This window comes from Sphaeramia orbicularis, chromosome 12 (genome assembly GCF_902148855.1).
Source record: "Sphaeramia orbicularis chromosome 12, fSphaOr1.1, whole genome shotgun sequence".
NCBI classification, from domain to species: Eukaryota; Metazoa; Chordata; class Actinopteri; order Kurtiformes; family Apogonidae; genus Sphaeramia; species Sphaeramia orbicularis.
This window is the reverse complement of record NC_043968.1, coordinates 10,110,016-10,254,194: the sequence shown is the minus strand read 5'-3', so window position 1 is coordinate 10,254,194 and position 144,179 is coordinate 10,110,016. Positions and strand designations below refer to the sequence as shown.

The following is a 144,179-nucleotide window of genomic DNA, read 5'->3' as shown; positions in this document are numbered from 1 at the left end:
AGTTATCTTGCTAACTAATGAACAAATAAACCCTGGCAAAAACATAGCCTCCTTGGCGGAGGTAATAAATATATTACATCACAGAGCTAGAATTACAAGGACTTTCAAGCACTTTTTAGACCTTGAAAACAAAATATTGAAATCCAAGCATTTTCAAGGATTTCAAGCCCCCGCATGAACCCTGCACCTAATGACAGTTGACAATGGTCTTACTTTTACAGTCTTATCACCTGTATAAACAGTGATGTGATATCGTGTTAGTACCTTGTTGTCGGGGCCCTGCTGTTTAAAAGCCTGCACACACTCCTGCAGTTGTGCGTCCATGCTGTGGGACAGTTTACGGCCCTCTGAGATCTGCTTCCGGAGAGCGTTGTAGTCCTCGATCAAACCCAAGATGTGGCGGCCGTTGCGGTTGGCCCACATCCGATGACCCGGTACGAGGCGAGAGGGGGCGCTAGTGAGGCTCTCACCAGAACTGCCGCTGACCGAGCCTCCATCCCCCTCAGAATGAGCGTAGCGTTTTTCATCTGAAAACATTCACACATGCCCAGATGTTGTTACTTTGAATATTTTCAATATTTAGGATCGTTTTCAGGTTTATTCTTAAAGTTTTCGTGGGCTTAACAGTTCAGTAGTTGCACGATAGTGACGTGCACGGGTGGAGCGGTGCTTTGCTCTCTGGCTCAGTGCCTTCTGGCTATTCTATTCTATCTTAAACTTGTCAGTTCACTGTTTTGTTTGTGAATTAGTAGCTCACGTTATTATTCTGTTGATGAAATAAAAACCAGGGAAACTGTCTGATGGTCAAAGCTACAATGAAACAGAATAGAATAGAATAGAATAGAATAGGCTTTATTGTCATTGCATAATACCATTACACAGTGTAACGAAATTTGGTTTTATGGTCTGTAAGGTGCTCAAAGTAAAATACACACACTTGTAAAAATGGTCAAGAATAAAAAAATAAAAAAAAATCAAAATATTAAAACAGTCAAGTAAAAAAACACACACAAAAGCAAGTCCAGTATGTGCAAAATGTACAGGTGACCGTAATGACTATAATGTGAAGTCTTAGGTTTGGCTGACATATGGTCTTTTACGTGGATCCCCACCACCACCATTATTATTATTATTATTATTATTATTAAATTATCACTGTTTCACTGGTGTATTCGTTCTCACCATGGACGACTCTGGTGTGTTCGCTGTGAGTCTGAAATGACTGTCGCAGAGGATCAGAGTTGTCCCGGCCCGGTGGTGACCTGCCTCCTTCATCTACAACAAAAGTAGAAACACATACTGACACGACCTGATGGCTGGACATGCGTCAGTTTCCTGACGGCAGACGAGGGTTGTGTACCTGGAGACGACAGCAGGTAGTTGATGTTGATGGTTTCAGAGCGGTTGGGTCCTCTGAGCAGCTGCTCCTCCAGTCTCTGTCGCAGCGCTGTGTTGGTCTGGATGCTCCTCTCCAGCTGCAGCCTGAGGTGTCTGATCTCCGACAGTAGCTCTCCCAGGTCCACGGGTCCGGATGGAGGCCCCTGGTCCGGCGTTTGGGTCGACTCCTTGGTTTCTATTCAGAGAAACATGAAAGAGAAACAGGTCAGGCGCACTCCAAATATCCAGATTCATTCATTCATGTCATTATCCATCAACCACAGCAAACTTAGTAAGCAGTGTCCCAACCAGTTATTATTGTTTTAAAGTATGTAACACATCAGGACTTGCAGCACCTTTAGACTTCTGAGTCTCAGTCTTCATCTTTTCATAAACCTGCAGCTCCACCCGCAGGGACTGGAGAAGATGGTGAGAGTCAGACAACTGCTGCCTCTGAAGCTTCACCTCACACTGTATCCTGGAAATAACAAAGAGAACCAAAGAAAACTGAAATCTGAATGACAATATGAATGTTTTGCATATTTACCCTGCCCCCTGAAGGGAAGGCAAGGGGGATTGTTTTTGGTTCAGTTTGTTTCTTTGTTTGTTTGATTGATTGTTAACACTCTAGCAGCAAAACTATTGGTTGAATTCATATCAAATGGAGTTTACAGATTGCCAGTGACCAAGAATAGATATCGTAACATTTTGGGAAATATAGGTCAAAGTTTAAATTTTTTATGAATTTTTCTATATCTCCCCCCCCCCCCCCCCCCATCTACTTATAATGGGCGAAATTTCAAATGTTTATAAAACATTAATTTTGTTTCAATTTACTTCAAACTTGGCACATATATAGATGTAATTAATATGCTGACGTCACCACATGCATAGACATGATGCCATCAGCTGGATCGATTCCAAAATAAGCTATGATTTGTGCAAGGGGTGGGCTTTGGTGCATCTGGCACCACTTATTAAGGATGTTATTGACTTGCTTTGTCATATAAACAAAGTAAAATCAATTTTAAATCATGTGTAATGGAAAATCTATTTCACTCCATATGTTAGCACTTCATCTTAGTATTATATAACTACTACACCTATGTTGGAATGTGTTAGGATAATCAGATGTTTTATGATTCTCACTTGGTGGTCTCCGACGTGTGAATAACAGCTTGACTTTTGACTTAGTTGACCTTTGACCTTGCAATATCGCCTATCCAGCCTACTAGAGTAAACCATGCACATTCCTGCTTGTATCTATCAGTTTCAACCCCTCTATGCATCCTTGGAGGTCACAGAACTGAAACACTTTGACAATGTTAAATGCCAGGCACACATTCCTCTGATGAACAGAACAGATAGTATTGTCTCTTGTTACTTAGATTACTTTGTCTAAGTATGCCAGACACCTTCTCTTCAAGGAGTCCCATGTAATCAGCATTAATATTATTATAATATTTATATTATTTTATATCGGAACACTTAAAATGCGATGCCTAAAAAACAAAAAATCACCATGACCTGATGTAATTTGAGTTGAGGTTCACATCATGGCACATAAAGGGTCCCTTCTATGCTGTAGGGATGTAAAATACTGGGGAAAAGTTTAGCACAGAAAAAATAAAAATCAGCAAATTAATAAAGCTACTAATAATGGATTTATTTTATCTGTAACACTTGACTATTGGCTAGGGGTGTATATTGGCAAGAATCTGGCGATACGATACAAATCACAATACTAGGATCATGATACAATATATCATGATACTGTTAAAAAGGCAATTTTGTGTTTCTTCTTTTAAAATCATTATTTCCTTGAAGAACTGAACTACACCAAAAATATGCACAAATACTAAACACATTTTTATTTGATCAGAACAGGATCTAATGCTACATCACAAAATTTTCCTGTTAAAACTTAGATTATGTTTTACAGACATTACAGTTTAAGATCCTGTTCAAATGTTCATATTCTATTAGTTCATAAGAAACATCATTATTTTTGTGCAATCCCAACAAAAGACCAAACATTATTTGATAAGAGAGTTAAATAGCAATAAAGAAAATATAAACATAAAAGAAAAACAAAAATGAACCTCCACAATATCTGCGTTTGAATAAATACCTAAAAATATTGATACAGTACTTTTTAATATCAATACAGTATTGTGAAATGAAATATTGCGATATAGTGCAGAACCGATATTTTCTTACACCCCTACTATTAGCTGCACCCGACATATAGGAGACGTTTTTCCATCATTATCGCTCTCTGTTTTAAGTTGAAACCAGTCTGCTCATTTTAAATAAAATCTTTGGAGCTGCAAACAGAAATAAACAGTCTTGTATTTGTAGTTTACAAAGCACACACTCAAAGCAACAAGTGAAGGAAAGGGAGAGGAAAAGTGATCTAACATTAAACTAGGCTCCTGGTTTCATATGTCGGCCTCTTTCAGTTGTGTCAGTGGGACCCAGGGCAAGAGGTCACATCCCATCATTATAGTATGTGTCTTCATGGATGAGCCGTCCACATGATAGACTCTCATGTTTCACAGTTGTACTAATAGTGTTGAATAATGGTAATTGTAATGGGCATTTAGAATGGTAATTAGCAGCCTCGTGCAGCTTCAGGTTGCATGAAAGAGTGTGGTACCAGTACTGATGAGATGTGTGAAGTATGGGCAGATGCCTGTAAATGTGTCCACAACATCTTCTTCTACTGTACTTATTTATGTATGCATGTGTGTGTACCTGTGCAGCTCATCCTTGCTGTAGTGTAGCTGGTCCTGCAGTTGTGCGTTTTCTTGGCTGCTGCGCTCCAGCCTGTCCTGCAGTCGGCTGTTTTCCTGCCTCAGGGCATCACATTCCCTGCGGCTCTGCTCCAGTTTGGCCGTCCTCCTGGCCAGAGTTTCCCGCAGCTTGTCATTCTCCTTCTGCTTATCTGAACACAAAGAAGTATGTTTGTCAAAGAACTGTAAGAAAAACAAACACAACAAAACAAAATCATGCAAATACATTTTTAAAATAGCAAGATGGGAAACTGGAATTTACTATTGATATTTTGGAGTGAAATGTTTTACCTCTCGACCCCGAGTTAAGCTGCTCCTTCAAGGCCTGATTTTGTCCCCAAAGGAAGCGCACCTCATTGGCCAACTGACCATGCTCCTCGTTGCCATGGATGAAGATGTTGGTAGCTGCTACATGAATACACATGCTTGTCAGTCATCATATAAAGGGTAAAGAGCCATGTGTTGAGCGTGGGATTTCACCACTGTGAAACGGTAACAGAGGCCAGTGTCAGAGGTCGGGTCTGTACCTGGGTCTCTCTCCACTTCAGCCAGTCTCTTCTCCAGCTGTTCCCTGAGATGGTCGTTGGTGCGGATGCTCTCCTCCAGGCGCTGCCGCAGAGCCCGAATCTCCTGTAAATGCTCTGCCAGTAGATCTGTCAGGTGAACAGAGATAGATTCAGAGAAAATAATTCTGTGCATCCTTCCAGAATTCCCCCCAATTCTGCATGGATGAACAACAGTGCACACACTGACATGGTAATCAGTATATATATATATTTACCTGAATTCAGTGTGCGAGGCTGTTCAGACATATTCTTCTGTGACCCTCCATCTTGTTTCGAAGCCTCTGTTTGGGGCCCTGACCCATCCTGGTCTTGGCTTTGATCCTTTTCCTGATGGTGTGAACTGGTCTGGGCCATAATTGAGCGATGCAAGTCCAACTCTGTGCGCAGTGTGGAGTTGAGCTCCTCGCTGTTTCTCAGTTGCTCCTGCAGTCGGCCGTTCTCCCTCTGCAGGCCCTGCAGTCTGTGACCGGACACACCTTCCTCCTGAGCTCCTCCTCCTCCAGGTGGGACATTTACTGCTGGCCAATCAGCAGAGTGTCGCTGGTCTACAGTTGTAGAAGGTGACAACAACAGTTTGATGGATGACAACAGACACCTACTGCACAAACTACAACTATTGCTTTAAACTGCACTTGACATCTTCCACTATTACTCCGTGTTTAAAAAAGAAGCTGCAGTATAAAATTAATGAATTACTGCAATCTAAGGAGCTTCTCAGATGAGTACACCTAAGTGAGGGCACCACACATTATGAGAAAACTACAGGAAATGTGGCACAGACCTATCGACCCTGATGCAGGACCTCTCACATATCCACAGGCCTTACTTGTCTCTTTAATAGCCTTGACCGTCTCTTTTCCTGAGAGACCCACAATCTGAAGATTGAACCGGATAGGTGCCACTGAATAATGCAACTTTAAGTGGAGGTGGACTGAAACTGGACACCTGCTCTGCCCTTGGCCAGCGTGTATTGTCCTGTGGGATGCTTCACTGCAACACAAAGGACCTGAGTGGAAAATAAGTGCTATAACAGGCTGTGACTAGATCATCTGTAATCTCATGACATACCGCTGGGACGAGAAAAGGGGAAAAATATGAATCATTGATGGAGCAGACGGAGGTTAATCCTACTATAGACTAAAATAACTCAACATTCAAGTACACACTACACCTGGCTTAAGCCACCATCTGAGACACTCAAGAATATAATTGGAACTGGTTTTCACACCCATTCATTAATAAATTCATCGTTTAATTTGTACTATGTATGTAAAAGAAAACATCTGAAGTAGGGATGCAAATTATCGATTAATTCATAAATCATTAGTTGGTTGGCCTTGTCGATCAATTAACGATTAATTGATAAGCGGTGATTTTCCTGCGAACCATGAATTTCTCTTTCAAGAGGGTCTATAAGAATAAAAGCTACATATTGTTTATATACTTCATGAAAAAAGCATGTCATATTCCTTAATGATTGATTTATTGTACCATTAGGGATACAGTACAGGCAATGACATTTATGTAGTAAAACTAAATAAACTCTGCAGCGAAATTCAATACAATAAATGGATCTGAAGAAAAGCAGTTTAGAAGAAATGGGCATTTCTGACTTTGCATCACTACCCGACACAATGGAGAGAGATTTCAGCGGAGGAGGTTCACGCAGGAGACGGATCTCAAGGAGTGGGGAGATGCCGTGCCCCCCCGCTCCATCCGGGACCAGACCGATACTGACCCCGCATATGTACGCATATTTGGACCTCCTCCTGCCGGCTGTACCGCTCTCACAAATATGCAATCCGCAGCATGTGGGACGGGCCGGTCTGTGTTTTGCTCCACCACCCTGGTCCTTGAGGGCAGGTATCCTGCATGTTTTAGATGTTTCCCTCTTCCAACACACCTGGTTCACATGATGAGCCTATCATCAAGCTCTGCAGAAGCCTGATAATGACCTTCAGGTGTGCTGGAAGAGGGAAACATACACTGGCCCTCCAGGACCAGGATTGCCCATCCCTGCCCTAAAGCGATTCTAACTCATCAGCGCCATGATCCAGTTCGGTGACCAGCTATCCCAGCCCCAGTCGCGGCGTTGCGGTGCGGACAAACCGGCAGCCTTCGGACAGTTGTGGGACAGGTGGACAGGGTGACTCCCCCCAATATGCAACCCCAGCGATGAAGCCTAGTTTGGGCAGCGGTGCCCCCTACTGTCGACACCACAAATACTGCCGTGGAAAAGGGCAATTAACCGACAATTACTGTAATTTAATCAAGCAAATTCTTATTGGCAATTAATTGATAGTCGATTAATTGTTTACATCCCTAATCTGAACATATATTTGTTGTGTTTACCTGAGTGCTTACTGTGAACCAGTTTGCCACCTGGTGTGGTCGGTCTGCTATGACAGGAGGAGGACGTTCTGTCTGAGTGGTACAGATCAGAGTGAGAGCTGTGGTGGCTGCTGGGAGTCTGACCTCTGAACTGACTCTGGAGGCTCTGAATGAGGCGGTTCTTCTCTTGCAACTCTTTAGCCAACCTGCGGGGATGAAAGATAGGAAGGAGAAAAAGAATTAATGATATGAATAGGAGCTGGAATGTCTACTGGAAGCAGCACGTGGGATGTTTTTGGTCCACGTAACTTGATAAGAGCAAGATGGCAAAAATATTTCATACAGGGAAGAATCCAAACTGAGGTAAGGCACCCAAGGCACAAGAAGAGACACCAAAAAAAAAGATGAAGAATTCAAGAGAAACACATATTTTTCTAATCAGAGGAATTAAAACCACGAAGAGAACACACGGTCACTGCAAACGTCATGCTATCTGTCTGAATCAAACCCACTCACAGGTCCAGCTGATCCCTGGTGCATTCAGCCAGGGTGAGGTTCTGCTGGACCAGCAGGCTGATGTGCTGCTGCAGCAGCTCTCTCTCGCCCTCTAGCTCCTCACGTAGTTTATCTAATTCCTGCTGGATTCTAGCCGGGCTGTCAGGAAGATCGCTCATGCTCTCGTTACAGGACCACAGTGGCTGTGATCCCTGCTGAAGCTCCCCAACACTGTCCACATCGGGGACAATCAGTAATAACATCTGCCACTATAAAAACTTATTTTTATATCCTAGTTGTCAATTATGAAAATGGGATTATGACAGTAGTTATAGTACGTTACTACATCAAATAAAACTGCTACTTTCAGGAAATGAGCTGCTGTGTTTTACTATTAATCCATGTCAGGCATGAAGGATAATTGGGCTTACCTTTCTCTCAGTAATCAGAGAAGGTTTTACATAAAGCATTTCCTAAAAAACACATTCTCTAATCATATACCAGTATGTAACCACCACAAGTCTTTAACACTTTACCTGATCCATAGATCAAGTACATAAAAAGACTGATCTGATCTGACTGACATGTGGTGGGATATCCCCCTGATGTCTGGAACACTAGTGACCCAGTTTGAGCCGTGAACCTCAACGTTTTGGACGATACACACAAAATTAGGTCAACAGCAGGACACTATTCACAACCAACAATACGCACACAGCCCAGGGTCACAAGGCAATTAGCTAATGGGGGTGGTGGGGTCTTTGAACGGGCCAAGAGACAAACCTCAAAACAGATTCAATACTAACTAATAAAAACCTTTGTAACGTTACACACATAAAAGCTGAACACATCCCTTAATGAAAGGTAAAGCATTCACACTGCGTCTTTGCTAAATGGACATTCAGTAAATAAGAGCAGACTAAGAATTTGAGATGTACCTGCGAGACAGTTCCAGAGCCGCCACATCCTCATTATCCAGATGAGATTCTCCTGGCAAACAGAGGAAAACATGCTGTCAAAGACCTGTCTGTAAAAATCAGTTACGTATCACTGCTTCCTTGTTCGTCCCATTTTGCCTGTGGCTGCTCACTTCTTTGTTGTATCAAGAAGTTCCTATACAATAGGTCTGTTTTTTGTAATATCACTTAAAAACAGCTGCTTTTCAATAGTTGCTCATTAACTAAACAAAGTGGAGTCCTTTAGAGATCCACAGTTAAGCAGGTGCGTTGCTTTGGGTAATGTGTGTTTGCAGATGTCACAGGATGTCAAATACTGCTAATTAACAAGTGTTTAATGGTTCTGATTAGCACAGACAGGGAATACAAATACCATCAAGGGAGCGGCCGCCTTTGTCTAGCCGTCCTTCCAGCCTGTCCAGAATGCTCAGGCTCTTGTCCAGCTGCTCTTTGACTACCTCCCCCATGTAGCAGTCAACTTCACTGGCGTGCATCAGCTCCTTGAAAGCCTTGTTCAGCTCCTCCAGCTGCAGCCGGTGCAGGGCTCCCAGCCGGCGACTCTCCTTGATCTGCTGCCTCAGCTGCGACAGTTCCCTGGCCTGGGACTGCACCAGGGAGTCCAGTCTGTGAAGGAGCCCGTGTGAGAACAAACAAAACCAACGACAGCACTGAAAATATACCATTAGTGAGTAACCCTGAAGGTGATAATGTGAATAAAACACAGACCTGGCTGGTGAGGCAGAGCGGCTGCGGGTCTGCTGCAGCTGTTCACTTGTGTTTCTGCAAAGTGTCCTCTCACTGTCATGTTCCACATTCAGGTGACTGGTTTTATCCTTCATCACTTTGCTGTCTCCATCTTTCTTCTCCCTCAGCTGCCCAGCTCTGTAGCCCCTCTCTAGGCTGTGGTCTTCCCTCTGTGCCCCTTCTGAGTCCCTGATCATTGAGGGATCAGAGGTGTTGGCGACAAAATCACTGGATTGAGAGTTTCTTCGCAGAAGACTTTGCATTTGGAGGATGAGTTTTGTCTGGATTTCCAGCTGGACCTTAAGCTCTCTGACTTGTGTCTGAAGCTGGAGAGGGTCTTCTGAAACACCATAGTCCTCATAAACCTGCAGGCTTTTCAGACTGACCTGGAAAAAGATAACAAAACAGTGCACAGTTGTTTTTTCATAAGTGCACTATGGAGGATTTGTATGCGTTTCTGTAAAGTCTATATTTGGGTCTGTTTTGTGCTGGAAACTGGATGTTTACTGCCACTATGTTTATGTCTAAGCTAAAAATGGTCTTAGCTGCCTACATCAATGATAACAGCCATCATACATTAATTTTTATGTTGCAGTTTCAGATTAAATTTTTTTGTTGTGTTTTTCACTGCCTTTTTGTTCTCCTATACCACTGCTAAATAGCATATAAATACAGTCAACAGGTCTGGCTCCCAGGAAATACAGATACTAAAATAAATATTATGTGAGCACACCAACAGGCACAAACTAGAATCTAATAAACCTGTAAGGAAAGTGCAATAAAATGTAATCTGGTTGAATATCATCAGTGTTTACCTTTGCTGAACTGAGAGCTGGTGAAGTAGGGTACGGGGTGCTGGAAGTTGAGTAAAGGTTTTCAGTAGAGGAGAAGGTGGCCTCCTGTTTCAACAAAGATGGCAAACTAGATGCACTGCAGCTGGGATTCACACCAACCTCCAGATCTGGAAATGACATAACCACCGTCAAAAAGGAAAGACAAAACTTGTCATATAGTTGCTGAAATATAGCCAACTGGAACAGAAGAAAAAAAACAATCTAAAGTGAAAGGTTATTGAGTGCTGGTAAGTCATTCCCATTCTCCAGAGTAAACACATGCAAGAATTTGTCAATGAAGAGTTTTGATAGCCCACTCGAAATGCAAAGTGCCAAGAGGTTCCAGGTTAAAACCAGAAGAGAGATTGTGTGGTTATTGTGAAAACATCACTCAAGATATAAGACAGTGTTACAGTTCTTTGTTCACTCCTCATGCAGATAGAGACAGTCTATCCAGTTTAAGATTAGTTCCCACTCAGCAGACAGACATGCAAAAGTCTGTCTGGAAGCCGTCTACCTGTGCTACTGCTCTCTTCCCTATCGTTCTCACTCTTGCCACTGGTTTCGTAACCCAGGTCCTGCAAATCCACCTGCACGCCTTTGTCATCTTGCTCCAGAGCTGGTATTGGAGGCAATATAAGTTGGATTAAGAAGAAATTATTTTGATTTTGGCTCTTTCTTCTTGACCATTAGCATCACATCTCAAATCTGTCTGTGCATAATTACTTATAAATTTGAAATATTCATGAACACAACAGCAACAATTTTAGTATTTTCTCTCTTACCTTTCCGTGCAGCTCCAGGAGAGGGCGTCTTGGTAATAATAGATTGTGCAGTGGCTAGTTTTTCCTCCAGGCTTTTGCAGGCTTTCTTCTTCTCCCTCAGTGCCTTATGGAGAGTCTCCAACTGGCTCTGAACACTCGGTGGTAATCCCATGGCATCCTGCCCTGACCTGTGGGCCTCAGACTCCTCTCTGGGACTCTTCTCCACTTGTACAGAAGCCTGGAGTTCAGAGATCTTCTGAGAAAGGCTGGCGAAGACTTTATAGAGGATACACAGGTTGTGATGGAGCTCCTGGTGAAGCTGACCCTTCATGTTAGCTGCAGCAATGGACTGACTGCTGTTGGATTTAGTGGTTGGCTGGGGGGCTTCTGTAAGGCCTACTAGTTTCTCCCTTTCTTGCAATGCTCTCTGTAGCTGGTCTAAACACATCTGCAGGTCAGCGTTATTTGGTGATGATCTACCAGAAGTCAAGGGGCTAGTATTTGTACAGTGTGTTGTCAAAGAGGCGACAGCAGAATCTACTGCATTAAGGCAGCTCATTAGAACTTTGATAACTTCCTGATTTGAGGTGGCATTATCATTTATGTCCTGCTCTTTTGAGTCTTTCTTTTTAAGTGATTCTGCTCCTACCTGCTCTGAGGGGTCACTATCCTGGCCAGCACTGGCACTTCCATAGCCAACTTTTGCCGCATCTGCAGCTCGCTGTTTCTCCTGCAGCTCTGCATCCATTCTACTCTGGTTCCAAAATGCCCCTGCATGCTCCTGCAGCTCACACCTTGAACCAGAGACACCCTGTCTCTCAGAAGAGTTATTCATTTGCAAGGCTGTTTCTATCTTAACGCATAGATCATTCGTTTCTGGATTCTGTTCTTGGCTGTCAGAGGAGATGAAAGCTTTTTCTGCCATGCTTAGAAGATCTATAAGCTGGTTGTTAAACTTTTCTTTATCCTGTAAGGCTTTCTGTAACTCCAAGCACCTGCTGTGAAGGGCAGCATCTGAACTCCTAGAACCAGAACGTGTATGCAAACCAGGGTGAGAACCGAGTCCACTCTGACTGTCCAAACTGCAAGCAGTCAGATAAGCAATGGTGGACTCAGCTGCTTGTAAGGCCTCCAAGTACTGGCGATTAAGTCGTTCCTTTTCTTGAAGCTGAGCATGGAGCTCTTCCCAGTCCGCTAGCTGCTCACTTAGCTTGTTGATGAGAGCCTCCTTCTCCTGGCACTCCTGGTGAAGCAGCTCTAGCTGAGTGAAAAGAGCCGAGTCAGGCTGGGTGTGATCCAGTGTTGGTCTGGCTTCAGAGTCTTTGTCTGACTCTGCTGATCTTCGGCTATGGTGAGCATATCTGAGCGTGGAAGAGGGGGAGGTGCTGTACTGGTGTGATGACATGGAGTCTGTGTCGACAAGCAACTGCTGATCACACCCATTGACATCCTCCACATCAGTCTTCAGGTCAGAGCTCACAGGCTGCCTGCTGCTGCCAGACTCCACTCTCAGCCTCATGGGGACAGGGAGGCGAGATTTGACAGCAGCCTACAAGTCAAACACAGAATAGATATTGAAAACAATGACAAGAACAGTTCAAACATGAGGTAGTGTAGTTCTACAGCACTGAAAAAATTAGGAAACCACTTGATAATTTTAACAGACTACCGATTTTACTATTTATAGGTATGAATTTGTGTAAAATAAAAGAAAACAGCCATGTGAATAAAGGCTTTTTTTTACTACTTGTCATGAGTGACCTTTAAATCTTATTTCTTTTTAAATATTTTGCGTTTAGGAGTTTATCTTTTTTGTTCATAAAAATATTGTCATTTAGAGCTTGTATTTGGACAAACTAGCCCAGCTTTTCAACAGAAAAACACTTAAAACACATTACAAATGTATTTGACAGGCTAACACTGATTTTAAATCACAGTGTTCATACTCGGTATGCTCTTGGGTACTTTATGCCACTCCTACAAATCCTGACTAAACTGCAGAAGTTTTCAGTAGGACTGGAAATTTGAAGTGGTGTCTTAATTTTTCCCAGAGCTGTAATTCTATCAAATCTAAAGCTCACCCCATGCCTGGTGACCCATTGCTTGGCAGTATTGCTGTATGATGGGCCTTTCTCTTGTGGACTGTCCATCTTCTCAGTGCTGCCAGTTAGCTCTGTGGTGACAGCTCGCTCCTGTTCTGAGATGTCATTAGATTTCCTTTCTTTCTTTTCATTTGACAGCTCGATGACCTTAGACTGACTTTTTGCCTCTGCCTGCAGTGTTTCCATGCTCTTTCTTAACTCAGCCTGTCCATCACTGCTCTCCCCTGAAGCATCCATGCTCTCCCTTTCTTTCGACTCAGATGACGTGTGTTCTTTCAGGAGACCGCGCAGCTTCACATTTTCTAATTTAAGTCGGAGCAGCTCCTCTCTGCAAAAAAGGAAACTGGATCAGTTTGTGATTAATGCAACTGAGCATTAAGGTCATACAAGAAAAAGAAGCATGTTTGCCATACTGTTTCAGAAAAGCAGCATTTGTCTGACTCACTTTAGGTGTGACACTGATGAAGCCCCACAGTCAGCCAACAGGGATGTAAGTGCTGCTTCATGTCTGTTCCTGTCTCTTGAATCCTTTTGTCTCGAGTCAACACCAGACTGAGTGTCGTCTCTAATCTGGCCATGACCAGTGTCAGTACTCTCATGATGCAACAGGTTTCCAGACACCATCTAAAAAGGGAGATTGTTTAGAAATGTGGTTTTATTTTAAGCACAGGGATTCTCCATAAGGTGATAAACCTTATTTTCAACATGCCCTACCTGTCCCAGTTCCTCAGAAGTCTGGGTCTCTTTATCGTGCCGCTGTCTGTTGCTTCGAGCTCTTGGCTGCATTTCTTGCATGTTCTCTAGCTGCTAGAGTAATGGGATGGGAGGCGAGTGTGACACACATGGCTCGGTAAAAGAAAATTTAATGAGGAAACAGAATCCATAAAACACTGCACAGCAACAGCAGAATGGCATGATGTGTCTAATGTGGCATGGTGAAGAGAGACCATTTCATGGGACACAAAAAAAAAAAAAAACAGGGACTGATTAGGAAAGGTGAAGGATAGAAAAGAGGGAATTCCATACTACAGACAGGAAACACTTGTTAGAGTACCACAGAGTTAAGTTGCTATGACTACGTAACAGTACAAGCTAGAGCAGAGGAGAGGACATAGGTTTACAGGTTCAGAGGTTAGAAAAGAGCTAATAAAGGCGGATGTTAGACAATGATTTAGACATGATTCAGAATAATTCCTAAATGTAGACATACTTTACACAATTATTACAGGAAAAGGATTTGAGTGTTGGAGCGTCACATTTGGAAAAGAATTTCACCATAGATTCAAGCGTGACATCTTTGCAGCTATGTTTTGAGACTTCACCTGCTTCCAATGGCTACTGTTGCTCAGGTCTCGCTCTTCTTTACCAGGATCTTCATGGTCTGACTTCTCCAGCAGGGTCATTCGGCTCTGCAGCTCGTTGTTCAGAGTCTGCAGTCTGCTGACAAAGTCCTGCAGCTCCAACACCTAAGATTAAGAAAGCTAACTTTTATCCACTCCCAAGCAACTTTTCCAGCTTTACATTATTTTGTCACACCCTGTCATGTTTACCTTCTGCTTGAGCTCCTGTGCAGACAACTGAGACAAGCTATCATCCTGCCACTCTCCCACACAGATACTCATGTAAGATGTCTGATCACCAATGAAACTCAAAGTCTCACCTGAAACAGAAAAAAAAAAAAAAACAATGGAGAAAATACATTGCAAGCTGGGTTTCCAATGCATCTTTTTAAAAAAAAAAGTGCTGGATTACACTGAAGTGGATATTTGGAGTATTTTTCACCACTTACTATCATTTGCTCCACCAACACCTCCCCCACGGTTCTGGATGGCTCCTAATCGAGCCTGCAGCGAGGCATTCCAACGTTGAGCATCTTCAAGCTGATTTCTCATGCTCTCCAACTCTTTAGGATCAATTAGGTCCATACCTGAACAGACGTACAACAAAGACGGTTACATATGGATATATGTATGCATTTACTACGAATTTACAGTACAAAGAAAGCATGTTTCTATTTAGACAACAATACTGTGCAAGTTGACATATCACTAATTGATTCACAGTGTTTCAGATGCCATGTTATTTACAATCCTGTAAGACTGTACATACTGACTTTTACATTTATTTTATACATATGGTGTACATATTCTTATAGTGTGTTTTACATTTTATCTTAGTATTTAAGTTTGCACCTTTTCATTAATTAATAATTTCATTTTGTGTCCACATAATGACAATAGACATTCTTAAATCTAAACATTGTGTAACAAAAATACAGCATGTTACCATATTTATCCATTCTGGGATGATACTGTGTTTAAAATTAGAATCTGGTTGATAAATAAAGCCAACATGTTATTTCTGATGAAAGCAAATTCAATCACACAAAACCTATCATTAATACAACCACACAGATAAATGTCAAACACTGCTATCAGTGTACTGACATTTGCCAGGGTGAGTAAGGCCAATATCAGCCAAGACAGATGTTCAACTGATGTGTCTATGCATCCCTTAGATGAAGTAAACACATACATTTGGGAAATAGTTGTGCATAATTTGCAGATGGGTGAAATGCAATTTATGAGTAACTTTCAACTAAAAACTGGTACATGGGGAAAAACAATACATAAGTTGCCTCTGCTTATGTTTCTAAAATATAAAAATTTATATTCAATATTTATTCAATTCCAATTCACACAATCACTCAAGTGTAGCTGTGTGCACTTTCTGTGAAATTTAGAACAAAGGGTCGCAATGTCTTATGCTGAGATCTGTAGCTCCTGAAAGAAAATTTACTAGTACCATAAACATATATTTTGTCTCCATGTCACACTCACATATAGGTACATATTATTCAACACTGTATCTATGTTAGGTTGTTTACATAACCAAGCCATTAACTGAACAATGTAATCAGAAAGCAGTAATAAGCTGCCTCTATCATGTATTTCGTGTGCATGTGAGCCATGGGGCTGCTGCTTCCACATGACCTATTTATACACCTGGCTCTCTTTAGACAAGGGCAGAGGATCAGCACACTTATGTACACACAGGCGAGCACACAAATGCATGCAGACACCGAAGCAAGTTGGCTTAGACATGTACTTGAGTGTACAGTGACACCTTTAATCAGTCTTAAGGCCGTACCTTCATGTCACTTCACCAGAGGCATTAATGCGCTAAATTACATTAACTACATGATGTCACAGGATAATAAACTTGCGACCTTTTTGGATTTAACCCTATTTCAGAGCAGCTATTCTGCAATACTCTTCTCAGAGATACTGTATGTAATTTCTCCATTACATTAATACCTTTGTCATAAGTGGTTATTTAATAACACACTCATGAGATTAATTAATGTGACAGATGGGGAGATGCGGTGAAAAGACAAGCAAATGTTTTAATGGGACAGACAAAATAAGCAGAGAGAGAGTGAGAGACAGAAACAGGCTAAACATCAGCCTTTATTCACTATTTTTTAATGAATGACAGACAGGCTTTGAGACAGTATGGACAAGTGTAAGAGAATGACATTGACAGAGTGACAAAAAAATTAACTGCAATGTTAGTGCAGACAGTAACATGCAAGTGAGCAGGTGATGAGATGAAGGGTGAAGAAAACAAGATGAACAGAAAGAAGGATAAAATGAGGGGTCACTGGTCCAGGTGCAACGTACAGTGAAAGAAACGGTGATGACAACGAACACATTTGACAAAAGGTAGACAGGTGTGTTTGTGTCTGTTCCCATAAGGCTAGTCACTATAGAGATACTTCCTCCTGAGCTACAGTTCCCCTATGCTGTTTCTCTTTATTTATTCAGTCCCTAACCTCATCTACAACCAAGTGTGTTTGCACTGCACCTTCTCTGAGTTTGGCTCTGTGTATCTCTCTCTCCAGGTCATCCCTTAGTTCTTCGTTCGTCTTGATGCTGTCTTCTAACTGCTGCCTAAGAAGCTGAACAGCTGTCAGCTCTAGCTGCAGAGCATGGAGACGCTGGGCACTGGAAACCACAAACACATACATGCAGATTAAAGAAAAATTATAGAGCTTTCATTTTCACACCTTTATGGTAATTGTTCTTCAATGCAGTGATCATTTTTCCTACCTGTCCTGCTCCTTTACAGTCCTGACCAGGCTGGAGTAAAGCTGCTGTTCTGCTTTCAGAGCTTTGTTGAGAGCATCATGCTCCTGTTGTAAAGCTATGAGGCTGGGCAAAGCCTTAGGGAAGAGGAAAAAACATGTTAAATATGAAATAATTAAGTTTTGTTTCCTTGATTTTCATTCAAGGAGAAAAAAATGTAGTACTTCTTGCTGGCAGTCTCCACCAATCATGGTGTGCTCTCTTTGTGGCAGCCCAGGAAGAGACCTCTCTATCCCGCTACTAATGACCTGATCCAGCGTATGTTCAACCCGACTGTCCCCTCTCTGACCAAGACGCTGGTGGAGAGTCTGTTCAGACACAGTCAAAAGAGACTTAGAATTCTGGAAAAGGGGCTGCTGAGTTCAAATGGTCCTTATCCAAATCCTGAAGGTGGTTCATTTATTGACAGAAGTTTGACTCAATGAATAGAGGAACACTCACATTGATAATCTCATCCTTGGTTTTCAGAGTGGCAGTCAGGGACTCAGTATTCGCTGTTTGACCTTCAATTCGACCCTCCAGCTCAGATATCTGTGACTGTAGTTCTGCTAATGAAATCTGGAAATCAAGAAAAAAAAAAAGACAAAACCCTTGTTAATAACAGCTTCAAGCTGTGTGTGTGTGTGTGTGTGTGTGTGTGTGTGTGTGTACACATAGAAAAAATATGACATGACTTACTGACCTTGAGTTCATTCTCCCTTTTCAGTGCTTTGTTTAGTGCTTCGGTTTTCTGTGCCAACTCCTTCTTCAGGACAACAACAGCTTTCTTTGAAGTTGGAATATTCTCCACACTGCCCTCACTGTTCCTCCTGGACAGTTCACCTTCAAGACAAACAGAAAAGGAATCAACACATGTAAAACTACCAAGCAACACAACAGTGTAGCTCTTTTGTAGCTCTCCCGTCTGTACTATTTGACATATTGCAATTCTATTTCTAATGTAAACATGTATATAGCCTTTATAGTGTTATTCCTTTCTACTATTATTATTTGTATTGTATTGTTTGTTTTTTGCACTGCCTTATGCATGCACATTTTCTTGCACTTTATCCTGTTGCTGCCTCGACCAGTGAATTTCCCCGTTGTGGGATCAATAAAGTTTCATCTAATCTAATATATATAGTTACAGAAGCCTCTCACTGAATAGTTAGTCTTACCTTCCTTCTCATCCAGCTTCTCCTGCATGAGCTGGATAGTTTGTCTAAGCTCCAGCACACGATCTGGCTCATCCTTTTGCCTCATCTCAGCCAGAAACTGGTCTCTTTCCTGGCCACGCTGAAGAAGTTTCTACAAAATTATACAAAAGTTGCTCAAATTAGCTTGACCAGGTAGAAATTTTTTAAAAATATGTTCAGACGTATTCTACATAAATTATGTGAAGTAGGTTTTACAAAATCCAACAAGATATCTGATCAAGAAGGTATAAGTGTTTTAGTTAAACTCCTTAATGTTTTTGACTTCCTTGTGCCAAGCCTCTGCACATTTTACAGCTGAATGACAGTGTTTTGTCCCACAGGATCTTACGTTGATGAGACGGTCCTTTTCGGCAAGGAGGGCTCTAAGCTCTGCTGTCTCTAAATAACCCTCCTGGGCTGCAGTGGAGCTTTGCTTCTCAGCAGTGACAAGCTGCTGTTGCCTGTCAGACAGTTGTTTCCTCAGCTCCTGAATCTCCTGAGTACGCTCAGCCAACATGCGGTTATAGTGATCTGCAGACTCCTGGGAGACAAAAGAAATGAAGTAATGAGTTTAAGTGATGTTTATCCAGACTGTTTTTATAAATGGTTTTTGTACATCTGTCCACGTAGGTACAATACAAACTTAATTCCTCTAAAAATATTCTGAAAATGTTTTGAATTTAAGTAACTTTAATTTAAAATGACACAGAGGCTCATTTTAAGAGATCGCTCCCTACATTTCCATTCATCTTTTTCCTTTGTTTTTTGTTTCACACATGAAATCACTGAAACCACTTTTGAATCAATAATTAAATTAAGTTCTGACCTTGAGGAGTTGGTCCTTGCTGCTTATTGTAGCCAGCAGTCCCTCCACAGCACTCTCATTGTCTGCAACCAGCCTTTCCCTGGCCTTTACCGCCTCAGCTAACATAGCCTCTGTGACCTTTAACCTCTGGCCCATCTGCTCAGCAAGATCACGCGCATGAGTCTGTGACTGGCTCAGCATTGAGTCAGTTATTTCCTATAAACAGATGTGGAAGATGTCAAGCAAAAAACATAAAACACCAGGGCAAAAAGTGCTTGTAAATGTAAACAGAAAAGAAAAGACGGTGAACTTAAATGAATACAAGGCAGAGGTGAACTTTTTCAATTCACCTGCATATCTTTTGTCTTGCCCTCCAGTGACAGTTGGAGCTGGCTGATGATAGAGTCCTTCTCCCTCAGTGATCTGTTCAGGTTATCTTCTACATCTTGTTTGGATCTTTGAAGGTTCTTCAGTGTATTTGCAAGATGCTGCAACTCCACATCCTTCTCCTTGATCAGACTATCAAAACTCTAGAATAAGAGAAATAACACATTCAACTGTAAGTAAATATTAACTTTCCCAGAACAACTTTGTCATATAGTCTCGGCTCAGTCTAATTTAGATCAGATACATATGTTTAACACAGTTGTAGCTACTTACATTAATAGTTTCCTCATTGTGAGAGAGTAAATTATTGAGTCTTTCCAAGTCTCTTTCCTTCTCCCGGAGAGACAGCTGTAGCTGGTGTATCTCATTGTCCTTCTCTTCAATGGCTGCAAACTTTTCATCTAATGCTTGCTGTGAGAGAAAAATTTAGAAAGTCAGAGTGAATCAATGTTATATTTATGAAAAGATTTCACACAGATGTTAAAGAAATACACACCTCCAAAGCTTTCTCCTTTTCTTTCAGTCTTTGCCTGAGCTTGGAAAGCACACTATCATTTCCTCCTGGGCTTTTGCTTTGCTCAAAGTCTCTGATCATGTTTATGTACTCCTGATGAATGTACAGGAAAGACATTGCAAAAACACAAATTAACACCATAACAGGCCTCATCTTTCCTGTCTTGATCTTTTAGAATATGTTTTTTATTGTGTTACCTGTAGCTGCTGCTCTTTATCAGCCAGAGTGGATGTGAGCCGCTGGATGGTGACCTCATGAGACTGTACTTTTCTTTTGGTTTGTTCCAGCAGTTCCTGGTACTGCTCCTCAAGGGCACTCTCTTTGTCCTTGATCTCTCCATTCAGCTTTTTCAGCTGATTGTTTAGATCCTGGAGGCAGAGATCAAAATGATAATCCTGCTACACAAAGTGTGGTTCATGTGTATAAATAGTGACAAGCCACAAAATAAAATAAATCATATGTCCCTAAAATTCTTTGACAAAGACGTCCATCATCGTACATTCAGGGCTTTGTCTCCTTTCTTCTTCTGCTGTTGGAGGTCCTCCAGTTCGACCTCTAGCTGGTCTTTCGCTTGCTGAAGGTCAGCCAGCTCCTGCTCCTTCCTGTCTAAAGCACGTTGGAGCTTTTGGGACTCAAGCACCTTGGAGTTGTGTTCACCCTGAAGTTGGGCCAGTTCTGCTTGCTTTTCCATTAATAGGTTTTGGTGCTCCTCTGCACCCTGAGAGAGATTCACAAGAAATTCCAGAGACTGTAATGATTATGTCATAAAGTAAACTGCTGTAAAAGTACAGTTACCTTGAGCAATGAATTGTCATTTCACATCATATATAGGTATAGTCACTGGTTGATAAAATTTGAGCAACCAAATTTTAATGATGCAAAATCCAACCTGGCAATGGGGTAAAAGATTACTCACCTGGTATTTCTGCAGTTGGGCTTTATGTGCTGCCTCTCTTGCCTTGGCCAGTGCTTCATCCCTGTCCTCAATCTCATGGCACAGCTCTGCAATCTAAGTATGGCCAAGAAAGCAAAACAAGTTGATGTTAGAGTATTTCATAATACAAAATGGCAAGAAAAAAACAGGGGAAATAAATTCAGATATCTAAACCTCACCTCTTTGTCTTTTTCTTTGAGGACCTGAGTGAGCCCTTGGATCGTTTTGTCTCGCTTAAGTGCATTTTTCTTCTCAGAGCTCAGTTCACTTTCCATTTCCTCCAACTTCCCAGACAGGGTCTATTCACATAAAGTAATACTGACTCCTCTGAATACAATTCAAAACACTGTAAAATAGTAGACTGTCATGTCTGTGTATACCTTGCTGTGAGTCTGAGTATCCTCCAGTGTTTTTGTCAGGGTGTCATTGGTACTTCTTGCCTGTCTTAGATCTTCATTCAGTTGCTTATTGACAGACTCCAGCCGGTTAACCTCAATCTTCTTCTCAGTGAAGTCAGAAATTATAAAGAAAACAACAAAAAACAGAAGAGAATATGCATTAACATCAAAAGTTGTTAATCATCACAATTCACCAGCCTGACAGCGGTCTGTCTAGATGTGACTGGGTACAGGACTACCTCCACTTTGACAGGTGTGTATTCATCATCAAATTCCTCTGTAAGGTCATGTAGCGCTTTCCACTCTGTTTCTTTGTGACTGCCTTTGGTGCTAGGATTACGGTGAACAGCATTTGACCTCTTCAAGACAGGGATACGGCAACCAGCAGGGGCAGAGATGTGCCTTCTAGAGATGCAGCACAAAATCTGGACTAAGTCAGCGATCAAAGAGGGCTGACCTGCAGAGCGTTGTAGTGCTCTGGCCTGAGCTTTCCCGACTGTGTCATCAGTAGAATTTTGTCTGGCAATCACCTTGGGTTCTCTGAGTTTTAGTTTGGATGGAGGGTCAAGAGGAGAATCTGAACCAAAGTCTCGATTAAGACACTGCAACGATGTGGAGCGACCGTGGAACCCATATCTATTCAGTGTGCCTTTACGCTGGACCAGATCTAGGTACATGCTCTGTGAGCGGTGGCGTGTGCCTCGGAGACCAGAAGTCTTCAGAGACCCTTCGAGTCCTGCTGATCCACTCACTGATCCAAACCTCAGGCAAGAGCGCCCTGGGAATGACCCTTTACTAGCAATCCTATCCAGACTCACACATCTTCTCATTCGATTCCCTGTGTGAGCACTCTCCCTGTACTGCTGGCCTTCAGAGGCTAGGTGATATACAGCCTCAAAGTCAGGACTGACCACACCAGCAGAACTCAGTGGAGTTTTAGATCTACTACTTTCTCCATCCCTCTTGCCCAGGCTTGGGTTGTTTTTGTTGTAGACATGGATGATGCACTGGATCAGGTGTTCTTTCTCTGCCTGTAGTTTCTGAATACGTGCATTGTGTTCATCCTGTGTTTGGCTGATGTCAACATCACACTGCACCACCTTCTCCAGCTGGAACACACATTTCCCACAAAGAAACTCTCCACGACCATCACGGGTCACCTCCCTCCCCAACACATGGGACAGTATGACTTGTAGTTTCCTTTTTGCTGATGAGCTAAAGATCCAGCGACACTGGCTTCCCACCAGACGAACGCCACATATACGACATGGGTCCTTCATAGCACATCTGATCTTCAGAGTCCAGAGTCACCCAATTAAAAAAAGTCCAAAAAGCCTGTCGGTGACACACAAACTGCTCCTTATGGTCATCAGCCAACCAGCCATAGAACAACCATCATTTTCTCTCACTGATGCAGTGAGAGAAGCACAGAAGAGAATGACTGAGTGCAGAGCAGTATAAGCTCTAAGCCTTTGATAATCCCTGCTCCCGCCTCTATTCCACCCCCCTACATTCAATCAGATCAAATCCTCTGGGACTGATGCAGTGATCTGTGTTATGCCCGGTGCCAAACAATCTCTAGAAAACCTCCTCACTGATGGCCTAGTAAGGACATCACACATGAAGGTCAGTCCCATAGAGGTGTCTCTACACCGCAATGATGGCGAAGGCCATACCTGCCACCGCAGAACCCATCTAGCCTGGCAGTATATCTGAAGATCAGCTTTAAGATTAGAGAAGGTGTTTTCTGCCAGTCATTGCAGTCAAACATTCCATTACACCTGCAGTCCGCATAGGTAACTCAAGGCTTGCTCTGTTCTTGGTTGTTGCCTTTGCTTTCACACACAGTGATAAAGTACACTCATTTACATCGCCGCCTCTCAGCCATTGAAAGATTACATTGTTTTTGCTTTTAATAAACAACGGACGTAAATAACTATCAGAGGAACTGTCTCCAGACAGCACAGTAATCCAGACTTAACACCACAGCCTGAGTACAGGCAGCCAGGTCAAATGAGGAATCACAGACTCAGCCAAACTAACACCACTTATCGACTGTGACTGAAAGTCAACAAGATAGTGCTTTCACCAGACATCTGCATCAATGTTTTAATGACCACATTTGTACTCAGTTCTAATAAATGAAACGTGCACTTAATTTTCGTTTAAAGTTTTAGTGTCAGGCTGTTTCTTAAATGGTACTTAATTATGAGAGCACATTGGGGGGTGCACAGGCGACATTGTTGCAGGGTGTTTGGAACCACAAAGCTGAGAGGGGTGCATCAATGACCCCCTCGGACAGACCCACTGGCTTACGGATTGAGGTCTGTCGTATAATAGTATGGGAGGCATATCTCCAACCTGATACCTGGGTAACCTGCTAATAAGTGCATCACTAGTGAGGGGGGCTTTATCAACAGAACACACTGCATCAGGGCCACCTCACTTTCACTTTTATTTTGGAAAGGGAAACAGGAGACTGTTGCTGTAGAGTGGATCATTGGTGCATGCAGTCGTATGTATCTATATCATGCTGCTTGCTTAGAGTACCAATTAGGTGAAATTTGATAATCTTCCATGCCACACCTGATGATTTCTCACGGCACACTTAGGTACCGCAGCTCAGTGGTTAGGAAACACTACTCGAGCAGATTCCTCTGCATGACCAAGAATTATCAAACCACATAACAGGCACTTCAACAAACAGATACACATTTGTTTCCTGTTTTTTTTTTTTCCTACTAAAATGGTTTAAAATTTGTTTTACACAGCACTTGTATAGTACTGATTCTGATCAAGGCTTTTCAATCGATCTAAGAAGGTGATCCAAATAAGAGTCATATATGACTAGAAGTCAACACTGTTGCATTTGTTTCCTCTCCTACTTTATGATGCTGCATTCCACATGTGTGAAAGATAGACGATTGAGAGACAGAAATGAGTAAGAAATGTAAAGCAGATGGAGAAAGTCACCAAGCACACAAGAACATCTTTCCAGATGTTTAGAGACAATACCCAAAAACTAACCTGATGGTCTTCTGGTGCTTTGTCCCTCTCTCTATGTAGCTCATGTCTTAGTGCCTGGAAGTCAGACAGGAAAACAACAAAAAGGGTGAATTTTGCAACCATTCCAGTAGTAAGTAGGTTCTATATTCAGTATATCGGATCACATCTGATAGTCATACCTCGAGTTCCTGATCTTTCTTAGCAATGAGATCAGACAACTGTTTAATACCATCGGCTGATGGTGTGTGTGTTTGTTCCGCATTGTTCTTCTGATGCAGAGCTGCTTCTTGATTCTTTATATTAATCTTGAGCTGCTCGATGATACTGGTATATGCAAAAAAACAAATACATAAATGAACACACTTAGTACTTAATCATTAAAACATCCATGCACACTCTGTGTTCATTTGTTGTGTCCCTACTTGTCTTTGTCCTGCAGAGCCTGCTGCAGGTCATGGACTGGACTTGGACCAGGGACTGAAGTGAAGGTGCCACTTGGACCTAAGGCTTGAAGCTGCTTCTCCATGTTAATACTTTTAACCTTCTCCTGCTCAGCGATGGCTGCCATTTTTTCAATCTCATCTTCTGCTGTTCGAAGAGACTGACAGAGGAAAAAGGTGGGTTAATCTGACCTGGCCTTGGAAAAGTTTACTATTTTACAGCAAAAACTTGCTTCACCTAATTAATTCAAACTAATCTGTGGAGCGTCTCATTTTAAATTGTGACTCACCTGTTCTAGATCAGCTATCCTCTTGTTGAATGCATCTCGAAGTGCATCCATCTCTCTCTGAGCTTGTTCTCTCACACGCTGAGGTTCTCCTGAATCTCGGCCAGCGAGACTCTCCAGTGCTTTCCTGAGATTAACAGGGACGGTTGTTTTGTTTTTTGTTATAAACATTTTCATCTCTGAGCAAGGGTAATGTTGCCTGAATTTTGAGTACAGAACTTCTTTAATGTAGAGAATGATACTTACGATGCAGACACAAGTAGTTCCTGCTTTTCTGCCAGGTCTCTCTTCATAGACTCCAACTCAACCTTCAGCTCTATGTTCTATAAACAGACAAGATTTTATCATTTATGGCACAAAATCCACAGAAACACTGACACAACATTGGGCTGGGCAATATATTAAATTAACTTGATTAATCAAGGTTTTGTTTTCTGAAAATCATGAAAGATACCCAAATAGCAAAATTGACTTTACTGATGTGGAAAACTTTCTTCAACAAGAATTCAAAATGCAATCTTTAGCTTCTATATAAATCATGAATGTGCTTCTCCAGTCACACATGGCAATTACTTTTGGTATAGAAGCACCTTAATCAAGATTCAACTTCACATAGCCTAAAAACTATCATAAAATAGCAATAAAACTGGAAAAAAAAAAAAAAGATCAAATTTTGTGTCCATATTCTGACCCAAATCACCGATCTCTATCACAAATAGTAAAAAAAACAAAAAAAACCCCCAAAAAAAACAGTTCACTCTTGTTGTTAATCTCACTAAATGAATTGATTTTCATGTTTATTTTACAATGTGTACATTACAATTAGGTTTCACATGAGATCCCATTTCTCAAGGTTAATAGAATGAAGCTGTTTTAATGAGACTAGCGGATTCCTATGTGCTTAGATGTTACTTTATAAAAGGAAACAACAATGAAGAGACAAAAGCCTATTCTTAGTGTGCTATGATTTGAACAAAGCCCAGCTGTTGTCCACACTGCAGTTGTGAAATCATTTATTGTTGGTAGGAAACACTGAGTTGCAAGTAACGTAAGCATTGACATGCCAAAGCATACAAATTAATGCTCATTGTGGAAACATAAAACAAATATCACACCGTTTTGAATATGTCCTCAGTGGAGTCGTCACATTTCTGCTGCATGCGCTCCTCCATGAAGTAAATGCGCAACTTCAGGTTAAAGTTCTCTTTCTTCAGGGCTGTGATTTGCTGTAGACAGATGTAAAATAGCAGAAAACACACTTATACACACTATTTAATAACATATAATTGCAAGGAATGATGCATAAAATAATCATTATCCAGCATTAAAGGAGTGATATTTTGCTTTTTTAAATGGAATTATGCATTTTAAAACATTTCCCTGTGGTCTACATAAACTATAAATGCTATGCTTGGGTCTGAATTCTTCATTAATTTAACTCCATAGGCCCTTCGTCAACCCTATTTCTGAAAAATGACACCAGAAAGGTCGTTTTGAGCACCGGCCCTTTAAATGCAAATGAGCCTACTTCATACCTCATCCCCTCCTGTTCAGCCACTTGTGTTTGTTAATACAACCAACAGCTGAACATTTGAGGTAATCTGCTCGAAGTTTGGACATATTTTCAGTATGGACTACAACCACTGCTGCTGACAAACAATTATATCGTACTCTGAGAAATGTTCATCGGATGTTTTGACCTTATATGTGCAAATGTCGTGATGTAACTAGTTATAAAATGAAACAAATTAAGAAGGAATTGAAACAGGTTGTAGAAACCCACAAAACTTTTGCCAGAAATAAAATATAGATACTTTGCAGCACCTGGAGGGTTCAAATTCAAACGTTTTGAACTATTAGGGACCCCAAATACACAAATAAATGAACTAATGACAAATAGAAGTGGGTTTAGCGAAATATGACCCCTTTAACACAGAAACAGCCTCAATTGCTTCTTGCTACTGTGGCTGTATGGAATCCCAAATCGCCGCAGTAGCAAGAAGCAATTGAAAACATTTCTGTATTGTTGCTGCTACAGCCATACAGTGGCTGTGTGGAATCCCGAAAAAACCTGAGTGACAGTTTCATTTAGGTTTTGTTTTGCTATGTAAACAAATGGACTGTTTGTGGTGGAGTACTCTTTGAAGTTCTTCACCGTGAGGGGAGTGATTCAGGTGCGTAATCACACAAAGACTAACGAATTTGTGATACTTAGGCTATCACTTGGGTTTTACAGATTTGATGAAAAATTGGTGACGAACGTCATACACACCTTTAAATCTATGTATTTTACTGAGATTACTTGATAAATAAAGGTGTAGCAAAAGAAACAATTTTAGAATAACAGAAGTTAAGCACTTAGTCCTTCATAAAAAGAGGTATGACGTTTGCATGGCTGTTTAAGGTCAGTATGTTTATTGTTGAAATGAAGGGGGGGCCTTATGTGGTGGTGTGTATGTGTGTGAAGTAGACTGTGCATCATTGTGCTCCAGGCTCTGAGCAGCATACATCTGGTAATGGGGGTTGGGTAGACAGTCAAGAGGAGGAGGTAAAAGTCTGGACCACTCTGTAAACCTCTAATCATGCAGCCGGTCAGCCAGCACAAGCCAAAAATCTCAGCATGCATTCCAATGAAAGGCTGAAATATAGGCATCAGCCCACCTCAGTCCTCCTCCTACACACACTTGATCACTAAATCTCCATAAATGGTCAGCCTGGCTTGGTTTTACTCAGACTGAGGATCAAGTTTAATAAAATCTTGAAAACCTTTTTTGTTGTGGTGGTGTAATGTTGAGCACTCAAAGTAATGTTGGACTGAGGAGTTGTATCTATTTATAGTTGACATCTGCAGAAAATGAAAAATTTGAAGTGTCTAATCTGCAAAGTAAGCTGGATAAAATTATTATAACTGGCCTCAGTTTATCTATTTGACAGTGTGTATGATGTAACTGCAAGTCCTATTGTCAAAACAGCAATGGCTCAAACCACTCACGTTTTCATAGTCCTTCATGGTCAGAGCTTTGATCGGAGACATTTTATCAGGGAAGGATGGAGCTGTAAAACAACAAGAAAGGAGCACATTTTAGCTGTGTTCCAAGCTTCAACAACCTCTCTTGTCTTCAAATACAACTCTGCTTTACAAAATATTCTCAGCGTGTTTATTTCAGAGACAGAAAGAGAAAGTAGACATGTTTATCACTGCAAAAGAATCAGAGGTGAGATAGCTTCTGGAGCGCTGCCCTGTTCAAACCAGCTGAAGGCAGCCCACAGCTGATCATGTAACATGCAATACGTCAACAACACATTTCACAACACTAGCGTCTCGTTCATAACTTGTCAGCTTTACAGGAAAGGGGGATCATTCATCGTCTGTACACTATCAGCTGCTTGTTTATGTGCATTTCTACAGCGGGCTAAATTCTGCTTTGTAGCTTCCTGTGCATTTTAGGTCTCCAGACTAAACTTAAAGGTAGATCTGTACAGATGGTATTCATTACCTTAACTCATTACTGCCTCCTGGCACTGGTGTCTAACAACACTACTGAGGAAAAGGGAAGTGACACACCAACCAGACATCAAGTGAGGCTTTGTAACATGAAGAGACCACAGAGTTGAATCCATTTCTATTACTTCAACAACCTGTTATTTTCCTAAATTGTAGCATAATAATCTTTTGTTATAATTTGTGCAGGCACTAGTATCACATCAAGTTATTCAGCTGTAATATGCAGACTTTTAGTCTTTTGATATGTTTCTAATGCTGGACATAAGTAGTGCATGAAATTTGTGAAGTAATACTGAACATGTCTTTCTGATATCTCATGTAGGGCTGAGCAAGATACTGACAGCATAAGCCTAACTGTTTATTGCTTTGTGAAAATTGTGAAAAATGCCTATATCACAAAATCAGATTTAGTTTTTAGTTTTAGTTTTTATCTCTTGCACAATGATTCAAAATGCCATGTTTGTTATTTATCATGAATGTTTTTGAAGCAATTTTAATTTCTTACCAATTAATGCACACTGACTGCCTTGCTAGTGGTGTTTCTTTATTATTGATGTATTTTATTCTACTTGTATACAATATACATTTTAAATTTTTAAAAAATTAAATAAATAAATCAAGTTTTGCCTTGACTTTATGTTGACAAAAAACCAACATGTAGGTTTTCACTGGCGCTGCCTCGCCACAATTAATGCTATTTGGTTGTCAGTGTTTACATCTGCACATGACTGAATCCACATGGAAAACAATATTCTGATAAATCTGAGTCTTACACTCTTTATTTTCCTGATGTAATTTTGTTGGCAAATAGTAACAGCTTGCCAGTGTATTTGAAATGGGATTAACTAATTAACATCATCCAACCGATTCCTCATCACAGCTTTGGAGACAACTGTAGGAGGTCACAGCAACGATTCAACAGCAGTGTTAATTAATACACAAGGGAGACACAACCTTACCATCGAATAAAAGAGAGAGAGATAAAATAAAAGCTTTTGCATTACCTGTCATGCTGTCTGTGGAATACTCTCCAGCATCTATGGAGTCTGGCAATCTGCAACTGGAGACAAAAGTGATTTGTCAGAGATGCAGCTGAAGGAAAGACAAATATTTGCAGAAGAGATCACAGTTACATTCAGCAACAACAGCCAGCAAAGACAATTTACATTTTTATGAGAGGTAATCTAAGCTCCGTTTCTATTGAAGCTTAGCAAAGCTCACTGTGCACACATACACTGATTATTATGAAAAACATAAAAGCGTGATGTTTATGCATTACTCACGCTGGCCAGTTCCACTGAGCCCTAAGGACGCTCCATAAATAGCTTAAGAATGACTCTCTGCTTCATTTACATCCACTCTGGCAGAGCCTTTTCTCAGTGTGTGTGTCAGAGAGAGAGAGGGGGAGAGCATGTGCCAGTGGCAGCCTAGCTCTCATGTACAGACAAACAGGAGGGGAGAGAAAACCAGTGGAGAAGGCTTTCATTGGTAGACAAACGTACCACTGTGGCTCAGTCAACGGAGCATCACACAGTGATGGGGCCGTGGCATTACTCAGAGCCACGGTACAATGAATGTGCCAAACATCAGCAACACACATCTGTCCCCCGATGACACTTAGGGAACCATTTAGAGACACATCTACATGTAGCACGACTGCTTACATCTGAATCCACATATTTCCACAAAGGAAATTCTTGCATAAACAAAATATGAACTAAGGGTCAAGCTCATGTCGCTGGTTCAACCCCTGACCCAAGGATCTAATTATATACCATCCAGCGTTGAACAACTTCCGTCCCTCACTCTGGAAGCACAGTAGCTGAGCTGCCTCTGTAGTATCATACCTCTGCAAATATCAAGGCTTCTTACATAATATGTTCATGTACCATGCATGTGTAGAGCTGCATGATGAGACAATTTTTCAAGTAGCTGTAAAAAATAAAATTCATTGCCATCAGTTCTGATAATTTATCTTTTTTCATCTTTATTTAAACATAAAGCCTTAATATTTCTGATTCCATGCTGTTAAATTTTAATATTTTCTTATTTCTTTCTTACACTCTGACAGTGTACTTGGGTTGTGAGCCAAACAAATATTTAAGGATGTAACTTTGGGCTTCAGGGAATACTAATTGACATTTTCAGAATTTTCCTCACATTTTACACACCAACACTCAAAAATAAAATTCAAGGAATTAATCAACCAAGAAAATAATCATCAACTGTAGCTCTAATGGTGTATTTATTGTAAGTATAACTGATATATGGTATATAAGTTCATATGACAGATTCTACATCTTATTTACATCTTGCTGTGAAGAAAAAACAAAACATAGTGACATATCACAACTGTTTAATTATTTCATTTAATCTAAAGGGTTTGCAATTTAAGAATAGAAAAGGAAACATATTTGTCCAGTTACATTCCTTTTCCAGGTTTTATGAGATGGTGAAAGCTTTGAGTGTCCCTGCTAAGAATACACCTTATTTATAGCTTCCACAGTGCCAGCCTGCAACAATAAACCATCATGACATTGCTCTTCTCCAACTTCATCTAGCCTTGACTCTCAGAAACAAACAAAAAGGTGCAGCCAATCACAGTGCAGCACAGCAACCAGGGAATGAAATTCAATTCTTGCAAAGCCTACTCAGCATTGATAGATTACTTCATCATTTGCTGAGTGGAAGAATACAAAATCATTGGTCATTTCAAGATGATGCAAAGATGCAAGTTAATCCTGAATGTATCACTCAAAGAAGTAAATTCTTAAATATACAGGCACTCATACATCTACGTAAAAGGTCTTGCAGTGTACTGTGCATAAATGTGACTAGCAGTAACACAGCTCTCCTCCACAATAAAATTGAAGGTCAGTTAAAATGTGTTGACAATCTTTGCATCACTGAGGTTTCACATGCCAAACAGCCATTTCCTGTGTAAATGGAAAGGAAGCACTTTACAGCAGTACCCATGATAAGAGTAAAAGCTCTGAACATTACAACCCAACATACAGTTTTCTGCAAGTAAACATTTCAAAGGGAAAAAAAAATCAGACAACACTGTCTGTGTCGGTGTTAATGGCAGTTTTGTTACAGAGCTGATGCAGTTACTACTCCTGGAACACCCAGCAGAAACAATACATGAGCCAGTAAACAGTGACTTCCCCTTTTTCACTTTGTTCAGCTGCCAGTCGCAATAATGAAGACAACCACAACAAAACTACACAAATAAAGCCAGTAGAAGGACGAAAATACATATTTTTAAAACTGAAACTGTTATCTGAATCAGGTTTCATGTCGAATAAGTAATGCACACCAGACGTATCATCTGACGTCTTAGATTACTGAGGCACGCTCACCACCTGGATGACCGCTTTAACACAGGACACAGCTGGGGTTATGTCATGTAAAAGCAAAGCTACTACAGAGGCACTAAGGTGGACATAGGCATTCCCTATGTAGCTTTTAACGTAGGAGAAAAGGTTGCAAACCTGATATATCCAGCAAAATGTCTCCAGCAGTAGTAGCACTACAGGTAGAACAAGAAATAATAATGCACGGGTTCACATACCAGTCACAATTCTCATGTCATGACGATCACGCGGGAAAAAGGAAAAAAAAAACCCAAACATATATAACATGTTGACTCCAGATTTAGAACAAACGCGGGGAAGATGTCGCTGCTTCAGCCTGAAACCCGCTGAAAACTAGCAATGATAATTTCCGCTTTCTTCCACTCTGAATGACAGGTCAACAAGCCTCAGTGATATCACAGCGACATCCAATGAGCTGATCATGATTTATAACGGAGATTTAATAAGACACACGTCTGTACCTGGATGACAGGATGTGTGTGGTGAGGCTTCAACAACACGATGTCTGAGGTGCAGTAAAGTGGTTCACGTTAGTTTTAGTTCTGTCTGTTCTTTGTGAAGCTCACAACAGACAACTAGCTTATACAGCTGGAAGGTGGCTACATTTAGTTTTTTGAAGTGCTTGTGCTGAAGAACAGATTTAACCAGCCACCGCTAGCTACATGACAACAGTGTTTCTCTAAGTTATTGCACTGCATACACAACAACCAATCAACCTGGAATATAGACATTATCTATGCCATTACATTCCCCTGAAATCATATCTCTGCTTATTTTAAAGATACCTTTAGCATCTCAAAAACGTGGGCACAAATGATACCGACATGCCATCCAATGATGCCCAACTAAGTACCTAGTGCTAACAATAACCATAGGCGTAATTTATTTAGGCACCGTCCTGGCGTTTACAAAAGTCAAAAGCAATAGTGTAAGTGTTTAATTACTACTTCTACAACTGACGAGAATCGTGTCAGACATTAAATAAATTAGTCTTATTGTTTTCTAGTAATAGCAGTTGCTCATACAATGGTAACTAGTTACAGCTATCGGATTAGTAGCTTAGCTAGCTGTAACATTATGGTCGTACATGCTACTGTTAGCTCGCTAGCTAGCTATCGCTGGTAGATTTACCTTCCGTTGATGTCAACGGGGAGCGTCTGGTCGTCCCCCACGACGGAATCCATAATAAAGGCTTTTTTTATTTCGTGTTCTTGCAAGAACAATACGACATTTTATCGACTAGTCTGAGTGTAAACTTCGAAAAGCGGGACGGAATTCAAAATAGTCCAGGCTACCGCCATCATGATATGGTAAACGTCACCATTGTGCACGTTGGAAGTTGCTGCTGCCTTCAAGTGTTGTAGGACATATTTAATTTAAGAATGTAAACAAGTGAATGGAAGCCATTTAGATACATAGATACACACGTTATGTGCTAATGAGGTATAATAACAACAAATATATCTCTTTTAGAATTGATTTATTTCGGTTCCTTTCCAAATATGTTTCAAAAGTGTATGTTACAATTGTATGTGTAGGATTTGCCGAGTATTGATAAATGCAGCACAAAACTGGGTGGATGCAGGGACGAAGCGATTGGCCGAAAGAAAACATTAGGGAGGTTCACAAATACTCAAAAAGGACAACAGACAGGTCACACAGTATACAGAAACCTGAAACACTGACAGCAGCGGGTAGGTACACACACCACTGATGTCTGCCGTTACTAAACAACTCTGGCTATAGCTGGTGTTGACGATCAGATGTGGAAGATATTATTCCTAAAGTTGATCATCCTCATCAAACAGTGGCAAAAGACACGTGAAAACAGATTTTCCCACCCACCAAAAACTATGGTAATAAGACAAATAGGGTTTATACACAGTACTTAAGTTAATTTCAGGTTTTCACATGAAAATAACAACTTCCGAAATGTTGCATTCAAGGATCTCACCCTCCAGAAGCATCCCAAGTAAATAGCATCCTTGAGTGTATGTGGTGAGTTATCATGGGTGTGGTGCAGCATAATTAACATGTGCTTACGTAGGGATATGGTCAAAAGTGTGAAATTCTTGAGTAATGACTACTGTCTGGTTGTTTTATCACAATTTAACTAAGGTCATGAAAAGGAAGGCACACCTCCAACTTCCTTTGCCTTAATCTGGACGTCAATAGCGACATCAAGTGGTGAAAGTGTTAATTGCAGTTACAGACATTTTATGTGACAGGAAAGAGGCCTCTTCTTTTATTGAATTTTTTTAGGTATAAAACTGTAGTACTGTGGCACTTCACCAACCCTGCATTTGCATGATGTTTAATATAATACCCTATAGACTATTTTATCTCCTCAGATAACACTTTGCAGACAGCTGTTGTGTGTTTATCAGCCTTTTTAGGTGCACATTCACACATTCACAATCCGTAAAGATGAATATTGGACAGATGCTCACCTACAAGTTTCTATTTACGCTTTCCACTATCCTTTCTCCATAACTGGTTTAACGGGTGGTTACCTCTCACAAAGCAGCCCCCATCTCAACCCCCTCCCAAACGTACCCACGCGGGACCTGGGTTTGGTATAATATTATGAGACTGTTATGTAACAAGAGCCATTATTTAATACAACTGTAGAAAAAATGTTTACAGTTCAGCTGAGAAATGTAAAAAATGAATGTGGTTGTCTTAAAATACAGTAGGCCTATGGATTTTGCTCATGTTGCAAAAACAGTTGCCATTGCAACTCTTTGCATCTAGTATACAAATTAATAATATTGGTTACTTATGAAGAAAAAAATTTTTTTTTCCCATCCTTAAATAATATCATCATTACTGTGCATGAATGAATTCCCAGTACTACTATTAATATACTGAAGGATTTGCTTTGTACATTTTTAAACCCTTTATTATACTGTATGTATGTATGTACTGTTTTTGTTTTTAACCATTTTCATTTGGAACGATATCTATTTTACTACAATAAAATAATTTCTTAATCTAAATGAGTCCAATAAATGGAGAAATAAACATGCATAGGGTATTGCAGCGGTCTAAATGATTTAAAATTAATAATCCACACACAAATTGAAAGTATTTATTGAACAAATGGACACTGAACAATGAATAAGGAGTAGACAGATAAACAATTTACGCACCAGAGAAGGTCCTGTTCAGAGTTTGATGACTTACTGTATTTGGCTGATGTTTCCAAGGTTTGATATATAAAGACAAATAGAAAACCTTTCCTCCAAGTCATGTAAAAATGTGAGGTATTTTTTTTTAGCTTGTTTTAATGTCTACAACAGATTTACAAAAAGAAGAACAATTTTCACATATTTGCATTTTTTTTTTTAAACACAAGTTATAGTATAGCACAGAGTCCTGGTACAGTACATGGTTGATTATCATAAAGGAAAAACAACATAATGCAAATAACAAAAATTAAAAAAATAAAAGATAATTAACATTGCAATAAATTTGTTCTCTGGAGCCCCAAATTTACACATAAAAATCTATAAACTCCAAGACCAGTTGGGCAAACTGATATATAAAGTTGTCAGAAAGAGTAGTATTGCGTCAACCAACAGAAATTTGCTCATTCGACAACCACGTTAACAACATTAAATAACATTAAATTAGCAAGAGGGGATCCACTGTATACAGCAAGGTTTGCACAATTATACACATTTGTGACCAGCTACAACAAAGAAACTTTTTTTATTTGTTACTATCTCTTCTAGCTGTGTTTCTAAAAATATTACATACAGCTGCAGGGGCTTTGTACAGAGAAAAAGAAAACTCTATTAAAAAAATACTTCAAACCCTGTGATTTATACTGGATACAAAGCAGAAATCTGTTTTTATTTCTTTTTTCTAAAGTTGTAAGAAAAGAACTATGTAAAATAGTTTTGGATGGGATAATACCATTATAGTGCATTATGGAAACTATGACAATATATTATTCTTTTTTGATTTTTTTTTTCAACCATCTAAGCAAGCATGCACTATAAACATGAGAAAATTTTTAGCAGAGTGGTGTAATTACAGCACTATGGTTAGCACCTCAGATAGTTTACTTAGCACCATGCATTAGAGAGAGGATGAGATAGAAGATGGAGGCTTTATTTTGATTCCCGGACCCACTCTCCTCTCTCTTGTGGCTCAGTTCTCCCAGAAAGATTACGGGTCATCTGCCTACTGTAAGTGGGATAAGAGAGACTCCATGTCCCATGTTTTGCTGAGTAAAATAAAAAATCCTTTACCCTATTATTGAAAGAGTTAAGAGCAAGGAACTGACGCTTGATTTCACACTCCACAGTTGCAAAGAAATCCATACAACACTACTGAGAACTAGAGCTCTGTACTTTTTTTTTTTTTGCTCTGACCTCTAATATCCACAGCTGCAAATACTCTCCCTAATTATCAGTGGCATCCGATCATTGTGTACTTAGTAAGATATATTTAATAATGTACGAGTAATAAGTAAAAGCATTATATATTTAATGCACTGACTCTCTCCGTGTGGACAGCCTCTGTGCATAAGATTGCGTCTTTAATTTTGTGATTCGATTAGCTGATCTCGTACCGCTGCTTTTTCCCACATTAGGGAGGTAAGTGAAAGCCACGTGGTCTCTACTGGTGTGATTCCTGCTCAATTTCTGCACATGAGCACATTTACACGGGCAGGACCACCTAAGGCAAATAAATGGCACAAACTGGCAAGTTTAAAATATCAAATTATCTCTTCATTTTCTATTGCACTTGAAGATTATTCTTTACATAAGATATACATTTATAAAAGTTAAGGAATAAGCATACATACTGTATATATGTACATTTAAATGATCCCAATTACTTAAAAATTTCCTACTGATAGAAATTAATTCCTGGTATTTTCACAAAAGTACACAGACTGTATACAGTTAGAAAAATAAGTTACTATAACGTCCGCTGATTGATTAACTGGCAAAATTAACTTGGCCTTGGTCTCCCGTCACTTTGCAATGTTCCAGAGAGACTGTATGGCATTTAGCCTGTTTTATTTTTTTTTTCTCCAAGCGGGCGCACATGTGGACATCCTTGTTGAAGAGCTTATAAAAGCTATTGCCATGTTGAGAAGCTATTAGTGCAAGAACTCCCCTGCTCCTCCTCAGCTCTTCCTTGTCATCCACTGTGTCCACCCCTCCAGCTCCTCGTGCTTCCTCCCTCTGTATGTGCAGTCCAATGGGAGTTTGGCAAAATGAAGCACGGCTTCCCAGGGGAAAGGCTTGGGGAGTGTTTGTGGCCGCTGATTGGTGGAGACTGCTCCAATATCTCCACACACTGCATGAAGGCGTCATCTGGGGTCGACGATGCTTTCCTCCATGTTCAGGAGGCTGACGTTGCAGCCCTCACAGAAAACATACAGGGCCTACTTCTAGGTGGTAATGCGAGCCTGGAGAAGTGTTTGGGAGATTGTAGATGTCAACCACAGGGAGCAGGGCTGGGTCCAGGGAATGGAATACAAAATGGGTCTGATGCCATCGGCCATCATTTATCTGAAATGCACATAAAAGACATTTCAGTCATCCAACATATGTGATATTGAAGCAGTACTTTAGAATAATTCAATAATTTAATAAAACCTGAAAGTACTAAACATCATGTTGGTCCTACCCAGCAGGAGTCCTCTATGACCTCTGGCTCAAGCTCTCCTCCGACCTCAAGCATTTCCCCGCTCCAGGCCTTAAACCTCACAGACTGGAGACCAGCCGGCTGATCCTCAGCTGACCTCCACACCGAGACGTTCAGGCAATGAATGATGATGTGCTGCACTGCCTCTGAGCTCAGCAGGTGCAGAAAGTTCATTTGGACACGACCAACAGTGATTGTCGGCTGCTCAAACACATAGAAAAGACTGTGGTTAGTAATATGCTCAGACTTGTAAGATTTACTATGATCTGAATATTATAATTATGTAAACGCCTGTAATTGTTACTGTGTTTTGCATACCTTGGACACTGTTATTGGTTTTAGGCAAGTCTGTCCACCTCCAGTAAAATTGCAGGAGACTTCAATTGTATCTGATGAGCAGCCCAGGTTGGGGTCAATCCAATAAGTGCCTGAAATATGCAAACATATCTAGCATGACTGCATGATCAAAACAAGTGGTGCCAGGCACAACAAACCCTGCCCCCTTGCACATATTGTAGCTTATTTTGGCATCGATCCAGATGATGTCATCATGTCTATGTGTGTGCTCATGTCAGCATATCAACTGCCTCTATATATGTGCCAAGTTTGAAGTAAATTGAAACAAAATTGATGTTTTCATAGACATGACATTTCGCCCATTATAACTAAATGGGAGGAAAAAATAAATATTTAAAAAATTCATACAAATTTTGAACTTTGACCTATTTTTCCCAAACTGTAATCACATCTATTCTGGGTCACTGGCAATCTACAAGCCATTTTGGTATGAATTCAACCAACAGTTTTGCTGCTACAGACATGTGAAATTTTGCCCATTATAAGTAAATGGGGAAAAAAAAGATTAAAAAAAAGATTTATAAAAAACTGAAACTTTGACTTATTTTTTCCCAAAATGTAATCACATGTATTCTGGGTCACTGCCAATGTATAAATCCAATTTGGTATGAATTCAACCAATGGTTTTGCAGCTAGAATGTTAACAAACAAACAAACCAAACCTAAAACAATACCCCTTGCCTCCCCTTTGGGGGCAGGGCAATAAATAATGATGTTTCCTCTCTGTCTCTAACATGATTCTCACTCTTACCATCATTTAACTTCTGTTCACAGCTGTGCAGGTCCCTGCAGATGCGGGCAGGGTTGTCCCGAGTACCCAGTGGGTTCTTCAGGCTCTGGATCAGGTTACTGAGGTAGTGGAGGGTCTTAAAGATCTCTGCACCCTGGTCCAGCATCGGTAGGTCCATCACTGGTTTATTCTGTTTGTGGACAACAGGAGTTAGGAGAAACAAAAATGAGACTGTACAATTGCAAATAGATAGTAGATATACAACAGATCTCAGTACATACTCTACTAACCTCAGCCCTGAGTGGGGTGTGTGAATCCATAAACAAAATGCCGTCTTCTTTCTAAAACCGAATAACATACAATTATTAGTTTCCAGTCCAGTGTATTTGAAGTATTTTAAATAGAATATGAAACATAATGAAATCAGTTTGAAAAACATGTCTTACAAATGATGGAGGGACACCTGGAGGCCCCTAAAATGAGCAAAAACAGAATTTAGACAAGACTTGACAAAAATAACAGTACTCTTATAATATTTGCTTAAAACTTAGAAAGGCGGAGAACTTACTGGAAGTCCAGGGGGTCCACGAGGTCCAGGAGATCCCTTCAAAAGATGAAAAAGGCTGGATGAGCTTTTACATACACCTTAAATTTGTATATATAGCAGTAAAATCCAAATGACTTATAACAACAGAAAAAGCCAATGTTCTGCAAACATACCCTTGGTCCTGGTAAACCCTGTTCAGAGAAAGAAAGATAAAAACCACACACTTAGCCTGGATATAGTAATGAAATGAGTAAACAATGCACAAAGTGTATGGTAAAAGGTTATGAACACTCACAGTCTCTCCACGGTTGCCTTTATCCCCTCTTAGACCCTTTAAATAGACAAAGTTAGATTGGTTGTGACAATGGAAGTGAAAAATGCAAACGTTTCTATTAATCTGTATAAAACTTACTGCGCTTCCACTGGGACCAATAATTCCCATAGGGCCAACGACTCCTCCTCTGCCCTGATAGAGAGAAGAGGTTCAGAAAAAAATGATGACACAAGGTTTATTTTAAAGCATCTGATCACAATAGCCTATCTACTATAGATTAACGTGATTACCATTGCACCCTGTGGTCCCTTTGGTCCTCGTATGCCCTTTGGACCAAAGTCACCAGGAGGCCCCTGAAAACAGGAGTGATACATATTTACTGTACATGCTATCATCACCACACACTTCATACTCCCATTTTAATTAATTCTAATTCTAACTCTAACCGTATCTCACGTCAACCTTTTCTACTCCCGTACACATCATTTTGGATTTACACATTCTCCTGCATGGAGAAAAAACAGCTACTGTCAAACCAAACTTGTAGCCATAATGTAATGTAATGTAAACATGCTCAGAGTGTGTGTGACAGACTGCAGTGGGATGAATAAGAGTGAATGGTTGGATGTGAATGAATGTTTTATACAGATGGAGTTATAAATATGTGGTTTTTTTTATTGTTTTTTAATGTTTTAGTTTTTATTAGTCTGTTTTTTTTAATGATATACAGATGGAGTTGTAAAAATGCATTTTTTTAATTGTTTTTTAATGTTTTAGTTTCTATTAATGTCTGTTTATTTATTGATATACAGATGGAGTTGTAAAAATGCATTTTTTAATTGTTTTTTAATGTTTTAGTTTTTATTAATGTCCGTTTTTTTAATGATATACAGATGGAGTTGTAAATATGCATTTTTACAGTTTTTTTTAATGTTTTAGATTTTAGTAATGTCTGTTTATTTTTATTTCTATTTTTATTTATTTTTTTTATGATAACATCTGCCTGCCCAGGGACTACAAATGGAAATTAGCGCTAGTGCTAGAACCTGGCACACTACATCTCTCCTTTTTAAGGTTAATGTATAATGTGCATTGTCCCTGTCTAAATAAATAAATAATGAAATGAAAATGAAAAAAGCATACTGATTTGCATACAGTACCATACATTTGTATTGCTAACAGCCAGACATGAGTACAATGTATGTTTTGTAACTGGCTTAAATACAATAAGGACCAAACCTGTAGCCACAATGTAATGTAATGTAAACATGCTTAGAGTGTGTGTGACAGACTGCAGTGGGATGAATAAGAGTGAATGGTTGGATGTAAATGAATTTTTTATATAGATGGAGTTACAGAAATGCATTTTTTACTGCTTTTTTGTATGTTTTAGTTTTTATGAACGTCTGTTTTTTTTTAATGATACCATCAGCCTGCCCAGGGACTACAACCTGGCACACTACATCTCTCATTTTTATAGTATAGTATAGTAGTATAATAGTATAAAATATAAAAAGTAAATTTTTCCACCACAAAGGTTAATGTATATTGTGCATTGTCCCTGTCTAAATAAATAAATAAACTAAAAAATGAAATGAAAATTGATGAAATATTTGTAGTATTAGCATTTTAAAACTCCTAATGCGCAGAGAGAAGAAAGCAACCTAACTGGTCATTTGCCGAAAACAAGAGGTCAGAAAGTTCATTGGCTTGTTTCAACATCAGTTCTTTAAACAACGGCCTCTAATTATTAAGGACAGTGCACATAGATTACAAGCATACCTTTGGTCCAAAAACTCCCAGAATTCCTGGAAAACCTGGTTCTCCAGTATCCCCCTGAAAGAATAATGTCAACAATCAACACTCAAAGCATTTAAAAGAAGGAACATCATAAAAACTGTCATGCAACAGGATGAAATGAATGGATGTATCTGTATCGTTCTGCTGTACTAACAGGTTGTCCTTTAGGTCCTGGTTCCCCTTGTGACCCTGGCAGTCCCATTCCTCCCCTGAAGCCTTTCTTTCCAGGTGGTCCGCTCTGGCCTCGAAGCCCCCGTTCACCCTAGACAGAAAGTCAAATCATAGACAAATAATGAACTCTAACGTCTGGAAAAATAACATTTTCATTACTACACACTGTAGATAAGATAAGATAAGATAAGATAAGATAAGATAAGATAAGATAAGATAAGATAAGATAAGACTGTATTGATTCCACTGTGGAGAAATTTCAGTGTTTACAGCACCAAAACTACAGAAAACAAAGTGCATAAAGACAGGTAGAACATTTAAGAGTGCATCTATCCTTAATGTACCTATCCTTACCTTTGGCCCGATAACACCTTGATCACCTGGAAGTCCTGAAACACCAGGTTTTCCACGTGCGCCACTTTTGCCAGGAAGACCAAACTCCCCATCATCGCCATGCTCTCCCTGAGATAGTCAGGAAAATTGGTGTTATTATTTAAATTAAGTCTTTCATGCCCTTTCTATAGAACAGATAGATGAGATCAGTAATTCTTTTACTGTCAATGTCATTGTCATGTGCAGAATCATGTACAGTGTAGGGTGTCATCACTTAAGATTACTTTTAATTAACACTCATGCATAATATTTATTATTATTTCAGATTATTTTTCAGCATTGTTGGTGCAATAGTCCTTTGTATGTCTTCAATTATAAATAGAAAATAAGACACAAAAGACCAGACTTTTATTACACAGAATTGACTTATTCAGCTCACTAATGGAAGTACAGACTGGAACGTACATCACTTACACCAGGGGTCTCAAACTCATTTTCTTTCAGGGGCCACATTCAGCTTGATTTGATCTCCAGTGGGCCAGACCAGTAAAATAATAGCATAATAACCTATACATAATGACAACTCCAAATTTTTGCCTCTGTTTTTGTGCAAAAAACCCCCATTAAATTATGAAAATACTTACTTTTATAAACTATCCAAACAAAAAAGATGTGAATAACCTGAAAAAACTGAAATTTCCTAAGAAAATATGTACAATTTTAATAATATTATGCCTCAACTTATCATTCATACATGTGCATTATGGATTGGATCTACAAAGACACTAAATACTTCATAACAGGCAGAAAATGGTTAAAGTTGTACTTAATTTTCTTTAGACATTTCAGGTTGTTCATATTTGTTCAGGTTATTCATATTTTATTGTTACAGGATAGTTAGTAAATGTAAATATTTTCATAATTTAATGTTATTTTTTGCACTAAAACAAAGAAAAAAATTTAAGTTGTCATTATTTATCGACATAATGTAATGTTATTTTTTTCACATCAAATCAAGAAGAAAATATGGAGTCATTATTTTTTGTAGGTTATTATGCTGTTATTATTTTACTTGAGATCATATTGGTCTGTATGTGGAACCTGAACTAAAATTAGTTCAACAGCAATTTGCAAATTCATCCCGTGGGCTGGACTGGAACCTTTGGCGGGCTGCATTTAACCCCCCAGCCGCATGTTTGAGACCCCTAACTTACACACTCAGAATGAACATATCGTGTTTTATTCTTTTTTATCTATTTATTTCTTACTGATTGTATTCTTACTGTTTTTTTTAAATTCTTATTAACTGTTTCTATCATGCTTTTAGAGGATGAGCTCTTTCAATTCTAATAAAATTTCAGCTTTCATCTGTAAATATCTCATTATTTAATACATTTGTTCTCCACAGGATAAGCCTTTGTATATGTAATAAATTACAGTTGACTTGCCCATAGTGCCACACTTATTTCTAACACTTTTGTACTGAAGGGACCCTCTACCATGGCTGTAAGCCTAGTTTATATATGGTAAATAAGGCTGGTGTCTCACCGGCATGCCTTTACTGCCATCCTTTCCTTGGACCCCATCAGCTCCGGGTACACCTTCCTGCCCCTCTCGACCCACAACTCCTTTCAGACCAGATGGACCACCGACGCCCTGTGGAGAACAGAGGGTTTATCACACAGGGTGAGATACCAGCTTCTCCTCAGTGCACCTTGTTCATCTGGCTTTACTTGAGAAAATTGCAATCAGTTTTCCCCCTTTTGAGGTTAATCTGCTTTTGACTGTTGTTTGTGTCTATTTTCCAAGTTATGAGAGTCATGAATACACAAGCATAGCTGAGAGAATGCAAAACATCTGCATCTTGAAAATAAATAATGTAAAGCACTGGAGCAGGTGTTGATGTTTTGGAAAATGAATGGTTTACCTCTTGTCCTCTGGATCCTTTTTGTCCTGCCTGACCTTTTTTGCCTTTTTGACCCTTTAGAAACAGATAAGAGCATTTTAAAGACATGTTTAGAGGCACTAAAAGCAAAATTAAAACAATTAGCTGTCAGTGTAAATGATGCATAGTTATTCATTGAAACAGGTAATAAACATTTTTGATACTTGTATGCTACTCTGTGAAGGAAAGGGCCAAAAATAAAGCAAAAGTACAGCACACTAAATAGTCTTACAGCACTTTAACCTCCTGAGACCCAGGAAATGTCAGCAAAGTACAAGCTTTGTGTGTTTTTTATTAAATAAGTGCCTATATTGGAAACATCATGATGCAACAGTTTTTCAGATGCAGTTTTTAAAATTTTTATGAAATGTCCTTTGTGGTGGACAGTTTTCTTTTCTTTTCTTTTTTTTTTGTATAAAGTTGTGAAACTCTTGTCCATAAATGTGGACAGAAAACCCATAGCTGGGTCTTAGGAGGTTAATATGACTTTATTTCTTTTTTACTAGATGTTACTGTTGGAGCTACTGTATACTGCACTGGCTGACTCTTTCACTTTGCCAAACACTTGCTGACCTACTGGTAGATAGAGGTCAAATATATAATCTGAATATGGCAATATTATTTGAAAAATAATAATTAGTTTATTGTTTAGATAATCATTTATTACTAAAGCTTGACAGATCCAACTATTTGGACTAAACATCTAATGCACACAATCGTATAAAGAACCTCTTTATAAATATGTAGAAATAAGAGGAACTTCTACCACATGCAACAAGTAAAAATCATCTTATTCTTTTTCTTACTTGATCTCCTTTGGCTCCTTTAGGTCCTTGTAGTCCCCGAGGCCCAGGCTGTCCCTGAAACCAGCAGACAACTTAATGACAAAATATAAAGACAAATGTGCGTCTGCTGCTGTGTGTTTGCTTATAACTCCATCCATAAAGTTTTGACACTCACAGGTAGTCCAGGAGCTCCAGGTCTGCCTCTCTCTCCATCCAACCCAACTTGACCCTGAGATGATATTATAAAATGTGAGTTTCATAAACTGAGAAACAATAATCAGTTTAACATCAGCCAAAACAACAATAACTCACTTTGTAGCCTGGGTCTCCTGATTCACCTCGTTCTCCTCTGTCACCTGGCGTGCCCTGATAAAACCAGACAGTAAAATAAGGTTTGGATGATTTTACAGGAGATGACATAATAGGAAGATGAAAAGTAATTCAGGTCAGGTGTGACTTACAATGTCACCTGGTGGACCAGAGGGACCCTCTATTTTGCTATCATCCCCATGCTCACCCTAAGAAGAAGATCAGAGGTGACACTTGAGATGTATGATGTACACTACAGTTAGCTTTCAAGCTTTTTGATTACAGCAAAAACCGAACAAAAAGACCCTATTCTTTTCGTGTGCATTAAATCACTTCCTGCTGTTGCATAAAATAAAAGCCAGGCTGTATATTCATGAAGCCACTCAAGTATGAAAACAAGACTGATCACTACAAAGTGCTTACAGAGGGATGACATGCTTATTTCATAGCTCAAATCAAAAACATTTGGTGCCACTTTCAAACAAAATGCTGCCGACAGCAAAGAGAATAAAGATATAAAATGTGGCCAGTGTTGGAATTCAAACAAAACGTCTACCATAAAGTAAAATAATAAGAAAATAGAGTAACACATAAAGTGAATGAGGTGTACCTTTTCACCTTTTGGTCCTGGAGGCCCCATGGGGCCCTGTGATCCCTGATGGCCCTGCAAGAGTAGGAATAAGAAATGACTTGAAATATACAGAGACCACATGCAAATAACCATACAAGGCTTTCTAAATATAAAATATTTACCCACATACGTACCTCATAGCCAGCGAGACCTGGTTCTCCCTGCTGACCCATTCGACCAGGAGCTCCCTAAACACAAAAGGCGTCTATACGTCAGGCTCAATCAATCAATCAATCAATCAATCAATCGATGTTTATTTCAGACTAGAGCTGAAATGATTAATCAATTAGGTGCTTGAAGCGAATGCAAAAATTCAATATTCAATTAATCAACTCGAATTGATTGAAGTGAAATATTCTATTGCAGTTTTCCTGAATTGAAGCTTCTTTGTGTGTCACAATAAGCGTCCGTGTGAAACACAACACTGGAACCAATGTTTAACAGCAGAGAAATGAAGGAAACAAAGCTTTGATTCAGGAGAATTGTGGTTGAATGATTTTTTTTGGATCACTTTGAGTCGATTAATCATTTCAGCTCTAGTTCAGACTCAAAGTTCCATATAAAAAACACATAACAATGAAATAACTACACACATACAGTAAAACGTCAATATCAACATTAAATATTATTTGAGGTTTTTATGTAGTGATGATATCTGATCTACTTTACCACATGTCCAATTGTTCCTCTGGATCCCTTCGGCCCAATAAAACCTGGTGGCCCTATTTTCCCCACCGGTCCAGTCTCCCCCAGATGCCCTTGGTGACCTTTAGCCCCCTGAACATGTACAGTAGGCAGATAAACTCTCCTGAATATTATCTGGGTCATTATACATGAATCTTTGTGGTTATTGAGCAATTGAAATAGTATCACAGACAGTTGAATGTTAATACCTTTGAACCTAGTTTGCCTCTTTCCCCAATTTTGCCAGGCTTCCCTTCTGGACCCTGAAAAAAGAAAATGAGGTAGAGAAATGTTCAAGTCCAAGTGAAAGTCAGTCTGTGTTTGTTTGAGCCATTTTGTTGATGAAAGCGCTCACTCACCCTGACACCAGTGAGTCCGGGACTTCCAAGTGGGCCCTCTTTTCCCTTTAGCCCAATTTCACCTTTTTCTCCTGTGTCACCCTCCTGACCCATGTCACCTTTTTCACCCTAAAATGCACATAATAAACACACTAAAGTGAAAAACGGTGCTAACAATAATGTAAATAGATGTTTTATAGTTGAAAACCTTAAAAACACAATAGTTATTAGTACTATAAAGCAAGGCAAGTGAATTTATATAGCACATTTTATACACAAAGGCTTTTAACTGCTTTACATAAATGAAAGGAACAGCCAGAAGAAAATAAAAACAAAGTATTTCAACAATAAAAGAACAGAGTATTAAAAAATATATAACAAGAGAGAACACAAGGTATGTAACACAATGATAGAAAATAATGAAATTGTATTAAAAAGTACAAAATCTACATTTAAGTTATTAAATTATTTGTATCATTATTTTTGTATTTGCTACTGTCAACTGTGCAATTTCCCAATGTGGGATCAATAAAGTCTTATCTTATCTTATCTTATCTTATCTTATCTTATCTTATCTTATCTTATCTTATCTTATCTTATCTTATCTTATCTTACCTTACCTTACCTTACCTTACCTTACCTTACCTTACCTTATCTTATCTTATTTTATCTTATAGAATACACATAACAACAGTGAAACATCTCACCTTGGTTCCATCAGGACCAGCTGGACCAGCTTCTCCCTCTAGGCCGGGCTCTCCCTGAAAAAACACACAGATTACAGAAATTAGAAGCTTCACTTGTCAGAAACGCAAAACATTAGACATTTAGATGTTCATTAACATACCCGCGGTCCTATCAGACCCTGTTCCCCGATGTTCCCAACAGGTCCAATAGCTCCCTAAAACACAAAAGTTCACCCATTTATCCATGGACGTCGCAAAACAGAAAATATGGAAAACTGTAAAGTACATTCGAACAAACATTGCTGCAGTACAATGTCTCACCTTCTCCCCTGGTTCGCCTGGCAGCCCTGGTTCACCCACCTTTCCTGGAGGACCCTTAATAACACATAAAGAGAGGGCACAGAGAAAAAACATTCAGATAAGTATTGTAAGTAATGACTCTGGCGTTGAATAAATGCCATGGGTTTGGTTCCATTACATGTCCTCATGAGGGACTGAAGAGAATGTTTGTAATTGGAGTTAATTGGTTTAATAATACATATTATTTCAATTTCAGAGGGAATAATTGATTACTGGGTTGCAGTGAGTCACAGATGTCCCATATTTAGTCATTTAGTCACACACAATGCCATTAGTCTAAGGGGGTGAAATACCAGTGATGTTTTTGCTCTCACCTTCTGTCCAATTTCTCCTAAAAGTCCCACAACCCCTGGTGGCCCAGGTGGCCCCTAGAGATGACAATACAAACACTTTGATACTGATCAGACCAAGAAACAACAATGGATGCTTCCACTAATCAACATCAGTCCTCATTTTAAATGCAAAAAGAAAATACAGAATCTTTGGCTAATGTCATTTGTGGATGAGCTATTGGCAGACACATCAGTAAACCATCTGCGTAGAGTTTGGCTTCCAATGTGATGCCTGACGTTGTCACTAATTATGCTTCTAAAATGTTGATGCTTTGCCATGATTTCTTAATCTGACTGTAGTGAATGTGAATAACGGTTGCTTCTCAGTTGACTCACATCCAGTTCAAACAATAGTGATGGCAAAACTGAAGTCACCTGTGTGGTCTTTTATTCCAATAATTCTGCTGGTTACAAGCCCAGAGCAGCTTATGAGCTGGGCTCCGAACTGTCTGTTTTTAATATTTCAGATAGTCTAAACCACTGGAAGCACTTAACTGACAAAAATGCAGATCTGTGCAAGAAAAACATAAATCAAATAATTTTTAACTATATATGACAGACTTATTGATTTTATTATTTATTACTGATTAACCTCCTAAGACCCAGGAAATGTCAGCAAAGTACCAGCTTTTTTGTTTCTTATTAAATAAGTGCCTATATTGGATTTTTTTTTTTTTTGTATAAAGTTGTGAAACTCTTGTCCACAAATGTGGACAGAAAACCCATAGCTGGGTCTTAGGAGGTTAAAGGCATTTTCTAATGCTAAAATAGACTACCTGATGAAGCATCCTCTTGGAATAATCATGACTTGAAGTACATGTTTTATGTATTTAGGTGTACAAAAGTGTGATTTGTCAAAACAAGTTAAAACAAAGTGGACTTGGGCGTTTTCTCCAATTCCAGAGAGCTAAATTCAGAGAGTATACATTCTGTTCCTCACTTTCTGCTTTGCTAATCTCAGTACTCACAAATTAAAACCACAACTACAACAGCAAGTCTTTTACAGTAAAGCTTTTAACCACTATGGCAATAATCACTTGTGTTTTTTTTGTACATGTTCAGCATTGTAGCACTTCTACAAATAAGCTTTTGGTTTTAAGAAAATGAATCTATTCAGAGAGAAGCTGCTTGCACTTCACCCTCTCTGCTGCCACTAAGGAACAGATGTGTGTAGAGGATGAGAAAATTCCTTGGCTACTCTGCAGGAAACATCTAATACAGGCAAATATATTTTAATATGCACTAAAATATGACTTATAAATCCACTTTCTGGATGCAATATTTTGGAGCCAGCAGGATTGGACAGACAGAACCAGAGCTGTTTGTTGCCAAAGGGAATTTTATAAAACAAGTACAGTACCATAAAGAAGTGAGAGGAAAAGTTTAATAATAGAGAAATTGTAAGTACTGAAGTATTTAAGATATTTAGGAATATTGTGAAGGATTTCACTTTAGCTGAAGAAACAAAATGATAGAGGGGGGAAGACTTAGGGGGCTGTGAGAATAAAGATTTTTTAAGGGATGTTTAGGTGTGATAGGGAGAGGAAGAGACAGGAGAGAAAGATGGGTGGGTGGGTGGGAGGGTCATACCGGCTCGCCTGCTATTCCCTTGTCCCCTGGAGATCCTGAAGGCCCTTGGATACCCTGGAGACAGATAGTCAAATAGTCACCTAAATATATACACTGTAAAAAAAAATCCTGTTGTTTTTACGAAAAAAAAACTGGCAGCTGTGGTTACCAGAACAATACTGTAAAAAACACATCCAACTGTAAACATACTTACAGAGTAACATGTAGATTTAACATTTTAAACATGTATATTTAACTGGTAAATGGACTGCACTTTTTCAGTGCATTTTATACACCTTCATGGTGTCCAAAGCCACCAGGTCAATTTAGGGGTCAGTGTCTTCCGTGGACACTTTGACATATGAACAGTTGGAGCCAGGATTCGAACCACCAACACTTTGGTTATTGGATGAGCTGCTCTACCAACTCTACCAACCCATTAATGTACGAATTTAAAATGTTAAATTGTTAAATGTTTGCGTTTTTATAACATTTTTATTAAAAAAAAAAAAAAAAGCAACTAGGCCAATATTTCAACATTATTATATATATTATTTAAACAGCACCACATTGTTTTTCAATTTACAGTTTTATTTTCTAAAAACAATAGAAATACATAATTTCTACATATAAATCTGGTTTTGTTAACATACTCGTCCTGTAAAAACTACAGCTATATTTGATTCAATCGTTAACACAAAAATCTTTTCAAATAAACAACTTTGCATTGTATTGTCACTTACAGTTTTTTTTATGTTGCAATTTTACATCTTTTTGGTGTTTATTCTACAGTCATTTTTTGCAGTGTATACAAACACTGGAAATGATTTTATCCTTTGATGTGAGAGAGGGGATGTCCGTTTTCTCGGGTTCGGTGAATCAAAATGGAAGTAAACAAGATAATATGGAAATACTTTTGATTCTATTTATCTTATTGGTGTTATTCCTGTTTTTATTTCTCATCCTAGATGTGTTCACCATGACATTCACCTGACGGAAGAAAATAACTGAATCGTTTTCATACAGTAAAGCCTGTTGTGTGTATTTCTCTACCAGTGTGTACCTTGAACTTGTTTGTTTGTGTGTATGAGTTGGATAAAGAACTTACAGGAAAACCTTTAGGCCCAGTTTCCCCTGCCTCTCCAATCTTCCCCTGCAGGGACACAGTAAAAAAGTATTTCATTAACCACCTCCCATAGCCAGAGCTATAATACTCACACACTTTGGTACTGCTGTGTCAGCTAACATGACATTACAAATTACTGTAATTACAAATACGTCACCACATAGATCAGATAACATGTACTTTGGCTTTTAGGCTTCGACTAGAGGAATATTTTGCATCTACATAAAATTTCTGCCTGATGTACAACATTAAACATAAGAGACAGAGTGAAGGGAAAGATATTTTGACCATGTGACTCCACTGTATATTTGAGTATTAAACTTTCCTATAAATACAGATTATTAATTTCTCTTAGCAGACACAGAAGATGTAAAAATGGTGAGTACTACTATGGTAACTGCATTTGCATTTAACCCATAAAGACCCAAACATCCACTAGTGACCAATATCATTTACTGATATAAACTGTTTAATAACTGTTGATCCACTAATCCTATCTACACTTGTAAACAATTGGTGTAAAATGCAGTTTGTCATCTTTTCATGGTCATCAGATATAACCCATTTGGACATTCAGAGGCTCCGTAGTTACCGTGGAAACACTGTCATCTTCTACAACATTGATTCACCGGTAAAAACCCATGGAGTTGGATCAATGACAGTGGATGGACACACTTGGTTTATGTTCAGTAAATTATACATGTTACTGAAAATGTCGCTTTTTCTTCAATTTTCTGTTTAATTTGAGCTTTTATGAACATCTACATGATCTGTGAATTAAATACAGGAAAATAACACATTTTTAATTAAAAAATGCAAAAATACAGAGCATAATACAGGAAGAAATGGTGATAAATCACATAAGAAAGGTTAAACACAGAGAAGAAAATTCTTTTGGGAACTGCTAGAAAATTAGCTCTGGGTCTTCATGGGTTAAAGTCATTTCCTAAACTTGCTGATGAGACAAATCAAACTAATGACTTATGGCCATAAAAATCTCATAAAGAAAGTCACCTCCTCTGAGGTAATGCATTTTTTTTTTTTTTTTTTTGGATTGTGGGCCTCCACTTTGCAGGTATGGTGTCGTTCCTCTAAATCATGCCGATGCCTGGCTTCTCCAGAGGAACATAAGTACCAATAATAAATGAGAGGGAGCAATGGAAACAAAAATAAAAGTACCCCAATGCTTTACCTGTGGTCCAGGGAAACCTATTTTTCCTGGAGGACCATCAGGACCCTGTGGAGAGAGCAAAGCATGAAAAATAGCAGTGTGCTAATACATGACTTTATATTTCCTGCCAAATGTATGGTTGGACAAAAATACGAAGATAAGGGCCTGTCTATTTTTGGTTTACAAGCTCTAGTTCCTCCTTTAAAATCTTATTTAGCTTTTTTTTTTTTCACTGCAATATCAATTTTTACTGTCATCACACTGTTGCCTGTACAGTTTGTTCTTGTGAATCCTTCTAGATTCATATATGGACAAATAAAACTACACTAGATACACACAAAACCAAAGGCCCAGGCCAAATTCTTACCTTCTTGCCTTCTAAGCCCATCTCTCCTGTTGGACCATCAGGCCCTATTGCACCCTGAAACACATGACAAGTGTCACTTCACCAACAGAGGTCACTGTAACACAGCCAGACAGCCACAACATACTGTAAACAAACATGTCTAGTGTGGTGAGATGGCACCAAAAAGTCAGAGTGAGAGTGCGGTGTCTGAAATCTACCCTTCCCAGGATGAATAAAGGGATTGTGTTAGTGTGTAAGACTGTATATGCAGGTGGGGGGTTGTGTAGAAATAGCTTTTGGTGTGTGTTTAAAGTGACACGCGTGGCACTAGAAGTCAATGTTGGATGACTTGGATTATTGTTACGCCACATCAGGGCACAAAGTCTCTCACACACACACACACACACACACACATACATACAATTCACACTTAAATGCACACACACTGTTAGAATGGCATCAGTGTTTAAATTACATCACTGAAAATGTCAAACATAATCAACCTAAAATGCTTAAAGGCCTCCTAGTCCAGTGAGCAGTGATAATAAATGGGAGCAGGCAGTGGACCAGTACAGTCCATCTGTGCTGCACCTGCACTCAGACCAGTTCCTCTGCTATACTGTAGAAGACGCTGGCTCACTGACACTACCAAGAAACACTTTATGGGTCAATACCAGCTAACTGCGATTACGGATAAGAAGTGGTAAACAGTTTTCTCAGAATGATTAATAATCTTTAAGAAGAAAGTGAATTCGACATGACACAGCCACACAGGCAGCCTTATTGTGTATGTGTTGATGACTGGGCACAGTTGGAGTTTGGCCCCTGGAGAACGCCACTAGCTGAAGTGCTATAAGCCTATTATACGTAGAGCTGGATGAGCAGTGCTCATTAACATTCCTGTCTGGGGTACCTGCTACCCACTGCTTGCGTTTACATAGCCTGATTAGCCAGTGTGTATGGAAAAAAATTTCACCCTATCTGACCACAGACAAGCACATTCACTTAAATGTTATGCTAAGATAATTAATTATAGTGAGTTATGTTAATGTAAAACACACGTGCCTGACCCTTTTCAAACAATAGCGGAAAATTAACATCAGGAGCAAGGACTCGAAACAATCAGAGACACGTACTTAAACTAGCTTAATTATATCCACCAACCGACTAGAGGGAGGGATGAAGACATTAATATGCTCTTCAATATGGAAAACATTAGCTGGAGGTTTGTACATCAGACGTCATGTGGACTTAAGATAAAAAGAATGGTTAATGAGACTGGTGATTCCTCATGGCTGACATCTGTGAGTGTGAGCTTATAATATTAAAAAAAAAAGCCAAAAAAAAAAAACAGTGCTTTTTACATACAAATTGCTCATTTAATCTTTAATCTAAACCTTTATCCCGAGAGAGAGAGAGAGAGAGAGAAAGAGAGAGAAAATAAAAATAAAACAGTGCTGTGGCTTGGCTGGTTTGATGCCAGTGTGCATTCTCATAGCTTGTCTTAAGATGCGGTATTTCCATGGTCCAGTAGACTGTTTTTGAGAGTCAAGCCAGGTGTCCAGATGTGAAGATACACTGCTGTCAACATTAAGGCCCTGAGCCTTAAGACTAGTAGCAAGTAGGTGTTTCAGGAAGGCAAAATATGCACAATCAAAATAACCAGATGAATGATAGCTGTAAACTTGGCCAGTGTTTCAGTTTTATCTGACCTTTTCTTAGTTTATAAGTTAAATAATATAAAACACTGGAATCAGGGTTTTGTACATGCAAGGCACAGACAGTGGGGTATAGAGACTTGCAGTATGTGTTCCTATGGTTAAAGACATTTTCGTGTGTGAGGTGAACTACTTCTTTGTCTTCTCGCTCACTACACTCAGGTTTCCAACTTCGGACTACCCAACATAAGTCATGAAGCAGCAGGCAGATTTACTGGCAGTGGAAGCTGCTCATATTAGTAATAATTGAAAACACAGCTTGAGACATAAGAGTGTGTAGAGGCCAACCACAGCGAAGCCCATCTCCCATGGACTGTCAGACATACATAGCCCCTGAGTGCTATTTTATCCCACCTTCTAGTTGAGTCAGTAAAAAATCACTTGACCAAAGCAATAAAAGACAAAACTTTCAGAGAAGGTCATCGTCAAGGTGTCTACACCACAGAAGGGCAAGACAAGGACATAGGGGTTACTATCATTAAATATTACCACTAGGTGCTGTTTGAATCTCCTAAAACTCCTTCTGAGAACTCTGAATTTATCTGCTCTGTGTTGCTTCAGAAGGTGGAATTTATGAACATCATAACTTCAGCTACATGAGGTCTAGCACCTGCACAAATCTTATCTGGTCTGAAATATCAGTTGGTGGTTTTAGATTTAAGTTGGATTCCAGCTGGGTTTCTCTCCTGTATATGACTTGTAAATGATTTTGTATTGCACTGAACCTGCAAAGTTCTGGTCTCTATTAGTCCTTGATTTAATATTTCTTTGTATAGACATTCTGACTGGTTATTTTTTTCCTCACAGCCCAGTTTAAGATGGTTAAACTTGACAACTACAGGTGCATGTCATGACACATATGGTAACTGAATAGAGGATGGCTATATTGATTATTTCTTTTTACACTTGTGTCTGGGAATTTAGCTCAACAACTTGAAGCAATTCTCAGTTTATGTATTCAAGTATTATTTATCTGACATGGGCATTACATTAGGAATGAACACTAATGCCATTTTTGGGTCATGTTGTTGTGAAACATCGGAGCTTTAACTTATTGAATGCATAAATATATATTTATTTTCATATTACTTATTGTAGGATCTAAATTTTCTAAAAGGATCACATTCCATAATTGCAAAAACAATTCTCTATTTAATAGTTTTCATATGCTGAGCATATTTAGTGAAAATATAGAATCATTGCCATAGCCCCTTTTAAAAAGGTTAAAGGACAAAAAGCTGCAATGGTACTTTTCTGGTTTTGGGGGATGATGCTTTATGAGTTTGGAGCCTTTTGCAAACCCAGAAGGACTCAAAAAACCTGAAGTCAGTTGAAACAAGCCTTAGCCCCTCATAAATCACATTTCCCCAGGTTACTAAATGTATCTGCAAAGCAGTTTTCAGAATAGTCTCAGAAACCAGGTCAGACTTTCCACGACAAATGTCATGTGTCTGGACTGACAATGGGTCCGTCCTATTACTTACGAATACAGGGAATAAAAGAAGCTGTTTGTTTGACATCATTGGAGCTCCTCCAGCTTTTATAATGAGGACTGACTTCTGAGAAAGGATGAAACAAAGTCATTCTTTAACGCTGAACCCGAGAATGTGTTATGTAAGCAGCTGCGTCCAGCGAACGCCCATGACATCAGTTCAGAGCAGTTCTATATCACTTCATTACGATCGACCGGTTAAATATTTCCAGTGGCTCAACAACAGCAGTTGCACATGGTTCCTATAAACACACATTAAAACATACAGAAATACAGGAAACTGATGTGTGCCTACACTTGTGTGCCAACTAAATGATGCTATGATATGGTGACTGCAGAGCACCACTCATCACCTAAAGCTAAGGCAACAACAGGTGAAAAATGTTTAATTTACCCGTAAGCCTTTGGGTCCTCTGGTACCAACTGGTCCAGCACTTCCAGGGGGGCCCTGATGAACAAAGAAAAAAGGGAATAAAGAAGAGAAGAGAGAAGGGGGAGGGAGAAAGGGGAAGGAAAGATATAACAAAGGTTTACACTGACAGAGTAAAGAGCCCCCTGCTTGTTGACCCTAGAGGGCAGCCTGACCTCAGGAACACACTACGGGGTTTGTTGTTAGATCTGTCACTCACACCAATTAAAGGGTCTGCTCTGGAATCCTGTTCTGCAGCACCCCAGAGCCCCATATTTATGTTTGTTTTGGTGGCTCAGTGGCCCCCACCTCCAGCCAATGCTTGGCCTGTACTGTTAAAAGTGGCCATTGGAAGGCCACGGCAAGGGGAAACAGGGGGCAGAGCAACTTCTAATTGGTTAGAGGTGTTGGACTTTTGACTGACAGGAGGGTAATGCAGGTTCAGCAGGAGGCTGCCAGCTCTCATAATGCTCAGAGGAGTCTTTGGTACAGACTTTGGTTTGTTAGCACTGCATAATACTATCATGTGCTGAAAGAGGACACTGGCTTCAAGCACCAGTGAGATTCCTTGTATTTTTTTTAACCAGACATAGAGTTGCTGAACATTTTGGATCACAAGATGTATAATGCCTTACTAATGAGATTCACAAGAACATTTACAGTATCTCTGCCAGTTGAATTAAAAAAAAATACAAATTGAGCAGAACAACAGCTACTTACTGGTCTTCCTGGTGGTCCTGGAGGCCCGGTCTCACCTGGTGTCCCTGGGTGACCCTAAACATATACAGAGACACATAAACTGTAATTGGCAACTGACACAACGCAGGGTACTCCGCTGTTGGTTTATCCTGAAACAGAACACGAGCCGGCATCTACATAAGTGAATATGAAAAACCTCAAAGACCGAGAGAATAAATGAGTCTGACATCACTGGAGTCTGGGTTTTACCAAAAATACCTGTACAGTTTTGTTAGTCTGGTTTTAACACATCAATTCACCATTAATTGCTGTGATTGATTTGGTTTCAGATTGTTTCTTTGGGAGATGAATGAAACATGCAACTGTAGAGAAGGAGAGTTCTGGGTAGAAGATTAACTGTCCCATTACGAGACAATGGGGAAAAAAGGGAAAACCAGACAACATGAGGAGATGATTTTATATCAGAAAACATGCTGGACTTTTTGGCTTTCTTGATAATACATTTAAAAAAGTATATGATACAGGGTAATATTTTTAGCTGGTCCCCTGAAATCAGCTTAATGTAGTGAAAATCCATCCAATATTCAAACCTATAGAACAGTAGGTGGCTCTGCCTTACACCCACAGGAATAAATCATAAACGCTCACTGTATGAGCTCTCTATTAGTAGCTATAGATGTCTGCTGGTCAGCCTGCTTCCTTTTGTATGATGCAGTCTTTTCCAGAGGGTCTGTTTCTGTTTTGCAGTCGAGGCTGCCGGCCAACAGAGAACGTCCTTATAAATGTGTAAGTGTGTGTGTGTGTGTGTGTGTGTGTCGGGTTAAGTCTTTGGCGATCAGCCAGCAGGATTTCTTCTCTCTGTTTCAGCAAGAATGATAACTACATTTTGATTCTCTATGACAAACCATATACATTAGTAGCTCTTTGTAAAATGAGGATTGTACCAGACTGAGAATCTGCTTGATTTTTGATCAAAGACTACAATATGAGACATGGTTGTAGCAGGTGGAGGTAGAGTTAAATCTGAAGTCAGTTCTCTATCAGGATGCTGCAGAATAAGGTGAAAACATGAATGGGTAAATGAAAAGTTGCCAGTTCTGACTTCCTTTTTTCATTATCAGCAAATAGGTCAGTACCTACTGCGCTGATTTGAGCATTATGGGCTGGCAAATAATCCAGGTGAATGCTGAGGTTACAAATCAAACATGTTAGATCAAGCTAAAAGCCTCCCGGCAGGTGCCAAAATAAAGTTAAATATAAAACATAGTTAATACTCAGACAGCATGACATGAAGTTAGTTTAAACCATGTTTTCCTTCCTGTGCTCTTCGCTCCTTGTAGCATATTGACTTGTGGTGTTGAGTGAAGCGCTGAAACCAGTGTATTCCCATGGGAATAACAGACACATTTTAGTCCAAGATGATCATTTAGGGTTTCCCTGTAAATCAAGCCCGTTTTTTTTCCCTTCATGTTTTCTTTCTCTCTGTTTTCCATATTCTTAAACGACTCGCCCATCCAAATGAAACAACATTATGCCATCCTTTTAGGCGTATCTCACCGCTGATCCCTTTTCTCCAGGTGGTCCGGGAAGGCCCATCTCCCCTCGATCCCCCTAAAAGAACAATCAATGGCACAAAACATTTAATTTCAACACTCCTATTCTGAGGACCATTTTACAATGTTCACAATTAAATCACAACAAAGATGTTATATACTATCTTTATTCTATTGTTTTTATATGGTAGTGGTTTATTTTTCTTATTTATTTATTTGTTGTTTTTAATTGTATTGCTTTTTATGGGTTTTTTTATCTATTCTTGCATTTTATTCTTTTATTTGTGTTTTATTTAGTCTTCTGTATAGCACTGTTTTCTTTTTGTACAGTTTGTATGTCTTTAAATTTATTCTGTATTTTATTCTTTTATTTTGGTTTTAATTATTCTTCTGGACAGCACTTTGGTCCACTGCGGTTGTTTTAAAGTGCTTTACAAATAAAGTTGGATTGGATTGGATGTTTTACCTTCTCTCCTGCCAGTCCTCCTTCTCCCACAGGTCCGATGAAACCCACCAAGCCCTGAAACACGGTAACAGAACGTTAAATGCATCAATAACCAAATACAAAATTGGGCAAATTTATGCGAAACAATTAATGGCGTCTTACTCTTTCTCCCATAGGTCCTACTTTTCCTGGGATGCCAGATTCTCCCTGTAGAAACACATTTGGTATCATGCGCTTATTGCATTTTTATTACATTTGGAGGAAAAAAGTAATATTGAAACTTTATAAAGCTTTTTTCACCTTCACTCCCTCTGGTCCGACCTTCCCAGGAAATCCTTTTCTGCCCATTCTACCCTGAAGTCACACAAAGCATAACATGATGAACAGAGAATAACAAGAAGACGCATGCCAGTTAATGCGTCATTAACATTCATCACAAAATGTAGATGATTATAAAAGATCTGCATCTTATGAGATGACAGTTTGATGAGAGAGCAGGGAAGTGGTCTGCAGCTGTTGCTAACTGCTAAATGTTGCTGACATGTGTGATTGCGTGTTCAGGTAATGCTGACAGTATATTCTGGCAGGCTGAGGGAGCGTTCAGGGACTGTAATGTTCCTCTTGCACAGACAGTAATTCCTGGGGTTAAGTGGGGGGTAAGTGCTTTTTTTTTTTTTTTTTTTTTTTTCACCAGAAAGAACTCTAGGTCAGAAATGTCTACGCCAAACTCTTAAAGACTGAGAGCATTAAATGAGTCAACAATTCCAAAGTTTTACTCCAGCAAGGTTGGCAGCTCTCACAAGACGGTACCGACTTACACTGTATATCACTCAGAGACACGCAGTAAAATTAAATTCTTGCAGTAAGTTGAGAATTAATAAAATCAGCCCAGGATTAGTGACTTCTTATCACCTGATTCAGATTTATGTTTGCATTTGAACACATTACGCACAGGAGGAAAGGAAGGAATACATGAGAAAGATTTAAAAGTGGAAAAAATGAACTCCCTTGCACAAACAGGAGAGAAAAAAAAAAGTCTGATGATTTAAAAACGAGAAAAGAGAGGATGTCATTCTGAGTGAGGTGAAGTTAAAAGACAGCTGGCTGAGGTGCGGGTGGACAAGATGGAGGAGCAGGACAACCTGTGGCACCTGGCCAGGGATCAGTCACAGCTCCTGAATCAGTCGTACCCCAGCGCTTCCTCTCAGATCAACCATAAAGCAGGTCAGAAAGTAAGACAAGCGTGTGGGAGTGAAATAAAGTGGGCTGGGGTGGAGGGAGTATGAAAACGTCCAGAGTAAAAGAACTATGTTGATGCAGAAAGATCAACCTGATAAACAGAAAACAGGTAGCATCTAAAATCACAGACAAATAAACTGTGAAACCTACAAGAAAATAGTTGATTTCTTCAAACATCCAATAAAAGTATTTATATTATTTAAAGGGGCTGTTACATTTCCTGTCCAATAAAACATTTGCCAAATAAAGTCAACAAGTCTTCTTTTTCTGCTGTGGCCCATTAACATCTTCTGCCACTTTATAGCAGCTATAAATCGCACCACCTATAAACATGGTGATGGCAGTTATATCGCCCCCTGGTGGCTAAGTCCAGGCACTGCACACACTTGCACAGTGTAAGAGAATATTATTAGAAAAAAGGCACAATAGCATCTTTGAAATTCAAACCATACGTATATCAACAACTTTCAGATGGAAAAAAGTCTTGCATACGGATGCCTTATTTATTTCCGACACGTGAATATCAGATCGACTTTGAGGTGCTTTATTAAAACAAACCATTGAAAATATACTGTCTTTTGTACAGGGTGAAATGTCAAGATTAATAGTGAGTTGTGCACATTTAGGATCGTGTGTTATTCATTCTTTGCCTTCCTTTTATTCCTGCATTAGTGAGATTTATCTGCAGACAGGGCAGCTGAAACAATGCCAAAGTTCACCCGGTTTGTTCTATAGAGCAGATTTAGCTGCGCTTGTGTTTTCCTTGGACATTTTTATTCCACTTTCCACTCTCTTTGATCTTGAGTTTACTACAGATATAAAAAGGATGAATGAAACCACAACAATACGCATGAAAGATGGTTTGACTGTAGCGTATGGAGTATAGATTAAATAAACAAGAGTGTTTGCTGTACATACATGCAGTGACTGAGTTTTCTGCTGAAATTAATATTAACAGTGATCGTTCTGCTTCCTCTGTACAACACCTGGTGTTTATCTCATAACTCACCTCAAGTCCTGTTGGGCCTGCTGGTCCGATCGGGCCCTCGTCTCCCTGGAAAACAGATGATATTGATCTTAGCATTTATCATGTTTGGGACACAAGGCAGCTCAGAGCAAACAAACAGCTTGTGTCGTTACACTTTTGATGCTGTTTGGTGCTTTGGGGTCTTACCTCCAAGCCTGGTACTCCTCTTGGCCCTGGTAAACCTCGAGCCCCTAGTTTTCCCTAGATCAGCAAAAATGAAATTAACACCATTGTATTTACATATGTGCACACCTGTTTAATGATTCAGCAATAAGGCAGTTGATGCACTGCAAAAATCAAAATCTTACCAAGTGTATTTTTCTCATTTCTAGTCAAAATATCTCATTGCACTTAGAATACGACATAATCACCAAAAGAGGAACTTGTAAGTGAGATATAACAAGTTATTTTTAGACCACAGATCTTGAAAATCTTATTTCAAGAAATCTTACCAAGACAATGTTCACTTGTTCCATTGGCAGATTTTTTTGCTTGTTTCAAGATTTTTTTTTTTTTTTTTTGCTTAATTCAAGCAAAAAAATCTGCCAATGGAAAAAGTAAAAATTATCCTGGTAAGATTTGTTGAAATAAGATTTTCAAGATCTATTGTCTAAAAATAAGGTCTTATATCTCACCGAAAAGTTACTCCTTAGGTGATTATGCCTTATTTTAAGTGTGATGAGATATTAGAAATGACTAGAAATGAGAAAAATACACTTGGTAAGATTTGGATTTTTGCAGTTGATGAGGCTAAGGGTTCTTCCTTACCTTTGGACCTTCGAGGCCGTTCTCTCCTGGTGGTCCCATGTCACCAGGAAAACCCTGCCATGATCAATTAAAAAGCTGTCAATATCTGAAGTGTATGGCCATTCTGGGATAGCCACACTTTCAAGGCAGCAAAGTAGAGACAGGTGGCAAATTAAAAGAAAAACCAGCGGGAAAAAGACTGTATAATATTCTAACATTTGCAGCAAGGAAAAATATTTTCTTGTAGTGGGTCAGTGACAAGATTCCTTCTATCTGTGGTTGGCGCAAAATAATTTTTTACCTGATCTCCCCAGAGTATCTTACCAATATCATATATAACAGTGTAGACCAGTTCTACAGAGTGAAGCGCCCATTTTTGGACTATATCGGACTGGACCTCTCTTCTACCTTATGTTTATGTTTATGCATTTGCCAGATGCTTTTTTCCAAAGCGACTTACAGGGGAAAACCAATCAAATCACTCAATCAATCAAATTTTATTTATATAGCGCCAGATCACAACAAAAAAGTTATCTCATGATGCTTTATATATAGAGTTGGTCAAAACCAGACTCTAAGCCAATTTACAGAAACCCAACAGAATCCTTACTAAACTATCCTTACTTAACCTTATTAAAAGGACTGTTGTGCACTTAAATGATATTCATAAATGTGACTCCCTTACACTGTAAATCTGACCTACCACCTTTTGTATTAAGTTATGTTTTTGTGTTTTTATTTCTCATGTAAGAGCTGTTGTGTATGTTTTGTTTTGTGTCTAGTCTTTAGAAGACACTGTTTTGTTGAATGAAAAACAAAAAATTGCAATAAAAACAATGGAAAAAAAGAAAAACCAACATACAGCCTATTAACCTCCTCAGACCCAACTATGGGTTTTCTGTCCACATTTGTGGACAAGAGTTTCACAACTTTATACAAAAAAAAAAAAAAAAAAAAGAAAAGAAAACTGTCCACCACTAAGGACATTGCATAAAAATTTAAAAATCTGCATCTGAAAAAACTGTTGCATCATGATGTTTCCAATATAGGCACTTATTTAATAAAAAAACAAAAAAAGCTGGTACTTTGATGACATTTCCTGGGTCTTAGGAGGTTAAAGTGTTAGGTCAGTGCTGTTTGGTATTGTACATTAAAAGTCTGCGAACACTAATCTTACAACAGATATTCTGTCATTTGACATTCTGAGGATGGCTTTGAAGATGTCAGTCCGAAATAGCTGTTCACTTAGGTTAAGGTCTGGTAACTTTGAAGGCCACACATGATTCCTATAATTTTCACATTCATCAAATCATTCACTAGAGCCTTGTGTCTTTTGGTTGTGGAGTATAACCTAGGAGACACCACTCCCATCAGGTTTCCCTTTAATTTGTCATCCATCTGTAGATATAAATACAAACCTCAGGGCCTGGCGGTCCAGGTGCACCATCAGGGCCCCTCTCTCCGATCTTGCCCTGTGACATAGACAACAGCAATGAGAAATATCATTATTATTTTCCACATTTTCGCATCTCTTGGTTTTTATTTCATAAAAGTATGACGAAAGCTAACCTGTGGTCCTGGTTTCCCGCGGATGCCTGGTAACCCTGGAGCTCCCTGGATGCCCTGTTGAATACAAACCCAAACATAAAAACTATGACAGACAGCCAGACAGGATTCAGAAGCATAAAGCAGAACCCTGATTTCTTGTCTACCGTGGGGGAAACAGACTTTAGACACGCATGACTCTGCTCAGTATTACTAGTATCTCCTGGGATCTTTTTTATCCAGTGATGCTTAAAGGGTTAGATTTTGCTTACACACCAAGACAAATCAGAAAGAATTTCCACAAGTTGGACAGCAAACATCTGGATAAGTCATTCTGTACAGGCACATTTCTGCAACAAAAGGCTGTGTAACTGTCCTTGCTTGTGTCAGGATGTGGATGGAGAGAGGTTGATGAGGGGAGGAAGCGAGGATGTGTGAGGATTTACAATATGTACATGTGCGCTACAGTGATCTACCTTGTCTCCTTTGTAGCCGAGCTCCCCTTGCTCGCCGGGAATCCCAATATCACCCTGATGAAGAGAGGAGGAGGAGGAGGAGGAGGAGGAGGAGGAGGAGGAGGAGGAGGAGGAGGAGGAGATGAACACATACGGGATGATGGACAAAGTACAGACAGAAAGAAAGAGATACAACACATTAGGGGAAACTTCTCACATCATTTATGACATTCAGCTTTTTCAACAGGCAATACTAATTAATGGTCTCTACTTGTACATTACGAACATTCGCACAGCATGAAACAACAAATTATGACCACAGCACTCGCCAAATTCTTCATGTGGTGGCAATCTGTTTTATTAAAGACACCGATGGCAAGTTAACTCCATACGTCCACATGTCTTATAAAGCAGGCGAGTGTTTAACAGATCACGGATTTGAAATGGTGATGATGTTGGATTCGCTAAAACCGAGATGTCTCCTCCAAGTTGAATTACTATACTGTTTATTCTAAGGATAAGAAAAGTCAACCGGGTTCAGCAGATTGACTGGTTTTAAAATTCTGCAAAAATCTGTCATTATACTTTAACTAATGGGCCTGATAAGTCTTTGTAAGACATTTATCAGGACCTCATATTAGTTCTAGATCCTTCCTTGTTGAGGTTAACCCATAAAGACCCAAACAGCCACTGGCAACCAACAACAACTACTGATATAAATGTTTAATACCTTTTAAACCACTAATCCTATCGATACATGTAAATAATTGGTGTAAAATGCAGTTTGTCATCTTTTCATGGTCATCAAATATGACCCATTAGGACATTCAGAGGCTCCGTAGTTACTGTGGAAACACCATCATCTTCTACAACATTGATTCACCAGAAAAACCCATGGAACTGGATCAATAACAGTGGATGGACACACTGGGTTTATGTTCAGTTGATGATATATTTTACAGAAAAAGTCACTATTTTTTCAGTTTTCTGTCTTGTGATATAATAACCTTTGAATTTACTATGAATTTTCATGAACATCTAAATTAAATATAGGAAAATACATGATTTACAGTGAAACGTGCAAAATACAGAGGATAATATTATAATAAACGGTGATATATCACTTAAGAAATGTTAAATAGAGAGAAAAAATCATTTGGAATCTGCCACAAAAGTACCACTGGGTCTTTATGGGTTAAATGAGCCTCCACTGTAGGGACCCATAAAGCCTGAAAATCCCTACCTCCCTAGAACACATTTATATATGATTTTTTTTTTTTTTTAAAACATCCTCTTGATTCTAATTTTTTAGTATTTACACTCTTTCTTTTTTCGACATATAAGAATTTGTGGCATTGTTGTGGCATTGTTCATAAATGTGCCTTGTTGCATTTCCTTGCTTAAAGGTGGAGTAAGCAATTCCATTTCACACTTTTTGTCAAATTTACAGACTAAAAAAATCAAGTATTTGCACACAGTCCTGGCTCTGGAAATGGGAACAAACACAACACTACTTGCAGCAACAGAGGGACATTCTTGTTCATCACTTTGCCAATGTCTGTTCAAGTATTTGATAATCGGAGTTGATCTTCTGAAAGAGTAGGTAGATTGAAGATATTGTTTGACTGCAGAGATCAAATATATCTGATATATTAATATATCATTGCCTCCTCCACCTTTAATACTTGACTAAAACAGGTGAAATAGATCCTTCCTTCCTTTAACATATGGCACAATTGTTTGAAATAAAAAAGGACTCATATTGGTGGAAAAATTGCATGCTTTATATACCACACAAGAGTCAATTTCTATCATAGCTGAAGGAAGAACTTCAGGGAAGAACGCTCTATGTTTAAAGGCTGGACAGAGAGGATTAGGATGCAAAAAGTGCACATATGCATCACATGCTGTTCAAACACAGGCCAATAACGGGAATATTCAGATCACCTTATCACCTTTCAGTCCTGGTTCTCCTGGGTTCCCTGGCACCCCCTGGAACAAACACCCAAGCACAGGTTAGGAAGGGACACTCAAACTACAATCTGATGATATTCATGCCAAAATGATACCCCATCTCCCCGAAGTGAACTGGCAAATGACAGAAAATCTGTCTTTCATTAGCTTTCTCTATGTGTGAATTGCCAGTAGGCTCCAAACTCCTCACATTGGCTTCTCACTTGGTTTTATATAATGTAATGATAAAATTAAGAGGCATTCAAAGATGCAACAAAAGACGGTGCAGGCAAAAGTTTCCATCTGTGTGAGATGTTACCTTCAGTCCGTTAGGTCCTGGAATGCCCATCTCTCCCACAGGTCCCATATCACCCTGAAGCCAGAACACAGGACAAAAGAAGAAACATTTGTTGCATCAAGTATCGAAAAACATTTTCGATTTTCTGAATTTAACCACATCACTGCCCTGCTTCCAGATGATCACCACAGCCTTAACATACACAAGCACGAAACAATGTGTTGTAACAAATGGATGAAAACATGGTGCCAAATTCAGGAGAAAATGAACGGATCCTCTTTTCTGAAGCCAATATTGTATTTTATGTGCAGCCTAAATCAAATGCTGTAAAAATGAATAATTGCTTGAGGTAACATCTGTCTCATCATTGAAAATGGAACCAGCACTGGGCTTCCCTGCATTTTGCCAAGACAGAACTGCATTTTATTAAATCCAAATTATGCACATTAGTTCAAGATTTGATTGGATTATCTGCATTTCTATTAGAGGGTCAGAGGATTAGAGACTCTGCTGTGTTTCTTTTATTACATTTCTCCTCAAGCATATCGTCGTAACTGAGTACAAAAGGTCTTCACTGGCTGCTAGCAGTCATCTCATTTTCTTCCGCTGCTTGAAAAAACCTACAGGGTGGCCAGAGCGTGGAGTGTTAAACACTTTCTGTATCTCTCAATTGCATTCCTGCTTCTGGATTTGCTATCAATGTCTGCCAAAGTGCACACACAGGTACCACTCACAGCCAATAAAATACCCATTTAAATCTCAGTTATTTTAGATTAAAAAAAAAAAAAACAAGAGGATGAACTTGCACAGAGCAAATATGATACACCACAGTTGCAGATTATGTAATGGGGGAAAAACAGATACAGAGAGAAAGGACTAAAATTGTGGTTCGGTGACATTTCCAGGAGGCCCGTCTGTTTCTTTTTGGTTAGTTGTCTAAATGCACTTCAGCAGTGGCCTCTGCTTTCACCTAAAGTTGAGGCCAGCTGTCCCCAGAGAAGGCTGTTTGTATATTTATATCTTTAAAGTGCAGTTCTGTTCTGCTGGTTTGTACTGTATGCTCTTGGTTCAGATGGATGTAGAGGACGCGGAGCTCAGTGCAGATCTGTAATCACCAAGTCCTGCAATTACAGGCCTTACTGCCACCACTGGTGGCCTAGAATAGACCGGGAGAAACGGTAGTGATGGGAGAAGATGGGACACGACAAGAGAAACCAGAGAGACATTATTATATATCAGACACAATTATGTGGCTGTCGGGCAGGGCAGACATGGAGGGTGAGATGATGGGTGATAGGGGTAGTTCCTGTTAAAAAGCAGTTAATAAGAACAAGGTTTAAGGGAAAAACTGGATTTCCTGTTAACATTTGAGCGACTGGATAAAATAATAGATCTCACTTTGTCTAGAGAGGAAGTGAGCTGGACCAAATCTATATAATTTAAGCCCTGGTAAAAAATATATAAATATATATATTTTCTATCTTTCATGATGTTTTCCTAGATACCATCAATTTTCACTATTTTAAAAATGTTTACAGTTGTTAAGAGCCTACAGATGGATGGTGGTTAGTTTCTCACCAATAAAATGCCTGGCAGTGTAAATGATGAGAGCTGACAGAAAGTGTTTATCCAATTAGGCACCATATTCTATTACATTTAAACACAGTCTTTCACTTATGGAGGAGAAACACAAACTCCTACTCACAATAAGTCCATGAACTCCATTTGGACCGGGGGCTCCCATCTCACCCTAGTCAGAGAGGAGGAGGAAGAGAGAGAGAGAGAGAGAGAGAGAGAGAGAGCAAATGAGATGAAGAGGGAGAGGGAGAAGCAGAAGGAGCAAGTTTCTGGGGTTATTGGCTCTTTTTTAAACAAACATGCTCAGAAGAGTGGCTCAGTGTTCATCGCAGCTTATGAGAGGGGGCTGTGTGCATGTATGTGTGGGGATGTGGATGTGGATGTGTGTCTGAGGTGAAGGTGGAGGGATATGTGAGACCACCGTTACACCAGTTACTTGAATCTGACTGACAGACAGACAGACAGACAGACAGATAGACAGATAGATAGATAGATAGATAGATAGATAGATAGATAGATAGATAGATAGATAGATAGATAGATAGATAGATAGATAGATAGATAGATAGATAGATAGATAGATAGATAGATAGATAGATAGATAGAAAGTCTTACAACATCATATCCTTTCTATATAGGTGTGTGTCAGTGGCTACTTCAGTTTTGAATGGAAACCATTGCATTTGAAAGCCAAGTCAACTAACTGCCCCCACTCCCCCTCAGAGAAACTGCAGGTTTTGAAAATGACTGCCAAGTAAAATTATCCCCAACAGAGGAAGCGATGGGATGAAATTAAATACAGCAGTAAAGCTTGTCTGAAGCAAAAAAACTAACTTCAAACAAAACACACAAAAAAGGGCAAACTGCCGGACTGCCAGATGATTTACCCACCAGCAAAACGTCACAGAACTAAAGCATAAATAAGGAGTGTGTACGTGTGTTAAACCACTGTGTGTGTGTGTGTGTGTGTGTGTGTGTGTGTGTGTGTGTGTGTGAGAGAGGATGTTTGTGTGCACGCAAGCATATTGTTGGGTGTGTTCTGAGGTAGGTGCGTGACTGTGTGTGTTGGTAGAGGGTGTGACATACTGGCTCTCCATCTGGACCAGGTGGTCCTCTCTCCCCAAAGTCCCCTGGAAACCCCTGAGGACAGACAGAGAGATAGAAGCTTTTATGTTTGGCTGCAGACAAATACCATAAAAATTCATACATCCAATGAATGTGAGTAATTTCTACCACATTGTACAACAATTGCCTGAAATGCATTGCTTTTTTATTACTATGAGGTTCATGCAAGCTGACAGAGGATTAAATGAGAAAGAATCCTAAGCAAGAGACAGAAATCTAAAATATAACCGACAATTCCTTACTGAAGCAGGGTGTTTTAGAAGGATCCTGCTTTGGTATGGCTGCTGTCTGTGCACATTAAATCATAGTGTACGCTTTTACACATAAAGCCAAATGTTGCACAACCAAGAGAGCTGCTACTGTAATTGCACAGCCATTACAACAATTCACTGAGTCAACTATAACATTAGACATACATAATTAGCACAATGTGCAAAATAAGTGTATAATGACCCCCATTAAAAACATTAAAGATATCAGCTGTGGGGTGCGGACAGCAAAGTATTCAACTTAAGAGGTGTACACTAGACTGTAGACAGGAAAAACTAGCAGCCAAGTAATTCTTCTGTCCATTTAGCACCAAGCAAGTAGCTAATCTGAGTTATGCTAATGGGGCTGGGAAGAAAAACCGCATCTGCACAACACAACAGGCCAACCTAAGGCTAGATAGACCAACCAGAAAGACTCATAATGGCTAGGTTCTGCTACTCTGGCCTCCACACATTGTTTTAAAATGCTAATTATAGTTGATTCTTTAGAAAATAGCTATGGTATTGAGGTATTTTTGGGAAGCAGAGATGTTTTTTTAGATATATAGCACATATACTTATTTCAATCTAGAAACAGAATCTGCAGGCTGCACCAAATTGCATTTTACTGCAAAAAAAAAAAAAAAAAAAGTCTATTTCCATTAGGTCTCTGGAAGATATTTGAGACCCCCCCCCCAAAAAACATATCAAACGGGTCAATATTATGAATGGGAACTGCTTTAAGGCACTAGGAAATTGTGCGCACTGGGGGAAGCACAAGTGCAGCAGAATCTATGAAGCATGACAGTGACCCAAAAGATGAATCACACAGCTGTCACCACTGCCGTACAAACTACAGGACAAATGTGGGAAAGAAACTTTGCCAAGTACAGCACTTAGAAAACCTCTTTGAAGAGCGTCACATGAGCCTTAAATGTATCTCTCCTGTTACACGAAGTCAGAGTCCCCTGTTCTGCAGGTTCACGATGACACGACAGCAAACACATGCAAACTGTGAGATGCTGGGGTACTGTGTAAGCGAACGAGAGAAGCTGAGACTGACAAGCACGATAACGATAGCCTCTACGAGCCAAACATAGCCAACAAACCCCAAACAAACAGTTTTATGATCGCAGGAAAAAAAAGAAAAAAAAAAAATTAATCTGAAATGCAGACATGTTGGCCTAGCACGGTGGAAACTTCTGGCTTTTATGCTCTCCAGTGCTTTAGGTACAGTATATCTATTCCCTCGTCACTCTTGGGTGGATTGTAGACTCTGTGTGTGTGTGTGTGTGTGTGTGTGTGTGTGCGTGTTTGGGTGTGTGTGTTTCCTCGAGTACAAGAGATGTGGTTATGGCCATTAAAATGTCTGGCTCTCGCTCCAGGGCTTCTTCTGTTCTCTCTCTGCTGTCAGACAAAAATGGGATGATCTCTCAGGGATCGTCTTGTAGCTGTCCTACCTTTGTATTTTCCGTGCAGATGTACAGAAATCAAATGATAATGATGATGATGATCTATGCCTTTTCCACGTTACGTTACAGGCCAACTGTAATGGCATTTAAATTGCCTCCCTCAGATACAGGCATCTTACTGCCTTCTGAGGACAATGAAGTTTAATCTGAGTAAACACGTGCATCTCTGCAAAAAGCAGTGAATTCAATTTAATGCAACTACAACTTAATTAAAGACACAAACACAGGTCCACAACACTGTAAGCACTTGTTATGTTGCCTATGGTTCCAAAGCTGTGTAATACCCTTACTCAGGGTTATTTCTTTAACTGTCTTTTAAGATCAGCCAGTTTATAGGTCTTTTGACGCAGTATTATTTGGAATGGGATAATAGTTACACAAACACAAAATTTTAATGGAAACTTGTCTTACAATGCCTCACACGTGGCAAATTTACAACCACAACTACTTTCTAAACATTTGTCTAATTGCAAAAGAAGTTGCAGTTCTCAAAACCTCACACTAAGCGGAGTCGGGGCTTGCGTGTGTTCAGACATTTTGGTCTATAAATGCCTTATTTACCGAGAAGCCAATAACCAACAGCTGCAGAATGATCTCAGCAGTGTGTTTGAAGGTTACGCACACTCTTTCTGAAACACTCAAACTGTCAAACTGACTTTGAACACTATCTGACACACACAACAGAACGGACGGCTTCCTCCAAAATGGCTTGGATCCATGCTGGGGGGGACCAAAAGCCCTTCGCTCCAACAAAAGCCTTTTCTTGTTGTATCCAAGACCCCGACATGCGGCTGGTGGGACTCCACAGTGCTCATGCTGCAGTTAACCCCTCCAACAGCCATGGAAAGAGTGAGCTGACTCAAACAATGACGTAAATGCAGACCTTATAAATTTTTGCATGTGTAGGTGTTGGAGTCTTGGTACCAGAAGCTCTTGATATGACCCAAATGCGAGAATTAATAATGATATAAAGTATGTTGCTCTTTATAAAGTATTCTCAGTTGAGTGGATTAGCAGCATACGGTCTGAAACTTATATTTAACCCATAAAAACCCAAACATCCACCAGTGACCAAAACCATCTACTGATCTAAACTGTTCAATACCTGATGATCCACTAATCCTATCAATACATGTAACTAATTGGTGTAAAATACAGTTTGTCATCTTTTCATGGTCATTTAGATGTTCAGAGGCTCCGTAGTTACCGTGGAAACACTGTCATCTTCTCCAACATTGATTCACTAGTAAAACCCATGGAGTTCGATCAATGACAGTGGATAGAGACACTTGATTTATGTTCAGTTAATGATATCTTTGCTGAAAAAGTCACTTTTTCTTCAGTTTTCTCTGTTTCTGATATAATAAGCCTCAACTTTAATCTGAGCTTTTTATGAAAATCTACATGATCAGTAAATTCAGTGTGGGAAAATATCTGGTTTTCACGGAAAAACTGTAAAATTCCGAAGATAATATTATAATAAATGGCAAAAAAAATCACTTAAGAAACGTTAAATACAGAGAAAAATTCCTTTGGGAACTGTCGCAAAAGTACAGCTGGGTCTTTATGAGTTAAAAATATAATAAAGACAGAAAGAAAAGAAGAAAAACATGTATTTCAATGTTGTTTGATAACCCCCTATGTCCCAGTCATTAACAATAGAGCATGCATTCCAGGTCAACAGATAACACTCCCAGCACAATTCATCACACTTTGGAAAGATTATCTGTAAAGTATGTTTAGACAAAACTTTACCGGCCTACCCATCTTGCCCCTCTTCCCTGGTTCACCGGGAATGCCCTGAAAATCAAAACAACAGCAGAAGACAAGAAAGAGTAAGAAAAAGTTCCAGGAAGACAAAGACAAGTGAAACAAAGAAGAAAGAGGAACAGATATTATTATAAAAAAAAAAACTTTATCAGAATCAAAACACAGCACCTCGGGAAGTAACTGATTCGATTCCAAACCATACAATTAAAATGCTATAGCTCTGAGCTCTGTTTTAGCAGATGTGAAGCACAGCTGACTGCACTCTATCCAACTTTTGTGTAGTCTATTATCCCTCCTCCAGAGCTCCGTCTCTCACATACATGGTGTTTATTTAACTGTATGTATTAAATAAACACCAGTTTCTCCTGGGAGAGGACGCTGCCTGTTGTGTGCAGCAAAGGTGTAAAACAGCAGACTGGCCGGCTGGTAGAGGGTCTTGATTACAGCCTGCACTGACGTAGCCCTCTGGAGCATGTCATAAGTAGGCTAATCGCTCCATGTTTTAAGAGGCTGCACAGAAAAAGCGGCCTTGATGAGTTCAGCCAGTTCTAACGGGCTCTAAGAGGGGGCTTTTATCGTATGAGTCATCAAAACTCCTACGCTGCCTCATACAGCAGTATCTCAAACAGCTGGGGACTGTTCCCGCGTTATAACAACAACGAGACAGCTGAGTGAAACAGCAGATGAAGCTGTGTTGTCATCTTATAGGATCATTAGCTGAGCTCAGTTGATCATTGTACATATTTTGCAGGCATAATCGTGCTTGATACTGGGGATATGTTGGACAAGAACTCACTCTTTCGCCATCAGGCCCAGGCAGGCCAAAAAGCCCTGGGATTCCAATGAAACCCTGCAGAGAGAAGAGGAGAAAAAGAGGAAAGAGGAGGAATATTGAATATGAGCGTGTGGACGCCATAAAAGCAGTAGGAAGGAACAACAGCTCCCATCAATGCTAGGGCTGGGTTTCAGGAGGGAGAGGGGAGAAAGGGGGGGGGGGACGACGGTACAGCATGGATAGGTTGAGCTTCCATGAAGAACCAAGCCATGAGGCAAGTGTATATGCCCATGGACTGCATGGTGCTGGCTTCCACGATGTAGTCCAAGGGCACATACCCTCACGCCAGGGATCTCTGAAGATAGCCAGGTCATCACAGTCGGCTGTCGGTACAGGGGAGACACACACGGAGGGAAACAAGCACAGGCACAGCAAACACCACAACAGTTAAAACACTGGAGCACCAGTCGAGATGCTAGGGTCAGGCGAGTTATGTGGACGTCAAACCATGTACGCTGCAAAAAGAGTGTGGAATATGTGCATAGGTGGTTCATAGACAAAGAGAAAGAGAGAGGACTAGAATGCCTCCTTAAGACAGCAGGGCCTCATACGGAGCTTAAACAGGAAATTCCAGCCAGTGGGGGCAGGGGAGGCTTTGGAGCAGCCAAGGGGAGCTGATAAAGGACCTTTATTGGAACGCAACATAAAAAAATCACTGTTTGTGTCCATGAGTGTGCGTGTTTTTTTTTTTTGTTTGTGTACGTAGAGGGTGTGTGCTTGTATGCAGAGGCTTATCAACAGTCAGTCTTTCAGTAAGTGGATGGATACAGTAATACAATGTTTACACTCCAAGTAAAGGCTCCTAAGTTTAGCATACTATTAATAGTGGCACATTCAGGTCAAGTGACTGTGTATGAACGTGTTTGTGTGTGCAGAAGTGGACGCTGGTGCACCCAAGTGCATGCATGCATAGTTACATGCTCTCGTGCACTAGATGCAGCAGCAGCAGGTGTATGGCGTGAAACACCAACATTTGGCACCTTTTAACTAAACAGTTCACTGTGTGTTTTAATTAAACACCTTGCTGTGTGCTTTAGCTGAGATTTAGTGTCGCCCTCTATAAATACTGCAAAGTAGAAAGTGTCAATAAGCTGTCAGGCCAAAAGGCTTGTCTATACACAGTACATATTCAGCATTCCTGTCAAAGCACCAGTGTTAGTAATTAAGACAGACAAAACTTATTTGAATGGCAAAGTTTGAAGGGAGGGCGATGAGTCGACTTACCCGAACGCCTTTAGGCCCTATTGGTCCTATAGGCCCTGGTAAACCCTGAAAAACAAAGAGAAGAACTTAATTTCAGCACCTCATCACTTACTGGTCTGTACCCACATTACTGTATGCCCACATACACTGAATGTTGTTATTATGTGTCATGACAGTTGTGACGGATGTAAGTATCACTTATAGGTTAGCATTAAAATAACTAAATGATATACAGTACATATTCACAACTTGCTATACTGTTAATTTTTTTCACAATATTACACAGCTAAGTAAAGTCTCTCCTACAGGGCTACCACAGATGTAATAGAGAAAAGCCCTGTGCAGTAAAACACATCAAATAAAGCGCCAAGATGCTATATTCCTTCTCATCTACAGAGTACCTCCCCAGATATTTTCTCTAAACAGAGCTCCAAGTCAGCTGTTCAACATAACCTAATTTCACTTGGCCCCCTGCCCTTACTATGGCCCTGACTACTGTACCAGTCACAGTAGAGGATTTACTGCACCTGCCTGCCAGGATAACCTTTGGCACCTGGGCTTCCGTCTGGACCTTGTTCTCCCTGCAGGGAAAAAGGAGAGAGAGAGAGAGAAAGAGAGAGAGAGAGAGAAGGATGGGGTGAGTGATCCAAATTACAGTAACACACAAGCAGGTCTTTATGTACAGTAGTAGACGGTTTCAGAGTGGGAGACAGAGCGGAGGGGATGGACTATAATGAGCTGGCAACAGTGAGGAGCCTCAGGAGGAGCTCAAAGAAGCTGCTCCAAAGTGCACTGTTTATTAGGATGGAGCAACCCCTTAAAGAGTTAACATTATACTGTTTTTAAAGGAGCAGGTTGGCATGAGTATATTAGCTGAGTAAGAGGTATCTGGTACAGTTGAATGATGACATGACTACCTAGTTAAAAAGCACTTAAGGTCTAGTATGTAAGATTTACAGGGGAATCTAACCACAGAAATATAATATTCGCATAATATTTATATTCATTCATTCATTTTCTGGACCTGGTTCATCCTCACTAGGGTTGCTGGAGCCTATCCCAGCTACTTATGGGCGAAGGCGGGGTTCACCCTGGAAGAGTCGCCAGTTCGCCGCAGGGCTGACATAGAGACGAACAACCAATCACTCTCACATTCACACCTATGGGCAATTTAGATTAACTGATTAACCTATCAGTGCATGTCTTTGGGTGGTGGGAGGAAGCCGGAGTAACGGAGAGAACCCACGCAAACACGGGGAGAACATGACACACAGAAAGGTTGCTGGTTAATATTTATATTCTCAAGTGCATAATTAAAAAGGAACAAAAAAGGAAAAAAATTATTTAATGGTAATAGCCGGTTATAAATTCTTTTGAAAATGTTTCGCCTCTCATCCAAGAGACTCTTCAATTCTGAAGAACTGCCATAAGGAATGATGACCTGGGCAATGAGAACCTACACAGACAGCTGGTAGTAAAAAAAAAGAACAGGTGATTGACAGATTTATTCACTGAGATGATGTGATTCTACTGCACAGACCCTATGCCCCACCCCCTCCCTCCTCCTCCGAAAAAAAAAACAAAAAACAAATATGGCAGCTGCCCCTACCTGTAATACTGCAGCTTTACTTTTCCACAGCGGCATGAAATGACATTGTGTGATTGAACTCCCACATACACAGAGTCAGTGTATTTTCAAGTTATCCTGATTTCTGCCTACTGTAGCTTTAAAGATATCTGCAATTTCTAATGCACACTTCATTTGTGATTCTATATAGACCATTGAAACTGAACAGTACTTTGGAATGTATGCGTATGAGCATTTAAACACAAGACACACAGAAGAAGGTTGTGTCTGAGGTTTATAGAGTGCAAATGTGTTCATGTATAACTTCCTTTGACACACTCCGGACGTGCAGCCATGCGCGCTGCTTGCCATTCACTCTCTTGGACAAATATAGTGCATAATGCAGCCAGTTAAACCCAGACAAGAATTTGGCAGAGCAAAATTTGGACCTTCAACTGCCCAGCGGTGAGGAGGGGCCCTGAACACAGGCCATGGTGTATTACAGTAACAAGGAGTCATCAACACTTTATGCAGACCAGCTGGCCTTTGCTTTCGATAGCTGGAGGGAGCACGCTGCCAAACAGTTGTGCTTATAACTCTGGTTTCTGGTGCTATGGTGATTTAGACTCGAGGCCTGATCAGAAGCAGCAGCAGCAGGAACAGCAGCTCTGTGGGAAAGAGGGGGGCGTCTGAGGATGGACAGAGTGGAAGGACACAACGATCGGGAAAAAAAAAACATGCTGGTTTGCAGTGATGAGTACTGCGGGAACTCCCTCCCTGTGCTGGTGACATCACCCTGACAGCGGGGATTTACTGAGAACTACGTGACAATGTTGTTGAATGTTCCACTCTGCTTTCCATGACTAAGGCCTTTCCTTAATACCAACAGTAGTATGACCCAGCCTAACTGAAAATAGCCCTGCACATGGGGCTGGATGCTCCACACTTAAAATAGTCCTGTTGGGCTGATCCAAACAGTGGTGTCATCATGACTCCTCCCACTTGTTACAGAGAATAAAATAGTGCATTTACCTGTGTTTTACCAGTTTAACCCATAAAGACCCAAACATCCATCACCGACCACAACCATCTACTGGTCTAAACTGTTTAATACTTGTTGATCCACTAACCCTATCAATACATGTAAATAATTGGTGTAAAATGCAGTTTGTCATCTTTTCATGGTCATCAGATATGATCCATTTGGACGCTCAGAGGCTCCGTAGTTACCATGGAAACACCATCATCTTCTACAACATAGATTTACCAGTAAAACCCATGGATGTTGGATCAAAGACAGTGGATGGAGACACTTGGTTTCTGTTCAATTAATGATAGATTTTACAGAAAAAGTCACTTTTTCTGCAGTTTTCTCTATTTTTGCTATAATAACCCTCAACTTCAATGTGAGTTTTAATGAACATTTTTATGATCAGTAAATTACATATAAGAAAATACCGGATTTGTAGCGATAAAATGCAAAAGACAGAGAAAATATTTTAATGAATAGGGATAAATCACTTAAGAAAGGTTAGATGTAGAGAAAATTTCATTGAGGAACTGACATAGAAGTAGCACTGGGTCTTTACGGGTTCATTAAGAGAAACAAAGTGTAATACTGGGAGACTGAGTGGCAGTGACAGTTCATGAAGTCTAAAGCAGGGGTGTAATAGCCATGAGTATGACACTGTTGGCCTACTTGGCTCATTCCTGTTTCTTTTCTCAGTGTCTTTTCTCTTTCTCTCTGTCATTGTTTTCTGATATCGTGGAGCGCATCGCTGCAGTGCAGCACTTTGGCCAGATGTCTGTCCTCACCCGTGCTTCATAACAGGCTAATCTCATCTGGCTGGCTGCGAGCATGCTTGGAGTGTGCACACAAACAAACACAGCAGACTCAGAAGTTAGTGATGTGGGAGTGAATGACAACTGAGATCTGAACAAATGAGGTGAGATGTAAATCTAGAAGAGATGAGTCACTGATAAGGACTCTGATGGTAGACATCACACAACTGGGAGCAAACGCATATTGTCATTGTCTAAAAAAGTTATGGGAAGAAAAAGGAGTCTACGGTTAAAAAAAAAAAGGACATAGATTGTAAGTCTGTCATAAAATATTACATCTACATTCCATTACCATTTTAACTGGCAGGAATTGCAGGATATGGAAATTCTGGGAGTTTTTTAAGTGTGCTATTGATGTAAGTGTGAAGCCTCAACTATGAAAAACAAGCAGTGAAAATTGAAAAGACACTTACAGGCTCTCCAGGGAGTCCAGGTGGACCAGGGTATCCTTTCTGTCCCTAAAAGACAAACACAGGGAACAGGTGATTGAGACAATTGAAGCCAAAACATGAAATTGTGTCAGAAAATGAGAACTGCAAGAAAAAACAGCTCCAGAACAATTCACAGATGAGCAGAAAGCGGTGCATGAGAACTGGAAAAGTGGAGTTTTGTGCAAAGTAAAACACCATGTTAACACCAATAACACTGACAGACATTTCTGGTGCCATATGTAAGGAATCAATCTATCCTGGTGTCAAGGGATCAGACTTTCCACTGCCTGTGTTCACATGGTGCTGGGGAGGCAGTGCCAGGATCATGGCATGTTGAGGATATAAATGCCTTCCTGTTTGAGTCAGATAGTGTTGCTCCCCCTTCCCTCCCTCCCTCCCTCCTTCCCTCCCTCCCTCCCTCCTGTTGAGCAGACTACAATGAAGATAGCCCTACATAATACTGTTCAGAACTTTTGCTGACTCTAGCAACACGGACCCCCAATAAAGAATGAAGAAAAACTAAATCAAAGATGGGAAGATGCCTTTCCAGACCACAGTTTGATAGAGTGAGAGAACAGGAGAGAAAGGAAGGGGAAAGAGGGGAAAAAAAACAAAAACAAAACAAAAACAGAAGGGCAGAGGAAAGGAAAGACTCCTGTTGTCCCATTTTCCTAAACCACAGCCCCAGAATGCTGAGCCAAAACTCCCTGAATTCCTGTAAACCATCTTTTAGCCCTGACATTTGACTACAGGAGGGGAAGAAGACGCAGCATCCCGTGCCTCATTATGTTACATGATCACTGGCTCTGGCTTACACCTTCATACCAGCGCTTTAAACTGCCAAACCATCAAGAGCATGATGATTAAAATTCAGTCCTTTAATAGATACGGCAACTGTGTCAACATTACACTTTTGCTAGACTCTGTTATAAGTACTTTAGTTAACTTCTTCATCATCTGCCCGATCCTATAACACATTCTACGGACAGTAATCGACGTCTTGGTGTATCATCATCAAAAGACCACTACGAGGAGATGGAAGGCCCTGGGACAAAAACACAGTGAGTATAATATACATAAAGCAAACAGAGATGTCCCCAGGTGCTGACAGGCCACTGCTGTGACATTGAAATATATATGTTTTCTTATAAATCATGCAAATGTCTTTCGGTTATGTCTTAAACTTGCATCATTTTGGGTTAATGTATATTCAGCAATCGTTAAAATATTGGGTTATGCAATCCCTAAATCAGGGGTCTCAAACTCATTTTCTTTCAGGTTCCACATTCAGCCCGATTTGATCTCCAGTGGGCCGGACCAGTAAAATATTAACAGAATAACCTATAAATAATGACAACTCCAAATTTTTGTCTTGGTTTAAGTGCAAAAAAATCCCCATTAAATGATGAAAATACTTACTTTTATAAACTATCCAAACAAAAAAGATGTGAATAACCTGAAAAACCTGAAATTGCTTAAGAAAAATAAGTGCAATTTTAACAATATTCTGCCTCAACTTATCATTCACACATGTGCATTATGGATCGGATCTACAAAGACAGTAAACACTTAGTAACAGGAAGACAATGGTTAAAACTGTGCTTGATTTTCTTCAGACATTTCAGGGTGTTCATATTTATTCAGCTTATTCACATTTATTGTTACAGGATAGTTAGCAAATGTAAATATTTTCATAATTTAATGTTATTTTTTGCACTAAAACAAAGACAAAAATTTGAAGATGTCATTATTTATAGGCATAATATTTTTTTTTTCTTTCACATCAAAGCAAGAAGAAAATATGGAGTCATTTTTGTAGGTTATTATGCCATTATTTTCCTTGAGATCATATTGGTCTGTTTGTGGAACCTGAACTAAAATGAGTTTGACAGCCTTGACTGTGGAATTTTTGCACTTTGCAAATCCATCCCACGGGCCGCATTTGGCCCCCGGGCCGCATGTTTGAGACCCCTGCCCTAAAATATGTTTGGTGATGTATTTTGGATGTATTATTGGTAATAATGATAAAGATATAAAGATATTTGTTTAAAATACTATTAGCAGCCAGTAAAAGGCTATTATGATAAAACTGGTGCAGATTAGAACCACCTACGACCAACAACTGGATACAAATTGTGAATGGAATATTTGAGATGGAGATTCTGACCCATAGATTGAGGACTCAAGAAGAGCAGTGTCATGATAAATGGAAGAAATGGACAATTTTTATTTCAGTGACACATTACTAAAACCAATTGTTAGTCACAATTTAGTTTTTTTATGGTCAATGGATCCCAAAATGTCCCTTATGTTTGTTTTATATTGTACAGAAATCAAACAATAAAAATGAAGTGGAAAAAAAAAAAAAACAGAAATATACGTTTTCCATATTTTCATGAAAACCTTGTGGGCAAGCAGAGAACTGTGAAGGACAGGGACGGACGCACTTGTGCTGTCGTAACTCACGTCTTCACACAGTCACTACACAGTCAAAGGGAAGTGTCATATACCTCACAACTTACACTGATGTCAAATGCACAGTCTGAAACTAAAGGACTCTAAAATCAAAATTACAACAGACATAGTACAGGGTTCCTACAGGTTTCTACAAGTTCAATTTAAGACTTTTTAAGACCTTTTTAAGACTACTTAGAACACAATTTAATGCAGATTTCACGGCCTATTTCATGGCCATAATGGCAAAAATTTGTGACTCCTAGAATTTAAGAAAATGTATTCATTCACTCCAACACCTGGATTCCCACCATAACCAGTCATTTCTCACTGGGGGCTGCAAAGTTAGTGATAATTGGTTCCTAATTTCAATATAAACTGTTGGGTTGGAACGGGTGGAACTGAGTTGACTTACATTACTTTCTTTGCAGTTTGGATATTTAACAGACACATTTAAACACAATACAGTGAACAGGTTTATGGTAACATAACTTAAGACCAATCACATCACATTTAATACCTTTTAAAGACTTTTTTAAGGTATTAAATGCAGATTTGTAAATTCAAGACTTTTAAGACTTTTTAAGACCCCGCAGGAACCCTGTAGTACCATCATGAAGTAGCATGGGATTATGGGAGTTGTTTTTGCAACCATTGCTTATGAAAATCTATATGAAATGTGTCAGATAGTAATCATGTTTACATATCTTCCCACCCCTTTTCGGGCATGTAAAGGAAACTGTTGTGCTGTTCTTCTGTCTAAGATTGTTATGATTCTCGATATTTGTATTATTATGTATGTTTTGCTAGTTTGCATATATGTCAAACTTCATTGCATGTTCGGAATAAATCACTAAATCACATATGCATTAAGTTTTATTCACATTGCATTTAGGGTTGGTTTAACTTTAGATTGTTTCATTTTAATTAACACCTGTTAAACCCTGACCATATTTTTGGGGGAAAAACGCCTAAAAAGACATACCCAAAGTAAATGAAGAATTACTTCAGAATATTAAGGTTCATAAGGATGTTCTTGGTGTCTATGGACATTTAGAGACCTCACGGAATCTATTCCAATTGTCTAAAATATTGTATCTATTACTATCCCTGAGAAAACTGTAACAAACTGAAAGAGAAATTGGAATTTTTTATCCTTGCCTGTTTTTTTTCCGGCTGGATTGATGATGATATGCATAAATTAATTGTTCGTGTCGGAGATTTTTAATAGTGTATATTTCACCCCACAAAGATTAAAAATCATGTTTGAACATTAAAGTTTGCACTAAAATACACTTTTGATGTACTTTTGTTAACATTAGGGTCTAAACTTTGAGCAAAAGTTGAAAAAAACATTAATTGTCCTGATTTATCATATTTTTATAGTAGATGAATATTAATATAATTTTTTCGGCCCGCAGGGGGGCTGATAGGGCTAAAGGGGTTAAATAGCTGTGAGGAAAAAAGGGATATGAGGTCCTTGATGAAGTAAACAAATGCGATAAGCTGTTATACTAAATAAAATTATGGAAATAATGTAAGATGTAAATGCACAAGTTAATTACCGGTAAATGTATAACATAGCCTAGTGGTGTTGTTGTTCTTAGATATTTTACTGCAGAAATGTTGCGTATTATATCTCCAGCCCATTCCTTAAAACAACTTGTAACAAACACTATGATTTACATTATGGGAATTTTATTCATTTTATTCATTTTGTCACCACTAAATACAAAAAAGACATGGCCACACACACACTGATGCATAGACACGTATGTACTCTGGCCTCTTATTACATGGCTTACTTATAGTACAAACATGTGTAGCAGCTTATGTTCCCAGGCTTAGCTCAGAGGTTTACTTGCCACACACACACACACACACACACACACACACACGCACACACACACACTCATATAACATACATACTGTGGGTCCTGGGTAATAATAATAACCTCCCAACCCCAGCAAGACCATCTCAGATCCTTATCTCACTCATTATGAGCTTGCTAATGAGAGCGACTGTTCCCACCGGTCTGCCCGTGTTTACAATGCCACTTGTTTAACGAGCATGTGTGTTCAATCAGATAAACCGACCAGAATGCTTTTCATTTACAGCAGCTCCTCAGTAGCACCCTGTAAGCACTTTTTTTTTTTTTTTTTTTTACCTCATCCTATCCCACTAAGCCGAGGAGTGTGCCTGGGAAACGCTAAGAGCACATTGGCAGGAATAAAATACAGACCACATTGTATCTGTTCATGATCACGATACGTAGTTTCTTTGAGATGGCACAGCTTTCCCTGTACATACTTATCTTTCAGAGTGTTCAGATCAGTGCAAGGCCTCATGTCTGTTAACAACTGTGTATCACAAATGATGAATGTGTGTCTTCCATCACCTGCCTCCACTGGGTTGCGCGTTGGTAGCAGAACTACACCTCTCACCTCATTAATCTCTACTTTCATCTTTCCACCTCCGTCTCTCCAAATTCACTCTGCAGTGACGCAGCCAGACGACTTGCTCAGGGCAATGGTCTGGCCTAATGCATGTGCTGCACATACAGTCGAACATAAACTCTCACACACAGATGTCTGGTGGGGACAGACACAACAAACAACCTAGAAATCCCGACCATTTTGCTGAAATCTACCCAACGGAAAAACATCCCCCATCTCATCCCTGTCTGAACCACAATTTCAACAGCACGTTTGCTCGCATGCAGCGTCGTTATTAGACTACAAGCATGAGGAAAACGATGATTTGTTGTAGTTCTTGTAAAACATGCAAAGAAAATGATGGTTGATTTGAATTCTCCTGTAATTACAATGATGATGAGCATGTGGATTTGTTAGTTTGTACAGCGGGCAGGAGCTAAAGGGAAAGAGTTTGGTTTGGATCTGATCGTTAGGCGCTTTAGACAGATGAATGTCATTCCATAAACTCTCTTGTATAAATGAAACAAAGGGGTGTGATTAATGCACTGTGTGGCCTATGGGGGAAAATTACAGTATATGGAGTTAATTTGTGTTCATTAGATGTTTAAGTCTGGAAAAGTATGGTTTAACTGAGAAGCAAAAGTTGTCCATAAATGTGTTGATTTGTTGTGCATTTGCATAATGATATTTTCAACACATTAACCCATAAAGACCCAAACGTCCATCACCGAGCAAAAGCATCCACTGATCTAAACTCTTTAATACCACTTCATCCACTAATCCTATCAATCCATGTAAATAACTGGTGTAAAATGCATTTTGTCACCTTTTCATAGTCATCAGATATGATCCATTTGGACGTTCAGAGGCTCTGTAGTTACCGTGGAAACACCGTCATCTTCTACAGCATTGATTCACCAGTAAAACCCATGGAGTTGGATCAATGACAGTAGATGGAAATACTTGATTTAAGTTCAATCAATGATAGATTTTACAGGAAAAAGTCACTTTTTCTGCAGTTTTCTCTGTTTTTGATATAATAACCGTCAACTTTAATCTGAGCTTTTATGAACATTTTCATGGTCAGTAAATTAAATACAGGAAAATATCTGATTTATACTGATAAAATGCAAAATACAGAGGTTAATATTATAATAAATGGTGATAAATCACTTAAAAAAGGTTAGATATCGAGAGAATTTCATTTGGGAAGTGACACAAAAGTAGCGCTGGGTCTTTATGGGTTAAGAGGTAATCAGAAACAGTATTTCTACGTGCATACTGAGACAGTGCTCAGTGACATTCACTGCTGATCCAAAACCAGCACAGATGTATCTATGTGAAAAAGCACAAAGCCATACCGGCACGTTTTATAAATAAAGACCTTATGTAATGTGTCCCAGGGTAGTCGTATTTTTAAAGAAAGTAGCAGATTTACCTCTTATTCTACATGACTATTTATGGGTTGGTTGGTTGACTACCTGCATACTATCTGTGGACACCCACAAAAATGCTCTGACGAATATGGACACACAGCAACACCAGATATGTTTACATTACTAAGATTAACCTTCTAAGACCCAGCTATGGGTTTTCTGTCCACATTTGCGGACAAGAGTTTCACAACTTTATACAAAAAAAAAAAAAAAGGAAAAGCAAACTGTCCACCACAAAGGACATTCCATAAAAATTTTAAAAACTGCATCTGAAAAAACTGTTGCATCATCATGTTTCCAATATAGGCACTTACTTAATAAAAAACAAAAAAAAAATTGTACTTTGCTGACATTTCCTGGGTCTCAGGAGGTTAAAAAACAAAAAGTGGAGACTTTTTAAAGAAGTGACAACCCAAAGAGCAAACCTAAAAAGAGCTTCATTAAGGCTTGATTTACTTCCATATCTGCTCCAAATAATGTAAATGTCAGTGGTATAAAAAAAATTCAAAAGAGGCCTTTCAGGGGGAATCAGTACTGAGTTAATGTACAGCTTTTCTGCACCAATGAAAAAATAAACTAAGCCTTGAAAGTTGAAACTAACCATTCCTGTTGGTGCCATGACTTTTGCCGATTAAACCTTCTGTCTATAAAAGCAGTTTGAGAACAGACTGTTACTACCAACTCTGAAGCATTATTTGAAGGATTTTACACTGCAGGAAGTTGTATATTGCAATAATAGTGGTGAGAACAAGGCACTTTACAAAGGCAATAAACAAATTTAACAGAGAGACCTTATAATCCCAATAATGTCAGCCCTTTAAAGAAAGTGGAGGTATTCTAAAAGTTGACCAGTAACGCAGTAATGAAACACATAGAAACTGTACACAGAGGAGCAAGCCACACCAACACGAGAGCCATCATTAAAAAGACACAGCAGAGACTTTATTTTCTGAGGACTCTCAGGAGTAACCACCTCTCCCAGAAAGTGCTTGTGTCTTTTTACCGATGTGCCATGTTGAGCCGCATTATGTAATAAATTCCCATTATGTAATAACAGTTCAAAATGTAATAAGAATGTCACGTCATCTTGTAATAAAGCCGCATTATGTAATAAACTGGCGCATTTTGTAATAAACTACGTCAACGCATTATATAGTAAATTTTTTCACATTATGTAGTAAGTTACTACAATTTGAGAAATTTATTACAAAATGAACTTGACACATTTTTATTTAAAAAAAAAATGTAATAACATGGTTCATTATGTAATAAGAATCCAAATTAATATAATTTCACAGCAATTTAGAAGAAATTAGTCACAGGAGCTACAGGTAATGTAATCAGAACTTTAACCACACAGTTTAAAGATTAATTTAGCACATTAGATTTTCCTGAAAACAAAAATGTGTCAAGTGTATTTTGTAATAAATTTCTCAAATTGTAATAACTTACTACATAATGCGAAAAAATTTACTACATAATGCATTTAGGTAGTTTATTACAAAATGCGACAGTTTATTACATGATGCAGCTTTATTACAACATGACGTGAAATTCTTATTACATTTTGAACTTTTATTACATAATGGGAATTTATTACATAATGCGGCTCAACAGCCCATACAAAACATCCTGACGTACTGCATCTGTGTGTGGTATTCGAGCTGTACGGCAGCGAATAGGAAGGCGCTCCAAAGGGTCATCACCATGGCCCAGAAGACCACCAGCTGCCCCCTTCCTTCCCTGGAGGATCTCTACAGTTCCCACTGTCTCAGGAGGGCACGGAATATTATCAGAGATGCAACCCACCCTGGCTTTCCACTTTTTGAACTTTTACCCTCTGGCAGACGTTTCTGGACACTAAAGGCCAGCACATACCATCTAAAAAACACTTTTTATCCCAGGGCCAGAATTGCACTGAATACTGCTGGACATTAATGAATTGTGTGGAATGCTGAATGTTGTCCAGAGTATATGATGATGTTTTATGTGTCTTCTATACTTCTAGTGACACTTTTTTATGCTGCTTTTTTTTTTTTTTTTTTCTTTTAGATATTTATGCCATCAGAGTTTTTCTTTTATATTTTAGTTTTTATACTCTTTTATATACATTATTTATACTTTGTTTTATGGCACCTAGGCTGATTGCACTTTTTTAATTTCACTGTATTTGTACAATGACAATACAGACAATAAAGACATTCTATTCTAGTCATCAGACATTTTTTGAATATTTCACTAAATAACAGTGCTCCTAGACTTTATCTTGGATTGAGGAGGAAAACAGCCAAGATAGTGAGAAAGACAGATGCAGAAAAGATGGTGAGAAGACACAAATCAACCAGCAGTGGGACCAGACACAAAAGAAAGCAGGATAAGTAAGGTGAGATGTGTGGCTTGTAATGTGGCCTTGTAGCTGAGGTTTGGCCCTGTGCATGTCCCCTCTCCCTGACCCTGCCTACCATACTGAAAAGCAATCGAGAGTCTGGTTGGGGCAACAAATGTTGTACGGATGGAACATGCTTGGCTTGTCTGACTGTGTAAAATCACACTCTCCTATCACACTTTCAAAGCACCACTGGTTTCTGCATTAAAGTTTTCCATGGAAAACCAGCAGCCAAATTCCTGAATCCCCGGCTGAAGTGTCAGGCTCAGGTCTGATTTAGAGCATGTATGTGAGTGCATTTAGGTGAGTGAATGTGTGTGTGAAAGAGGAAGGGAAAAATACAGAGAACAGAGAATAAGCTGATGTTGTCCCGTTTTCCTAAACCACAGCTTTAGAGAAGCAAGCCAAGCAAGCGAGACAGAGCAAGTAAAACAGCTAAAGAGGCAGAGGCAAGAGGAAGAAACAGCACATGGATGTTTCAGGGTGGCCTAGCAGTGCACTGTAATTGCAATAATAAAAGTCATCAAAAGTCTTTTTTGGCTCGTGACCCCATTTTGACATCACAAATTTCTGGCGACACCAGACATTCAAAACGGAGACTTTTTTTTTGTTGTTAAAACTAATTTGTTTTTGATCGTGTAATAGTTTGCTATACTACATTGCAAATAAATGTTAATCTTAGATGATCTTTAGTCTATATAATGTATGTTATTGTGGACAGAGGGAGAAAAGCCAGGTGTAGATTACTGCACAAAGTGAGAATTTGATTTTCCTTGGTCAGGATATGTACAGTCAGTCCAGCTTGGATTTACAAGGCTGACAATTAATACTGAACAAACAAGAACTCAAATTATGAATTATGAAAGAGCTACAGCATCTGAAACCGACCACAATGAACATTTGAAAGATAAACAGAACCACAGTGCATCAGTTTCAGCTTCAGTTGGTCATGTCTTTAATGTACTGGGATTGTCTCTGTCAACTCACCATATATTTTTTATTAGTAAGGTTTTTTTTTTAATTTTCATCAATTACTAGAAATTTCAGGCGACCCCATTTGAATTTCAGGTGACCCCAAGTGGGGTCCCGACCCCAAAGTTGAAAAACACTGCCTTACACCAAGATGAGCGTCTTTAACAGGAGGGCTGCATCGGCAAAGGACGCACCACCTTTTCCACCTGAACTGGCAAAAAAGGGCCTACAACACAAAACAAAACCTGTCTCTAAACTGTCTGAGCTGCTACAAAACAGTTTTAAAAGTGCCTCACATGTCAGTCTTAGTAATCCCATGCGTAGGTATGTAGGATACACATTTATTAAAAGCAATAGTGTGAGGCACAGCTGTGAACTGTGAGAAGTTATTGTACATTGTCCTGTGTAGGTTGAAAATGGGCCCATAAACGTCTCTGTGTTTATGTAGGGAAAGGAAGCTGACTCCTTGTGGTTTCCTTTACAGTCATCATGTCTGTGGTTCATTGACCAACACCTGAGGCATGCTCTGATGTGTGAGCGTGTGTGTGTGTGTGTGTGGTGTGTGTGTGTGTGTGTGTGTGTGTGTTGTGGTGTGTGTGTTGACGAAAATTACCATGACAACAACTTCTCAGACATGAGATTATGATGTCAGTCTGATAGATTCCCAGAAGCTGTAACATACTACACTGCAAAAATCAAAATCTTACTTAAGTGTATTTTTCTCATTTCTAGTCCAAATATCTCATCGCACTTAAAATAAGACATAATCACCTAAAGAGTAACTTTTCAGTGAGATATAAGAACTTATTTTTGGCAGATTTTTTGCTTGAATTAAGACAAAAAATCGGCCGATGGAGCAAGTGAAAACTATCGCGATAAGATTTCTTGAAATAAGATTTTCAAATCTAATTGACTGATTGATTGATGTATTTATTTCGAATATGAATGTCAAAACAGAAGAAAATAAATAAACAAACACTTAAACATAAGACATATAATACATACTCGAAAAGGAGTGAGAAGAAGTACAACTTATAAACTCCCATCCCTTCTCCTTACATAATTCATAACAATTATGTAAGGAGAAAGGGTGGGAGCTTAGAATGTCTAAAAATAAGTTCTTACATCTCACTTACAAGTTATTCTTTAGGTGATTATGTCTTATTGTAAGTGTGATGAGATAATTTGACTAGAAATTAAGAAAAATACACTTGGTTAGGTTGGGTTTTTGCAGTGTATTTACTAATACAGTGATTGGTACATCATCTCTGCCTGTTGCATCTCAGTCTAGACAGGTAGACGTGACTGATGTAAAAGAAACAAAAGTGTTTCATTACACATTACTTTCCTTTCCAGGTAAGGCTATTCTAAATGTTAATTTGTGGCTAATATCATAGACTCCTATAGGAGCCCATGCCTGAGCTGTTTGTCTTGGACTTCTTTCCTGGAGCTTTGATTCACACAACCACCCCACTAACCTCCTGACAGCCTCTTTAAATCACTGCCAATGCTGTCTTATAAAGAAATTAGTGTTTTCCACCAGCTTTACATTTTCCATTGTGACCGTATGTGGATGAACGAGAAAGAGAGAGGGGGGAGAGAGAGACAAACAAATGGACAGAGAGCGAGAGAGAGAGAGAGAGAGAGAGAAAATCTGACTTTAACAAAAGCCACATGTTAAACTTGAGGCAGACATCCAACTAGAGTCTGTCACTCTGTTACAGAGCACTGTGGCTCTAGAAGGTAGACAGTGCATACTAAAAAAGCCAACATTCTCAACTAACTCCTTTATTAATGTTTGCATCATTAAATTCTATGTATCTAAAGCATGCAGAATGCTTCTCATGGTATCATCTTTTGTTTGGGAATTGGTGAATCATATTATTTATGATCGGGCTTGAGAAGTCAGTAGTGTTGATCATGCCTTATATTGTGTCTAAGCCTTCTACAGTTGTGCCATCTTTCAGGAATGCATGCAAGCCATACTGAACATACACTCTCAACTTTTCCCTTGGTCTGACTACTGGATCCCTAGATGTTCTCCTCCTGTTTAACAGAAGCACTGTTCCAATTTTTGTTTGCTGGAACCATGAATCACTCAAGCTGCAACTAAGTTGTTGCGTATGAGTGCATGATTTGCACCATTGTGACTCTTCATTGCACTGACGTCCCTCATTGGAAACCCTTTGAGCTGCAACCAGCAAACACACATGGAAGAAATGGAGAGCAGAAGAAGAAGAAGAAGAAGAAGGGAGATGCAGAGGTCAAAGGAGGACAGAGCAATCGATCCTTTACAACGATGAAAAGAATACAACAACAAAGACGTACAGTTTCATAAAAATACCACAACAGAAACAACACAATGACACTGAGGTTATGAAATGGTGGCAGTGACGCATGTAAACTTTCTTGGACTTTCCCCTTGCTTTTCTGCTGGTGTAACAAAATGGGAGCTCTTATTGCCAGTTTTAAGCAACATCCACTTTATTTTATGGGAAAGCATCTGAGAAAACTGCAGCGTGAAGCTACTGGAGTGGAAACGTGTTCTCAGGTCTTACCTTTCGACCAGTCTGGCCAGTTAGTCCAACTGGGCCAATAATCCCTGAGTCTCCCTGGAAAGTAAAGAGACAAAGGTTAAAAGGTGATGTATACAAACTGGATACACAAACAAGAATAAATATCTCTATTGCTCGTTACTTTCAGTGGTCCAAAGCCTTTCTACAGTTGACTTTAGATGTTTTTCAGCCTCGTTTAGCTCAACTTTACTTTGTGTTAAACACGTAGAAATCCAAGTCTTTGCTATTTTTGAGAGGCAAAGAGTTAACATCCTACCTGAAATCAATACCATTCCTAGAGTTAAAATCCCTGCAATGTTGACAACTTACAAGGCATGATTATTGATTAGAATGTTTTGTTTTTTTTTAATTTAACCTTAATTTAACCAGGAAATATCCTATTGAGGTTAAGAAACTCTTTCAAAGGAGTCCTGGCCAAGACTCCCAACTTCTCACATCATTAAAATTCTGGTTTACAAAATTAAATAATGGTTCCCTTTTCAGACCAAAACCTGTTTCTGCAACTTTTTGCTCTGCTCCTTATAAATGCACCTGAACAGTAGCTAAAGGACATGGACACCATATTACCAGTGTGCTTTATGTTTTATTACTGACTATGGCAAATGTACACAACCCTTTGTTTTGCATGCTGTTAATAAGTGTCTGAGTTGCTACTAAGTTGGAATAAAATATTTGTATCTGTTCTCATAAAATGATTGTGACAATGTTATTTAATCTTTATAGATAAACCATAACTGGGTCTCAGTGAGTAATCAAGGCCTCTGGTTACTCCTTTATCGTGCAAGTGATTATTTTTGGTCATTTCCACACACATTATAAGACACACTAAGTTAGTACATTTTTTTCAGGGGTTTTGGTATAAATTGCTTTATTTAGACCTTCTGTTGGTCCTATTTTATTATTGCTACTGTACTGTTTTAACCCCTTATCGAGCAAGTAACTATTTTTGGTAATTTCCACATACATTACAAGACAATGACAGCAACTGTTACAGTGAGTCAACAATCTCAGGTCCAATGTGGTCTACAGGGTCTGTAAGGTCCACCTATGCATGAACAGTGAGTGTACCTGCTTTGTTAGGTACCATGAAGTAATGGTACTAATGTAAGGAATGATGTTCAAAGGGATCACGTGGATGTGGACAGGAGTCTGGACCAGTACTTATGTTGTTGGAATGTTCTAAAAGTGATGTTATTTTCACCTTACATGTGTTTTTCTTGTATTTTTTTCTATAAAATTCTTGGGGTTTTTTTGTTTTGTTTTTTTTTTTTTCTTTTTTTTGGTTTTGGCCAGTTACACGTAAGAAACCAAATATGGTAACTGACATTTTCTGCATAACAATTAAAAAAAATTTGAAAAATTTCACAAAAGTAACTAGAAAAGCACTCAGAGAGTGCAGACCTCCACCATGGCACATCAGTAACCCCCCCCCAATCACCACCAAAATTGAATCATTTGTTCCTTGTGCCAGTATCAACATCTCCTGAAATTTTCATCCAAATCTGTCCATAACTTTTTGACTTATCTTTAACATGGACAGAAAGACAGACAGACAGACAAACAAACCAACGCCGGCAAAAACATAACCTCCTTGGCGGAGGTAATAAGTCTTGTTATGTCCTCCAATAACACACTATGGTGGAAATGTTGAATTTCAGAGTATTTCTATGACTGACGTATAAAAGGTTAAAGGTGATTACTGATGTGTATAAATAGGAAAAAAGACGAATATGTCTGAAAACAAAATTATTTCAACTTTATGGGCAACAGTGTATAAAAAGGGCCTGAAACCGTCAACATTTAAGACTATTATAAGAAAAGAGGAAAATATTCTTCATCACTCTGACTACTTTTATAACACTGGAATCTTTAGTCATCATCTGTAATTGTATAAAACTATTTACTACATTTATTCATTTCTATTGTATGAAATGTGTCTGTTCCATTTCCATTTATTGTTGTAAGACTGTCCAAGCTACTCCCTTGGCCAGGTCACTTTTGGAAAATAGATTTTAAAGTCAATGAGAGTTCCACATGGTTAAATGAACTATTATAGTATAATAAAAATGTGCTAGGAGCAGGCCAAACAGGATGTTGTTAAAATCTAATGTAGCTTGTAAGAAAAGAGAGTCACAATACCTTCTCTCCTTTAGGTGCTGGTCCAGGTGAGATGCCTGGGTCTCCTTTTCTCCCCTAATGGAAAAAAAAAAAACACAAAGCATGTTCATAAGTGCAAATGATCAATGATTTCAGTGATTTCCATCTGGTAAATCTGTTACATCATCACCTTTAGTTGGACTGAGGAGTTCATATTGACACATCTAGTGCACTGTGTTCCACCAGTCACACACACCAGGGTTCATTGTCAGCAGTTAACAATAATAACAGGACTGCAGGACATCAAAGCTATAGGTCGGAAATTAACCTGAGTGCTGACTCCCTCGCTTCCCCGGGAATACGGGCCTTTTACAACTTCTTTTTGATTTATTAATGATGAAAGAGCAAAGACTGTGGCGCACCCCAAGGCATCAAACACTTCACAATCAGTCTCTCAACACAACAGCAGGTAGAAGCTGCCTGCAGCACCAGTCTGCATAAAAACCACCGAGGCATTCATTCAAGGCACGGTTTCAACTATTTATTTCATGGACTCATTGGAAAAATTGTCTGGAAATAACTTGCATGAAGTTGAAATATTTAACGTTTAAGGAATGCTGTATGTATTACCACTCTATCACTAGATAGAGTGATAATATTCACAACTAAACATTAGATGAGATTATTTTTTTATTATTATTAGTTTGACCTACTAATCAGTAGTGGTGTAAGAAAATATCGGTTCTGCAGCATATGGCGATATTTCATTTTGCAGTACTGTATCGATATGAAAAAGTACTTTATCGATATTTTTAGGTATTTATTCAAATGCAGATATTGTGGAGGGTTATTTTTGTTTTCTTTTTTGTTTATATTTTATTTATTATTATTTAACACTCCTTTATTAAATAATGTTAGTTAGTTGGGATTGAACTAAAATAATGTTCTGATGTTAGTTCTGAACTAATAGAATATGAACATTTGAACAGGATCTTAAACTGTAATGTCTGTTAAACATCATTTAAGTTTGAACACAGGAACATTTTGTGATATAGCATTACATCCTGTTGGGATCAAATAAAAATGTGTTTAGTATTTGTGCATATTTCTGGTTGAATTCAATTCTTCAAGGAAATAATCATTTAAAAAAAGAAACAAACAAAAAATTGCCTTTTTAACAGTATCATGATATATCGTGATATATCATATCGTGATCCGAGTATTGTGATTTGTATCGTATCGCCAGATTCTTGCCAGTACACAGCCCTAATAATCAGACAGGATATATGGAGCAACTGCTCTTCTTTGTGTCCACATAGTTTAAATGGTACAATACAAAAATCCATTCATACTACATATCACAATACACAATACTACTGTAAAAAAAAACCAATATCAACATAACACAGTAAAAACAATCCATCATGATCAAGCTGATAATATTATTATTTATTTAAAATAGGATACTCATAAAATGATCGGGAAGAAGTGAAAAGATTGTGTATTTTTAATAATGATATAATGACAATAGCAGAAAATAATAGACACAAACCATGAATTAATCACCCTAAAATAATCTGATGCTAAAAGGAATGCTTATTATTACTGCAGTTTCTTCTTGATGTCCATTAATCACTTTGATTTGTAAAATACATAAGCACTTGCTCATCTTTGTATCTTATCAACTCATCTATTACTATTTAATATGAGTACTGTTAGTCATAGATGGTGTTGAAACAGGGGTCAAAATGCCGGCCGAATAGTGGGGAAGATGTTTGAGGAAGGTGAAGAATGTCAGACAAACAAAAAAAAAAGAAGAAGAAGAAGAAGAAATGGTAAATTACGACAGGGAGACAAGAATAAACAGTCCTTTTGGGTGACCTACAGGGGGTCAGGGCAGCAGTGATGGGGTTGATGAGGGTGAGTGGTATAAAGTGCATGCCACTGCCCAGTTGTCATTTATGTAAGGCATTTTTATAATGCACTTTAAATATAGGTATTGCTGCTTGCTGTGTGCCCTGACTACACAGAGGCAGAGGTCAAGGGTGTTTACTAAGACATACATCAGTGTGGACAATTGGACGAGGGATGCAGAGAATTTGTCTTGGTCAGGGTCATCTCCTGTTCACACGTTAAAATTAGACAGATTTATTTGGAGTTCTCACTTTCCGTCTCGTAACGTGTTTTTTCTGGGAGTCTGATAAATCACAGAAAACTCCCCCCTGTTGACTAGACTTCTCAAGATTCTCCAGGGGGTTGGAGGAAAGACTCAGAAGTATTTTACAGAGAAACATTGCTCAGATAACCAGCACCGACTGATGTTTTATGAATTCAGTATCTGAAGAAGTCGAACCCAGTAGTGGCTGATGGGTAAGATTAGGCTAGTTAGAGGGATGTTCACTTCAGGATTTATTGATTGAATGATCTGAGTTAGGAATTTAGGTATTTCATAGTTTGACTCAAATGGTCATTTTAACAGTAATCCAGGGAAAGTCAAAAATCGCACATTTCTTTTGGTTATGATTAATCAGCTTTTTCCTCTCAGAAACTATCCATATTATATCTACATCTAAAAATCCAAACTAGTTGACCTCTACATGTTTATGTTTATGTTTATGTTTATGTTTACGCATTTGGCAGACGCTTTTTTCCAAAGCGACTTACAGGGGAAAACCAATTAAATCACTCAATCAATCAAAATTTTATTTATATAGCACCAGATCACAAAAAAAAGTTATCTCTTGACATTTTATATATAGAGTTGGTCAAAACCAGACTCTAAGGCAATTTACAGAACCCCAACAGAATCTACATAAGACATAACTGCAACAACTCTACAACTCTATTAATTATAACTGCTTTTTTGTTGTTTTTGACCTTACATCCCATTGACATTTAGTCTCATACCCTTTAATCTTAATCCTGACGTTGACATGAGCCGCACACATGTTAAAGTCATTCAGCTCTTCAGTATTAAGTACTGTTTTGTTCAGAGTCTCAGACTGCCAGGTGTGTCTGCACTGCCGTCAACTCAGATGCCCCCCTAGTTCATCAGCCATAAAACTACATAACCCTTATGAATTCCAGCTGATAGAGAAAAACTAAATGTAATGGTTCAAAGTGGAAAAAACAACATGGCTGTCAGGTTCTTGCCAGAAAAAGAAAGACTTGCTTGTGATCAGGAATTGTGTATGTATATTATACCTTGAGCCCGGGTGGACCAGGTCGGCCAGGGTTTCCATGGGGACCGGGGGCGCCCTGTGGAAAAGCAGTAGACAGGAAAACATAATCAGAAGAGATCTCAATCAATCTTCATATTGGCATAGAGCTGATGCAAACTGTGGCTTTGCTACTACTGTGAGGGAGACCAAAAGGGGGTGGGGGGGGGCAGAGACTGACTGGAGAACCTCAGCCTTCTTTAACCTACTTTCCTATACATCAACTGTGTGTGAGGGAGAGGTATTTGGGGTTGGGGGTAGTAGAAGCTTATGGAAAATGGGGCACTGTGGAGGAGTGGAGGAGCTCTGCAGCTTCACCATATGGATGTGGTTTTCCTGCCCCCTGTTGCCTTCGCAGCCCCCTCCCCATCCACACGCACTCACACACAGACACACACATTTGCCAAGCATCTTAATGAGTAATGCAGATCATCTCGTATCATAACATTTTGGATTCCACCGCTGGTGTGTTTCTAGCCATGTGGTTGTTGCTTAGGGGAATGAACACAACTGTGTCTGAACACAAACAAAGAACCATCTACAGTAGCAGCATATTTGTAATGTGAACCATATCGCCCTGTCCAGCAGCCCCCATGGGAAGGTTTAGCTGAAAACCCTTTGGAAGCCAGCGAAGGTCTCTCTCCTCCAATTTTTCTTTAGTCGAAACAGCGGCCGTCAGACGGGATCACAGGGGGTGTTGCTGCATCTTTATGATCCATCTATCTGTCCAGCTCCTCTTTCTCTGAGTAACTTTTTCCTGTGGATCTCTGACCTCACTGCTGCCCTCCACGTGGTGCGCCACCCTAGGGCCCCACCCTCACCTTCCCCCTTGCACTGGGTCAGGGGTCAGGTGAGGCAGAGGCAGAATAAAGACCCACAACTGCTTTAAGCCGGGTCAGTGAGTTTCATTGAGGTGAGTCAAAACAAATCAGGAAGCCATTACGTTAGTGATCTTGTCTGCATCATCAAAAAACAACATCCAGACAGGCAGCTCTTTATTATCCCACAGAGAGTGAGGGAGGGAGCGAAGGTAATCTACGGTTTGGGCTAGGTTATACAGCTCAACAAAACCCCCTTTGAGAACAGTTCAAAAACAGACACACTGGTCGGGTGCAGACATGACAACATAAATGCTTTTTTTCTATAACTACTCTTCCTGTTAAAAGGAGCTTTGATGACAGTGCTGCCTGATTCACTCTGTGAGATTTTCAGAGACAGATCCTGTCAAGAATGAACAGGACGTTACTGAGCCTGTGTGAGGGTTTGATGTCTGGTGTGAGTCACAGAACATTCAGGTTTTCCACTAAAAAAGCCGATGTTGAAAACCTTATAATGTAATAAAAAATCAGTAAAATGCCTCTCTCCTACCTTCATTGTCATCACTCACTTATCCATATAGTTATGATAGTGTTTATTTTATAGTTCCATAGATGGTAGAGATTTCTATTATTTGTACTAACTGTTGTAATAGTAGTATATCCACTGTTAGTACTTGTATTTGTAGTAGTAGTATTAACAGTCATGGACCTTTGTTCTGGTTTCTAGTAATTATACTAACACCAGCTGATCTACTTTTGACAGTTCTAGTTCAGTTTTCTGTGCATCAACTGCATCCATGTGTCTCCCCCTACTCCCCCCCCTTCTCCCCCAGTCTCTCTCTATCTCTATCACTCTCTCTTTTTTCTCCTCCTTTACCCTCTCTCTTTAACCCCAACTGGTCAAGGCAGACATCCATCCTCCACAGTCTGGGTCTGCTCCAGGTTTCTGTCTGTTAAAAGGAAGTTTTTCCTCACCACTGTCACCATTCACAAGTGTTTGCTCCCGGAGGATTCTGTTGGGTTTCTGTAAATTGGCTTAGAGTCTGGTGATTTTAATTTGTCTTTGTTTTTATGATGTTTGTATTTTGTTGTTCTTAGCCCCCTTAACACCCTGTGTTTTCACTAGTTTTATTTACTTATTTAATCCCTTGTTTTATGTTTGGTGTACAGCACTTTGGCCAGCTGTAAAGTTCTTAAAGTGCTTTATAAATAAAGTTGGTATGGTATGGTATGGTATGGTATGGTTTGGAGCAGCTCTATATGTAAAGTGTCAAGAGATAACTTTTATGATTTGGCGCTATATAAATAAAGTTTGATTTGATTTGAAAATGAATATGGTAAAATACAAAGCCTTTTCTCAAACAAAACAAAACAAAAAGTTTAAGATGAGATTGAAAAGCAGTAATAGATTAAGCAGATGTAATTATCCAGAGCTTGAGGGCCCAAAGTGCAAAGGCATAACCACCTTTAGTCCCCAAACAAGCCCTGAAAGCGATCAAAGAACCTGTGTCAGCTGATCTAAGAGGGTGACTAAGATCATGTGGGATTAGAAGATGCTTCATACGGTTTGGAGCCTGGTCATGTAGAGTTTAAAATGTCTTCTAAAGCTTCTAAATCAAAATGAAAATAGACAGGAAACCAATGCAGGGATGCCAGAATTCATTATATGATCCTGTTCCCTCAAGATTTACAACTTATTTTCGACGACATGGGGAACATTTACACTGGTTTTTAGCTTATGTTTTATGTGTTATATTTTCATTCCAGAGATTCTTATGTTTTAATGATCATGCCTTTTTTCCCCTCCCACACTCATTTCCCCCCTTTCATTTTCGGTCTGTATGCAGCTGGCGCTCCCTCGAGAGTTAGTGCGTCCAGACACTGTTGAGGCATGCTGTTGTGCCCTAAATAAACTAAAACAAACGAGACATGTTTGAATTACATGCTTCAAAATTAACCCTGTGGCTTACCACACTTTGGGCAGTGCGCTGGTAGGCACGGGCTGGCATTGACGTTTAGTGCTGTGCTCCCACTTGCCTGTCGTGTCCCTTTCTCTCAGAACAGGTGTCTAATTAGAGAAGACCAGGGTGGGGTTCAAGTTGAGGGCTATCAAATGAAAAACCACCCAACCTCTGAACAGCAATGCAGGGCGTTACTGTGGTTCCTGCGGTAATATTACTGCTTGCTCTGTACATTTCATACCGAGCCTAAACGTAGACAAAATGGTCACAATCTAAACATATAATAGCCACTAATATTTCATCATATAATATCATACGCTTTGCCTGCACACAGGTTTATAAATATCAATGCTCAGCCCTGCAAAAATTTTTATAACAACACCATATGTGAAGCTTTAAGCCAAGACGTACTGTATATGCACATGCAGGATCTTAAACTCGGACGCATGACATCACTCTGGATGATACATTCCCACAGTGAATATTTCAGAGGAGCCCTTTTAACAGGCTTTGCTGTAAACATGCGTCTGAGTCTCAACACCAGCTCATAAAGGCCATTTAAGCATGCACACAGCATAACACAGTATAAAGATAAAAGAGATTGTGTATGATGCTGTGCCAAAAGAGAGCTGATGGAGCACAGACTGATTAACTAACATTAGATCAAGAGGGCATGTAAATCCACTGGACGTCTTCATAATTAAAGATTCCAGCCTGCACACATAGTAAACTCTCTGCCTTTGAGGAAATCGGGAAAATATTTCACTGTTCGTTAAAGTTGCTAAAGCCGTCACTAAGTGTGAATCAGCAGCCCGTTGCCACATAAATTACTGTAAAACTGCATAATAACAAAAACAGACAGACTGGATGAATTAAGCTGTGTTGGTGGAAGGCCAAACATATGAATGCATTTGCTTCAAAAGCCAGATTTCGGAGCTAAATACACCATGCAGAGACCTGAATATAAGAAAAAGGAAATGGTAAGTAGTCCAAAGTATTATTTAAGCACTACAACAATAATAGTAATAGTTCATACCGGCAGTGACAGTTATGAAAATTACGATGGAAACCTAGAGCTAAGCTGATGCCAAACATAAAATCTGGTATTTAAAAAAGTATTTAAAATACCCAAAGGGGACTGTGAAGGTAGTAAACTGGAGCTGAGTCTGTGTGTTTTTTACTGTTCTGGAGCTTATTCCAGTGCAGAGATCCATACACACCGTTTACACTGGAGATTAGACAGACCATTAAAAAGATGTTGCCATCACAACACACTGCCCTCAGCGGAACACAGCACCTTTACTCATTTAATAGTTCCTTTTAGTCATAGCGCAGTTTTCCAGGTTGGTTGGTACTTTATTGCAAAATTTGCCCATCTGGGATTTGAATGAGCTTTGTGTGCAGGTGAGGCAACGTAGGGGAAATTATGTTTAGTGACAGAGGAGCAGTTTGAAGGGGAAGCATGAGGAAAGATGGGCGACAGAGATTTTTTTTCACTAACACAAAGACCCTTTTGACCCAGCCGGCTCCAGACGAATACATGCAGCAGAGTCTTTATATAGATACAGGCCCTGTGTACCCACACTGCATCCACCGCACGTTTCCTCTCACACCCTTCTACCACCGCCGTCATTTTAGGCCGACACACACACTCGAAGGAGCTCACCATTCATGGGCACCGCTTTCCTACCAAAAGCTCCTTCTCTAGACAGACGGTTGTTGCCATAGCGACGGCGTCTCACACTCACATGTGTGGGATCAGAGGTCAAGGTTCATGGGTGGTGCTTGGTGGGATCAATAGTGCTCTGTGTGTCATCATAGAGACTTCCAGTAATCCAAGGCTACGGAGGGTCATGCAGAAAACCCTGACAGGGCTGAAAGCAGCTCTCTTTTCAGTAAAACCTAAATGTGGCTTTTCAAGGCGAAGGACCGGTAAAGTCTGTGCAGTATTTACTGATCATATCTATCACACTCAAAGATGCAGTAATACATTAATTGAAATGATCTGTGGTTGCATTCTAACATTCTGTGGGTATATTCTTTTTTTTTTTTTTTCATCTTTGTATCATTTTCCTCCTTCCTTTTCTTTCACTTTTAACTTATGATACATATGTGGACACGTTATGCCTGCATGATATGTGATGATATTGTTCAAAGATCCTAAAATAAATTGTGATAAAGAAAGACATTCTGAAATGTCTTTAGTAGCTGTACTATATCTTTCTTCTTTGACAATTCAAACATTAAACATTAGCTTAGGCCCACTGAAATAAACAACTTGAACATGTGGTCATATCATTACTTTATCATATTTTTTAATTATTGGTATTCACTGTGATTGCAATGTCTATCACACACAAAGATGAAAATGCAATTCAGTCAGCTGTGATACATGTATGTGTGGAGATGTTCTATGGGTATTTGTACATGTAAAGTACTATAAAATTTACATTTACTGTCATTCATTCTCTTCATTTAACCAGTTCTAGGACATTCAGAGCAGTGGCACTTGCAGATAAATTGCAGCCAGTCCGCTGGTCAAGAGGGCTGGAAGGAGAATTAACCTAGCATACCTGTTTTTGAAACCGAATGACCTGAAGGAATTCTGTGTGACTGAGAATTGAACCAATAAACTGTAAGGCAACAGTGCAACCCACTGAGCCACCCAAAAATCCATGCATGTGTTCATAAATAAGTAACTTTTTACGTTTCTTTATATTTCTTGTATTTTTGGATTGTAGAGTCTCAAAGTCCCATCATATAAAGTCAAGTAAAGTTGACCTGAACTGAACTTGTAAACCTGGATCCAGTGTGTACAGATTCTGACTATGATAACGCTTATGACCAAATAATTCTGTGTCATTTGTAAACCTGATCACTATGGTGTGAATTTGGATTAAGAGTTAATTATCTACACGTTTAACCCATGAATTTCATTTACCAAATTGAATCCACATTCTTATCTAGCCGAAGGGGGAACAGCTTAGCCAACATGTGTTTGTGTGTGGATGCTTGCAAATGTGTGTATATGCATCTCAGTGTTAGCGCACACGCAAACACACATGGCAGAGGCAATTAAACTTGATAAATGGCGTTGTTTACAGGAAAGCTCCATAATCTGTCTCACTCTTTATATAGGCAGGTCATAAACACAGCCACATATGTCTGCTACACAGCATCACATTAGTGCCGTAGCGTGTATGCACTTGTGTGTGAGCGCTTATGTGTACTTGTGTATGCACCAAACAAAACGACTTTGAGGTCAGAGTCAGACACTGGCGGCATGTTTGCAAGTGACCCTTGTTAACGCTGCATCAAAACCGTTGGCCTTTACAAGTGCTTTTTTATTGAAGAGGCTTGTTTTCATTGTTTGCTCTTTGCAAACCAACCACTTCCACTGACAATGCCACAGGCAGTTCAACAGCTGGTTTGCTGCGGCTGACAAAGGCCATGTCTAAGCCACCAGGATGTAAATCAGCTAGGGGTGACTGGTAGATATATACTGCTGATGAATGAGGTTTGAGACAGACATAGACGTAGTCATGGTTTGATCCTAAAAATCTGTCTGGAAAATAACTCATGTCAGTATGATACCTTGTTGATAATTTTTATGGCTTGCTAGTCATAATAAGAGGCTGCTGTTACGTGGTTAAAGTTAAATATGTGCTTATTCTGAAGAAAAACTGCTTCTTTGTTAACAAAAATAGTTCCACTCAGAATCATACTTAAATAAGCCTTGCCTTGACCAAGTTCAGAAAATTTTAAGCTCCATTAAAGTTTTATTCTAGTTGAGTCTGATTTGAATCATAACAAATCCACCTAAGAGGGAGTAATGTTGTGGAACTGCTCCTATGGACAAGACGGGAGGTGCTGCAAAGGTTTAAATAGCTTTAATTAGAGCCAGACAAAGACCTCCTTATGCATCTATAGTGGTAGGGGATCACAGCGACTTTAGCTTAAGGGCCTCTCTGAGACACACAGACACAGTAACTACTTATTAAATGATACATAAAAGAACATACAACCATGAGCATCTGAATGTCTGAACATATGTGGCAAACGGTGATTGAGAATTCCTAAAAGAACACCTATGAAGAAGACTATATCTCTTTAACTGCCTTTGAGAAAGAGGCCTTTCATTAGTCCAGAATGGGATTCCTATGAGGTGTCGGCGCAGCCTGCTGCAACAGCTCACTCAGGAGAAGAAAGTCCAGCCGAGCCATGTGTTCTCTGTCTGTTTACAGTGCTTTTATTAGGCATCCTGTGGCACAGGCAACCTTTTGAAAGGCAGTCTTTTTAGGAGCTTTCCTGTTTATGCTTAGGGGTGGGAGGTCAGCACTCGCAGGCCCATGCTGAATATGGTCAATCTGCCTGCATAGGAAAACTTTGTGCATGCGTATGGGTGAGAGGGGTGTGTGTCTGTGTCAGCTGGGGGGGCGGGAGGGATTTCAAGTGATGTGCGAGTCTGGGTTGGCAGGTTATTATTGTAAGAGCAGAAAATGCACCATGGGATACCACGGAACACACAGATACAGCCCTCTCTGACCTTCTCTGTTTGTTTGTTTGCTTGCTTGTGTGTTTCTCTGAGTCACTCCTGCGGTTATTACTGTGCTTTTAGTCAACGTGTACTGTACGTCAGCAGGGGTAGAACTATCACAACAAACACACACACACAGAAACACTAGAATAAAGTAAATGCTTACACAAAAATACCTATTGAAATGGTTTCTTAAAAAGCCATATTAATACTGTTCACAGAAATCATAGATTAAAATGAGACTGATGTAGATGGAGGTGTGTGAGTGTAACTGTGGAGAAGTAGCCCATACTCACCCGTGGACCCCTTTTGCCTGGCAGCCCTGCCTTCCCTGGAGGTCCTGGCAGTCCCTGGAGGAAAACAGAGGCAGTCCTCAGTCCATGGTTGCATTACCACATATTTGTTGATAGCACACAGACAGTCTCAGTCAATAACTAAGCAATGTCCCTTATCAAAATCTGTTAAAACCATGATTGTCGTTTGTGTGTTTCCACAGTAAATCCCCCCCTTGTCTACAGACAAACTGCACAGTGGCTGTAGGGTAAAAAGTGACACCTTTTTCCTTCTGAAGTAATTCCATCCCCAGGTGATGAAAGGTCAACCTTATCCATCAGGAGGTTCTGTGCTTGTGTGGCAGGAAACCGTAGAAACTCTAGAAATAACAGGTCATTTCCTGCACCACTCAATGCCCCAGTGTGGTTTTATCAAGCTCATGCTCGCTCGTTTTCTTTTAATCAAAAAAGTGGAAAAGAAGAAGTGAGGAAAAACAGAGGGCTTGTAGCTAAGTGAGCACTACAGGGCTCTGGCTGTCTCGTATGCAGCATTTTCTAAACGTTTGTCCACTGTAAAATCCACTCAAGCATCTTAAATATGCTGTTTAAAACTGCCTTTTTACTGGATCTTCACATGTAATAAATGAGCTAAAAAGCAGCCGCCATACTATAAAGCACCCAGTTACTGACGTGTGAATGTTGTACCCTTTCTATAGTTTCCTCATCTCAATTTTCACAAGGCTGTGAACTTTAAGAGACAAGGCACAACTTCAAAACAATGGATACACTCATTCGTCTTAGTGTAAAGGTTATTACACGACCCCTACAGCGCATACAGCGTGTCTGTCTGCGATGTGGTTTATATGTCGCTCTGAAGATTATAATTAACCCCCCGCCATCTCTCCATCTTACCATCTTCCAGAATGACCTCCAAGGTTGAGACCACCCCCATTGTTACAGGTGGTGTGCTCGATGGTGGCCTTATGGACCTGTCAACATCAACACACACCCGCGTCCATCTTCACACTTCCACCCCCTGCTTCAACAATCCTTTTTGTTGATCTGTTTGTTTATTCCTACCGTTCTTTTCCTCCTCACACCTGTCCATCCTTACATATCCATTGACTCTGGCGTATGAATCTCAACTCTGTATTTGCCAATATAGGCTACTAACTACTAAAAAACAGCTGGAAAACATTTTGCATAAAAATGTGAAAATGCTCAACTAATCTTTCATTTTTATTAATTAAAATTTTATGCTCGAAAAGCTTTCCAAGTGCGACACCATCCAAGCATTTATTAGAGGTAGCAGCAGCTTGCAGATATAATCAGTGAAACTGAAAACAGGAGCCAGGATATGCATGAAATTTCAGATGTCAATTAAATTTAAAGTCAAAGCCACTATAACTTCATCTAATTAAAATGCCAAATCACACAATTCCTGAATAAATTAGATCAAATTCAGGAGTGCAGTCAAATTAAAGTCTATGGTGAATGGCAAGATGAAGGGAAACTGAAAACAAAATGTCATTTTTACATTGGCAGTGGAAACAAGGTTAATTCAGGTGTGGAGCTGTGCCATATCTGTGCTCCTGTCTTTCTTGTACAACACTGACATGTGGAAACAATCGAGTTTACGGGTTTGTTGTGTCTTTCAGAAGATGACCCCTTCTGATTTAGGAAGTTGGAGCAATGAAAGGCAAGCCATCAGCCAAAAGCTGAATGAATGCTGTGCTTTTCACGTGCAGGAATGAAGGTGTGTGTGCAAAACTGAGAGACTAAGAGGAAAGAATTCAAAGTATTTTGCCAAAGAACCATGACTGGGCTCATCTGAGATCCTGCAGTGCGCTACATGATAAGACAATGAAAGACATATGTGCAATCTCTGATATAATCTCACAGTCCATAATTTAACCATGACTGAAACATGTGAGCCTATTCAATGAGTGCATTTAAGACTCAGACTAAATACCCATCCAAACAGAGTCAGCTTTAGGTGTGCATATCCAGCATACACCGCAGCCATAACGTGACATGACACATAAAACAAGTCTTTATTTTGGTTGGCCTTAAAATTGCATGTGTAGCTGTAAAACCTGCCATACGGTCCATAAATGAACAGCCAAGTATGGTGGAGATGACATTATAGAAGTCAATTAGCCAGTTCTAGACACGCAGACCTGTAATCTACTACAACAAATTAAAGAGTCACTACAAATAAACACTGGGCCTGCTAAAACTTGACACTAAAATGACGTTTAGAGGATCAAGTCACAGGAATGGAATGAATCCAAATGAAGCTACAAATACATTCAGTAGGTATCTTTATCTAATTCAGGCCCCAAGTGAAGGTATAGAAAAATGTAATGCTATCCTTCAACTATAAAACAACTTCCATAGGTATGTTTTTTTTAAATCAAATTAACACAGTTCTCCGATAACTTCTTCACAATTTCAATAATATGCAACCTATAAAGAGACATACTTTGACGTTCGGCACTAAAATGGAGAAAATGGTCCTATCTTCTTTATTCTCTAAGCGGGACAGATCATAAGTACCTGTGTGGCTGCGCGGGAAAGTTGAATGATTGTGTTTACTGACTGCTCTGACCTCTGACCCTGCTTTGAAAGAGGGCCATATGACCTCCACTATTCTATATGACGGAGGAATCTGGTGCAGAGACGGCAAGGCGTCAGACCTGACACGTCACACCCAGCCTGGAGGCTTCTGTGCACAGAAGAGCGAGGCAAGAAGGAGGAAAAAGGAGGATTTCTAACCGGTGTGGGAAAAGAGATAGTGGCATATTAGCCTACATATCTCGGTTGGTTCATATCCAGCCCTGCAGCACTGGAAACAAAGCTGGTCTTTTACTTGTGACAAAGACCAGTACACACTAGGATGTCCCCAATGCTTTACTTTAACCACTTCACTGATGTCAAGCACCAACCCCTCTACTCAACCCTGCCTCATAACCAGCGAACACATTTTTTGCTGACTGTGATGTAGCTTTACTGATATTAAATCAAATCTTCGCTTTCAGTCTGGGGGTTAGCAGGACTCTGCAGCCTGGTGCAGCTATTGAGAACAGCCAAACCATATTTGACTAACTTTATCTGCTCTAGCTGCTATCTCCACCAGCATGTACACTAACCACCCCAAAAGCTGACAGTTCGAGTAGTAGTTCTTACCCTTAGGCCTTGGTCTCCTTTCTGTCCTTGGGGTCCAGCCAGCAGGGAGAACTGAGTCGGTGCCACATCCCAGCTTTGGTAGCCATCAGTGGCAGGTGGTGTTACTGGGTTGTATGAAGGTTTGGTAGGTCTTGGGGTGACTGGGGCCTTGGTTTTGGTTGGTTTTGTTGGCTTGGTGACCTGTTTGGAAACTGGCTTTACAGTTTTAGCGTTGGCAGTTTTAGAAAATGTTGATTTTGATGGACTGACTTTGGATAATGTTGGTTTTGAAGGTGCAGGTTTGGCGGAATTTACTTTGGGTATTGTGGGTTTGAACGGAGTGGCTTTTGATGTTGTAACTTTTGGCTTGGCAGGAGTCTTCTTTGTGGTGGTGGGTTGTGGTTTCTTTGGGACTGTACCTTGGTCTGATAGGGCAGAATCAGACTTTGTCTTGGGAGGTTTGGTGCTGGCAATAGTTGGAACAGTAGGTTTTTTCTTGTTGTCTGATGCTATAGACTTTTTGGGGCTACTTTGAACAGTGGGCTTTGGGGGGCTGGGTTTAGAGGTTTTATTTGAAGCCTTAGATGTAGAAGGTCTTGGGGTTGGGGCTTTTGTAGGTGGTGGTCTTGTCCTGAGTGGTACTGTGACAGTTTCAGTCCTGGCCTTGGGTGGTGGTGAAACCAGTCTAGGCTGGACTGTGACTGGCATCACAGTTCCAAACAGGGGTGTAGGAATGGGTTTAATTGTTTGGGTGGGGGGCACATATCTAACAGCAGAGGCAGCAGCGGCAACACTCCTGGCCAGGCTCAGCCCCTTAGGCTTCCTAGATGTTTCCAGGCCACCGCGTTTAGGGGTAGCAGCGGTAGCTGTGATGTTTGTATCTCGTGGTAGGATAGGCAGCAAAGGAGAGAGGTTAGGCCTGAATGTGTCTGCTTCCCTGCACTGTTTCTTAATGTACCTGCAGTAGTTGTGAGCTGCCTGTGCAGAAGGGACCAGGTCAAACTGGCAGATGGCTCCTTCAAAGTGTGCTGAGGCCTGCTGCTGGCTTGTCCGCCCCAGCAGAAAGGAGCCCTGGAGCTCTGGAGCCAGTCCCTCCTCACTGTCCCACCCAAAGTCTGCATGAACACTCTGCTCTCCGCAGGAGGCATATAGAGTCACTCTCTGTCCATTAATTCCCACTGCCAGCTGGTGCCACTGGCCATCATGGGGATCATAAGGCAGTGCCACAGAGGTGTTTGGTCCAGTATGAAGGACCAATTTTCCTGGCACAAGTTGCAGACCAAGAAGAAGCTTCTTTCGACCTGAGAGCAGGGTGAAGAGGAAGGCACTGTTAACGCGGTGTGAGCGCACACTCAGGACCAGTGCCAGATTGGGCCAGATGGCCGCTGGGAAGACTGAGCGCAGTGGAGCCTCGATGTGAGCTCGCTGGTTGAGGATGATCCCCGATCTGAAAGGAATGATGCCTGCTGGCACCGTGCGCGACAGCTTCTCTCCCTTAAGCCCCAACTTTTGGAGGATGTCCACATCTGAATAGAAGAGAGACAGGTGTTAGAGCTAAAAAAACATTTAGACGTGTTAACAAAATCAGTGCAGTTACGCAGGAATGAAATGTGTGAGAGAAAATGAAAGATTTTTATCGAGCTGCTAATTGACAGTCATTTATTTCTCCTCTGTCTTCCAACTAGACTTAGGGAATGTGGACCTGATAAGTTCTAAGGTTATATGAGTGAGGACAAGTGAAATATCTGGCTTCATTCAGGGGATTCAGCAAATACAACTTAAAATGTCAAGTAAAGTTTACCTTTAAACGGTCAAGCATCACTTGAGGACATATAAGGTCAGGAGTGACCAATGAATCCAACATGAAATATTTGGACCAAGCGCTTTTTGCTGTTTTACTTCATGTCCTCAAACCTTTCTGAAAAAAACACTAATCCATCTATTACATGTGGAAGTAACACGTTTTAACTGAACCACTGTTTGGTTTACATGGTAACACTAGCATGCAGCAAAATGGATGAGATCAATGGGAGCAAGCAAGGAAAACTGTTAAACATTTTAAGATTATTAATAGGACGTGGAGGAGTAATTTTTGAGAAACTGTTCTTTTTTAAAGAAGTGATGTATGTTGAGATATTTTTGCCTTTCTCTCCAGTGGCAGTTGGATTGAGTACACTGGCTTAAGAGCCAAATTTCCAATAACTTTCCAGCAGAATAATATATACACAGTGTTAGCACACATTACAGAGATGGCAGCATCACAATCATACATCATGTCAGACTGGTCTTTACGCCAACACAGAATAGCAGCTCACAAAGCTCAAACACTGTGAGATGAATAGATGAGAAAATAAAATGTTAAAGCAAAACTGGACTTACTACAATAAACTCATTGGGTTTTGAGGTCACAAAACTGCTCTCATAGGTTCAGTGGAGAAACTTAAGCCAAAACAAATGACTATGTATAGGTCCAGGCAGACAGACAGACAGGCTGGTGGTAGGGGAGTAGTGACCTTGGTGGTTTCACTCATGTTCTCTGCGAGCGTAGGTGCTGCAAATAGGTGCTGAGGTGGCGTTTACTTTATATATCAGTGGTTCTTAACCTCATGGTGCTTTACATTACCACAAGTTGTGGTGTGATCATTTTTGGATGGCACATAACATGAAGTACGCTGTAATTCATAGATGGACATACTTTTAAATATAACTCAGACAAATAATGTAACGCAGGATCTGTATTTATACAATCTGTCGCTGGGAGTCACGTTGTGCTTAAAGGAAACATCACAGCAAGTGGAGGAGAATGTGAGGCCAAAGCAGCCAGTACCAGGAATGCACAATCAGGTTAAAGACCCTAATCCTCTCTTATAAACATTTGGCTTACATATTCTGCTACAAGGGAAAGAGAGGCTGATGGATGCTGTGTGAACTCAGGGAGCAGGAATACGCTTTCTAAATGTGCACTTGGCTTAGAAAAATCTCCACACCACATATGAACAGTAGCAGTAGTGAATAATTCCTATATGCTCTGTAAGACATTGCTCCTTTGTTGTAATAGGCTCCACTCTGCCCTCCTCATCAGCAGAGACAGTTTGGACTTTCAGAACATGACCACAGTAACCGCGAGTGAGCCCAGCATCTCCCCGCCTGGAGGCAGAGCACAGTTTCCAGCATTCAAGCCAACTTTGACTCTCTCTCTCTTCAGAATTTCAGTCTCGACCGTCCCAGCGCTCATTCACTGTATGACCTGTGATCTGGGACCTAGGCCCCTCACCATCTTTATTGTTTCTGGTCTCTCTATGACCTGTGGTCATTGGGCCATGTCTAATGGGGACATGTGTATAGAAGCCCTGCTTGTGAGCTTATAGAAAAAGGGGCTAGCAATGTTGATGAGATGACAGGAATTGGAAAAGATAAAGGGACAGACAGCTGGGATGTCCAAACAGTTGCTGTCTGTTTAGGTAGTTGAGAACAAGGCCTTTAATGTGATGCACTTGTTTAGATCCTACAAGAGTTGCCTCATTAGACCTTTGAATGGGGTCTCGTACTTTGGACAGATATGACTGCATTAAAACATTGCATATAAGACATTTTTTCATTTCTGTTCACACTGATACACATCATCTAAGGGAAGAAAAAAGTGTTAACAAAATGTGTCTATAAAGTATTATGTTAAATACAGTCTTGACTAAAAGTGATGTCTGGAAATGCTACCAGGTTTTAACAGACTATCAGATCTGATTTTAAAATTCATGAAACATTACACTCACACATCTAAAAGAACCATATGTATTTTCATTGCAAAAGACAGGTGAGCCAAATTTAGACTTATAGCCTGTTCTTTATAGTTTTTCCCTTTTCTGTTTAGGGCTGTAAGACTCTCCCCTGCCTTGAAGCATTAGGGCTTTATAAAATCGTCTGAGGAAACAAGACCCGATTGGGGTATAGTATATACCTCGCCCTACAGTGAATTCTCCTTCTGTGTGGTCTTTTCTGCAGTAAAGGACAGCAGCATTTGGCAGTGAAGCAGAGGGTATTTCACATGTATTACTTCCATAGACTTCTGTCTCCAAACTTTTATATTTAAATACAAGTTGTAGTATAATGAAGCATCCATTAGCCATGTGGTTTTATATATACAACATATTGTATGGATGGGGAAAACAGACTTGTGTTTAACACATGGCTGGAGTTCGCAGCCTGAGTCTGTGCCAACTCACTCAAGTAGGACACAGAGAAAGTCCAAGGCTCTTCACTCTGTAATGTTATCCCTTGTCAAGGATGAAGTCACTGATTCATTCGAACACACTCAAAGGATCTCTCTTTTCCTGGCCTGACTTGTCTACAGTGGGCCATTTGTGATACTTCTGAACGGAAAATGATCCTCTCAGCAATACATCGCATGTGAGAAATGAAACAGGGGAAATGAAAGATTACACTATGAATGTATAAATATAAAAACAAGTAATTAGAATTAATTTAATTCTATAGAAATGTATATGTTTGTGGTTCTTGTTGTTGCACGTATCTAGAAAATATATTATAATTCCTTTTTCTAATGTAGTCACCTGTCAAGACAATAAACACCATAAAACAACACACGGATTACTGAGCTGTGGCTACTTGAATGTCAACATTTATTTAAGTGATATGGACTTGGACTCTTTGCAAGTACATCTGTCTGGAAAATTATCTGCTATTATACCTGCCAAGTACTTATTACTGTTTATACTCCTCTGCAAATAATACACATTCCACTAGTTTACCTCATTGGTGGATAATGCTGACACTCTAGCATCATCTGTAACAGATTCTATTTGTTGCTTGTATTTATATTAATATTTTGCTTATTTCCTTTTTGTCCTTTTACTGTATTCTCGGCACTTTGTACTGAAAATAGAAATACTTTTATTATTGCTGTGAAAAAATGTCCATAGTGGCCTCAAAACTGGACTGACTTTGAGGAGGTTTAATTCCTAAAAAAGCAAGTTTTACTTTGGGTTTGATGTTATGATTAATTCTTATTTATATCTGTATTTATTACTTTGGCTTAGATCTTCTTAGGTATTTGTTACTTTGTAATAAAGTGAAAGATTTTAGATATGCATATGTGCATTTTCACTGTCAAAATTTCAAAGCAGAGGGAAGGGGATGTCAGTCATTAAAAAAAAATCGGTCGACCTATAACTGTCAATGAAATTGAAGAGAAGTGATTTTGGCTCACTGTCTGCCATCGGCCCAGAGAATGATCCTATGGTTTCCACTACATCTTAACAGGAAGATAAATGATCACATGTGATGCTGTACGTCTGGTAAACGGACGTCATGTTGGAAAAATCTGTCTCTTAGAAAAATACAGTAATATCTATCATGCATCTTGCAGCAATGATAACAGACAGCCTATATTGGACAGACACTCATTTACCTTTATGTCATGTGTAGATATTTATAAAAACAAATTAGTCATCTTTCTGAAAAAAAGAAAGAATAAGAGCCACTCAGTTATGTAGATCACACAGCCTGATGTGTTGTCAGTGGACACTCAGTTGATCAATGTAATGCCAAGGATGTCAGGGAGATGCATTGTGTTTTTGTTTTTTTGTTGTTTTTGTTTGACGATTGCACTTTTTAATTTCGTTGTACCTGTACAATGACAATAAAGACATTCTATTCTATTCTATTCTATTCTATTCTATTCTATTCTAATGAACTCATATTATATTACCCTAAAAGAAATGCATTGTAGTGAACTTCTGAGCAGCATAGTCATGTTCATATTGAATCAAGTGGAAGCCCCAAATCACAGAGGGTGACTAAATTTTCTGCAATGGTCAGCTTTAAATCCACGATCTGATCACTCCCTCGCTCACTCAACTGACTTTCTCAACACACGTTGTCATGGCAACGGTCGGCCCAAATCTCATAGCAATGTGTTTACGTGCTTGGGCTCTTACCAAACAGGCAACGAGAAACTCCAAATTCCCCCCCACTGCTCCAATAAGTTTTACAGTTTTCTTTTTTTTTTCCACTGGTAAATGAGCAGTGAAGAAGGCAAGAGGTGAGGAGAGTTTACATGTGTTTAATGGAGATGAGTGGAGGTGAAGGGATGTTGTATCTTACCTTCAGAGTGTACTTGTGTAAGTCCCAGGTAACAAGTACAATATAAAACGGTACAGAGCAATAGGGCTCTCCTGGGGAAAGAGAAGAGAGGACATTAGACAGAGACAATTGCTAATGTTTGTGTGATGATCTACCTTAATGACTCAATAATGTATGGTATGCTTTAATGAAGGCAAAACTTCTATTATCAGACAATGCAGTGCTAGTTTCTCAATAGCCCATAAAATCATATAAAGGGCTGAAATTACAGATCTGATGTCACTGGTCTACAATTTTTCAGAAATGATTTGCTTCAGACATTAAATGTGCTAAATGTTACGAATTTTAATAAGATTAATTGGAAAATAAATGACAAAAGTGCCAGTTTGCTAATGTTTTCAAGGTATATGATTAAGTGTTACTACACATATATATTGGTTTATGTACATTTATATAATAGTTTAATAAATCTTCCACTAAATAGAACCTGTAAAGTGAATGTATTCTAATGTGCAGACAGTGTTTTGAAGTAGATCTTGTAGCTCTGAGACAAATATTCCTTTTGAGTCAAACCCATTCTCTCGTTAATTCTTGAATTTCACATTTTGACCCAAGGCTGTATCTTGGAAAGTTCAGCCAACCAGCATTTTTGACTTGATTTTTCTTTATCAGTGACTCTCATGTGGTAAAATTTCATTACTTTTATTCTGGAAGCATTTTCCTTGTAGACCAGTGTATCCTAAGAAGCCTAACAGAATAACAATTACTTGTAGCTGTTGAGTTTTACCGTAATTAGAGGTTTACATCAAGATAACAAATCCATACACTTTGCTGCCGTTGCTATGACTGTGTGAATGACAAATGGGAACCCACTTCTGCAAAAGCACTTTCAACTCAAAGCCACGAAGAGCACCTCTCACCAACACACACACACATACACAGCTTCAAATTGTGGTTTGTAGGACAGAAATACTGTACGAGACCTATCCATCACCGCTTCTTCCCAAGCCAATATATGCACACAGTGTGACACACAAGGAGAAAAAAACAACATGGTCTCTCTCAACGCCTTCACCCCATCCAGGTGTGCAGCAGAACTGAGGAGGCTGATTGGCAAGGGGACTGGGAAGCTCAGTGGGGGACCGAGATCTGGTGACAGGAAAGGGAGCCACTGTTTACCGCTGGAGGTCATCCAGACACACATGGTCACACACACACGCACACATACTGGAGGAGGAAATGTGTATAGCAGCTGTAGCTGGAGGCAAGCAAGTAGGTAGAGGCCTCCAAATGCATGACTGTTGGAAAGACTCTAACTTTTGTACAAACATATTATGTAAAAATGTGAATAAATATGTGAACAAAGGGCTATTCATTCTTTTTTAGCATTTTCTTTTATAATGCATTCATTAGTTGTGACCCACTGTCCTGGCCAATGGGTCATTTAGGTAATTGGGAGAACTTGGCTCTAATAGGATCAGATGGTTAAGGATGTTTCCACACTTCAATGTCTGAACCAAGGTCCAAACCGAGGTACTTTATTTGCATACAAAATACTGTTTAGTTTAGTGCAGTTTTGTTAGTGGATTAAACAACTTTGCATGATATATCTGTGTACTGTCTCCATCATCTATATGTGTTACATTTCCTGTACTTGACAATCAGTGATTTATAGACACTAGACAGGTATGTGTCTGACATCAACACGTTATTAATTCAACTCATTTGATTTAAGGTAGCGTTGTGTACCTTCCGAAGTCTCCCAAAAAGTATTTTTACACTATAAAGGAAGAAATCCCCATTCCTCAATTTGTTTTGGACCAAGACCACATCTTCTACTCAGACCAAAGACCCACTGTTTGGCCCTCACTGGGGTCTAAGGCAGGTTTCACATCTGCGAATTAGAGTCAGATCAAGCTGAAAAGTCAGAAAAATTGGAGTAAATGAGAAAAGTGTGAAAACAACTTAGATGGAAATGTTCTCCAGCTGCTACTAGATTGATAGTTAAGTCCATTTCTGACCGTTTTTATGGAGGATAGGGGTAGCAGGTTTGGATTGACATAAACAGGTTAATCAGGTATTTATCATCAATATATATCCCTGTAAAAATTCACTATTTATTAACCTTTAATCAAGTGTGCGCATGTGTGTATGTGTGTGCCTTCATGTGTTTCATTTGCTCACTTTGTGTCCTTAGTTGCTGCACAATCAACTCCACTCACAGCTGGCAGTTGTTTCTCAGGATACAAAATGTGTGTGTGAATGAGTGAGTGTGTATCTCCCAGGCTCCCAGCTGGTCATGGTCTCATTAAGTGTCTTATCAGTTGAAGAGAGATCTGTTTTCTGAAAATGAGTCATCAATGTTGAGCTTTTGACTGCAGCAAAAAATGACTCTCATTCTGCCCCTCAGGCTGTTTACATCTGTGGAAACTCAACCAGGTTTCCTTGGAAACACTGCTGTTTTCTTTGGCTTTTCATATTCCAGCATCTCAGTAGCTTGTTTAGATTTTCATTAGGGGAGTTTTGAAGCGTATGTGACAGGTTGTGATTTTTCATCTGCGGAGCTGTAAAGGTGGCTGCACTGAGGCGAGTATCTGCATAGTAGACATTTAAATCAGCATGGCTGACATCTGCACACTGACCCTGTCTGGTGTGGTTTTACATACTGCAACAGTGAGCTATGACATGACTCCCAAAGGGAATTCTCTGCTCAGCTGAGTGCATGAAATACAGGCCAACTGAACAATACCCCCTCCAAAGTCATCCATTAGACCAGACAGTCTAAAGTAGAATGTGCCATGAGCCAGTTTTGAAAGACAGAAGTGGGCGAACACTACTTTGTTCTGCTGATCCAATCATGACTAAGTCTTCTGGTCATTATAAATCAGCTGATCTTGCTCTAAATGCATCAAACATAACAACTACTAAGAGGAAAAACAGATGTATGCACAGTCATCAGCAAAGTGACAATGGGATAACAAAGAATGAATCAGACATTTGCAAATGGTCCACAGGTGGCCAAAGGATCCAGTCATTATTTGATGCGGATTTCCTGGTGTCACATGGTACACCAGGCAGCTGTACTTACAAATGATAAAGCCAAAGTTTCCTGTTTCCCTTTCCCTGCCGTCTACATTTAACTCATCAATTCCTCTGTCATATGTTTTAGCCATCACCTCTTTATCTCTTTTCCTATTCTTCGTCTGAACCCTCTGATTTTAACCTCTCGACCCCCAAAGTCACACCCCCCACCCCCACCCCCACGCCCCCCACCTCCACCCGACTAGTCAAAGGCTGAGGAAAAAAAACACCAAGGAGCCAGTATAGTTTCCGTTTCTTTTCACAAGCTTGGACTACTCAATGATTCCCCCAGAGGACTTCCCTAAGGCGATCCTGGACCATGAACACACACACACACACATATACAGAGTATTCACACACAGACCCACTCCCAAAACACACACATACACTGACTCACACACACACACAGTGGAAAATTCCTGTGAATGAGGAGACACTGACAGTGGCTGCTGAGGAGGAGACTGTTACTGGCATCTTATAAATCCAGTGGTACACCAGCACTGAATGACATCTGTTGTTCATGTAAATTCATATTGATCCTTTAAATAAGAGGGTATTTTTTTTTGTATCAGCTGAAAATTATTAACCTAAAACCAGACAGATTAAACCTCTAAAAGTGTAATTGAATATGTTTGTGTTTTTCCTCTGCTTTCCAGTGCATTTATATTTACTGCAGTGAAACTACAGGAGAAAGTGCGTAAAAAGGTATCTTATTGTAGAGTGAGACATAAAGGGCGACACCATGTGGACATTTGCTAAACAATGGTTCACACCTCCCAGGTAGACTGAGCTTTCTGAGCCCATGCACACCTGAAACCATCATATAACTTTAATCTATGCTTTTGTTCAGTTAGTGTTTTAGGTCTGACTGGTCACCTTTTGATCATCTTTACACACGATGGACACTTTCTGCACAGCATCCAGGCAGGTGTGATTAACTGATAATATTTGGCCGATTATTCAGATTATTAAAAAAAAAAAAAAAAAAAAAAAAACTGGGGGACGTGAAGTCTATCTCCGGGCTTTCCTTCTCCCTTGTTGACTGTATCTATTCCATCTCCTTTTACCAGACCAGATGTTCACTGCATTGTATCCTACCACTAAGGAGACACATGCGTGCAAATGAATACGCGCATTAATTAATACATGGCTGGATTAATGACTTTTGAGCGTGGAATGGACTGCAGCTGACAGCTGGATGGCTACTTCCCATAAAATAAAGTCAACACCGCAGTCAAGAGCAAATATTTCGGTCCATATAGACTACAACAGCCCGAGTGTTTTCACGCTGCGTAAAACATATGCATTTCATACTCCAGAGTAGCTGTAATAACAGCAGTCGCAGGCACTTTCACATAAAGGAGATGCTCTCAGGAAAGAAAAAATGAGGCCATCCACTTTAATATCTTTAATATGTTGTGTGTTTTATTCCCCTTAGAGGTAAATGTTATGTGATAAAAGTGCCGTGTCCTGCGTAAATCTGGCAGCGATCCATATCCGTAAAGCGGAAAACATGGAAAGCATCCTAACAAAATCTAACAAATACTCCGGTGGATGCTGATGAGTCCCTTGTGGAACTTTATAGGTCTGCATAATTGGCTCTTTCCATCGTCCTGTCAGATGAGTCATTTTAATACAATACGCATCCATAAAGATAATGACAATGTTCCTTTGCGCGCACCCGCAATTTATCTGCAAATAAAACGCTTCAATAAACTTCCTATGGGACAAAATAAAACAATGACCACTCACTAGCCATCCATATGCTCTCTGAAGTTTTAGATTACAGTGCGGTGTGCGTAAAAATGCGCACATGAATGAATGAAATGCACCGATTTTCTTGGCTTTTCTGCTCAGACGCAGCAAACGGTGGGGCCGAGTCTTTGGTTACGGAGCGTTACCGAAATGACAACCCGTCTTCCAAACGGGTCCCCTGAGCCACAACAATCCCCGAGCGGAGCCCAGTCCTGCATGGTGAGCTGGACCACCGCCAGCCGGCACAACTCAGGTATACGCACATGGAGCCACGGTGGATCCGGCTTCGTGCGTAAAAATCCATCCCCTACCCATTGGTAACATGTCATGACATCCCAGCATCTCCTCATGTAAAAGTGAAATAAGCTGAATGAAAACGGGATACTTACTTTGTGTCTAGATGAGAGGTTCTGCAATCTCTCCTTCGGGTGCCTAAATTCATTTGTATTCATTTGTCCTGGCAGTCAAAAACCTGATCCGTTAATCACAGCGTGACTCCTTTGCAAGGGGGCAGAAGACACCGGTGGCCGTTGTGCTCATTTGTGAAGTTTAAGGTGAAAAAGTTCCAGAGGAGAAAAAACTCTCATGATGATTTGCCTGTCAAGCCCGACATAAATTCCTTCTGGCAGGATGGTTTGACAGAGAGTTTTCCTGTGCGGTTGTCTGTCGATATTCCCCTGTGTTTCATTCATTTATGCCGATCCAGATTGAGGGACGCGCAGCCGGAGAGAAAAGCTGGGGTTCTTTTTGGATGGGGGGTTACGGAGTCAGGAGCGCTGGACTCATCCCTTTCCTTTTTAAATAGGTTTTCTGTGGGTAAAGCGATGGCAAATGAACCGCGCAGCCAGGTGTCAAGTTACAAACCCAGTGGTTGTGTCGAGCAACTACACGCCTTCTCCAGGGGGTGGCCACATGGACCTTTACCCAGAAGCCCCGGTGAAGCCTGTCAATGAACGGTGGCACCCGGTGACACCTCCTCACAGACTTAAAACGACCAAAATACGCATAATCCCCCAGAGACTCTCCATCCCTGTCTGCAGTGTTTTCTGGCACTCAGTATAATTTGGTTAATTACAAGGAACCATTAGGGTATTTACAACAGCCTTGAGCCAATTAACAGTTTAGACAATTAGGCAGAATTTATTAGGATGAATGAATTGACATCAAAAGTACAATAAAATGTAAGAAATAATAGAAATAAGACACAAGTTGAATGAATGAATGAATGAATTTAGTTTTGGTTTTACATCAATCATTGTACTCAATCATGACAAACAGAAAAAACAAAAAAGGAATAGGTTAGAAGCAAAAGCTTATTTTTTTGCCTATCCTTTTCAACTAATACACTGCTTACATCAACTTAAATGTGTACAGCATTGAGCATTCACACCATAAAAAAAAAAAAAAAAAATCAACAACAAAAACATATCTACCATCCCAATTCAATATTTCTGAATAATTTTGAACTTAATGTACCTTTTTTTTTTTAAACTTCGCCAAAGGAGCAGATAACTTAAATGCATCATAAAATCCATTCCATAATTTCACATCCACAATCCCACTTCATCTAGACTTCACATTTGTCCTCACTTTAATCCACTCACACACATGAAAATCTCTGAAATTCGTATTATTCTCTCTTAATTCCAAGAACCATGACTGATATTTGAGACAATACTATTTTTATGCTTCATGTTCCATATACCTATTTAGAAACAATTCTTTATACCTCTTTTTAAATATATTTATGCTTGTACTTTCCTTTATCTCCTGTTCTAGATTGATAGATAGTTGCTGAATCAAATGAATACACTGAGAGACTTCAAACTGTCATCTTGACTGATTTTGCTCACATAAGATAAGATAAGATAAGATAAGATAAGATAAGATAAGATAAGATTTTTGCAACAGCAAGACAGTACAGAGCAGAATAAAGTGCACTCAAAGCAAAAAAAAAAAAAAAAGATAAAATTAGAGATAAAAAACAAACAAACAATAAATCTAAAGTCTCAGTCACTTATAAACATCATGCATGGAAAGAGTAGATATGAAGGAGTAGTAACGAGTGAGAAGAGTGAAGTGCAGATAAATAATAAATAATTAATATAAAATCTCAAATCAATACCTTATACCAGGAGTGTCAAACTCATTTTAGTTCAGGGGCCACATTAAGCCAAATTTGATCTGAAATGAGCCAGACCAGTGAAATAGTAACATAATAATATATAAATAATGTCAACTCCAAACTTTCTTCTTTGTTTTAGAGCAAAAAAAGGAAAATTATGTGATGAAAATGTTTACATGTACCAACTATCCTTTAAAACAATGTGAATAACGTGAACAAACTGGAATTTCTTAAGAAAACTAAGTGCAATTTTAACAATATTATGTCTCAGTTTTTTATTTAAACATGTAAATTACAACTTACAGATCGCAGTGGATCAACAAATACACAAAACATTTAATAATAGGCAGAATATTGCTAAAATTACACTTCAGACATTTCAAAATGTTTATATTTGTTGAGGTTATTCATGTTTTTGTGAAATATTAGTTTGTTTTAGTGTAAATACAGGAAAATGACATGAAAATTTTTACATTTACAAAGAGAAAAATTTGGATTTGTGAGTATTTATGGGTTATTATGATAGTATTTTACTGATCCAACCCACTTGAGATTAAACTGGTCTGTATGTGGAACCCGAACTAAAATGATTAATATCTTCAGTGTAATTTTTGTATTTCACAAATTCATTCCAGGGGCCAGACTGGACCCTTTGGCGGGCCAGATTTGGCCCCCAGGCCGCATGTTTGACACCTGTGCGTTATACCATAGTTAGCAGTGCTGATTGAACATTCTGACTGCAGCAGGAAGGAAAGATCTTTAAAAGCATAATGATGTGTCATAAACACAGTGCAAAAGCTGGCTTCTGTCCATGCACATTATGCGGTGTCTCATAATGAGAATCGGTGTTGACAGACATTGCATTTTCACCCGCTGTGTTGCCGAAGTGTTAATGGAGACATGCAGAAAGGGAGCAGCACCTGGATCAGCTCCCATTATCTTAAGAGGGGTCATGGCCTGGTCCAGGATCAGGCCCATACCCAGACCTCTGCACAGCCACAAGAGCCAGTAATTACGCACCACCAGACATCTGGTCAAGACGTATTGTTAGCAGGCACACTAGATGTGAAAGAGACAAGATAATGTGCTTTTTTTTATTATTATTGTGCTTGACCTCCATCATAGAAAAGTGGCTTTGTAGAGAAACAAGGGCCACCCATTCTGCATCAGTGAAGAAGATCTCAAGGGTGACACAGGAAAGGGAGTGAAACAATGTGTAATCACAGAGAAAAGACAAAAGAGTTTTACAGAGTAAGACATTTGTTCACAAAAAACTTAAACAGCATCTCAATTTATAAAAGAAATGAGTTTCCATTTATAGATGGTATTTTTAATGTTAATGAACAGTACTAATCCCTCCTACAGCACCTCAGGTGAACTTTAAGCTCTGCTGCAATGAAACACACGCTAGTAAGAGCATTAGCCTGTCATTTGTAAGATAATTCTCTATATACAGAGTAATGATTTTGAGAAATTGTGTTGTGATTGCAATTAAAAGTATTTTATTCATGTAATTATACTGATTATAAGCACTTTTGGAGACGTAGGATCTTATCATATACCACAACCAAATCTGAATATGTACATTTAAAGCAGCCAACTGCCCACTCACAGCAACATTAGTAGACAAGTATGTAGTTCAGGAGGCTGTAGATTAAGCATTTGAGTCCATTAGTGCTCACTCTTTGAACTGACTGGCCAAAGGCTTGAAGCTCTGTAAGGTCGCCTTGAATGACACTCTGTTTGGGCGGGGCTGACTGCATGTGTCACACTTGCCAATCTTTCCGCATTTCAGCCTAAGGCCGCTGGTCAGCCAGCCCCAGGGGTGGGTGCTAATGGAGCCAAGTCATTAACATCCCCTTTACAGTCCCCTTCACACACTCTGTCCCTTGTGTTTCAGTGCGCTGGGTGCCACCCGACCCTCCTATGTACTTCCAATGAGCCACGGCGACTCGGCCCCCTTCTTCCAAATTACAAACTCTGCACTTGCTAGCACGCTCACTGCCACCCCTTAAAGCTGCTTAATTATGGTCATTGGCACCAAGTCTGAAAGCTCCCTTTATCCCCCCCACGCTCCAGAAATAGGCCCTGCTGAAGCACACAGGCAGCCCAGATCAAACGCTCCCCATAGGGAAGGGGTCATTACTGGTACGCAGGGCGGACACAGCCCAATGGGTGCTGAGCCACGCCTTGAGCCCAAATTGCAGCTTGGGCCTAGTGAGGACACAAGACTGCTCTTTGATGCACAGCAAGAGTAACAGCAACACAGGCTGTTTGGATATCAATGTTTACAGTGACTTGTGTACTGTACATACACACAGACAACCAATAGAGTGTTTTACAAACCAGAATTTAAGAAAATTGTGAATTGGGCTTGGTCGGGTGTTCACATGGTTCTCATGGTTTATATTTATGTCACTGCTATTACATAATTAGCATGTTTAGAATTGTTTCCAGGTGAAAAAAGCCTTCGGTGGTAAAATGATGACAGGGAATAAGTAGTGTTTTGTGAGAAAATTATACAGAAATAACACCTCTTTCATTTAAGAGCCATAATATTCTGGAAAGATCTCTCTCTTCTTCTGTCACATACATAAGCAAATAATCACGACGGTCATGCACTTTGGGCTTAGTTGGATGCTCAGATGCTTCTCATGGTTTATATTTATCTGGATATCTCTGTTAGTTGACAATCAGCGTGTTTAGAATTGTTTCCAGCTGAAAAAAACCCAATGGAAGTAAAATGATGACAAAGGGATTACATGATGTTTTGATAGAAAATGACACAGACATTACACCTCTTTCATTAGAAACACTCCATATTCGGCATACTCTCACCTTGCTTTTTCTGCAGTCAATGTGTGGAAATGAAACAACCTCATGTCACCCAACAAATAAATAGGTTTTAAAGACAGTCACCTCTGTGTAGGTGTGTTTTCACGCTGGGCAGTGGCAGAGATTACGGAGGTGGTGGCGGTGAACCAGACAGTGCTGTCTCTCTCAGCTCCACTGCGCACAAGAAGACTGTTCATGCAAGGAATGTGTGTGAGCGTAAGTCTAAGTGTGTATATGCGCATGTGTATATGAGTGGGGTGTCTCTGTGGTTTGTGTTTTTCCTTTACAGGTGGTTCTGTCCAGTTGTTTGTGTTCCTAGTTCTGTCTCCTTCCTGTGTAAGGATGGTTTGCTGATGCACAGGGAGGTGGAAAGTGGTCAAACAAGCTCTTGTCTGCTGTGATTTAGGTTTCATGTCTGTGCCTTTTCTCTTTTCTATTTCCATATCTCTTTGTTTCTCCCTTGTATCTCTCTCCTATCTTTTTATATCTCTTCTATCTGTCACACCCTGCTCTAAGCTGACGCCTCTATCTTTTTTGCTTTTGTCTCCTAAATCCTCCTCATCTCTCCCTGTTTCATTTGCTCTCCGTCGCCCTTTCTCTTTCCCTGTCATTCCTTCACCACAAGCATTTCCACTGCTGGTACACCAGAGAAGACAGCCACCCCGAAAGCAGTGCCACAACCATAATGAGCATGTTGAGTTCTCATAATAACACCAGAATAACCTGCTGGGGGAGACAAGATCTTCTGGGGCTAGGCTCTTAGACCCTGGATTGGAAGTGTCAACACCACACAGACTTACACTTGTTGGAGTGTGAAATATAAAGTTTACAGTATGCTCTGTTTTTAGACTGATTCCTGCAGTGTTTGCAGTCCACGTTTGTTCCAACCAGGGCCATTATAGTCAATGAAAAGTAAAGCCAAAAGTAACAAAAATAGCAGTGAAAAAACAAGTTTATTAACTGAAACACATCTCCAAAACAGAAGCAGGGGGTTCTGCATGAAAAAATTCATTTGCATTTCAGTGTTGACAATATGACTCTCAGTCTCTGTCTCAGTCTGGACCACATTAGGACTGATACCAAGAGACTGTAAAGCATCAAAGCATGTATCTTATGTAGTTGAACTACACCTACTTTTCAAAACACTACAGATCACTTTAAATCACGATTATACTTACATCACTGTTTCACTTTATATCACTTTTTTCACTTTATAGCACTGCCCTGAAATGTGTAAATACAATCAGAAGTCTTTATTTACAGTATTGTACAGGAAGCTCTTTTAGAGGAAATTCTTTAGCAAGTGTATTTTAGAGTATATATATACTAACCTTAATGTCAACCTGGTTACTAACCCACCGTTTTTTGTTTTGTTTTGTGTTGGTCTGTCTGTTTTTTTGTCTTGCGCTATATGTAAAGTTGCTGAATACTTGAATTTCCCTCTGGATTAATAAAGCATCTGTCTGTCTGTCTGTCTGTCTGTCGGTCGGTCGGTCGATCGATCTATCTATCTATCTATCTATCTATCTATCTATCTATCTATCTATCTATCTATCTATCTATCTATCTATCTATCTATCTATCTATCTATCTATCTATCTATCTATCTATCTATCTATCTATCTATCTATCTATCTATCTATCTATCTATCTATCTATCTATCTATCTATCTATCTATCTATCTATCTATCTACCTACCTACCTACCTACCTACCTACCTACCTACCTACCTACCTACCTATCTATGACTTGAACAGCTTGAACAAGTAAGTATACTATCAGGTCACATCTGTCTGTCTGTCTGTCAATCTGTCAATATACAGTTGTGCTCATAAGTTTACATACCCTAGCAGAATTTATGATTCTTTGACCATTTTTCAGAGAATATGAATGATAATACAAAAACTTGTCTTTTACTCGTGGCTAGTGGTTGGGTGAAGCCATTTATTATCAAACTAATGTGTTTTTAAATCATACTGACAACAGAAACTATCTAAATGACCCTGATCAAAAGTTTACATATACTAGTTCTTAATCCTCTATATTGGTGTCTTTAGCATCAATGACAGCTTGAAGTCTTCTGTGGCCGTTGTGGATGAGGCTCTTTATTTTCTCAGATGGTAAAGCTGCCCATTCCTCTTGGCAAAACACCTTCAGTTCCTTTAAGATTTTGGTTTTCTTGCATGGACTGCATGTTTGAGACCTCCCCAAAGTGGCTCAATGATACTGAGGTCAGGAGAGTGAGATGAACACTCCTTCACCTTCACTTTTTTCTGCTGTAGCCAATGACAGGTCGACTTGGCCTTGTGTTTTGGGTCATTGTCATGTTGGAACATCCAAGACCATCCCATGCACATTCTGTCAGGGTATGTAAACTTATGAGCACAGTTGTATCTGTCTGTGTTACACGGACCCGTCTTCTGTAGTATCACACAGATACCACTATAATCCATCATATTACAAAGCACATTTCTTTTCATCGTTTGGTCCTCTTAATTTCAGTTGTAAAGATAAATCCATTCCTCACATTCAGGCTGCAACAAGTTAGGACAGGAGTAATTTAGAGTTAATTATGAGTTAACCCACAAAGACCCAGTGCTACTTTTGTGGCAATTCCCATGAATTTTTCCTCACTTTTTAATCTTTCTTTAGTGATTTATGCAACTGATTTTTTTGCATCTGAATTTGGCCTGCATTTGAGCAGCTTGGATTTACATAACTTGAATGTTTTAAATGTGAATTTTTTATTCTGAATTTATGAACATTGAAAAACAAAAATGAAAATGGGGTATTGAAAACATGAGTTTAATTCAGAGACAAAAAAAATTCATACTTAATTTCAGAGCAAAAAAATTCTGTGCTAGAAATTCAATGGCTTTTATAATTCAAAATCTGATGAGAAAGATTTGCTACCATAAATTATCACTATTTATTCTAATATTATGTTCTGCATTTTCCATTTTTAAGTGAAAATCTGGTATTTTCCAATATTTAAAGTATTGATCATGTAGATGTTCAAAAAAGCTCAGATTAAATTTGAGGGTTAATATGTCAAAAACAGAGAAAACTGAAGAAAAAGTGACCTTTTCAGTAAAATATATCATTAACTGAATATAAACTAAGTGTCTACATCCACTGTCATTGATCCCACTCCACGGGTTTTACTGGTGAATCAATGTTGTAGAAGATGACGGTGTTTCCACGTTCACTACGGAGCCTCTAAACGTCCAAATGGGTCATATCTGATGATGACCATGAAAAAATGAAAAACTGCATTTTACATCAATTATTTACATGTATTGATAGGATTAGTGGATCAGCAGGTATTAAACAGTTTAGATCAGTAGATGATTTTGGTCAGTGGTGGATGTTTGGTGGTCTTTATGGGTTAAAATAAATAAAAAACAATGTTTGTGCATAAAGGGAAAGGGTGCGAGCATAAGTTGAACACCAACGACATCAATAACCTTCATTTGTCTAGAGCTGATAGAACCACATGGGTCAGGATTACAGTACAGAACCTTTGTGAAGCTCTATAATACAGTTCCATCCACAAATGAGCCCAAAGGAAGCCTAGTGTTAACTGTGTCCAGAAACATACTTCACTCAATGGAAATGTTTCACTCAATGTTATGCTTAGCCAAATCAGTATCCAGGTCTTTTTTTGGTGTGCACTGGACCAAAGTTGAAAAAGACTGTTACCAGCAACAAGCTTAGAAACCTATGTCTGTCACGGTGTGTCAGTGCAAAGGGCAAAGGTCATTGTCACTTCTGTGATGCTCCACTAATGTTGGAAAATGCACTGAAACTCTGGAGCAGCACACGTCACTTTGAAGACAACAGCTGTTCCAGGGACACCCACAAATATTCAAACAAGACAATGCAAAACCACATTTTGCACATATTACCAACACTGTGGAAGAAGCAGGTGTGGGCGTTGAACTGGTCTGATGCAGTCTATACTTGTCCCCAAGAGAGAGGAGTGTAGGGAACATCTTGAAACACAAAAAGTGACAATGAAGACCTCTCGTTGTTGTTGTTGGACATGTTTGCCTATAAGACAGGTCAAAACTATACCTGAAACACTTCATCATTTTGTGTCCTCAGGGTCTTCAACGTATTTACACCCTACATCCATTATTCACATTGCAAAAAAGAGCAATAAGGTTAGTTAACGAGGTGGGATATTGAAATCCCACAAAAAGGCAATATTTTTTTAAAGGCGAACAAACTGAAATTTATGGATCTGGTCAAATTCATGACCGTATAAATAAAGTACGAAGCAAGAAATAATCTACTTACTGGTGAGATACAAAACATATTTACAGAAAGACAGTGGGGTATAACTTTATGGGAGAACTTAATTTTAACCTCCTCAGACCCAGCTATGGATTTTCTGTCCACATTTGTGGACAAGAGTTTCACAACTTTATACAAAAAAAAAAAGAAAAGAAAACTGTCCACCACAAAGGGCATTCCATAAAAATTTTAAAAACTGCATCTAAAAAAACTGTTGCATCATGATGTTTCCAATATAGGCACTTATTGAATAAAGAAACAAAAAAAGCTTGTACTTTGCTGACATTTCCTGGGTCTTAAGAGGTTAAAAAACTCAACCACAATGAAAAGAATGTGCATAACAATATGTGGGGTGAATCTGTATGTGCTTGAAGATATATTCTGTTCATTTAAATGTTATTTTGTTTATGTCTTAATTTGCTTCATTTTGTTTTATTTAGTTTCTTTGCATGTTCTAAATAAATAAATAAATAAATCTGTGAAAAGGTTTTGAGAAGGACTTGGGAGACTGTATCAACATTATTCACTGAATATATGAGGAAGTTTTGCTGAGGAGGTTTAGGGAAGAGGGTGGATGTTAAGTCCGATGACACTGGTGAATATTGGGGTGCATATTAAAGGGATGGAGAGGAGTATAGAATGGCTTTGCTAAAATGTAGTGGTGTATATTTTGTATTTTATTTATTTAGACAGGGACAATGCACAATATACATTAACCTTAAACAGGAGAGATGTATTGTACCAGCACTAGTGCTAATTTCCACCTGTATGCATATATTTCATATTTTATAGATTGTATTTCTATTAACTAATATAATTTGTGGGTTGTATAAAAAAAAAAATTATACATTAATTCATTTTCTGAACTCTTTCATCCTTGAGAGGGTTGCAGGGTCAAGGAACTGTTCCCTACTTCCATCTGGACATGACACCAGTTCATCACAGGGCTGACATATTGAGACTATAGGCGAATTACATTAACCAATTAACCTATTAAGGTGTTTGTCAATGGATGGTGGGGGGCAGCCGGAGTACCCACCCATAATATACATAATGTGGTATGAAGTATAAGGAAGGTTTATATGATATGATAAATTATAGCAGATATTATGTTGTATTTATATGGGTTTATATTTGGTACATATGTAGTGGATCATGCTGTAGAATTAATAGTATGGTAATTATCATATTGATTCATATAAGCATATATATGTGTGTTATATTAATATAAATTAACATAGTTTGTGTGTTGTATCGTAATGAGTTGAAATAGGAGTATTTGTTGTTCTGCATGTTTCAAATAAATATTTCATTCCATTCATTCATTCATTCATTCATTCAAAATGGTAACACTACAAGTGGTAAAAGCTATATTGTAAGTTTTTCTAGAACATGCTGCAAGAATCAGAATCAAAATAAATGTTTATTTTATTGTTGGTTTCAAACCATATAGTATTGTAGGTTAATCTAATTTTGTTTCCTGCCATTACTAATGATTACTAAATGGTTTTGCACAATACAGGACCTTTAATGAACTTTTTTTTTTAATCCTATTTGATTCATTTTATTTGTTAGCTTTATTCAATGCAGTCATCCATCCCACCTTTACCAGCTATTATTAATCAGAGTTTCCTCATAGCATCTGAAAAACTCAAAATAACACTAGTCACAAGCAAAGTAAAAGTAAACTGCAATCAAAAACCAAAATGAAAGGCTACACAAACTTAAAACAAATACAAATTTTAATCTCTCACAGTCTCTGAGTTACTAAAATTATTCACATTTTCTCTTATCTTTCTTTCCCTTTTGTATTATTATGATTAACATGTGACCGTAGTCTTTCAGTTCATCTCCATTAAATTCAAAACCTGATATCTCAGGAACAGTGTAACAGAACATCCTCAAATTTGGCAGAAACATCCACTACAAGAACAACTGAAAATATTTTGATGACCAAAGGTTAAATGTCATGTCTGTCCTGTCGTGTGAATATGATATCGCAACAACACCTTAAAAGAACTTCCCCAGATTTGACATACAGGGTGGGGAAGCAAAATTTACAATATTTTGAGACAGGGATTGAAAGACAGTGTATGACCAATTAGTTTATTGAAAGTCATGAGAATTTATTTGCCACAAGAAAATTGACATAATAGAAAATGTTTTTATTCTCTGTGTCCTCCTTCTTTCTCAATAACTGCCTTCACACGCTTCCTGAAACTTGCACAAGTGTTCCTCAAATATTCGAGTGACAACTTCTCCCATTCTTCTTTAATAGTATCTTCCAGACTTTGTCGTAATAGTTTTGCTCATAGTCATTCTCTTCTTTCCATTATAAACAGTCTTTATGGACACTCCAACTATTTTTGAAATCTCCTTTGGTGTGACGAGTGCATTCAGCAAATCACACACTCTTTGACGTTTGCTTTCCTGATTACTCATATGGGCAAAAGTTTCTGAAAAGGTATGGATAATAGTGTTAGGTATGATTATGACATCAATATATGTTTGGTTTCAAAACAATTGACGTAGTGCCTGCTGAGAAAAAACAACTAAATGTTCACTGTAAATTTTGCTTCCCCACCCTGTATATATTCCCTGGGACCCAAACATGAACTGATTCAATTTTTGCAGCCAAAGGTCAAAAGGTCAAGGTTGTTGTGAAATTGCAAAATACTTTTCTTTCCATAACCACTAGTAACTGATAGAGGTGCATGAACAGATTAGGATGCAAGAAGAGTGGATGCATTTGACTGAATTTAACCGTCTACTTTTTTTTTCTTTTTTATATCAAATTCACTCTCTTCTGCACCTTAGGAAGGACTTTGTGAATCTGCACAAATTACAGGAAAGGCTACCTATTCTGCAAAAGTGAAATGCATTGCAATATGTTAAAGTGCAGCTGAGAGGTCCAGCAGTAAAGCTTTTACCGTTTTCATTCCTAACACATTTTTTGGCAGCCTCGGAGAGTTGACACAGGCCCAACTTGGCATCGTCAGAAAGGCCCAACACTCAAGGAAGTTAGTCCACACCTGTGTGAGTATACGCATAGAAGATGTACTGTACATACATACTGTAAGTGTGCACAAGTCTAAGATATGTATGAGAGGATTGGCTGGATTGGGTGCTGTGAAATTCCACCTTTGAAGCTCCGCCTTCAATAAACATAAGACTTTGACAGCATATACAGAAGAAGAAACACTCACTTTAAATTCCGTGGAAGTTCCTATTCGATTTACATTATAATGAAACTCCATGTTGCTGCGTAATTCATGTCTTGATTCAACCCGAGCTCAATTTCCGATTTGCTACTTATCATCTGTCAAACAGAGCTATAATTCATTCTTATTCTGGACACAAGGCTCTGTAGTGAATTTGGATTGGGCCACCAGAGACCAGGGTAGCCTAAGTGGAAACAGCAGGGCCTACTGAAACCTGCTCTCTCTGGCATAAAATCACTGTCCAGATTCCAGTGATGCCTTCTGTAAAAGGAGTTCATTATGCTCTCAGAATATGGACTAGACAAATATTTGGCTTGGTCATTATGATGCTGTATCCACTCCCCCCATGGAACTAGGTCCTACACCAGGCTCAGTGTTCTGCATCCCAAAGATGGCTCCCCTACCCCCCATCGGCTTTGCTCTGTCTCCTTTCTGACACAAGCCAAATGGAAAGAAAGGAAAACACCCTGCACACTAAATACAATGTAATTTTCCACAGCTGTAGGTGATAAAAAGAAAAGAAAAGAAACAGAAACACAACAGCAGAAATAGGACTCCGTTGGGTAAAGTCCATAATGGGGTGGTTTGAGGAAAAAGGTTTCGGAATCACTTTTTTATCTCGTCAGTCGCCATCATTTGGACATAATTCAGAAGTGGTCAGGAAGTGTCACTCTCTCAGGCTTCAAGATCCCCAGACCCCTCCAAACAGATGGTCTTTCACTCAGATTTGTCAGCTATTGCTCTGCTACTCCCCTCTCTACCTCCTCTCCCACCTTCCTCTTCCTCACACTGACTCACAACATACTACTATCCCAGAATTAACACGTGATCAGTTACAAACACTTTTTTTTTTCTTGCTTAAACTTCCTCCTTTTACTGTCACAGAGGCTTTGTATGTATCATTGTGTTAGTCTCTAGGTACAAGGAAAGAAAAAAAAATTATACTTATCTCTACAAATAAGGCGGATACTTTACCTTTGGTGAGTTTCTCCTCCTGCTTTTAGTCTTTAGGCTCAGTTTAGTTCATTTGTTGTTGCTCAGAGTAACCCAACATTATTGCCACACATCTGCAAGAGACAACAACAAATCACAGGTCACACAATATGCACACACTGAAATGAACACATTATCTCTGTTTACACTTTATCGGGCATATTTTTGGTCATTTCTGCATACATTACAAGACAGTGACAGCAACAGTTACACTGACGACAGTGAGTAGACAATCCCAGGTCCAATGTGGTCTCCAGGGTCTGTAAGGTCCACCTCTGCATGAACAGTGAGTGTACCTGCTTTGTTAGGTACCATGAAGTAATGGTACTAATGTAAGGAACAAGGTTATAATAGTTTTGGATTTTTCACTATAGTTTAGTTTTATTTAGTTTGGACTTTTTTTTCTCTGATTCAGTTAGTTTTAATTTGTTTTTAGAGCAGGTTTGCTAGTTTTTATTAGTTTTCATTATTTTCTAAATGCTTAGTTTTAGTATTAGTTTTAGTTTTTTTCATATCTTTTCTCTTCTTCTCCGTCATATTCAAATAAATCCCAGACAGGACTCTGCTGCTTTCTCCCAACTTTAGCCTCCACGTTTCCAGGTAGAGTGGGGACCAGAAGACGACTGTAAACCACAAGTGAACACAAGTGACGGACCGTTAAATATCATATGGTGCCACCAGCTAAAATTGCTTGAGGGAAATAGATCGCTTTCGTATCAATCCGACATTGACAAAGACGAAAACTAAGGGAATTTTATTCATAATTTTTATAGATTTTAGTTAGTTTTGTAAGCACACAATACAGTACTGTTTCAGTTAGTTATTGTTGTTGTTTTTTTTTTTAATTATAGTTTTTATTTATTTCAGTTAACAAAAATGTTTTTTTTCAATTCTAGTTTTCGTCAATTCGTTAGTTTTCGTTAACAATAATAACCTTGGTAAGGAACGATGTTCAAAGGGATAATGTGGATGTGGACAGATGTATGTTGTTGTAATGTTCTAAAAGTGCTATTCTAATGTTCTAAAATACATGTTCCATCACGTGTGCTTTTCGAATATTTTTTGATATATGCGTCTTGGATTTTTTTATTTTTTTTTTGCCACTTTCTGATGAGGAACCAAATATGGTAACTTCATTGACCTTGATTTTCTACATGACAGTAAAAAATTTGGAAAAATTTCACAAAAATAATTAAGTCTTGTTATGTCCTCCAATAACACACTAAAGTTCACATTTTGAATCTCAGAGTATTTCTATGAGTGCCCTATAAAGGGTTAAAACTGTATTTCCAACTTTTAGTCACATTTTGGAGCAGCCTTTATCAAACACTCTATGGTTTTAGTGGATGGAAGAACTAATGCATCTCTCATTGGTTTCTGAAGCCTTTTTGCTGTTCTCATGTTAATGTGTTTGGAAAAAGGAGTGACCATATTTAGACAAAAGGGGCCAAACTACAGAAGTCCGAGGGGTCAGAGCCATCTGTCAGAGGTCACATGTGTAGTGATGCTAAAAGCTAAATTACTGACTTAGTAAAATGGTCAGCAATCAAGTCCTGTGTAACAAGGTCATTTTACCGTCTTGCTAGTGGAAGTGCTTTTACTACACGTACAGTGGAGCTGTCAAGAGATAATGTGTTTCATTAAATCCAATTTATTTCACCTGATAACAGACTAAAGGAAAATTCAGTCAGTTTTAGTATTGTCATTATTTTTCATTATAACTCTGCTCTCAACAGGCAGGTTAATCCACCAAACATCTTGCTTGACTGCAGGCCCACAAACCTCTTTGGCATATAGTTATCCACGATTCCTGTCAAGAAGCATAAATCTGACTATACTCCTGTAAAAGAAGAAAAAAAGGTTTGTGTTCCTAAATGTCAGACTATTAAATGAAAGTGACCCTGACCTTGCTAAACATGCTTAGCTTTTGGTAAATATTTGATTCAATTTTGAGTAGAACTGAGCACAAGGAGGCCCGGTGGTAAGCATACTACATTACCGTTACCGCATTTATGTGTGTTTGTGTGCAACCACACTGTACACAAAAAGTTTGTGTGTGTAAATGTCTACCGGTAACTATCCTGTAAAGTAAAACTGTTCCAGGCCAGTGGCTCTGCCTGGGAATCATTCTCAGATGGTTTCGATAGTGGGTTATTACACTCACTGTGGCCGCAGTCACTGCAGGAAATTGGAGAATTTTGCTATAGACACAAGTCATGGGGCCATACGACCCTGGGTCCTGTCCACACCAGTGAGATAACTTCCTCTTCCGTACCATGACACAAGTCATCCCCATTGGTATGGCTGGCTAAATGTTTCTTCTTATTAAAGAAACTCTAACTTAAGCCTCGAGTCCTTACACAGCAAAATGTCGCTTCTGTCTCTGGCCCCGAAGCAGAGGAATTTTCATTAAGGACATCCACGGCATATCTTGACATTTATAGATAAGGAAACCACATTTTGTCAAATCTTCTCTTAAGGAATTTAAATTGAATTTTCTTAAGTAAAATAAGCCTAACCCAAAACTTCAATTTTACTCTGACTGAGCACATTCACCAGCGTGTTGTGGATTTTGTCATCCATCCATCCATCCATCCATCCATCTGGAGGTGATGTAGCTTTCAATCACTGCAGTGCCACTGGCTAGAAGGGCTTATTTGGGCACATGTATTCCTGCTCAGCTTTGTCCTGCCACAGAACACTTAGGACAAGGCACATGCAAGAGATTGGCAAAGCTCTGACAATGCTGCCAATCTTAACTCCCCTTGCCCCTTCTTTCCTGCATTTTCATCCCTTCTGCTGCTTCTCTGTGACTATTTCTGTGACCCTAGCTCTACCTCCTGCCTCTCATATGCCACAGGAGGAAGCCAAGTTTGGAGGGGGAGAGAAGAAAAGCTTATCCTTTCTTTAAGTCCTCCAAAAGTCACTCTGCTAAAAGCCCTCAGGGCGATATAATAAACATTTCATTTCCTCTGGCAAGCAATAGGAAGGCTTATATGATGTAAAAGAGCAGAAATAGTAGTTGAAAAATGCTTGTCATTCTGTATTTCTCTGGTCAGGTTCATTCCTGCAGTTGAATAAGCGGATTAATGTGAGAAGAGGCTTTTCATTCACTTATCTTGTTGAAATAGATAGATGAATCCTAATTTGAATAGAACAAACAAAAAAGGGAATGTTTTATTCAAACACATGTCTCAGAAGAATAAAACAAAAGATGTTGTGTTCAGGGTCAGGCCACAATTTAGATGAAATATCCTTCTTGATCGGAAGGATATTAGTCTTTTGTGTGGTTTTCAGCTTCAACATCTGACCAGTATTCAGCCCCTGACTTCTAACCTTTAAACTACTTTAAATAATATTAGAGAATTTAATGTGTCGTTTTAAAACAGTAGGTTTTTCAAAGCGAAACTCCATTCAAGGCCAAGCCACACATCCCATAGTGGTGGGAAAAATGACCACTCTGATTTCTGAATCTCCCCTTTTAGACTTTGATGCACTTTGAAGTCCATGGTGAGAGAAACTCTGCCCTGTGCTCTTTTTTTTCTCCATTCGGTTTCCATCATGTCGACACCATGGTCCTCCCTTCCATTTAGCTTGAAAAATATTAAAGGAGCCTCCTATCCCATAAAAAACGCCTCTAGTCATCCTAAATTGTAACTTTGGAGCGTATATGGAAAAAAACAAGGTTTTCATTAAAATTCTCAAAGTCTCTAATTGGATCAAAGGGAGGGGAAAGAAAAAAAAGTAGGAGACATCCATCTTGCCTTTGTAAAGATGTTTTAAGGCAGCTCTACAAGAAATGGGTATTTTCCTGACGTTTAAATGTCCATTTGTCAAAATTTGTTTGTCCACTTGGCATATTCATACCTCATGAACTGAGTATGACGTAAGAGATGCAAAAAAGGAGAAGGCAGAGTAAATGTGAAAGCTCCATGTGAGGTGATATTGACAGAATATTGACTTTAAAAGCACATTTAGGATGCTTTAATTCCCAGGTTGACATTATTAAGAGGAATATTAAGTCTTCTATAAATGCATTGGCTCCTCTTTGACCAGATGGACCCTTCTTGGTCCTTTCCTCAAGTGCCAGACTACCTATTACTCTAACAGATTGTTACACCCAACACACATTACTGCTGTTCACCATAGCCAAAACAAATACTTGTAATGATAATACTTAGGTTTCCTGTTTATACCTGTAGTGTATTTAGATATGAAGGGCAGACGTCCTCCGTGCTGCTGCTAAAACCATCATACAGGGGGAGGATTAAGGGAATATAATGTTTCCATCAGACTGTATGCTTATTTTCTCCTGGACAAATAAGCATCTTCTCTCACCCCTTAATTCATATAGTTTCTAATCTGAGAAGTGCATGTTTCCTGACCTGTTCATCAAGGTCCAGTTGAATCCTGCTCCTTTTTTCTGACTCTTATATAGTTCATTTTTGTGTAGTTTCTTTTTTTCTACGAAGCATCATTCCAGTGCTTTTTGTGCTTTTCTGTGAAAAAAATAAAAACATTTTTCACATGGAAAGAGGAATTCATGGATGACAGCGTCTAAACCAGGGGTCTCAAACATGCATCCCGGGGCCCAAATGCAACCCGCCAAAGGTTCAAATCCAGCCTGTGGGATGAATTTGCAAAGTGCAAAAATTCAGTCAAGGCTGTCAAACTCATTTTAGTTCAGGTTCCACATACAGACCAATATGATCTACAGTCAAATAATAGCATAGTAACCTACAAAGTTAATGACTCCATATTTTCTTCTCAGTTTGATGTGAGAAAAATTACTTTATGTCAGCAATAATGACAACTTTGAATTTTTGTGACATCAACAATAACATTAAATTATGAAAATATTTACATTTACAAACTATCCTGTAACAATAAAATGTGAATAACCTGAACAAATATGAACAACCTGAAATGTCTAAAGAAAATTAAGCACAATTTTAGCCATTTTCTGCCTGTTACTAAGTGTTTAGTGCAGTGGTTTCCAACCTTTTTTGGCTCGTGACCCCATTTTAACATCGCAGATTTCTGGCGACTCCAGACATTCAAAATGGAGACATTTTTTGGCTAAAATTAGTTTGTTTTTGATCATGTAATAGTTTGCTATATATGTTGCAAATAAACATTAATTTTAGACGACATTTAGTCTATAAAATGTATATTATTATGGACGGAGGCAGGAAAGTGTAGATTACTGCACAAAGGGAGAATTGGATTTTCCTTGGTCAGGATATGTACAGTCAGTCCAGCTTGGATTTACAAGGAGGACAATTAATACTGAACAAACAAGAACTCAAACTATGAATTATGAAAGAGCTGCAGCATCTGAAACTGACCATAATGAACATTTGACAGATAAACAGAACCACAGTGCTGCAGTTTCACACTCAGTTTGGCATGTCTTTTATGGATTGGGATTGTCTCTGTCAACTCACCATATATTTTTTATTAGTAAGTTTTGTTTTTTTTTGTTTTTTTTTATCAATTACTAGAAATTTCAGGCAACCCCATTTGATTTCCAGGCGACCCCATGTGGGGTCCCGACCCCAAGGTTGAAAAACACTGGTTTAGTGTCTTTGTAGATCCGATCCATGATACACATGTACACATATAAATGATAAGTTGAGGCATAATATTGTTAAAATTGCACTTATTTTTCTTAAGAAATTTCAGGTTTTTCAGGTTTGGATAGTTTATAAAAGTAAATATTTTCATAATTTACCAATGGATTTTTTTCTTTTTTTTTTTTTTTGCTCTAAACCAAAGTCATTATTTACAGGTTATTATGTTATTATTTTACTGCTCCAGCCCACTTGAGATCAAATCAGGCTGAATGTGGCCCCTGAAAGAAAATGAGTTTGAGAGCTCTGGTCTAAAGGATAATTATACAGCAGGATCCAACCTTTAGGATGTGAAGACTAAAATGAGAATGGAGAGAGAATTGTGGGTTGTGGAGTCCACAGAAACAGAAGGATGAGGGTGGGTGGATCGAAGGATATAGCATTTTTTGTTGATTGAAAGCACATAGTTTTGCCCTGATTTTTATGTTTATGTTTATGCATTTGGCAGACGCTTTTTTCCAAAGCGACTTACAGGGGAAAACCAATTAAATCACTCAATCAATCAGATTTTATTTATATAATGCCAGATCACAAAAAAAGTTATCTCATGACACTTTATATATAGTGTTGGTCAAAAACCAGACTCTAAGCCAATTTACAGAAACCCAACAGAATTTTTACTGTTCCAATAGTACACGAATGCTGCAAATATTTCATTACTCTGAGCATGATAAGAAAGTTAGTAACGCCATTTTAGTTCCAGCCGAAAACATTGTGATATAAAAGACACAAAGACTGTTTGTATATGCCTGCAGTCATCAAATTAAATCAGCATAATTCTCCTCTTGTAAAGCATTTCGAATGGCTTTATGACTCAATAAGTGTTAGAGTCTGGAAATGATCATTTTTTAAAAACACTAAACCAGATGCAAGCTCTTAGGTGAGCAGTACATCATCAAAAGATTTAGGAAATAATTACAACATAGTATGAATAACTGCTTCTCTGGAGCTTGTTCCATAACATCACTGTAACTATAGCTGCTTTTATTGCACATTTCCACCATCTTGCCACACATTGTCTTTATTGTTCAGTTTCTGCTGGTTTCCACTCTGTCATCCAGTGAATGACACAAGAGAAGATGTATTTTTAACCTTAGGACATGACACATCTTTTATGTCCAGCAAATCTAATGCATTCAGCTGTCAAGCAGAGCACTACAGCCAAAAGTCTCAGTCTTTTGTAGCTGCAGTTCACTGTATGTCATATTGTGATCATTAAAAATTTTGTGTTTACTTCATGCCTTTTGAAAACCAGAAAATGTTGCATGGGATTAAGCATGTGTGGTGGTATGTTCACTATGACAGACTAAGATCATTTTAACCCATAAAGACCCACGTTCTACTTTTGTGGCAGTTCCCAAATGAATTTTCCTCTTTATTTAACCTTTCTTAAGTGATTTATCCCCATTTATTATAATATTATTCTCTGTATTTTGTGTTTTTTCAGTGTAAATCATGTATTTTCCTGTATTTAGTTTACTGATCGTATAGATATTCATAAAAACTCAGATTAAAGTTGAGGTTTATTATATCAGAAACAGAGAAAACTCAAGAAAAACTGACTTTTTCAGTCATATATAGCATAACTGAACCTAATCCAACTGTGTCCATCCACTGTCATTGATAAAATTCCACGGGTTTGACTTGTAAGTCAATGTTGTAGAAGATTACTGTGTTTCCATGTTGATTACAGAGCCCCTGAACATCCAAATGGGTCATATGTGATGACTATGAAAAGATGACAAACTGCATTTTACAACAATTATTTCAACACATCCATAGGTTTAGCGGTTCAGAAGTTATTCAATATTTTATATCAGTAGATGGTTTGTGTCAGTGGTGGATGTTTGGGTCTTTATGGGTTTAAGTGCCATGAACATAGCAGGAAATAGAATTTGTCAAAACTTTAACTAAAAAAAAAATCAACTTAAAGGACAGATTGTGTTTTGTTACTCTCATTACCTGCATAGATATGGTTATCTGGACTGTAATAGGTTATAAATTACTAGTTACCAAGCAAACTTTAACACCCAATACACATTACCATCGCTCTGCAGCGCCAAAATAAATACATGTAATGATAATAGTTTGGTTTCCTGTGTATACCTGCAGTGTATTTAGGTATGAACGACAGACTGCAGCTGCTAAACCATCATTCAGGGTGGGAAACTGCAGGAGGATTAAGACGATATAATATTCCCATCATTTTACTATTTCATCTTTTTTATACTGTATCACTTGAACTGCATAATCGGTGCAATATGATTTATTACATTTGATTCCTTTTTGACGACTTTATGATTATAATGGACTAATTGGCTCGATTGGAGGAGAAAGGTTTTACAAACTGAAACAAGAAAACAAATTGAAAACAGACATTTTTAGCGCAAACTGCCAGATGAAAACAGCAAAACAGTCTAAACATAGAGACATAAATAAATATTTCAAAACAGGACATATTTATTTACACGCAATGAAAATATGTAAAGTGACTGAATGTTGCATGTGATATTTTAGGTTTCTGCTGAAAAGATTCAGATTTAAACCCTTTGACTCATTCTACTCACAAATATGTTGCGTAGGTTCTGTTTATTTTATTTCCATTTTTCCTAAACATTACCATACATCTTCTCAAAAAATGGGCAACCATCGGTGGGATTTAGGAGGATAAAAATATATATCCAGTTATGAAAAAATTATTACACCATCCCTTGTTTTCTTCAATTTCTTGTTCATTTTAATGCCTTGTACAACCTAAGGTACATTTGTTTAGACAAATATAATGAAAACAATAGAAAAAGCTCATAAGACTATAATTTCGCAGCTGATATCTATCCATTTTCCATGTTTTCTTGATAATAACCAAAATCACTTCAGTTCTTACATAATTAGCTATGGCATTGTACTGCCAAAAACAGTGCTTTTAGACATTCCATGTTTTCTTTTCTGTCTGTTTTAGTCACATGATACACACAGGAGTTAGTACTTGATTGCATAACCATTGTTTCTGATGACTTTTCACGGTCTAATAATTTTTTTCCGCGACTGTATAATTTTTTTTAAAAATGGAGAAATGGAATGTAATAACCTATTTATAATTCCCTGATCCATCATTACCTCAGACTGAGCTGTGTGTATCATACATTCTTCCATGTTTCTACAGTAACTCCAAACTATTTTTTTCTTCTTTTTTCCATGTTATATGGTGTGGACCAGAGTTAGTATCTCCTTAACTAAAAAGCGTGGAACAAATAAGAATTACCGACTATTATGAGTAACCTTAGCGTTTTTGCGGAACGCTATAGGGGAAGGTGAGGGCAGAGCAGAGAAATCTACAATCTCACCACTAAATGTCACTACATGTTGCACACTGATCTTCCCATGTCTGACATTTACATCACTTAAAAACAGCAGATGAAGTTATTTACCTCCGCCAAGGAGGCTCTGTTTTTGCCAGGGTTTGTTTGTTTGTTTGTTGGTTAGTTAGCAACATAACTGATAAAGTTATGGACGGATTTTAATGAAATTTTCAGGAAATGTTGAGACTGGCACAAGGAACAATTGATTAAATTTTTGTGCTGATGGGGGGGGGGGGGGGGCTGATCTGCCTTGGCGGAGGTCTGTGCTTTTCTAGTTTAACAAGTCATTTTCCAAGTTTTTGTATTCCTACTTTAATTAACATAAGTGTGCTTTTCCATCACTCAAAATAAGTACATTAATCCCCTGTTCTTGATTAAATACAAGCGGCTCATCATGGTTTTGAGTAAGTTGCTTAAATTAATGCAAAAATATTACCGGATGCAGTTGCATCATGCTCTTCCTGTGGAGTTTTGACCTCCTGGGTTATTTCAAGACATGACATCAGCCTGTGCTGTAATAATACCCTACTTAAAGTTAAAGGCTGAATAGTGTTGTTTTTTTTTTTTTTATGGAAAAAGTCCATGCCCATACTAATGACAGATGTTGTGTTCTCTTCCGCATAAATGACAGAAACAAACCTGACAGTTTACGGCTGGCTTTGTGTTGGACCGTACTCACACTGTACGTGGAGCCATGTTAATCTGTGGCTCTGGCACATATAACTGACTGTAGCTGGAGTGACTTATACTTAACGTTGAATACAGTCTCTATGTGCTTCTGTTATTTCTGTGGGAGGAAGGGAGCCGAGTAAGAAGACAGGCCATTCCAGTGCCATTTCCAGTGGCAGTCAACGGACGTGGGCCCTCTCAGAGCACAGGAGGCTGTGAAACGCTTAGAGCTCCTTGCGTGTTGGAGTAAACACCCTCTTTTTGGTCTGGGGCCCCTCCAAGGGTCAGTAATCTGTTACATCACAAAAGCTGGATTCATGCTCTCTTGCTCCAAGAAGAAGATGAAGAAGAAGAAGAAGAGGAAGAAGAAGAAGGACATAAAGCTGCTTGTCTTTGTCACTTTTACTTGACTGCTGCATGTGTACAACTCATTGCATTACTATTCTTGCCCTTCTAACCTCTCACTAAGTGCCTTTCAGATCAAATAAACATCTTTTCATCCATTTTCTAAAACTCCCTCCTTTCACTCTCACTAATTTTATCTCTGCTGTTTCACTCCTCCTTTTCTGTCTCTTCTTTTTTGGCACAAAATGCACCCTTTCTTCCTCAGTCTTCCGTCCAGGTAAATGAAGGCTCTGAGAGTGAGTCTGGTAAGTGAGGCTACTTGCTGCCCACACGGAAGCGTAAAAAGCACAAATCATCAGACAGTGGGGCAAGTGTAGGAGGAATAAGATGTGACTTTTGTTGACCAACAAACCAGAAGCACAACAGAGTTTTTGAAAACAGAAACCAGGGTTTTGGATGTCTTTTTCTGAAAAACCAAAAATATAACTTCTGAATATGGATTGAGGAAAAATACAACAACATGCAAGTAAAATATTGAAGTAAGGGCTTGTCTTTGGAAAGTCATTTTACAACGTGTTCATTTTTGGTGATGCCTAAACACACATCTGAGTCCCAGTGTTCACATAAGGCTTGACAGTGACAGGTCCATAAAGGAACAATGCTACCTCTGGTGGATGCATGTGCACAATGCATGCTGCATCACCTCTTAGTCTCTTCAGTTTAAGATGGATTATATAATGTTAAAAAGCTCTGGATTTAAGATATAACTTTTTGATTTTAGTTAATTTTATGCAGTGATTCCTCTAATGAAATAACTTAATCCATCTGAACATGATGCTCATGACTTTAAATGCAAAGCGAGCAAAAAAAGTGGTAATATTTCCACAACAACAACAACCGACAAAACAAATACAATCCCATAATCCTCTTGTACATGGAGAGGGCTTGTTACTGAAAGTCTAATAGTCAAGCGACAGGGAGAAAATTAGTAGCTAGCTACAGCCTACTATATTTTTCTTTGAGCATATACAATAATTAACTTTATATATACGTTCCCAAACCCAATGCTTAGCCATCTCCAGCTGTGTATTTTCGGTGCCAGCAACCAGGCGGAGGCCACTGTCATTTCCCAACTAGGACACAGTCTTATGGAGGCTTGTCTCATATGAAGCCTCCTGGCTTAAACCGCCACACTTGTCCCAGTAAACCAAACCTTAATGACAGGCCTGTCTAAAGCTGGAGTCTGTAAAAATGCCTCTGGGCACTTCTATTTGTCTATGTCTATTTCCTATATCTTCTCTTCGGAGTTTATGTGTGCTTTTCTTTTATATTTCTGGTTTTTGCTTCCGGTTATGGAAGAAAATGTTATTTCATCCAAAAAAAAAAAAAACACTGGCAACAGGACATTTGTCTTTTGTTGTTTCTGTTTCCAGCAACTGAAATAGAAGATAAGTGTGCAATTTATAAAATCTGATTTGACTCCTTCCCTCCCTCTTCGACCGGCAGGATGCAAGGCTCAAATGAAATCCCAGTGGGGCCCCGTTTTTTTTCCTCTTTTTTCAGGTCCTATTTTGAATGAGGCCTTTCTACAAAACTCATTAATATCATAGTACAGTCACACCTATATTCGCTCGCTGAACTTCCTGCTGAAATCCAAACAGGTCGGAAAGAGACAGATGGACTTTTGAGAATTCCCCGTGTTTGCCTCCCACTAGAACAGCAGACCTGTGTAGAGCCAGGACCCTGCCTTATGAAGGGCACTCACTAAGGCATCACTGAGACTCGTTTCACAGAAAACATCCATCAAAAGGCTTCATTTAACTAGAGATGAAAGGTGAGCCTTTTTAACTCCTTCCTCTACCTAAGCCTGCCCTGTTGACTCTCTCATCTGTTTACGTTGCAGAGCACAAACATCGAAAGCGCCTCCTGTATGCGAGGCTCCTTCCTTCACATGATTAGTGATAGCATGAAGTCCTCATATTTTCTTCATGATGTAAAAATACACGCCTGCCGTTCTGGATCAAATGCTCGCTCTGTTCCTCACAGGCCACTTCTCACTGGAGATTGGGAACACGTGAACTTGTGTATGTTTGTGTATGTGTTCATGCATGACCGTGACAAAAACGTGTTCATATGTGAGACTCAGCAACATCACTCATGGTCATATGCAGAGGTGGGAAATAAGAAGAAGTAGAGACAGTGTATTTCAGTTTTTAGGTATCTGCACTAAATTCCTGTATTTACTCCCTACATTTTAACCTCAGTATCTGTATGGTCTCCTGAAACTTTCTAAACAGACTCATTAAGTTGAATTTTACAGCTTTTGAGGGGAATTATTTCTATTTTTATCACCTACACAACATCAGGAGGAGAAAATAACACATAGGAAGGATAAGCCCTTAGTGTATCCAAACAAAAAGACACAAAATGATGTGAGAATATATCTGAGCTCATGATTTGGTACTAATTTTGTTGTAAAATAAGCAAAGTAAAATAAAAAAGGTCTTTAACAACACAAAAACAACATATAATCTAACATGATGACAACAAACCTGTAGTCTCTGTTTTAGAGATTAAGCACATTGCGCACATTTTACATTTCAATTTATTTTGACTTGAAATCAAAATAAAGAAAATGAGTATCATTCAATGAGATCAATTGTAAATAGTGGAAAAATATGAAATTAAGGGAAAAGATGTAAGAAGTTGAAAAAGATGTGAAATGGAGAAAAGAGTCCAAATGATGTCCATTAATTGCAGTCTGTTGTTTATTTTCTTTTCTTTTTTTAATCTGTTCTAGTGAATAAAAAATGCATGGACTTTGTACACACTGTTGAGCCTTATTTTAACCCACTTTAAACTGCCAGTTGTAATGTTAATATACTCAGAAAAGAAATGGATTTTTACATATTTTAAACATTTAGTTAGACATTTAGCTTTGTTTTGATTTGTTTCATGTACAACATGCTGCCAAAAACAAATAGACTCTATAGGAGAAGCAATAAGCCTTTTTTAGAGTTCTTTTTTATTCTGTTTAATAGTCTGCACATGTGCAAAAACATATAAATCTGTCATTCACCCCTCTGCCCACCATGTAAGTCCCACCCATCCTGCTGTCAGTCAACAGGTCAACTTATAGCCATCCAGACATATCTAAAAATTAAGAATTAATCAGCTGGTAAAGGTGTTTACATCATACAGTATATACATTCATAGTACAAAAATAATGGGAAAAGTAATTACAAATCAACTCTACTCCATAGTTTCAAAGAATCCACCAAAAGTCAGTACTTGGAGAAAATCATTTGCAAAGCTTGTATTTTTTTCGTCTAATCTATATAAACTACAAGACTCATGACTCATGATTATTCTCAGATAATTTACATAGCATCTGAGTCAGGGCTGCGCGGTTAATCGATTTAAAATCGAAATCGGATTTTTTAAATAGGACAATTTTTTTAAAAAAGGGAAATCGTCAAATTGATTTCACTTTTCTGGCACCTCTGGGCCACGCCTCCGGGCTAACGTAGGCTCCTCCTCCTCCTAACTGTGAGAGCACTCTTTCACAGAAGTCTGTGTAATGACCACGGACCTTAAATCTGTGACGGGGCCCGCAGTACTGATACCAATGTAAGCCATGGTTTCACCCAATTTAAATCCCCCAATTTAAATATAACCA

General features: G+C 39.1%; 2 protein-coding genes across 7 annotated transcripts in view; both read right to left on the bottom strand.

The window, feature by feature from the left end:
• The window catches only part of cdk5rap2 (CDK5 regulatory subunit associated protein 2), a 41,426-nt gene extending 8,171 nt beyond the window's left edge, over nt 1-33,255 (bottom strand). The window contains exons 1-47 of one of the 6 annotated variants that reach the window (XM_030149802.1): nt 33,071-33,250; nt 32,057-32,094; nt 29,567-29,622; nt 28,050-28,111; nt 26,173-26,283; nt 25,304-25,380; nt 25,061-25,184; nt 24,753-24,931; nt 24,510-24,654; nt 24,352-24,405; nt 21,307-21,426; nt 21,106-21,225; nt 20,909-21,001; nt 20,492-20,710; nt 20,190-20,360; nt 19,975-20,085; nt 19,752-19,889; nt 19,442-19,621; nt 19,113-19,307; nt 18,636-18,827; nt 18,269-18,398; nt 17,794-17,933; nt 17,553-17,669; nt 17,276-17,419; nt 17,076-17,188; nt 16,831-16,970; nt 14,751-14,890; nt 14,514-14,624; nt 14,286-14,429; nt 13,678-13,770; nt 13,409-13,587; nt 12,943-13,291; nt 10,883-12,410; nt 10,615-10,716; nt 10,080-10,225; nt 9,247-9,650; nt 8,894-9,144; nt 8,503-8,554; nt 7,091-7,275; nt 4,954-5,283; nt 4,700-4,825; nt 4,464-4,580; nt 4,135-4,324; nt 1,734-1,855; nt 1,361-1,573; nt 1,183-1,275; nt 265-527 (exon numbers count right to left, since the gene is read on the bottom strand). In XM_030149802.1, the coding sequence (XP_030005662.1) occupies nt 265-527; nt 1,183-1,275; nt 1,361-1,573; nt 1,734-1,855; nt 4,135-4,324; nt 4,464-4,580; nt 4,700-4,825; nt 4,954-5,283; nt 7,091-7,275; nt 8,503-8,554; nt 8,894-9,144; nt 9,247-9,650; nt 10,080-10,225; nt 10,615-10,716; nt 10,883-12,410; nt 12,943-13,291; nt 13,409-13,587; nt 13,678-13,770; nt 14,286-14,429; nt 14,514-14,624; nt 14,751-14,890; nt 16,831-16,970; nt 17,076-17,188; nt 17,276-17,419; nt 17,553-17,669; nt 17,794-17,933; nt 18,269-18,398; nt 18,636-18,827; nt 19,113-19,307; nt 19,442-19,621; nt 19,752-19,889; nt 19,975-20,085; nt 20,190-20,360; nt 20,492-20,710; nt 20,909-21,001; nt 21,106-21,225; nt 21,307-21,426; nt 24,352-24,405; nt 24,510-24,654; nt 24,753-24,931; nt 25,061-25,184; nt 25,304-25,380; nt 26,173-26,283; nt 28,050-28,111; nt 29,567-29,573 (8,220 nt within the window). In that variant the 5' untranslated portion in view covers nt 29,574-29,622; nt 32,057-32,094; nt 33,071-33,250. Of the gene's footprint in view, nt 1-264; nt 528-1,182; nt 1,276-1,360; nt 1,574-1,733; nt 1,856-4,134; nt 4,325-4,463; nt 4,581-4,699; nt 4,826-4,953; nt 5,284-7,090; nt 7,276-8,502; nt 8,555-8,893; nt 9,145-9,246; nt 9,651-10,079; nt 10,226-10,614; nt 10,717-10,882; nt 12,411-12,942; nt 13,292-13,408; nt 13,588-13,677; nt 13,771-14,285; nt 14,430-14,513; nt 14,625-14,750; nt 14,891-16,830; nt 16,971-17,075; nt 17,189-17,275; nt 17,420-17,552; nt 17,670-17,793; nt 17,934-18,268; nt 18,399-18,635; nt 18,828-19,112; nt 19,308-19,441; nt 19,622-19,751; nt 19,890-19,974; nt 20,086-20,189; nt 20,361-20,491; nt 20,711-20,908; nt 21,002-21,105; nt 21,226-21,306; nt 21,427-21,563; nt 22,766-24,351; nt 24,406-24,509; nt 24,655-24,752; nt 24,932-25,060; nt 25,185-25,303; nt 25,381-26,172; nt 26,284-28,049; nt 28,112-29,566; nt 29,623-29,845; nt 29,917-32,056; nt 32,095-33,070 lie in introns of those variants that run through there. The other 5 variants (XM_030149803.1, XM_030149801.1, XM_030149800.1 and 2 more) reach the window with 5 other exon arrangements.
• A 2,991-nt stretch (nt 33,256-36,246) lies between these two features.
• On the bottom strand, nt 36,247-117,831 carry col27a1a (collagen, type XXVII, alpha 1a). The gene is made up of 61 exons (XM_030149804.1): nt 117,410-117,831; nt 112,206-112,276; nt 106,107-107,611; nt 102,942-102,995; nt 95,316-95,369; nt 92,154-92,207; nt 89,997-90,050; nt 77,737-77,781; nt 74,442-74,495; nt 73,936-73,980; nt 72,673-72,726; nt 71,862-71,906; nt 68,348-68,401; nt 67,389-67,433; nt 65,705-65,758; nt 65,380-65,424; nt 63,454-63,507; nt 63,002-63,055; nt 62,851-62,904; nt 61,454-61,507; nt 60,833-60,886; nt 60,668-60,712; nt 58,720-58,773; nt 58,582-58,626; nt 58,441-58,494; nt 57,979-58,032; nt 56,443-56,496; nt 55,708-55,761; nt 52,125-52,178; nt 51,779-51,823; nt 50,569-50,613; nt 49,482-49,535; nt 47,874-47,927; nt 47,521-47,574; nt 47,361-47,414; nt 47,221-47,274; nt 46,535-46,642; nt 46,385-46,438; nt 46,161-46,268; nt 45,626-45,679; nt 45,471-45,524; nt 45,013-45,069; nt 44,864-44,917; nt 44,727-44,780; nt 44,573-44,626; nt 43,749-43,802; nt 43,370-43,477; nt 41,843-41,950; nt 41,472-41,579; nt 41,300-41,353; nt 39,808-39,870; nt 39,656-39,709; nt 39,539-39,574; nt 39,417-39,434; nt 39,265-39,300; nt 39,143-39,169; nt 38,987-39,037; nt 38,718-38,886; nt 37,928-38,037; nt 37,592-37,810; nt 36,247-37,473 (listed from the first exon to the last, which is right to left on the bottom strand). Exons 1-61 carry the CDS (start codon nt 117,460-117,462, stop codon nt 37,327-37,329), a joined length of 5,289 nt encoding a protein of 1,762 aa, XP_030005664.1. The 5' UTR covers nt 117,463-117,831; the 3' UTR covers nt 36,247-37,326.
• Between the last annotated feature and the right edge of the window lie 26,348 nt (nt 117,832-144,179).

What these genes read in the sequence shown, in the direction of transcription:
- col27a1a (XM_030149804.1), bottom strand. Translation starts at nt 117,462, where the DNA reads ATGAATTTAGGCACCCGAAGGAGAGATTGCAGAACCTCTCATCTAGAC. An exon ending in AAGGTTATCCTGGCAGGCAG is followed by an intron (nt 73,981 to 74,441) that starts GTGCAGTAAATC and finishes TTTGTTTTTCAG; the next exon opens with GGTTTACCAGGGCCTATAGG. An exon ending in CTGGACCGCCAGGCCCTGAG is followed by an intron (nt 61,508 to 62,850) that starts GTTTGTATTTAT and finishes TGATCATGGCAG; the next exon opens with GGTTTTCCTGGTGACATGGG.